This window comes from Sus scrofa, chromosome 2 (genome assembly GCF_054392235.1).
Source record: "Sus scrofa isolate SSC_HxYL_T2T_F1_AM1 chromosome 2, Sscrofa_HxYL_maternal_Yorkshire_Landrace_v2.0, whole genome shotgun sequence".
In the NCBI taxonomy this organism is placed as follows: Eukaryota; Metazoa; Chordata; class Mammalia; order Artiodactyla; family Suidae; genus Sus; species Sus scrofa.
The window spans coordinates 54,042,390-54,179,323 of NC_139384.1; positions in this window are offsets into that span (position 1 = coordinate 54,042,390).

The following is a 136,934-nucleotide window of genomic DNA, read 5'->3' on the forward strand; positions in this document are numbered from 1 at the left end:
GCAACCCACCCAGAGCCAGCTCGGGAGGGCCCCACCTCGGGCCTAGCTCCGAAACGGCACAAAACGCGCTGCTAGGAGCTGCATTCTGCAAAGGGAAACTGGTCTCGGGGAACAAACCTCAGCCCCGATGCGGCTTGGCTCAGGATCGCAGCGCTTGCCTCATTCTCACCTAGCCCCTGACTCCTCCTAGGGCCAAGGTGGGGCTGGGCTCCCTCTGGCTCCGTGGGCACTGCTGCTTGGCTGGTGGTCTCCGCCACTGGAAACCACCTCCAAACGTCTTCTCCTTCACAGACAAGGCTGATTTGGCCTGAAGAAGCCCTGTGTGCACTGGCCCTAGCAACCCACCCAGAGCCAGCTCGGGAGGGCCCCACCGAGGGCCTAGCTCCGAAGCGGCACAAAACGCGCTGCTAGGAGCTGCATTCTGCAAAGGGAAACTGGGCTCGGGGAACAAACCTCAGCCCCGATGCGGCTTGGCTCAGGTTCGCAGCGCTTGCCTCATTCTCACCTAGCCTTCGGCTCACCCTAGGGCCAAGGAGGGTCTGGGCTGCCTCTGGCTCCGTGGGCACTGCTGCTTGGCTGGTGGTCTCCGCCGCTGGAAACCAACTCCAAAAGTCTTCTCCTTCGCGGAGAAGGCTGATTTGGCCTGAAGAAGCCCTGTGTGCACTGGCCCTAGCAACCCACCCAGAGCCAGCTCGGGAGGGCCCACCGAGGGCCTAGCTCCGAAACGGCACAAAACGCGCTGCTAGGAGCTGCATTCTGCAAAGGGAAACTGGGCTCGGGGACCAAACCTCAGCCACGATGCGTCTTGGCTCAGGTTCGCAGCGCTTGCCTCGTTCTCACCTAGCCCTGGGCTCCCCATAGGGCCAAGGAGGGTCTGGGCTGCCTCTGGCTCCGTGGGCACTGCTGCTTGGCTGGTGGTCTCCGCAGCCGGAAACCAACTCCAAACGTCTTCTCCTTCGCGGAGAAGGCTCATTTGGCCTGAAGAAGCCCTGTGTGCACTGTCCCTAGCAACCCACCCAGAGCCAGCTCGGGAGGGCCCACCTAGGGCCTAGCTCCGAAACGGCACAAAACGCGCTGCTAGGAGCTGCATTCTGAAGAGGGAAACTGGGCTCGGGGAAGAAACCTCAGCCCCAATGCGGCTTGGCTCAGGTACGCAGCGCTTGCCTCGTTCTCACCAGGCCCTCGTCTCCCCCTAGGGCCAAGGAGGGTCTGGGCTGCCTCTGGCTCCGTGGGCACTGCTGCTTGGCTGGTGGTCTCCGCCGCTGGAAACCAAATCCAAACATCTTCTCCTTCGCGGAGAAGGCTCATTTGGCCTGAAGAAGCCCTGTGTGCACTGGCCCTAGCAACCCACACAGAGCCAGCTCGGGAGGGCCCCACCTAGGACCTAGCTCCAATACGTCATAAAACGCGCTGCGAGGAGCTGCATTCTGCAAAGTGAAACTGGGCTCAGGGAACAAACCTCAGCCCCAATGCGGCTTGGCTCAGGATCGCAGCGCTTGCCTCGTTCTCACCTAGCCCTCGGCTCCCCCTCCGGCCAAGGAGGGTCTGGGCTGCCTCTGGCTCCGTGGGCACTGCTGCTTGGCTGGTGGTTTCCGCCGGTGGAAACCAACTCCAAACGTCTTCTCCTTCGTGGAGAAGGCTGATTTGGCCTGAAGAAGCCCTGTGTGCACTGGCCCTAGCAACCCACCCAGAGCCAGCTCGGAAGGGCCCCACCGAGGGCCTAGCTCCGAAACGGCACAAAACGCGCCGCTAGGAGCTGCATTCTGCAAGGGAAACTGGGCTCGGGGATCAAACCTCAGCCCCGATGCGGCTTGGCTCAGGTTCGCAGCGCTTGCCTCGTTCTCACCTAGCCCTCGGTTCCCCATAGGGCCAAGGATGGGCTGGGCTACCTCTGGCTCCATGGGCACTGCTGCTTGGCTGGTGGTCTCCGCCGCTGGAAACCAACTCCAAACGTCTTCTCCTTCGCGGAGAAGGCTGATTTGGCCTGAAGAAGCCCTGTGTGCACTGGCCCTAGCAACCCACCCCAGAACCAGCTCAGGAGGGCCCCACCGAGGGCCTAGCTCCGAAACGGCACAAAACGCGCTGCTTGGAGGTGCATTCTGCAAAGGGAAACTGGGCGCGGGGAACAAACCTCAGCCCCGATGCGGCTTGGCTCAGGTTCGCAGCGCTTGCCTCGTTCTCACCTAGCCCTCGGCTCCCCCTAGGGCCAAGGAGGCTCTGGGCTGCCTCTGGCTCCGTGGGCACTGCTGCTTGGCTGGTGGTCTCCGCCGCTGGAAACCAACTCCAAACGTCTTCTCCTTCGCGGAGAAGGCTGATTTGGCCTGAAGAAGCCCTGTGTGCACTGGCCCTAGCAACCCACCCCAGAGCCAGCTCAGGAGGGCCCCACCTCGGGCCTAGCTCCGAAACGGCACAAAACGCGCTGCTAGGAGCTGCATTCTGCAAAGGGAAACTGGGCTCGGTGAACAAATCTCACCCCCATGCGGCTTGGCTCAGCATCGCAGCGCTTGCCTAGTTCTCACCTAGCCCTCGTATCCCCCTAGGGCCAAGGAGGGTCTGGGCTGCCTCTGGCTCCGTGGGCACTGCTGCTTGGCTGGTGGTCTCCGCCGCTGGAAACCCACTCCAAACGTCTTCTCCTTCGCGGAGAAGGCTGATTTTCCCTGAAGAAGCCCTGTGTGCACTGGCCCTAGCAACCCACCCAGAACCAGCTCGGGAGGGCCCCACCTCGGGCCTAGCTCCGAAACGGCACAAAACGCGCTGCTAGGAGCTGCATCCTGCAAAGGGAAACTGGGCTCGGGGACCAAACCTCAGCCACGATGCGTTTTGGCTCAGGTTCGCAGCGCTTGCCTCGTTCTCACCTAGCCCTGGGCTCCCCATAGGGCCAAGGAGGGTCTGGGCTGCCTCTGGCTCCGTGGGCACTGCTGCTTGGCTGGTGGTCTCCGCCGCTGGAAACCAAATCCAAACATCTTCTCCTTCGCGGAGAAGGCTGATTTGGCCTGAAGAAGCCCTGTGTGCACTGGCCCTAGCAACCCACCCCAGAGCCAGCTCGGGAGGGCCCCACCTAGGGCCTAGCTCCGAAACGGCACAAAACGCGCTGCTAGGAGCTGCATTCTGCAAAGGGAAACTGGGCTCGGGGAACAAACCTCAGCCCAGATGCGGGTTGGCTCAGGATCGCAGCGCTTGCCTCCTTCTCACCTAGCCCTGGGCTCCCCCTAGGGCCAAGGAGGGTCTGGGCTGCCTCTGGCTCCGTGGGCACTGCTGCTTGGCTGGTGGTCTCCGCCGCTGCAAACAAACTCCAAACGTCTTCTCCTTCGCGGAGAGGGCTCATTTGGCCTGAAGAAGCCCTGTGTGCACTGGCCCTAGCAACCCACCCAGAGCCAGCTCGGGAGGGCCCCACCTAGGGCCTAGCTCCGAAACGGCACAAAACGCGCTGCTAGGAGCTGCGTTCTGCAAAGGGAAACTGGGCTCGGGGAACAGAGTTCAGCCCCAAATCCGCTCGGCTTAGGATCGCAGCTGTTGCCTTGTCCTCACCTAGACCTTGGCTCCCCCAAGGGCCAAGGTGGTTCTGGGCTGCCTCTGGCTCCATGGGCACTGCTGCTTGGCTGGTGGTCTCCGCCGCTGGAAACCACCTCCAAACGTCTTCTCCTTCGCTGAGAAGGCTCATTTGGCCTGAAGAAGCCCTGTGTGCACTGGCCCTAGCAACCCACCCAGAGCCAGCTCCGGAGGGCCCCACCTCGGGCCTAGCTCCGAAACGGCACAAAACGCGCTGCTAGGAGCTGCATTCTGCAAAGGGAAACTGGTCTCGGGGAACAAACCTCAGCCCCGATGCGGCTTGGCTCAGGATCGCAGCGCTTGCCTCATTCTCACCTAGCCCCTGACTCCTCCTAGGGCCAAGGTGGGGCTGGGCTCCCTCTGGCTCCGTGGGCACTGCTGCTTGGCTGGTGGTCTCCGCCACTGGAAACCACCTCCAAACGTCTTCTCCTTCACAGACAAGGCTGATTTGGCCTGAAGAAGCCCTGTGTGCACTGGCCCTAGCAACCCACCCAGAGCCAGCTCGGGAGGGCCCCACCGAGGGCCTAGCTCCGAAGCGGCACAAAACGCGCTGCTAGGAGCTGCATTCTGCAAAGGGAAACTGGGCTCGGGGAACAAACCTCAGCCCCGATGCGGCTTGGCTCAGGTTCGCAGCGCTTGCCTCATTCTCACCTAGCCTTCGGCTCACCCTAGGGCCAAGGAGGGTCTGGGCTGCCTCTGGCTCCGTGGGCACTGCTGCTTGGCTGGTGGTCTCCGCCGCTGGAAACCAACTCCAAAAGTCTTCTCCTTCGCGGAGAGGGCTCATTTGGCCTGAAGAAGCCCTGTGTGCACTGGCCCTAGCAACCCCCCCAGAGCCAGCTCGGGAGGGCCCCACCGAGGGCCTAGCTCCGAAACGGCACAAAACGCGCTGCTAGGAGCTGCGTTCTGCAAAGGGAAACTGGGCTCGGGGAACAGAGTTCAGCCCCAAATCCGCTCGGCTTAGGATCGCAGCTGTTGCCTTGTCCTCACCTAGCCCTTGGCTCCCCCAAGGGCCAAGGTGGTTCTGGGCTGCCTCTGGCTCCGTGGGCACTGCTGCTTGGCTGGTGGTCTCCGCCGCTGGAAACCACCTCCAAACGTCTTCTCCTTCGCTGAGAAGGCTCATTTGGCCTGAAGAAGCCCTGTGTGCACTGGCCCTAGCAACCCACCCAGAGCCAGCTCGGGAGGGCCCCACCTCGGGCCTAGCTCCGAAACGGCACAAAACGCGCTGCTAGGAGCTGCATTCTGCAAAGGGAAACTGGTCTCGGGGAACAAACCTCAGCCCCGATGCGGCTTGGCTCAGGATCGCAGCGCTTGCCTCATTCTCACCTAGCCCCTGACTCCTCCTAGGGCCAAGGTGGGGCTGGGCTCCCTCTGGCTCCGTGGGCACTGCTGCTTGGCTGGTGGTCTCCGCCACTGGAAACCACCTCCAAACGTCTTCTCCTTCACAGACAAGGCTGATTTGGCCTGAAGAAGCCCTGTGTGCACTGGCCCTAGCAACCCACCCAGAGCCAGCTCGGGAGGGCCCCACCGAGGGCCTAGCTCCGAAGCGGCACAAAACGCGCTGCTAGGAGCTGCATTCTGCAAAGGGAAACTGGGCTCGGGGAACAAACCTCAGCCCCGATGCGGCTTGGCTCAGGTTCGCAGCGCTTGCCTCATTCTCACCTAGCCTTCGGCTCACCCTAGGGCCAAGGAGGGTCTGGGCTGCCTCTGGCTCCGTGGGCACTGCTGCTTGGCTGGTGGTCTCCGCCGCTGGAAACCAACTCCAAAAGTCTTCTCATTCGCGGAGAAGGCTGATTTGGCCTGAAGAAGCCCTGTGTGCACTGGCCCTAGCAACCCCCCAGAGCCAGCTCGGGAGGGCCCACTGAGGGCCTAGCTCCGAAACGGCACAAAACGCGCTGTAGGAGCTGCATTCTGCAAAGGGAAACTGGGCTCAGGGAACAATCCTCAGCCGCAATGCGGCTTGCCTCAGGATCGCATCGCTTGCCTCGTTCTCACCTAGCCCTCGGCTCCCCCTAGGGCCAAGGAGGGTCTGGGCTGCCTCTGGCTCCGTGGGCACTGCTGCTTGGCTGGTGGTCTCCGCCGCTGGAAACCAACTCCAAACGTCTTCTTCGCGGAGAAAGCTCATTTGGCCTGAAGAAGCCCTGTGTGCACTGGCCCTAGCAACCCACCCAGAGCCAGCTCGGGAGGGCCCCACCGAGGGCCTAGCTCCAAAATGGCACAAAACGTGCTGCTAGGAGCTGCATTCTGCAAAGGGAAACTGGTCTCGGGGAACAAACCTCAGCCCCGATGCGGCTTGGCTCAGGATTGCTCTGCTTGCCTCGTTCTCACCTAGCACCAGGCTCCCCCTAGGGCCAAGGAGGGGCTGGGCTGCCTCTGGCTCCGTGGGCACTGCTGCTTGGCTGGTGGTCTCCGCCGCTGGAAACCAACTCGAAACGTCTTCTCCTTCGCGGAGAAGGCTGATTTGGCCTGAAGAAGCCCTGTGTGCACTGGCCCTAGCAACCCACCCAGAGCCAGCTCGGGAGGGGCCCACCGAGGGCCTAGCTCCGAAACGGAACAAAACGCGCTGCTAGGAGCTGCATTCTGCAAAGGGAAACTGGGCTCGGGGAACAAACCTCAGCCCCAATGCGGCTTGGCTCAGGTTCGCAGCGCTTGCCTCGTTCTCACCTAGCCCTCGGCTCCCCCTAGGGCCAAGGAGGGTCTGGGCTGCCTCTGGCTCGGTGGGCACTGCGCTTGGCTGGTGGTCTCCGCCGCTGGAAACCAACTCCAAACGTCTTCTCCTTCGCGGAGAAGGCTGATTTGGCCTGAAGAAGCCCTGTGTGCACTGGCCCTAGCAACCCACCCAGAGCCAGGTCGTGAGGGCCCCACCTCGGGCCTAGCTCTGAAACGGCACAAAACGCGCTGCTAGGAGCTGCATTCTGCAAAGGGAAACTGGGCTCGGGGATCAAACCTCAGCCCCAATGCGGCTTGGCTCAGGTTCGCAGCGCTTGTCTCGTTCTCACCTAGCCCTCGGATCCCCCTAGGGCCAAGGAGGGTCTGGGCTGCTTCTGGCTCCGTGGGCACTGTTGCTTGGCTGGTGGTTTCCGCCGCTGGAAACCAACTCCAAACGTCTTCTCCTTGGCGGAGAAGGCTCATTTGGCCTGAAGAAGCCCTGTGTGCACTGGCCCTAGCAACCCACCCAGAGCCAGCTCGGGAGGGCCCCACCGAGGGCCTAGCTCCGAAACGGCACAAAACGCGCTGCTAGGAGCTGCATTCTGCAAAGGGAAACTGGGCTCGGGGAACAATCCTCAGCCCCGATGCGGCTTGGCTCAGGTTCGCAGCGCTTGCCTCGTTCTCACCTAGCCCTGGGCTCCCCCTACGGCCAAGGAGGGTCTGGGCTGCCTCTGGCTCGCGTGGGCATTGGTGATTGGCTGGTGGTCTCCGCCGCTGGAAACCAACTCCAAACGACTTCTCCTTCGCGGAGAAGGCTGATTTGGCCTGAAGAAGCCCTGTGTGCACTGGCCCTAGCAACACACCCAGAGCCAGCTCGGGAGGGCCCCACCTCGGGCCTAGCTCCGAAACGGCACAAAACGCGCTGCTAGGAGCTGCATTCTGCAAAGGGAAAATGGGCTCGGGGAACAAATATCACCCCAATGCGGCTTGGCTCAGGATCGCAGCGCTTGCCTAGTTCTCACCTAGCCCTCGTCTCCCCCTAGGGCCAAGGAGGGTCTGGGCTGCCTCTGGCTCCGTGGGCACTGCTGCTTGGCTGGTGGTCTCCGCCGCTGGAAACCAACTCCAAACATCTTCTCCTTCACGGAGAAGGCTCATTTGGCCTGAAGAAGCCCTGTGTGCACTGGCCCTAGCAACCCACCCAGAGCCAGCTCGGGAGGGCCCCACCGAGGGCCTAGCTCTGAAACGGCACAAAACGCGCTGCTAGGAGCTGCGTTCTGCAAAGGGAAACTGGGCTCGGGGAACAGAGTTCAGCCCCAAATCGGCTCGGCTCAGGATCGCAGCTGTTGCCTTGTCCTCACCTAGCCCTGGGCTCCCCTTAGGGCCAAGGAGGTTCTGGGCTGCCTCTGGCTCCGTGGGCACTGCTGCTTGGCTGGTGGTCTCCGCCGCTGGAAACCAACTCCAAACGTCATCTCCTTCGCGGAGAAGGCTGATTTGGCCTGAAGAAGCCCTGTGTGCACTGACCCTAGCAACCCACCCATAGCCAGCTCGGGAGGGCACCACCTAGGACCTAGCTCCTAGACGTCATAAAACGCGCTTCTAGGAGCTGCATTCTGAAGAGGGAAACTGGGCTCGGGGACCAAACCTCAGCCCCGATGCGGCTTGGCTCAGGATCGCAGCGCTTGCCTCGTTCTCACCTAGCCCTCGGCTCGCCTAGGGCCAAGGAGGGTCTGGGCTGCCTCTGGCTCCGTGGGCACTGCTGCTTGGCTGGTGGTCTCCGCCGCTGGAAACCAACTCCAAACGTCTTCTCCTTCGCGGAGAAGGCTGATTTGGCCTGAAGAAGCCCTGTGTGCACTGGCCCTAGCAACCCACCCCAGAGCCAGCTCAGGAGGGCCCCACCTCGGGCCTAGCTCCGAAACGGCACAAAACGCGCTGCTAGGAGCTGCATTCTGCAAAGGGAAACTGGGCTCGGGGACCAAACCTCAGCCAGGATGCGTCTTGGCTCAGGTTCGCAGCGCTTGCCTCGTTCTCACCTAGCCCTGGGCTCCCCCTAGGGCCAAGGAGGGTCTGGGCTGCCTCTGGCTCCGTGGGCACTGCTGCTTGGCTGGTGGTCTCCGCAGCTGGAAACCAACTCCAAACGTCTTCTCCTTCGCGGAGAAGGCTGATTTGGCCTGAAGAAGCCCTGTGTGCACTGGCCCTAGCAACCCACCCAGAGCCAGCTCCGGAGGGCCCCACCTCGGGCCTAGCTCCGAAACGGCACAAAACGCGCTGCTAGGAGCTGCATTCTGCAAAGGGAAACTGGGCTCGGGGAACAAACCTCAGCCCCAATGCGTCTTGGCTCAGGTTCGCAGCGCTTGCCTCGTTCTCACCTAGCCCTGGGCTCCCCCTAGGGCCAAGGAGGGTCTGGGCTGCCTCTGGCTCCGTGGGCACTGCTGCTTGGCTGGTGGTCTCCGCCGCTGGAAACCAACTCGAAACGTCTTCTCCTTCGCGGAGAAGGCTGATTTGGCCTGAAGAAGCCCTGTGTGCACTGGCCCTAGCAACCCAACCAGAGCCAGCTCCGGAGGGCCCCACCTCGGGCCTAGCTCCGAAACGGCACAAAACGCGCTGCTAGGAGCTGCATTCTGCAAAGGGAAACTGGGCTCGGGGAACAAACCTCAGCCCCAATGCGGCTTGGCTCAGGTTCGCAGCGCTTGCCTCGTTCTCACCTAGCCCTGGGCTCCCCCTAGGGCCAAGGAGGGTCTGGGCTGCCTCTGGCTCCGTGGGCACTGCTGCTTGGCTGGTGGTCTCCGCCGCTGGAAACCAACTCGAAACGTCTTCTCCTTCGCGGAGAAGGCTGATTTGGCCTGAAGAAGCCCTGTGTGTACTGGCCCTAGCAACCCACCCAGAGCCAGCTCGGGAGGGGCCCACCGAGGGCCTAGCTCCGAAACGGAACAAAACGCGCTGCTAGGAGCTGCATTCTGCAAAGGGAAACTGGGCTCGGGGAACAAACCTCAGCCCCAATGCGGCTTGGCTCAGGTTCGCAGCGCTTGCCTCGTTCTCACCTAGCCCTCGGCTCACCCTAGGGCCAAGGAGGGTCTGGGCTGCCTCTGGCTCCGTGGGCACTGCGCTTGGCTGGTGGTCTCCGCCGCTGGAAACCAACTCCAAACGTCTTCTCCTTCGCGGAGAAGGCTGATTTGGCCTGAAGAAGCCCTGTGTGCACTGGCCCTAGCAACCCACCCAGAGCCAGGTCTTGAGGGCCCCACCTCGGGCCTAGCTCCGAAACGGCACAAAACGCGCTGCTAGGAGCTGCATTCTGCAAAGGGAAACTGGGCTCGGGGACCAAACCTCAGCCCCGATGCGGCTTGGCTCAGGATCGCAGCGCTTGCCTCGTTCTCACCTAGCCCTCGGCTCGCCTAGGGCCAAGGAGGGTCTGGGCTGCCTCTGGCTCCGTGGGCACTGCTGCTTGGCTGGTGGTCTCCGCCGCTGGAAACCAACTTCAAACGTCTTCTCCTTTGCGGAGAAGGCTGATTTGGCCTGAAGAAGCCCTGTGTGCACTGGCCCTAGCAACCCACCCAGAGCCAGCTCGGGAGGGCCCCACCTCGGGCCTAGCTCCGAAACGGCACAAAACGCGCTGCTAGGAGCTGCATTCTGCAAAGGGAAACTGGGCTCGGTGACCAAACCTCAGCCACGATGCGTCTTGGCTCAGTTTCGCAGCGCTTGCCTCCTTCTCACCTAGCCCTGGGCTCCCCCTAGGGCCCAGGAGGCTCTGGGCTGCCTCTGGCTCCGTGGGCACTGCTGCTTGGCTGGTGGTCTCCGCAGCTGGAAACCAACTCCAAACGTCTTCTCCTTCGCGGAGAAGGCTGATTTGGCCTGAAGAAGCCCTGTGTGCACTGGCCCTAGCAACCCACCCAGAGCCAGCTCCGGAGGGCCCCACCTCGGGCCTAGCTCCGAAACGGCACAAAACGCGCTGCTAGGAGCTGCATTCTGCAAAGGGAAACTGGGCTCGGGGAACAAACCTCAGCCCCAGTGCGGCTTGGCTGAGGATCGCAGCGCTTGCCTCGTTCTCACCTAGCCCTGGGCTCCCCCTACGGCCAAGGAGTGTCTGGGCTGCCTCTGGCTCCGTGGGAACTGCTGCTTGGCTGGTGGTCTCCGCAGCTGGAAACCAACTCCAAACGTCTTCTCCTTCGCGGAGAAGGCTGATTTGGCCTGAAGAAGCCCTGTGTGCACTGGCCCTAGCAACCCACACAGAGCCAGCTCGGGAGGGCCCCACCAAGGGCCTAGCTCCGAAACGGCACAAAACGCGCTGCTAGGAGCTGCATTCTGAAGAGGGAAAATGGGCTCGGGGAACAAACCTCAGCCCCGATGCGGCTTGGCTCAGGTTCGCAGCGCTTGCCTCGTTCTCACCAGGCCCTCGTCTCCCCCTAGGGCCAAGGAGGGTCTGGGCTGCCTCTGGCTCCGTGGGCACTGCTGCTTGGCTGGTGGTCTCCGCCGCTGGAAACCAAATCCAAACATCTTCTCCTTCGCGGAGAAGGCTCATTTGGCCTGAAGAAGCCCTGTGTGCACTGACCCTAGCAACCCCCCCAGAGCCAGCTCGGGAGGGCCCCACCTAGGGCCTAGCTCCAATACGTCATAAAACGCGCTGCGAGGAGCTGCATTCTGCAAAGGGAAACTGGGCTCGGGGAACAAACCTCAGCCCCGATGCGGCTTGGCTCAGGATCGCAGCGCTTGCCTCGTTCTCACCTAGCCCTCGGCTCGCCTAGGGCCAAGGAGGGTCTGGGCTGCCTCTGGCTCCGTGGGCACTGCTGCTTGGCTGGTGGTCTCCGCCGCTGGAAACCAAATCCAAACATCTTCTCCTTCGCGGAGAAGGCTCATTTGGCCTGAAGAAGCCCTGTGTGCACTGGCCCTAGCAACCCACCCAGAGCCAGCTCGGGAGGGCCCCACCTCGGACCTAGCTCCGAAACGGCACAAAACGCGCTGCTAGGAGCTGCATTCTGCAAAGGGAAACTGGGCTCGGGGAAGAAACCTCAGCCCCAGTGCGGCTTGGCTGAGGATCGCAGCGCTTGCCTCGTTCTCACCTAGCCCTGGGCTCCCCATAGGGCCAAGGAGGGTCTGGGCTGCCTCTGGCTCCGTGGGCACTGCTGCTTGGCTGGTGGTCTCCGCAGCTGGAAACCAACTCCAAACGTCTTCTCCTTCGCGGAGAAGGCTCATTTGGCCTGAAGAAGCCCTGTGTGCACTGGCCCTAGCAACCCACCCAGAGCCAGCTCGGGAGGGCCCCACCTAGGGCCTAGCTCCGAAACGGCACAAAACGCGCTGCTAGGAGCTGCATTCTGAAGAGGGAAACTGGGCTCGGGGAACAAACCTCAGCCCCAATGCGGCTTGGCTCAGGTTCGCAGCGCTTTCCTCGTTCTCACCAGGCCCTCGTCTCCCCCTAGGGCCAAGGAGGGTCTGGGCTGCCTCTGGCTCCGTGGGCACTGCTGCTTGGCTGGAGGTCTCCGTAGCTGGAAACCAACTCCAAACGCCTTCTCCTTCCCGGAGAAGGCTGATTTGGCCTGAAGAAGCCCTGTGTGCACTGGCCCTAGCAACCCACCCCAGAGCCAGCTCGGGAGGGCCCCACCTCGGGCCTAGCTCCAAAACGTCATAAAACGCGCTGCTAGGAGCTGCATTCTGCAAAGGGAAACTGGGTTCGGGGACCAAACCTCAGCCCCGATGCGGCTTGGCTCAGGATCGCAGCGCTTGCCTCGTTCTCACCTAGCCCTCGGCTCGCCTAGGGCCAAGGAGGGTCTGGGCTGCCTCTGGCTCCGTGGGCACTGCTGCTTGGCTGGTGGTCTCCGCCGCTGCAAACCAACTCCAAACGTCTTCTCCTTTGCGGAGAAGGCTGATTTGGCCTGAAGAAGCCCTGTGTGCACTGGCCCTAGCAACCCACCCAGAGCCAGCTCGGGAGGCCCCCACCTCGGGCCTAGCTCCGAAACGGCACAAAACGCGCTGCTAGGAGCTGCATTCTGCAAAGGGAAACTGGGCTCGGGGAACAAACCTCAGCCCCAGTGCGGCTTGGCTGAGGATCGCAGCGCTTGCCTCGTTCTCACCTAGCCCTGGGCTCCCCATAGGGCCAAGGAGGGTCTGGGCTGCCTCTGGCTCCGTGGGCACTGCTGCTTGGCTGGTGGTCTCCGCCGCTGGAAACCAACTCCAAACGTCTTCTCCTTCGCGGAGAAGGCTCATTTGGCCTGAAGAAGCCCTGTGTGCACTGGCCCTAGCAACCCACCCAGAGCCAGCTCGGGAGGGCCCCACCTAGGGCCTAGCTCCGAAACGGCACAAAACGCGCTGCTAGGAGCTGCATTCTGAAGAGGGAAACTGGGCTCGGGGAACAAACCTCAGCCCCAATGCGGCTTGGCTCAGGTTCGCAGCGCTTGCCTCATTCTCACCAGGCCCTCGTCTCCCCTAGGGCCAAGGAGGGTCTGGGCTGCCTCTGGCTCCGTGGGCACTGCTGCTTGGCTGGTGGTCTCCGCCACTGGAAACCAAATCCAAACATCTTCTCCTTCGCGGAGAAGGCTCATTTGACCTGAAGAAGCCCTGTGTGCACTGGCCCTAGCAACCCACCCAGAGCCAGCTCGGGAGGGCCCCACCTCGGGCCTAGCTCCGAAACGGCACAAAACGCGCTGCGAGGAGCTGCATTCTGCAAAGTGAAACTGGGCTCAGGGAACAAACCTCAGCCCCAATGCGGCTTGGCTCAGGATCGCAGCGCTTGCCTCGTTCTCACCTAGCCCTCGGCTCCCCCTACGGCCAAGGAGGGTCTGGGCTGCCTCTGGCTCCGTGGGCACTGCTGCTTGGCTGGTGGTTTCCGCCGGTGGAAACCAACTCCAAACGTCTTCTCCTTCGTGGAGAAGGCTGATTTGGCCTGAAGAAGCCCTGTGTGCACTGGCCGTAGCAACCCACCCAGAGCCAGCTCGGAAGGGCCCCACCTCGGGCCTAGCTCCGAAACGGCACAAAACGCGCTGCTAGGAGCTGCATTCTGCAAAGGGAAACTGGGCTCGGTGAACAAATCTCACCCCCATGCGGCTTGGCTCAGCATCGCAGCGCTTGCCTAGTTCTCACCTAGCCCTCGTATCCCCCTAGGGCCAAGGAGGGTCTGGGCTGCCTCTGGCTCCGTGGGCACTGCTGCTTGGCTGGTGGTCTCCGCCACTGGAAACCAACTCCAAACGTCTTCTCCTTCGCGGAGAAGGCTGATTGGGCCTGAAGAAGCCCTGTGTGCACTGGCCCTAGCAACCCACCCCAGAGCCAGAACGGGAGGGCCCCACATAGGGCCTAGCTCCGAAACGTCATAAAACGCGCTGCTAGGAGCTGCATTCTGCAAAGGGAAACTGGGCTCGGGGAACAAACCTCAGCCCCGATGCGGCTTGGCTCAGGTTCGCAGCGCTTGCCTCGTTCTCACCTAGCCCTCGGCTCGCCTAGGGCCAAGGAGGGTCTGGGCTGCCTCTGGCTCCGTGGGCACTGCTGCTTGGCTGGTGGTCTCCGCCGCTGGAAACCAACTCGAAACGTCTTCTCCTTCGCGGAGAAGGCTGATTTGGCCTGAAGAAGCCCTGTGTGCACTGGCCCTAGCAACCCACCCAGAGCCAGCTCGGGAGGGCCCAACCGAGGGCCTAGCTCCGAAACGGCACAAAACGCGCTGCTAGGAGCTGCATTCTGCAAAGGGAAACTGGGCTCGGGGAAGAAACCTCAGCCCCAGTGCGGCTTGGCTGAGGATCGCAGCGCTTGCCTCGTTCTCACCAGGCCCTCGTCTCCCCCTAGGGCAAAGGAGGGTCTGGGCTGCCTCTGGCTCCGTGGGCACTGCTGCTTGGCTGGTGGTTTCCGCCGGTGGAAACCAACTCCAAACGTCTTCTCCTTCGTGGAGAAGGCTGATTTGGCCTGAAGAAGCCCTGTGTGCACTGGCCGTAGCAACCCACCCAGAGCCAGCTCGGAAGGGCCCCACCTCGGGCCTAGCTCCGAAACGGCACAAAACGCGCTGCTAGGAGCTGCATTCTGCAAAGGGAAACTGGGCTCGGTGAACAATCCTCAGCCCCGATGCGGCTTGGCTCAGGAGCGCAGCGCTTGCCTCGTTCTCACCTAGACCTCGGCTCCCCCTAGGGCCAAGGAGGGTCTGGGCTGCCTCTGGCTCCGTGGGCACTGCTGCTTGGCTGGTGGTCTCCGCCGCTGGAAACCAACTCCAAACGTCTTCTCCTTCGCGGAGAAGGCTGATTTGGCCTGAAGAAGCCCTGTGTGCACTGGCCCTAGCAACCCACCCAGAGCCAGCTCGGGAGGGCCCCACCTCGGGCCTAGCTCCGAAACGGCACAAAAGGCGCTGCTAGGAGCTGCATTCTGCAAAGGGAAACTGGGCTCGGGGACCAAACCTCAGCCCCGATGCGTCTTGGCTCAGGTTCGCAGCGCTTGCCTCGTTCTCACCTAGCCCTGGGCTCCCCATAGGGCCAAGGAGGGTCTGGGCTGCCTCTAGCTCCGTGGGCACTGCTGCATGGCTGGTGGTCTCCGCCGCTGGAAACCAAATCCAAAAATCTTCTCCTTCGCGGAGAAGGCTGATTTGGCCTGAAGAAGCCCTGTGTGCACTGGCCCTAGCAACCCCCCCAGAGCCAGCTCGGGAGTGCCCCACCTCGGGCCTAGCTCCGAAACGGCACAAAACGCGCTGCGAGGAGCTGCATTCTGCAAAGGGAAACTGGGCTCGGGGAACAAACCTCAGCCCCGATGAGGCTTGGCTCAGGATCGCAGTGCTTGCCTCGTTCTCACCAGGCCCTCGTCTCCCCCTAGGGCCAAGGAGGGTCTGGGCTGCCTCTGGCTCCGTGGGCACTGCTGCTTGGCTGGTGGTCTCCGCCGCTGGAAACCAAATCCAAACATCTTCTCCTTCGCGGAGAAGGCTCATTTGGCCTGAAGAAGCCCTGTGTGCACTGGCCCTAGCAACCCACACAGAGCCAGCTCGGGAGGGCCCCACCTAGGACCTAGCTCCAATACGTCATAAAACGCGCTGCGAGGAGCTGCATTCTGCAAAGTGAAACTGGGCTCAGGGAACAAACCTCAGCCCCAATGCGGCTTGGCTCATGATCGCAGCGCTTGCCTCGTTCTCACCTAGCCCTCGGCTCCCCCTACGGCCAAGGAGGGTCTGGGCTGCCTCTGGCTCCGTGGGCACTGCTGCTTGGCTGGTGGTTTCCGCCGGTGGAAACCAACTCCAAACGTCTTCTCCTTCGTGGAGAAGGCTGATTTGGCCTGAAGAAGCCCTGTGTGCACTGGCCGTAGCAACCCACCCAGAGCCAGCTCGGAAGGGCCCCACCTCGGGCCTAGCTCCGAAACGGCACAAAACGCGCTGCTAGGAGCTGCATTCTGCAAAGGGAAAATGGGCTCGGGGAACAAATCTCACCCCCATGCGGCTTGGCTCAGCATCGCAGCGCTTGCCTCGTTCTCACCTAGCCCTCGTATCCCCCTAGGGCCAAGGAGGGTCTGGGCTGCCTCTGGCTCCGTGGGCACTGCTGCTTGGCTGGTGGTCTCCGCCGCTGGAAACCAACTCCAAACGTCTTCTCCTTCGCGGAGAAGGCTGATTAGGCCTGAAGAAGCCCTGTGTGCACTGGCCCTAGCAACCCACCCAGAGCCAGCTCGGGAGGGCCCCACCTCGGGCCTAGCTCCGAAACGGCACAAAACGCGCTGCTAGGAGCTGCATTCTGCAAAGGGAAACTGGGCTCGGGGACCAAACCTCAGCCCCGATGCGGCTTGGCTCAGGTTCGCAGCGCTTGCCTCGTTCTCACCTAGCCCTGGGCTCCCCATAGGGCCAAGGAGGGTCTGGGCTGCCTCTGGCTCCGTGGGCACTGCTGCTTGGCTGGTGGTCTCCGCCGCTGGAAACCAAATCCAAAAATCTTCTCCTTCGCGGAGAAGGCTGATTTGGCCTGAAGAAGCCCTGTGTGCACTGTCCCTAGCAACCCACCCAGAGCCAGCTCGGGAGTGCCCACCTCGGGCCTAGCTCCGAAACGGCACAAAACGCGCTGCTAGGAGCTGCATTCTGCAAAGGGAAACTGGGCTCGGGGAACAAACCTCAGCCCCAATGCGGCTTGGCTCAGGTTCGCAGCGCTTGCCTCGTTCTTACATAGCCCTGGGCTCCCCATAGGGCCAAGGAGGGTCTGGGCTGCCTCTGGCTCCGTGGGCACTGCTGCTTGGCTGACGGTCTCCGCCGCTGGAAACCAACTCCAAACGTCTTCTCCTTCGCGGAGAAGGCTCATTTGGCCTGAAGAAGCCCTGTGTGCACTGGCCCTAGCAACCCACCCAGAGCCAGCTCGGGAGGGCGCCACCGAGGGCCTAGCACCGAAACGGCACAAAACGCGATGCTAGGAGCTGCATTCTGCAAAGGGAAACTGGGCTCGGGGAACAATCCTCAGCCCCGATGCGGCTTGGCTCAGGATCGCAGCGCTTGCCTCGTTCTCACCTAGCCCTCGGATTCCCCTAGGGCCAAGGAGGGTCTGGGCTGCCTCTGGCTCCGTGGGCACTGCTGCTTGGCTGGTGGTCTCCGCCGCTGGAAACCAACTCCAAACGTCTTCTCCTTCACAGAGAAGGCTTATTTGGCCTGAAGAAGCCCTTTGTGCACTGGCCCTAGCAACCCACCCAGAGCCAGCTCGGGAGGGCCCCACCTCGGGCCTAGCTCCAAAACGGCAGAAAACGCGCTGCTAGGAGCTGCATTCTGCAGAGGGAAACTGGGCTCGGGGACCAAACCTCAGCCCCGATGCGTCTTGGCTCAGGTTCGCAGCGCTTGCCTCGTTCTCACATAGCCCTGGGCTCCCCATAGGGCCAAGGAGGGTCTGGGCTGCCTCTGGCTCCGTGGGCAGTGCTGCTTGGCTGGCGGTCTCCGCCGCTGGAAACCAACTCCAAACGTCTTCTCCTTCGCGGAGAAGGCTCATTTGGCCTGAAGAAGCCCTGTGTGCACTGGCCCTAGCAACCCACCCAGAGCCAGCTCGGGAGGGCCCCACCTCGGGCCTAGCTCCGAAACGGCACAAAACGCGCTGCTAGGAGCTGCATTCTGCAAAGGGAAACTGGGCTCGGGGAACAAACCTCAGCCCCAATGCGGCTTGCCTCAGGATCGCAGCGCTTGCCTCGTTCTCACCTAGCCCTCGGCTCCCCCTAGGGCCAAGGAAGGTCTGGGCTGCCTCTGGCTCCGTGGGCACTGCTGCTTGGCTGGTGGTCTCCGCCGCTGGAAACCAAATCCAAACATCTTCTCCTTCGCGGAGAAGGCTCATTTGACCTGAAGAAGCCCTGTGTGCACTGGCCGTAGCAACCCACCCAGAGCCAGCTCGGAATGGCCCCACCTCGGGCCTAGCTCCGAAACGGCACAAAACGCGCTGCTAGGAGCTGCATTCTGCAAAGGGAAACTGGGCTCGGTGAACAAATCTCACCCCCATGCGGCTTGGCTCAGCATCGCAGCGCTTGCCTAGTTCTCACCTAGCCCTCGTATCCCCCTAGGGCCAAGGAGGGTCTGGGCTGCCTCTGGCTCCGTGGGCACTGCTGCTTGGCTGGTGGTCTCCGCCGCTGGAAACCAACTCCAAACGTCTTCTCCTTCGCGGAGAAGGCTGATTGGGCCTGAAGAAGCCCTGTGTGCACTGGCCCTAGCAACCCACCCCAGAGCCAGAACTGGAGGGCCCCACCTAGGGCCTAGCTCCGAAACGGCACAAAACGCGCTGCTAGGAGCTGCATTCTGCAAAGGGAAACTGGGCTCGGGGAACAAACCTCAGCCCCGATGCGGCTTGGCTCAGGATTGCTGCGCTTGCCTCGTTCTCACCTAGCCCTCGGCTCCCCCTAGGGCCAAGGAAGGTCTGGGCTGCCTCTGGCTCCGTGGGCACTGCTTCTTGGCTGGTGGTCTCCGCCGCTGGAAACCAACTCCAAACGCCTTCTCCTTTGCGGAGAAGGCTGATTTGGCCTGAAGAAGCCCTGTGTGCACTGGCCCTAGCAACCCACCCAGAGCCAGCTCGGGAGGGCCCCACCGAGGGCCTAGCTCCGAAACGGCACAAAACGCGCTGCTAGGAGCTGCATTCTGCAAAGGGAAACTGGGCTCGGGGAACAAACCTCAGCCCCAATGCGGCTTGGCTCAGGTTCGCAGCGCTTGCCTCGTTCTCACCTAGCCCTGGGCTCCCCCTACGGCAAAGGAGGTTCTGGGCTGCCTCTGGCTCCGTGGGCACTGCTGCTTGGCTGGAGGTCTCCGCAGCTGGAAACCAACTCCAAACGCCTTCTCCTTCCCGGAGAAGGCTGATTTGGCCTGAAGAAGCCCTATGTGCACTGCCCCTAGCAACCCGCCCATAGCCAGCTCGGGCGGGCCCCACCTCGGGCCTAGCTCCGAAACGGCATAAAACGCGCTGCTAGGAGCTGCATTCTGCAAAGGGAAACTGGGCTCGGGGAACAAACCTCAGCCCCGATGCGGCTTGGCTCAGGTTCGCAGCGCTTGCCTCGTTCTCACCTAGCCCTCGGCTCGCCTAGGGCCAAGGAGGGTCTGGGCTGCCTCTGGCTCCGTGGGCACTGCTGCTTGGCTGGTGGTCTCCGCCGCTGGAAACCAACTCGAAACGTCTTCTCCTTCGCGGAGAAGGCTGATTTGGCCTGAAGAAGCCCTGTGTGCACTGGCCCTAGCAACCCACCCAGAGCCAGCTCGGGAGGGCCCAACCGAGGGCCTAGCTCCGAAACGGCACAAAACGCGCTGCTAGGAGCTGCATTCTGCAAAGTGAAACTGGGCTCAGGGAACAAACCTCAGCCCCAATGCGGCTTGGCTCATGATCGCAGCGCTTGCCTCGTTCTCACCTAGCCCTCGGCTCCCCCTACGGCCAAGGAGGGTCTGGGCTGCCTCTGGCTCCGTGGGCACTGCTGCTTGGCTGGTGGTTTCCGCCGGTGGAAACCAACTCCAAACGTCTTCTCCTTCGTGGAGAAGGCTGATTTGGCCTGAAGAAGCCCGGTGTGCACTGGCCGTAGCAACCCACCCAGAGCCAGCTCGGGAGGGCCCCACCTCGGGCCTAGCTCCGAAACGGCACAAAACACCCTGCTAGGAGCTGCATTCTGCAAAGGGAAACTGGGCTCGGGGACCAAACCTCAGCCCCGATGCGTCTTGGCTCAGGTTCGCAGCGCTTGCCTCGTTCTCACCTAGCCCTGGGCTCCCCATAGGGCCAAGGAGGGTCTGGGCTGCCTCTGGCTCCGTGGGCACTGCTGCTTGGCTGGTGGTCTCCGCCGCTGGAAACCAAATCCAAAAATCTTCTCCTTCGCGGAGAAGGCTGATTTGGCCTGAAGAAGCCCTGTGTGCACTGGCCCTAGCAACCCACCCAGAGCCAGCTCGGGAGTGCCCCACCTCGGGCCTAGCTCCGAAACGGCACAAAACGCGCTGCTAGGAGCTGCATTCTGCAAAGGGAAACTGGGCTCGGGGAACAAACCTCAGCCCCAATGCGGCTTTGCTCAGGTTCGCAGCGCTTGCCTCGTTCTCACATAGCCCTGGGCTCCCCATAGGGCCAAGGAGGGTCTGGGCTGCCTCTGGCTCCGTGGGCACTGCTGCTTGGCTGGCGGTCTCCGCCGCGGGAAACCAACTCCAAACGTCTTCTCCTTCGCGGAGAAGGCTCATTTGGCCTGAAGAAGCCCTGTGTGCACTGGCCCTAGCAACCCACCCAGAGCCAGCTCGGGAGGGCGCCACCGAGGGCCTAGCACCGAAACGGCACAAAACGCGATGCTAGGAGCTGCATTCTGCAAAGGGAAACTGGGCTCGGGGAAAAATCCTCAGCCCCGATGCGGCTTGGCTCAGGATCGCAGCGCTTGCCTCGTTCTCACCTAGCCCTCGGATACCCCTAGGGCCAAGGAGGGTCTGGGCTGCCTCTGGCTCCGTGGGCACTGCTGCTTGGCTGGTGGTCTCCGCCGCTGGAAACCAACTCCAAACGTCTTCTCCTTCACAGAGAAGGCTTATTTGGCCTGAAGAAGCCCTTTGTGCACTGGCCCTAGCAACCCACCCAGAGCCAGCTCGGGAGGGCCCCACCTCGGGCCTAGCTCCAAAACGGCAGAAAACGCGCTGCTAGGAGCTGCATTCTGCAGAGGGAAACTGGGCTCGGGGAACAAACCTCAGCCCCGATGCGTCTTGGCTCAGGTTCGCAGCGCTTGCCTCGTTCTCACATAGCCCTGGGCTCCCCATAGGGCCAAGGAGGGTCTGGGCTGCCTCTGGCTCCGTGGGCAGTGCTGCTTGGCTGGCGGTCTCCGCCGCTGGAAACCAACTCCAAACGTCTTCTCCTTCGCGGAGAAGGCTCATTTGGCCTGAAGAAGCCCTGTGTGCACTGGCCCTAGCAACCCACCCAGAGCCAGCTCGGGAGGGCCCCACCGAGGGCCTAGCTCCGAAACGGCACAAAACGCGCTGCTAGGAGCTGCATTCTGCAAAGGGAAACTGGGCTCGGGGAACAAACCTCAGCCCCAATGCGGCTTGCCTCAGGATCGCAGCGCTTGCCTCGTTCTCACCTATCCCTCGGCTCCCCCTAGGGCCAAGGAGGTTCTGGGCTGTCTCTGGCTCCGTGGGCACTGCTGCTTGGCTGGTGGTCTCCGCCGCTGGAAACCAACTCCAAACGTCTTCTCCTTCGCGGAGAAAGCTCATTTGGCCTGAAGAAGCCCTGTGTGCACTGGCCCTAGCAACCCACCCAGAGCCAGCTCGGGAGGGCCCCACCGAGGGCCTAGCTCCAAAACGGCACAAAACGCGCTGCTAGGAGCTGCATTCTGCAAAGGGAAACTGGGCTCGGGGAACAAACCTCAGCCCCGATGCGGCTTGGCTCAGGTTCGCAGCGCTTGCCTCGTTCTCACCTAGCCCTCAGATCCCCCTAGGGCCAAGGAGGGTCTGGGCTGCCTCTGGCTCCGTGGGCACTGCTGCTTGGCTGGTGGTCTCCGCCGCTGGAAACCAACTCCAAATGTCTTCTCCTTCGCGAAGAAGGCTGATTTGGCCTGAAGAAGCCCTGTGTGCACTGGCCCTAGCAACCCACCCAGAGCCAGCTCGGGAGGGCCCCACCTCGGGCCTAGCTCCGAAATGGCACAAAACGCGCTGCTAGGAGCTGCATTCTGCAAAGGGAAACTGGGCTCGGGGAACAAACCTCAGCCCCGATGCGGCTTGGCTCAGGATTGCTGCGCTTGCCTCGTTCTCACTTAGCCCCAGGCTCCCCATAGGGCCAAGGAGGGTCTGGGCTGCCTCTGGCTCCGTGGGCACTGCTGCTTGGCTGGTGGTCTCCGCCGCTGGAAACCAACTCCAAACGTCTTCTCCTTCGCGGGGAAGGCTCATTTTGCCTGAAGAAGCCCTGTGTGCACTGGCCCTAGCAACCCACCCAGAGCCAGCTCGGGAGGGCCCCACCTCGGGCCTAGCTCCGAAACGGCACAAACCGCGCTGCTAGGAGCTGCATTCTGCAAAGGGAAACTGGGCTCGGGGAACAAACCTCAGCCCCGATGCGGCTTGGCTTAGGATCGAAGCGCTTGCCTAGTTCTCACCTAGCCCTGGGCTCCCCCTAGGGCCAAGGAGGGTCTGGGCTGCCTCTGGCTCCGTGGGCACTGCTGCTTGGCTGGGAGTCTCCGCCGCTGGAAACCAACTCCAAACGTCTTCTCCTTCGCGGAGAAGGCTGATTTGGCCTGAAGAAGCCCTGTGTGCACTGTCCCTAGCAACCCACCCAGAGCCAGCTCGGAGGGCCCCACCTCGGGCCTAGCTCTGAAACGGCACAAAACGCGCTGCTAGGAGCTGCATTCTGCAAAGGGAAACTGGGCTCGGGGAACAAACCTCAGCCCCAATGCGGCTTGCCTCAGGATCGCAGCGCTTGCCTCGTTCTCACCTAGCCCTCGGCTCCCCGTAGGGCCAAGGAGGTTCTGGGCTGCCTCTGGCTCCGTGGGCACTGCTGCTTGGCTGGTGGTCTCCGCCGCTGGAAACCAACTCCAAACGTCTTCTCCTTCGCGGAGAAAGCTCATTTGGCCTGAAGAAGCCCTGTGTGCACTGGCCCTAGCAACCCACCCAGAGCCAGCTCGGGAGGGCCCCACCTCGGGCCTAGCTCCGAAACGGCACAAAAGGCGCTGCTAGGAGCTGCATTCTGCAAAGGGAAACTGGGCTCGGGGAACAAACCTCAGCCCCGATGCGGCTTGGCTCAGGATTGCTGCGCTTGCCTCGTTCTCACCTAGCCCCAGGCTCCCCCTAGGGCCAAGGTGGGGCTGGGCTGCCTCTGGCTCCGTGGGCACTGCTGCTTGGCTGGTGGTCTCCGCCGCTGGAAACCAACTCGAAACGTCTTCTCCTTCGCGGAGAAGGCTGATTTGGCCTGAAGAAGCCCTGTGTGCACTGGCCCTAGCAACCCACCCAGAGCCAGCTCGGGAGGGCCCCACCGAGGGCCTAGCTCCGAAACGGCACAAAACGCGCTGCTAGGAGCTGCATTCTGCAAAGGGAAACTGGGCTCGGGGAACAAACCTCAGCCCCAATGCGGCTTGGCTCAGGTTCGCAGCGCTTGTCTCGCTCTCACCTAGCCCTCGGATCCCCCTAGGGCCAAGGAGGTTCTGGGCTGCCTCTGGCTCCGTGGGCACTGCTGCTTGGCTGGTGGTCTCCGCCGCTGGAAACCAACTCCAAACGTCTTCTCCTTCGCGAAGAAGGCTGATTTGGCCTGAAGAAGCCCTGTGTGCACTGGCCCTAGCAACCCACCCAGAGCCAGCTCGGGAGGGCCCCACCAAGGGCCTAGCTCCGAAAAGGCACAAAACGCGCTGCTAGGAGCTGTATTCTGCAAAGGGAAACTGGGCTCAGGGAACAAACCTCAGCCCCGATGCGGCATGGCTCAGGTTCGCAGCGCTTGTCTCGTTCTCACCTAGCCCTGGGCTACCCCTAGGCCCAAGGAGGGTCTGGGCTGCCTCTGGCTCCGTGGGCACTGCTGCTTGGCTGGTGGTCTCCGCCGCTGGAAACCAACTCCAAACGTCTTCTCCTTCGCAGAGAAGGCTGATTTGGCCTGAAGAAGCCCTGTGTGCACTGGCCCTAGCAACCCACCCAGAGCCAGCTCGGGAGGGCCCCACCGAGGGCCTAGCTCCGAAACGGCACAAAACGCGCTGCTAGGAGCTGAATTCTGCAAAAGGAAACTGGGCTCGGGGAACAAACCTCAGCCCCAATGCGGCTTGGCTCAGGTTCGCAGCGTTTGCCTCGTTCTCACCTAGCCCTCGGATCCCCCTAGGGCCAAGGAGGTTCTAGGCTGCCTCTGGCTCCGTGGGCAGTGCTGCTTGGCTGGTGGTCTCCGCCGCTGGAAACCAACTCCAAACGTCTTCTCCTCGCGGAGAAAACTCATTTGGCCTGAAGAAGCCCTGTGTGCACTGGCCCTAGCAACCCACCCAGAGCCAGCTCGGGAGGGCCCCACCGAGGGCCTAGCTCCAAAACGGCACAAAACGCGCTGCTAGGAGCTGCATTCTGCAAAGGGAAACTGGGCTCGGGGAACAAACCTCAGCCCCGATGCGGCTTGGCTCAGGATTGCTGCGCTTGCCTCGTTCTCACCTAGCCCCAGGCTCCCCCTAGGGCCAAGTTGGGGCTGGGCTCCCTCTGGCTCCGTGGGCACTGCTGCTTGGCTGGTGGTCTCCGCCGCTGGAAACCAACTCCAAACGTCTTCTCCTTCGCAGAGAAGGCTGATTTGGCCTGAAGAAGCCCTGTGTGCACTGGCCCTAGCAACCCACCCAGAGCCAGCTCGGGAGGGCCCCACCGAGGGCCTAGCTCCGAAACGGCACAAAACGCGCTGCTAGGAGCTGAATTCTGCAAAAGGAAACTGGGCTCGGGGAACAAACCTCAGCCCCAATGCGGCTTGGCTCAGGTTCGCAGCGTTTGCCTCGTTCTCACCTAGCCCTCGGATCCCCCTAGGGCCAAGGAGGGTCTGGGCTACCTCTGGCTCCCTGGACACTGCTGCTTGGCTGGTGGTCTCCGCCGCTGGAAACCAACTCCAAATGTCTTCTCCTTCGCGAAGAAGGCTGATTTGGCCTGAAGAAGCCCTGTGTGCACTGGCCCTAGCAACCCACCCAGAGCCAGCTCGGGAGGGCCCCACCAAGGGCCTAGCTCCGAAACGGCACAAAACGCGCTGCTAGGAGCTGTATTCTGCAAAGGGAAACTGGGCTCAGGGAACAAACCACAGCCCCGATGCGGCTTGGCTCAGGTTCGCAGCGCTTGCCTCGTTCTCACCTAGCCCTGGGCTCCCCCTACGGCCAAGGAGTGTCTGGGCTGCCTCTGGCCCCGTGGGCACTGCTGCTTGGCTGGTGGTTTCCGCCGCGGAAAACCAACTCCAAACGTCTTCTCCTTCACAGAGAAGGCTGATTTGGCCTGAAGAAGCCCTGTGTGCACTGGCCCTAGCAACCCACCCAGAGCCAGCTCGGGAGGGCCCCACCTCGGGCCTAGCTCCGAAATGGCACAAAACGCGCTGCTAGGAGCTGCATTCTGCAAAGGGAAACTGGGCTCGGGGAACAAACCTCAGCCCCGATGCGGCTTGGCTCAGGATCGCAGCGCTTGCCTCGTTCTCACCTAGCCATGGGCTCCCTCTAGGGCTAAGGAGGGTCTGGGCTGCCTCTGGCTCCGTGGGCACTGCTGCTTGGCTGGTGGTCTCCGCCGCTGGAAACCAACTCCAAACGTCTTCTCCTTCACAGAGAAGGCTGATTTGGCCTGAAGAAGCCCTGTGTGCACTGGCCCTAGCAACCCACCCAGAGCCAGCTCGGGAGGGCCCCACCTCGGGCCTAGCTCCGAAACGGAACAAAACGCGCTGCTAGGAGCTGCATTCTGCAAAGGGAAACTGGGCTCAGGGAACAATCCTCAGCCCCGATGCGGCTTGTCTCAGGATCGAAGCGCTTGCCTCGTTCTCACCTAGCCCTGGGCTCCCCCTAGGGCCAAAGAAGGTCTGGGCTGCCTCTGGCTCCGTGGGCACTGCTGCTTGGCTGGTTGTCTCCGCCAATGGAAACCAACTCCAAACGCCTTCTCCTTCGCGGAGAAGGCTAATTTGGCCTGAAGAAGCCCTGTCTGCACTGGCCCTAGCAACCCCCCCATAGCCAGGTCGAGAGGGCCCCACCTCGGGCCTAGCTCCGAAACGGCACAAAACGCGCTGCTAGGAGCTGCATTCTGCAAAGGGAAACTGGGCTCGGGGAACAAACCTCAGCCCCAATGCGGCTTGGCTCAGGTTCGCAGCGCTTGCCTCGTTCTAACATAGCCCTGGGCTCCCCATAGGGCCAAGGAGGGTCTGGGCTGCCTCTGGCTCCGTGGGCACTGCTGCTTGGCTGGCGGTCTCCGCCGCTGGAAACCAACTCCAAACGTCTTCTCCTTCGCGGAGAAGGCTCATTTGGCCTGAAGAAGCCCTGTGTGCACTGGCCCTAGCAACCCACCCAGAGCCAGCTCGGGAGGGCCCCACCGAGGGCCTAGCTCCGAAACGGCACAAACCGCGCTGCTAGGAGCTGCATTCTGCAAAGGGAAACTGGGCTCGGGGAACAAACCTCAGCCCCAATGCGGCTTGCCTCAGGATTGCTGCGCTTGCCTCGTTCTCACCTAGCCCTCGGCTCCCCCTAGGGCCAAGGTGGTTCTGGGCTGCCTCTGGCTCCGTGGGCACTGCTGCTTGGCTGGTGGTCTCCGCCGCTGGAAACCAACTCCAAACGTCTTCTCCTTCGCGGAGAAAGCTCATTTGGCCTGAAGAAGCCCTGTGTGCACTGGCCCTAGCAACCCACCCAGAGCCAGCTCGGGAGGGCCCCACCGAGGGCCTAGCTCCAAAACGGCACAAAACCCGCTGCTAGGAGCTGCATTCTGCAAAGGGAAACTGGGCTCGGGGAACAAACCTCAGCCCCAATGCGGCTTGGCTCAGGTTCGCAGCGCTTGCCTCGTTCTCACCTAGCCCTCGGATCCCCCTAGGGCCAAGGAGGGTCTGGGCTGCCTCTGGCTCCGTGGGCACTGCTGCTTGGCTGGTGGTCTCCGCCGCTGGAAACCAACTCCAAATGTCTTCTCCTTCGCAAAGAAGGCTGATTTGGCCTGAAGAAGCCCTGTGTGCACTGGCCCTAGCAACCCACCCAGAGCCAGCTCGGGAGGGCCACACCAAGGGCCTAGCTCCGAAACGGCACAAAACGCGCTGCTAGGAGCTGTATTCTGCAAAGGGAAACTGGGCTCGGGGAACAAACCTCAGCCCCGATGCGGCTTGGCTCAGGTTCGCAGCGCTTGCCTCCTTCTCACATAGCCCTGGGCTCCCCCTACGGCCAAGGAGTGTCTGGGCTGCCTCTGGCCCCGAGGGCACTGCTGCTTGGCTGGTTTTCTCCGCCAATGGAAACCAACTCCAAACGCCTTCTCCTTCGCGGAGAAGGCTGATTTGGCCTGAAGAAGCCCTGTGTGCACTGGCCCTAGCAACCCACCCAGAGCCAGCTCGGGAGGGCGCCACCGAGGGCCTAGCACCGAAACCGCACAAAACGTGATGCTAGGAGCTGCATTCTGCAAAGGGAAACTGGGCTGTGGGAACAATCCTCAGCCCCGATGCGGCTTGGCTTAGGATCGCAGCGCTTGCCTCGTTCTCACCTAGCCATGGGCTCCCTCTAGGGCCAATGAGGGTCTGGGCTGCCTCTGGCTCCGTGGGCACTGCTGCTTGGCTGGTGGTCTCCGCCGCTGGAAACCAACTCCAAACGTCTTCTCCTTCACAGAGAAGGCTGATTTGGCCTGAAGAAGCCCTGTGTGCACTGTCCCTAGCAACCCACCCAGAGCCAGCTCGGGAGGGCCCCACCTCGGGCCTAGCTCCGAAACGGCACAAAACGCGCTGCTAGGAGCTGCATTCTGCAAAGGGAAACTGGGCTCGGGGAACAAACCTCAGCCCCGATGCGGCTTGGCTCAGGATTGCTGCGCTTGCCTCGTTCTCACCTAGCCCCAGGCTCCCCCTAGGGCCAAGGAGGGTCTGGGCTGCCTCTGGCTCCGTGGGCACTGCTGCTTGGCTGGTGGTCTCCGCCGCTGGAAACCAACTCCAAACGTCTTCTCCTTCGCGGAGAAGGCTGATTTGGCCTGAAGAAGCCCTGTGTGCACTGGCCCTAGCAACCCACCCAGAGCCAGCTGGGGAGGGCCCCACCTCGGGCCTAGCTCCGAAACGGCACAAAACGCGCTGCTAGGAGCTGCATTCTGCAAAGGGAAACTGGGCTCAGGGAACAATCCTCAGCCCCGATGCGGCTTGTCTCAGGATCGAAGCGCTTGCCTCGTTCTCACCTCGCCCTGGGCTCCCCCTAGGGCCAAAGAAGGTCTGGGCTGCCTCTGGCTCCTTGGGCACTGCTGCTTGGCTGGTTGTCTCCGCCAATGGAAACCAACTCCAAACGCCTTCTCCTTCGCGGAGAAGGCTGATTTGGCCTGAAGAAGCCCTGTGTGCACTGGCCCTAGCAACCCCCCCATAGCCAGGTCGAGAGGGCCCCACCTCGGGCCTAGCTCCGAAACGGCACAAAACGCGCTGCTAGGAGCTGCATTCTGCAAAGGGAAACTGGGCTCGGGGAACAAACCTCAGCCCCAATGCGGCTTGGCTCTGGTTCGCAGCGCTTGCCTCGTTCTGACCTAGACATGGGCTCCCTCTAGGGCCAAGGAGGGTCTGGGCTGCCTCTGGCTCCGTGGGCACTGCTGCTTGGCTGGTGGTCTCCGCCGCTGGAAACCAACTCCAAACGTCTTCTCCTTTGCGGAGAAGGCTGATTTGGCCTGAAGAAGCCCTGTGTGCACTGGCCCTAGCAACCCACCCAGAGCCAGCTCGGGAGGGCCCCACCTAGGGCCTAGCTCCGAAACGGCACAAAACGCGCTGCTAGGAGCTGCATTCTGCAAAGGGAAACTGGGCTCGGGGAACAAACCTCAGCCCCAATGCGGCTTGGCTCAGGTTCGCAGCGCTTGCCTCGTTCTCACATAGCCTTGGGCTCCCCATAGGGCCAAGGAGGGTCTGGGCTGCCTCTGGCTCCGTGGGCACTGCTGCTTGGCTGGCGGTCTCCGCCGCTGGAAACCAACTCCAAACGTCTTCTCCTTCGCGGAGAAGGCTCATTTGGCCTGAAGAAGCCCTGTGTGCACTGGCCCTAGCAACCCACCCAGAGCCAGCTCGGGAGGTCGCCACCGAGGGCCTAGCACCGAAACGGCACAAAACGCGCTGCTAGGAGCTGCATTCTGCAAAGGGAAACTGGGCTCGGGGAACAATCCTCAGCCCCGATGCGGCTTGGCTCAGGATCGCAGCGCTTGCCTCGTTCTCACCTAGACCTCGGCTCCCCCTAGGGCCAAGGAGGGTCTGGGCTGCCTCTGGCTCCGTGGGCACTGCTGCTTGGCTGGTGGTCTCCGCCGCTGGAAACCAACTCCAAACGTCTTCTCCTTCACAGAGAAGGCTTATTTGGCCTGAAGAAGCCCTGTGTGTACTGGCCCTAGCAACCCACCCAGAGCCAGCTCGGGAGGGCCCCACCTAGGGCCTAGCTCCGAAACGGCACAAAACGCGCTGCTAGGAGCTGCATTCTGCAGAGGGAAACTGGGCTCGGGGAACAAACCTCAGCCCCGATGCGGCTTGGCTCAGGTTCCAAGCGCTTGCCTCGTTCTCACATAGCCCTGGGCTCCCCATAGGGCCAAGGAGGGTCTGGGCTGCCTCTGGCTCCGTGGGCACTGCTGCTTGGCTGGTGGTCTCCGCCGCTGGAAACCAACTACAAACGTCTTCTCCTTCGCGGAGAAGGCTCATTTGGCCTGAAGAAGCCCTGTGTGCACTGGCCCTAGCAACCCACCCAGAGCCAGCTCGGTAGGGCCCCACCTCGGGCCTAGCTCCGAAACGGCACAAAACGCGCTGCTAGGAGCTGCATTCTGCAAAGGGAAACTGGGCTCGGGAAACAAACCTCAGCCCCGATGCGGTTTGGCTCAGGTTCGCAGCGCTTGCCTCGTTCTCACTTAGCCCTGGGCTCCCCATAGGGCCAAGGAGGGTCAGGGCTGCCTCTGGCTCCGTGGGCACTGCTGCTTGGCTGGCGGTCTCCGCCGCTGGAAACCAACTGCAAACGTCTTCTCCTTCGCGGAGAAGGCTGATTTGGCCTGAAGAAGCCCTGTGTGCACTGGCCCTAGCAACCCACCCAGAGCCAGCTCGGGAGGGCCCCACCTCGGGCCTAGCTCCGAAACGGCACAAAACGCGCTGCTAGGAGCTGCATTCTGCAAAGGGAAACTGGGCTCGGGAACAAACCTCAGCCCCAATGCGGCTTGCCTCAGGATTGCTGCGCTTGCCTCGTTCTCACCTAGCCCTCGTCTCCCCCTAGGGCCAAGGAGGTTCTGGGCTGCCTCTGGCTCCGTGGGCACTGCTGCTTGGCTGGTGGTCTCCGCCACTGGAAACCAACTCCAAACGTCTTCTCCTTCGCGGAGAAAGCTGATTTGGCCTGAAGAAGCCCTGTGTGCACTGGCCCTAGCAACCCACCCAGAGCCAGCTCGGGAGGGCCCCACCGAGGGCCTAGCTCCAAAACGGCACAAAACGCGCTGCTAAGAGCTGCATTCTGCAAAGGGAAACTGGGCTCGGGGAACAAACCTCAGCCCCAATGCGGCTTGGCTCAGGTTCGCAGCGCTTGCCTCGTTCTCACCTAGCCCTCGGATCCCCCTAGGACCAAGGAGGGTCTGGGCTGCCTCTGGCTCCGTGGGCACTGCTGCTTGGCTGGTGGTCTCCGCCGCTGGAAACCAACTCCAAATGTCTTCTCCTTCGCGAAGAAGGCTGATTTGGCCTGAAGAAGCCCTGTGTGCACTGGCCCTAGCAACCCACCCAGAGCCAGCTCGGGAGGGCCCCACCTCGGGCCTAGCTCCGAAATGGCACAAAACGCGCTGCTAGGAGCTGCATTCTGCAAAGGGAAACTGGGCTCGGGGAACAAACCTCAGCCCCGATGCGGCTTGGCTCAGGATTGCTGCGCTTGCCTCGTTCTCACCTAGCCCCAGGCTCCCCATAGGGCCAAGGAGGGTCTGGGCTGCCTCTGGCTCCGTGGGCACTGCTGCTTGGCTGGTGGTCTCCGCCGCTGGAAACCAACTCCAAACATCTTCTCCTTCGCGGAGAAGGCTGATTTGGCCTGAAGAAGCCCTGTGTGCACTGGCCCTAGCAACCCACCCAGAGCCAGCTCGGGAGGGCCCCACCTAGGGCCTAGCTCCGAAACGGCACAAAACGCGCTGCTAGGAGCTGCATTCTGCAAAGGGAAACTGGGCTCGGGGAACAAACCTCAGCCTCAATGCGGCTTGGCTCAGGTTCGCAGCGCTTGCCTCGTTCTCACCTAGCCCTGGGCTCCCCCTAGGGCCAAAGAAGGTCTGGGCTGCCTCTGGCTCCTTGGGCACTGCTGCTTGGCTGGTTGTCTCCGCCAATGGAAACCAACTCCAAACGCCTTCTCCTTCGCGGAGAAGGCTGATTTGGCCTGAAGAAGCCCTGTGTGCACTGGCCCTAGCAACCCCCCCATAGCCAGCTCGGGAGGGCCCCACCTAGGGCCTAGCTCCGAAACCGCACAAAACGCGCTGCTAGGAGCTGCATTCTGCAAAGGGAAACTGGGCTCGGGGAACAAACCTCAGCCCCAATGCGGCTTGGCTCTGGTTCGCAGCGCTTGCCTCGTTCTGACCTAGACATGGGCTCCCTCTAGGGCCAAGGAGGGTCTGGGCTGCCTCTGGCTCCGTGGGCACTGCTGCTTGGCTGGTGGTCTCCGCCGCTGGAAACCAACTCCAAACGTCTTCTCCTTCGCGAAGAAGGCTGATTTGGCCTGAAGAAGCCCTGTGTGCACTGGCCCTAGCAACCCACCCAGAGCCAGCTCGGGAGGGCCCCACCTAGGGCCTAGCTCCGAAACGGCACAAAACGCGCTGCTAGGAGCTGCATTCTGCAAAGGGAAACTGGGCTCGGGGAACAAACCTCAGCCTCAATGCGGCTTGGCTCAGGTTCGTAGCGCTTGCCTCGTTCTCACATAGCCTTGGGCTCCCCATAGGGCCAAGGAGGGTCTGGGCTGCCTCTGGCTCCGTGGGCACTGCTGCTTGGCTGGCGGTCTCCGCCGCTGGAAACCAACTCCAAACGTCTTCTCCTTCGCGGAGAAGGCTCATTTGGCCTGAAGAAGCCCTGTGTGCACTGGCCCTAGCAACCCACCCAGAGCCAGCTCGGGAGGTCGCCACCGAGGGCCTAGCACCGAAACGGCACAAAACGCGATGCTAGGAGCTGCATTCTGCAAAGGGAAACTGGGCTCGGGGAACAAACCTCAGCCCCAATGCGGCTTGGCTCTGGTTCGCAGCGCTTGCCTCGTTCTGACCTAGCCATGGGCTCCCTCTAGGGCCAAGGAGGGTCTGGGCTGCCTCTGGCTCCGTGGGCACTGCTGCTTGGCTGGTGGTCTCCGCCGCTGGAAACCAACTCCAAACGTCTTCTCCTTCGCGAAGAAGGCTGATTTGGCCTGAAGAAGCCCTGTGTGCACTGGCCCTAGCAACCCACCCAGAGCCATCTCGGGAGGGCCCCACCTAGGGCCTAGCTCCGAAACGGCACAAAACGCGCTGCTAGGAGCTGCATTCTGCAAAGGGAAACTGGGCTCGGGGAACAAACCTCAGCCCCAATGCGGCTTGGCTCAGGTTCGCAGCGCTTGCCTCGTTCTCACATAGCCTTGGGCTCCCCATAGGGCCAAGGAGGGTCTGGGCTGCCTCTGGCTCCGTGGGCACTGCTGCTTGGCTGGCGGTCTCCGCCGCTGGAAACCAACTCCAAACGTCTTCTCCTTCGCGGAGAAGGCTCATTTGGCCTGAAGAAGCCCTGTGTGCACTGGCCCTAGCAACCCACCCAGAGCCAGCTCGGGAGGTCGCCACCGAGGGCCTAGCACCGAAACGGCACAAAACGCGATGCTAGGAGCTGCATTCTGCAAAGGGAAACTGGGCTCGGGGAACAATCCTCAGCCCCGATGCGGCTTGGCTCAGGATCGCAGCGCTTGCCTCGTTCTCACCTAGACCTCGGCTCCCCCTAGGGCCAAGGAGGGTCTGGGCTGCCTCTGGCTCCGTGGGCACTGCTGCTTGGCTGGTGGTCTCCGCCGCTGGAAACCAACTGCAAACGTCTTCTCCTTCGCGGAGAAGGCTGATTTGGCCTGAAGAAGCCCTGTGTGCACTGGCCCTAGCAACCCACCCAGAGCCAGCTCGGGAGGGCCCCACCTCGGGCCTAGCTCCGAAACGGCACAAAACGCGCTGCTAGGAGCTGCATTCTGCAAAGGGAAACTGGGCTCAGGGAACAATCCTCAGCCCCGATGCGGCTTGTCTCAGGATCGAAGCGCTTGCCTCGTTCTCACCTAGCCCTGGGCTCCCCCTAGGGCCAAAGAAGGTCTGGGCTGCCTCTGGCTCCGTGGGCACTGCTGCTTGGCTGGTTGTCTCCGCCAATGGAAACCAACTCCAAACGCCTTCTCCTTCGCGGAGAAGGCTGATTTGGCCTGAAGAAGCCCTGTGTGCACTGGCCCTAGCAACCCCCCCATAGCCAGGTCGAGAGGGCCCCACCTCGGGCCTAGCTCCGAAACGGCACAAAACGCGCTGCTAGGAGCTGCATTCTGCAAAGGGAAACTGGGCTCGGGAACAAACCTCAGCCCCAATGCGGCTTGCCTCAGGATTGCTGCGCTTGCCTCGTTCTCACCTAGCCCTCGTCTCCCCCTAGGGCCAAGGAGGTTCTGGGCTGCCTCTGGCTCCGTGGGCACTGCTGCTTGGCTGGTGGTCTCCGCCACTGGAAACCAACTCCAAACGTCTTCTCCTTCGCGGAGAAAGCTGATTTGGCCTGAAGAAGCCCTGTGTGCACTGGCCCTAGCAACCCACCCAGAGCCAGCTCGGGAGGGCCCCACCGAGGGCCTAGCTCCAAAACGGCACAAAACGCGCTGCTAAGAGCTGCATTCTGCAAAGGGAAACTGGGCTCGGGGAACAAACCTCAGCCCCAATGCGGCTTGGCTCAGGTTCGCAGCGCTTGCCTCGTTCTCACCTAGCCCTCGGATCCCCCTAGGACCAAGGAGGGTCTGGGCTGCCTCTGGCTCCGTGGGCACTGCTGCTTGGCTGGTGGTCTCCGCCGCTGGAAACCAACTCCAAATGTCTTCTCCTTCGCGAAGAAGGCTGATTTGGCCTGAAGAAGCCCTGTGTGCACTGGCCCTAGCAACCCACCCAGAGCCAGCTCGGGAGGGCCCCACCTCGGGCCTAGCTCCGAAATGGCACAAAACGCGCTGCTAGGAGCTGCATTCTGCAAAGGGAAACTGGGCTCGGGGAACAAACCTCAGCCCCGATGCGGCTTGGCTCAGGATTGCTGCGCTTGCCTCGTTCTCACCTAGCCCCAGGCTCCCCATAGGGCCAAGGAGGGTCTGGGCTGCCTCTGGCTCCGTGGGCACTGCTGCTTGGCTGGTGGTCTCTGCCGCTGGAAACCAACTCCAAACGTCTTCTCCTTCGCGGAGAAGGCTCATTTGGCCTGAAGAAGCCCTGTGTGCACTGGCCCTAGCAACCCACCCAGAGCCAGCTCGGGAGGGCCCCACCTAGGGCCTAGCTCCGAAACGGCACAAAACGCGCTGCTAGGAGCTGCATTCTGCAAAGGGAAACTGGGCTCGGGGAACAAACCTCAGCCCCAATGCGGCTTGGCTCTGGTTCGCAGCGCTTGCCTCGTTCTGACCTAGCCATGGGCTCCCTCTAGGGCCAAGGAGGGTCTGGGCTGCCTCTGGCTCCGTGGGCACTGCTGCTTGGCTGGTGGTCTCCGCCGCTGGAAACCAACTCCAAACGTCTTCTCCTTCGCGAAGAAGGCTGATTTGGCCTGAAGAAGCCCTGTGTGCACTGGCCCTAGCAACCCACCCAGAGCCAGCTCGGGAGGGCCGCACCTAGGGCCTAGCTCCGAAACGGCACAAAACGCGTTGCTAGGAGCTGCATTCTGCAAAGGGAAACTGGGCTCGGGGAACAATCCTCAGCCCCGATGCGGCTTGGCTCAGGATCGCAGCGCTTGCCTCGTTCTCACCTAGACCTCGGCTCCCCCTTGGGCCAAGGAGGGTCTGGGCTGCCTCTGGCTCCGTGGGCACTGCTGCTTGGCTGGTGGTCTCCGCCGCCGGAAACCAACTCCAAACGTCTTCTCCTTCACAGAGAAGGCTTATTTGGCCTGAAGAAGCCCTTTGTGCACTGGCCCTAGCAACCCACCCAGAGCCAGCTCGGGAGGGCCCCACTCGGGCCTAGCTCCAAAACGGCAGAAAACGCGCTGCTAGGAGCTGCATTCTGCAGAGGGAAACTGGGCTCGGGGAACAAACCTCAGCCCCGATGCGGCTTGGCTCAGGTTCGCAGCGCTTGCCTCGTTCTCACATAGCCCTGGGCTCCCCATAGGGCCAAGGAGGGTCTGGGCTGCCTCTGGCTCCGTGGGCACTGCTGCTTGGCTGGTGGTCTCCGCCGCTGGAAACCAACTCCAAACGTCTTCTCCTTCGCGGAGAAGGCTCATTTGGCCTGAAGAAGCCCTGTGTGCACTGGCCCTAGCAACCCACCCAGAGCCAGCTCGGGAGGGCCCCACCTCGGGCCTAGCTCCGAAACGGCACAAAACGCGCTGCTAGGAGCTGCATTCTGCAAAGGGAAACTGGGCTCGGGAAACAAACCTCAGCCCCAGTGCGGCTTGGCTCAGGTTCGCAGCGCTTGCCTCGTTCTCACATAGCCCTGGGCTCCCCATAGGGCCAAGGAGGGTCTGGGCTGACTCTGGCTCCGTGGGCACTGCTGCTTGGCTGGCGGTCTCCGCCGCTGGAAACCAACTCCAAACGTCTTCTCCTTCGCGGAGAAGGCTCATTTGGCCTGAAGAAGCCCTGTGTGCACTGGCCCTAGCAACCCACCCAGAGCCAGCTCGGGAGGGCCCCACCTCGGGCCTAGCTCCGAAACGGCACAAAACGCGCTGCTAGGAGCTGCATTCTGCAAAGGGAAACTGGGCTCAGGGAACAATCCTCAGCCCCGATGCGGCTTGTCTCAGGATCGAAGCGCTTGCCTCGTTCTCACCTAGCCCTGGGCTCCCCCTAGGGCCAAAGAAGGTCTGGGCTGCCTCTGGCTCCGTGGGCACTGCTGCTTGGCTGGTTGTCTCCGCCAATGGAAACCAACTCCAAACGCCTTCTCCTTCGCGGAGAAGGCTGATTTGGCCTGAAGAAGCCCTGTGTGCACTGGCCCTAGCAACCCCCCCATAGCCAGGTCGAGAGGGCCCCACCTCGGGCCTAGCTCCGAAACGGCACAAAACGCGCTGCTAGGAGCTGCATTCTGCAAAGGGAAACTGGGCTCGGGAACAAACCTCAGCCCCAATGCGGCTTGCCTCAGGATTGCTGCGCTTGCCTCGTTCTCACCTAGCCCTCGGATCCCCCTAGGACCAAGGAGGGTCTGGGCTGCCTCTGGCTCCGTGGGCACTGCTGCTTGGCTGGTGGTCTCCGCCGCTGGAAACCAACTCCAAATGTCTTCTCCTTCGCGAAGAAGGCTGATTTGGCCTGAAGAAGCCCTGTGTGCACTGGCCCTAGCAACCCACCCAGAGCCAGCTCGGGAGGGCCCCACCTCGGGCCTAGCTCCGAAATGGCACAAAACGCGCTGCTAGGAGCTGCATTCTGCAAAGGGAAACTGGGCTCGGGGAACAAACCTCAGCCCCGATGCGGCTTGGCTCAGGATTGCTGCGCTTGCCTCGTTCTCACCTAGCCCCAGGCTCCCCATAGGGCCAAGGAGGGTCTGGGCTGCCTCTGGCTCCGTGGGCACTGCTGCTTGGCTGGTGGTCTCCGCCGCTGGAAACCAACTCCAAACGTCTTCTCCTTCGCGGAGAAGGCTCATTTGGCCTGAAGAAGCCCTGTGTGCACTGGCCCTAGCAACCCACCCAGAGCCAGCTCGGGAGGCCCCCACCTAGGGCCTAGCTCCGAAACGGCACAAAACGCGCTGCTAGGAGCTGCATTCTGCAAAGGGAAACTGGGCTCGGGGAACAAACCTCAGCCTCAATGCGGCTTGGCTCAGGTTCGCAGCGCTTGCCTCGTTCTCACCTAGCCCTGGGCTCCCCCTAGGGCCAAAGAAGGTCTGGGCTGCCTCTGGCTCCTTGGGCACTGCTGCTTGGCTGGTTGTCTCCGCCAATGGAAACCAACTCCAAACGCCTTCTCCTTCGCGGAGAAGGCTGATTTGGCCTGAAGAAGCCCTGTGTGCACTGGCCCTAGAAACCCCCCCATAGCCAGGTCGAGAGGGCCCCACCTCGGGCCTAGCTCCGAAACGGCACAAAACGCGCTGCTAGGAGCTGCATTCTGCAAAGGGAAACTGGGCTCGGGAACAAACCTCAGCCCCAATGCGGCTTGCCTCAGGATTGCTGCGCTTGCCTCGTTCTCACCTAGCCCTCGTCTCCCCCTAGGGCCAAGGAGGTTCTGGGCTGCCTCTGGCTCCGTGGGCACTGCTGCTTGGCTGGTGGTCTCCGCCACTGGAAACCAACTCCAAACGTCTTCTCCTTCGCGGAGAAAGCTGATTTGGCCTGAAGAAGCCCTTTGTGCACTGGCCCTAGCAACCCACCCAGAGCCAGCTCGGGAGGGCCCCACCTCGGGCCTAGCTCCGAAACGGCACAAAACGCGCTGCTAGGAGCTGCATTCTGCAAAGGGAAACTGGGCTCGGGGAACAAACCTCAGCCCCAATGCGGCTTGCCTCAGGATTGCTGCGCTTGCCTCGTTCTCACCTAGCCCTCGTCTCCCCCTAGGGCCAAGGAGGTTCTGGGCTGCCTCTGGCTCCGTGGGCACTGCTGCTTGGCTGGTGGTCTCCGCCACTGGAAACCAACTCCAAACGTCTTCTCCTTCGCGGAGAAAGCTGATTTGGCCTGAAGAAGCCCTGTGTGCACTGGCCCTAGCAACCCACCCAGAGCCAGCTCGGGAGGGCCCCACCGAGGGCCTAGCTCCAAAACGGCACAAAACGCGCTGCTAAGAGCTGCATTCTGCAAAGGGAAACTGGGCTCGGGGAACAAACCTCAGCCCCAATGCGGATTGGCTCAGGTTCGCAGCGCTTGCCTCGTTCTCACCTAGCCCTCGGATCCCCCTAGGACCAAGGAGGGTCTGGGCTGCCTCTGGCTCCGTGGGCACTGCTGCTTGGCTGGTGGTCTCCGCCGCTGGAAACCAACTCCAAATGTCTTCTCCTTCGCGAAGAAGGCTGATTTGGCCTGAAGAAGCCCTGTGTGCACTGGCCCTAGCAACCCACCCAGAGCCAGCTCGGGAGGGCCCCACCTCGGGCCTAGCTCCGAAATGGCACAAAACGCGCTGCTAGGAGCTGCATTCTGCAAAGGGAAACTGGGCTCGGGGAACAAACCTCAGCCCCGATGCGGCTTGGCTCAGGATTGCTGCGCTTGCCTCGTTCTCACCTAGCCCCAGGCTCCCCATAGGGACAAGGAGGGTCTGGGCTGCCTCTGGCTCCGTGGGCACTGCTGCTTGGCTGGTGGTCTCCGCCGCTGTAAACCAACTCCAAACGTCTTCTCCTTCGCGGAGAAGGCTCATTTGGCCTGAAGAAGCCCTGTGTGCACTGGCCCTAGCAACCCACCCAGAGCCAGCTCGAGAGGCCCCCACCTAGGGCCTAGCTCCGAAACGGCACAAAACGCGCTGCTAGGAGCTGCATTCTGCAAAGGGAAACTGGGCTCGGGGAACAAACCTCAGCCTCAATGCGGCTTGGCTCAGGTTCGCAGCGCTTGCCTCGTTCTCACCTAGCCCTGGGCTCCCCCTAGGGCCAAAGAAGGTCTGGGCTGCCTCTGGCTCCTTGGGCACTGCTGCTTGGCTGGTTGTCTCCGCCAATGGAAACCAACTCCAAACGCCTTCTCCTTCGCGGAGAAGGCTGATTTGGCCTGAAGAAGCCCTGTGTGCACTGGCCCTAGCAACCCACCCAGAGCCAGCTCGGGAGGGCCCCACCTCGGGCCTAGCTCCGAAACGGCACAAAACGCGCTGCTAGGAGCTGCATTCTGCAAAGGGAAACTGGGCTCGGGGAACAAACCTCAGCCCCAATGCGGCTTGGCTCTGGTTCGCAGCGCTTGCCTCGTTCTGACCTAGACATGGGCTCCCTCTAGGGCCAAGGAGGGTCTGGGCTGCCTCTGGCTCCGTGGGCACTGCTGCTTGGCTGGTGGTCTCCGCCGCTGGAAACCAACTCCAAACGTCTTCTCCTTCGCGAAGAAGGCTGATTTGGCCTGAAGAAGCCCTGTGTGCACTGGCCCTAGCAACCCACCCAGAGCCAGCTCGGGAGGGCCCCACCTAGGGCCTAGCTCCGAAACGGCACAAAACGCGCTGCTAGGAGCTGCATTCTGCAAAGGGAAACTGGGCTCGGGGAACAAACCTCAGCCCCAATGCGGCTTGGCTCAGGTTCGCAGCGCTTGCCTCGTTCTCACATAGCCTTGGGCTCCCCATAGGGCCAAGGAGGGTCTGGGCTGCCTCTGGCTCCGTGGGCACTGCTGCTTGGCTGGCGGTCTCCGCCGCTGGAAACCAACTCCAAACGTCTTCTCCTTCGCGGAGAAGGCTCATTTGGCCTGAAGAAGCCCTGTGTGCACTGGCCCTAGCAACCCACCCAGAGCCAGCTCGGGAGGTCGCCACCGAGGGCCTAGCACCGAAACGGCACAAAACGCGATGCTAGGAGCTGCATTCTGCAAAGGGAAACTGGGCTCGGGGAACAATCCTCAGCCCCGATGCGGCTTGGCTCAGGATCGCAGCGCTTGCCTCGTTCTCACCTAGACCTCGGCTCCCCCTTGGGCCAAGGAGGGTCTGGGCTGCCTCTGGCTCCGTGGGCACTGCTGCTTGGCTGGTGGTCTCCGCCGCTGGAAACCAACTCCAAACGTCTTCTCCTTCACAGAGAAGGCTTATTTGGCCTGAAGAAGCCCTTTGTGCACTGGCCCTAGCAACCCACCCAGAGCCAGCTCGGGAGGGCCCCACCTCGGGCCTAGCTCCGAAACGGCACAAAACGCGCTGCTAGGAGCTGCATTCTGCAAAGGGAAACTGGGCTCGGGGAACAAACCTCAGCCCCAATGCGGCTTGCCTCAGGATTGCTGCGCTTGCCTCGTTCTCACCTAGCCCTCGTCTCCCCCTAGGGCCAAGGAGGTTCTGGGCTGCCTCTGGCTCCGTGGGCACTGCTGCTTGGCTGGTGGTCTCCGCCACTGGAAACCAACTCCAAACGTCTTCTCCTTCGCGGAGAAAGCTGATTTGGCCTGAAGAAGCCCTGTGTGCACTGGCCCTAGCAACCCACCCAGAGCCAGCTCGGGAGGGCCCCACCGAGGGCCTAGCTCCAAAACGGCACAAAACGCGCTGCTAAGAGCTGCATTCTGCAAAGGGAAACTGGGCTCGGGGAACAAACCTCAGCCCCAATGCGGCTTGGCTCAGGTTCGCAGCGCTTGCCTCGTTCTCACCTAGCCCTCGGATCCCCCTAGGACCAAGGAGGGTCTGGGCTGCCTCTGGCTCCGTGGGCACTGCTGCTTGGCTGGTGGTCTCCGCCGCTGGAAACCAACTCCAAATGTCTTCTCCTTCGCGAAGAAGGCTGATTTGGCCTGAAGAAGCCCTGTGTGCACTGGCCCTAGCAACCCACCCAGAGCCAGCTCGGGAGGGCCCCACCTCGGGCCTAGCTCCGAAATGGCACAAAACGCGCTGCTAGGAGCTGCATTCTGCAAAGGGAAACTGGGCTCGGGGAACAAACCTCAGCCCCGATGCGGCTTGGCTCAGGATTGCTGCGCTTGCCTCGTTCTCACCTAGCCCCAGGCTCCCCATAGGGCCAAGGAGGGTCTGGGCTGCCTCTGGCTCCGTGGGCACTGCTGCTTGGCTGGTGGTCTCCGCCGCTGGAAACCAACTCCAAACGTCTTCTCCTTCGCGGAGAAGGCTTATTTGGCCTGAAGAAGGCCTGTGTGCACTGGCCCTAGCAACCCACCCAGAGCCAGCTCGGGAGGGCCCCACCGAGGGCCTAGCTCCAAAACGGCACAAAACGCGCTGCTAGGAGCTGCATTCTGCAGAGGGAAACTGGGCTCGGGGAACAAACCTCAGCCCCGATGCGGCTTGGCTCAGGTTCGTAGCGCTTGCCTCGTTCTCACATAGCCCTGGGCTCCCCATAGGGCCAAGGAGGGTCTGGGCTGCCTCTGGCTCCGTGGGCAGTGCTGCTTGGCTGGCGGTCTCCGCCGCTGGAAACCAACTCCAAACGTCTTCTCCTTCGCGGAGAAGGCTGATTTGGCCTGAAGAAGCCCTGTGTGCACTGGCCCTAGCAACCCACCCAGAGCCAGCTCGGAGCGCCCCACCTCGGGCCTAGCTCCGAAACGGCACAAAACGCGCTGCTAGGAGCTGCATTCTGCAGAGGGAAACTGGGCTCGGGGAACAAACCTCAGCCCCAATGCGGCTTGGCTCAGGTTCGCAGCGCTTGCCTCGTTCTAACATAGCCCTGGGCTCCCCATAGGGCCAAGGAGGGTCTGGGCTGCCTCTGGCTCCGTGGGCACTGCTGCTTGGCTGGCGGTCTCCGCCGCTGGAAACCAACTCCAAACGTCTTCTCCTTCGCGGAGAAGGCTCATTTGGCCTGAAGAAGCCCTGTGTGCACTGGCCCTAGCAACCCACCCAGAGCCAGCTCGGGAGGGCCCCACCTCGGGCCTAGCTCCGAAACGGCACAAAACGCGCTGCTAGGAGCTGCATTCTGCAAAGGGAAACTGGGCTCGGGGAACAAACCTCAGCCCCAATGCGGCTTGCCTCAGGATTGCTGCGCTTGCCTCGTTCTCACCTAGCCCTCGGCTCCCCCTAGGGCCAAGGAGGTTCTGGGCTGCCTCTGGCTCCGTGGGCACTGCTGCTTGGCTGGTGGTCTCCGCCGCTGGAAACCAACTCCAAACGTCTTCTCCTTCGCGGAGAAGGCTGATTTGGCCTGAAGAAGCCCTGTGTGCACTGGCCCTAGCAACCCCCCCAGAGCCAGCACGGGAGGGCCCCACCTCGGGCCTAGCTCCAAAACGGCACAAAACGCGCTGCTAGGAGCTGCATTCTGCAAAGGGAAACTGGGCTCAGGGAACAAACCTCAGCCCCGATGCGGCTTGGCTCAGGATCGCAGTGCTTGCCTCATTCTCACCTAGCGGTGGGCTCCCCATAGGGCCAAGGTGGGTCTGGGCTGCCTCTGGCTCCTTGGGCACTGCTGCTTGGCTGGTGGTCTCCGCCGCTGGAAACCAACTCCAAACGTCTTCTCCTTCGCGGAGAAGGCTCATTTGGCCTGAAGAAGCCCTGTGTGCACTGGCCCTAGCAACCCCCCCAGAGCCAGCTCGGGAGGGCCCCACCGAGGGCCTAGCTCCGAAACGGCACAAAACGCGCTGCTAGGAGCTGCATTCTGCAAAGGGAAACTGGGCTCGGGGAACAATCCTCAGCCCCGATGCGGCTTGGCTCAGGATCGCAGCGCTTGCCTCGTTCTCACCTAGACCTCGGCTCCCCCTAGGGCCAAAGAGGGTCTGGGCTGCCTCTGGCTCCGTGGGCACTGCTGCTTGGCTGGTGGTCTCCGCCGCTGGAAACCACCTCCAAACGTCTTCTCCTTCGCGGAGAAGGCTGATTTGGCCTGAAGAAGCCCTTTGTGCACTGGCCCTAGCAATCCACCGAGAGCCAGCTCTGGAGAGTCCCACCTAGGGCCTAGCTGCGAAACGGCACAAAACGCGCTGCTAGGAGCTGCATTCTGCAGAGGGAACTGGGCTCGGGGAACAAACCTCAGCCCCGATGCGGTTTGGCTCAGGATCGCAGCGCTTGCCTCATTCTCACCTAGCCCTGGGCTCCCCCTAGGGCCAAGGAGGGTCTGGGCTGCCTCTGGCTCCGTGGGCACTGCTGCTTGGCTGGTGGTCTCCGCCGCTGGAAACCAACTCCAAACGTCTTCTCCTTCGCGGAGAAGGCTGATTTGTCCTGAAGAAGCCCTGTGTGCACTGGCCCTAGCAACCCCCCCAGAGCCAGCTCGGGAGGGCCCCACCTCGGGCCTAGCTCCGAAACGGCACAAAACGCGCTGCTAGGAGCTGCATTCTGCAAAGGGAAACTGGACTCGGGGAATAAACCTCAGCCCCGATGCGGCTTGGCTCAGGTTCACAGCGCTTGCCTCGTTCTCACATAGCCCTCGGCTCACCCTAGGGCCAAGGAGGGTCTGGGCTGCCTCTGACTCCGTGGGCACTGCTGCTTGGCTGGTGGTCTCCGCCGCTGGAAACCAACTCCAAACGTCTTCTCCTTCGCGGAGAAGGGTGATTTGGCCTGAAGAAGCCCTGTGTGCACTGGCCCTAGCAACCCCCCCAGAGCCAGTTCGGGAGGACCCAACCTCGGGCCTAGCTCCGAAACGACACAAAACGCGCTGCTAGGAGCTGCATTCTGCAAAGGGAAACTGGGCTCGGGGAACAAACCTCAGCCCTGATGCGGCTTGGCTTAGGATCGAAGCGCTTGCCTCGTTCTCACCTAGCCCTGGGCTCCCCCTAGGGCCAAGGAGGGTCTGGGCTGCCTCTGGCTCCGTGGGCACTGCTGCTTGGCTGGGAGTCTCCGCCGCTGGAAACCAACTCCAAACGTCTTCTCCTTCGCGGAGAAGGCAAATCAGCCAAATCAGGCCTGAAGAAACCCTGTGTGCACTGGCCCTAGCAACCCACCCAGAGCCAGCTCGGAGGGCCCCACCTCGGGCCTAGCTCCGAAACGGCACAAAACGCGCTGCTAGGAGCTGCATTCTGCAAAGGGAAACTGGGCTAGGGCATCAAACCTCAGCCCCAATGCGGCTTGGCTCAGGATCGCAGTGCTTGCCTCGTTCTCACCTAGCCCTGGGCTCCGCCTAGGCCCAAAGAGGGTCTGGGCTGCATCTGGCTCCGTGGGCACTGCTGCTTGGCTGGTGGTCTCCGCAGCTGGAAACCAACTCCAAACGTCTTCTCCTTCGCGGAGAAGGCTGATTTGGCCTGAAGAAGCCCTGTGTGCACTGGCCCTAGCAACCCCCCCAGAGCCAGCTCGGGAGGGCCCCACCTAGGGCCTAGCTCCGAAACGGCACAAAAGGCGCTGCTAGGAGCTGCATTCTGCAAAGGGAAACTGGGCTCGGGGAACAAACCTCAGCCCCGATGCGGCTTGGCTCAGGATCGCTGCGCTTGCCAGGTTCTCACCTAGCCCTGAACTCCCCCTAGGGCCAAGGAGGGTCTGGGCTGCCTCTGGCTCCGTGGGCACTGCTGCTTGGCTGGTGGTCTCCGCCGCTGGAAACCAACTCCAAAGTCTTCTCCTTCGCGGAGAAGGCTCATTTGGCCTGAAGAAGCCCTGTGTGCACTGGCCCTAGCAACCCACCCAGAGCCAGCTCGGGAGGGCCCCACCTCGGGCCTAGCACCGAAACGGCACAAACCGCGCTGCTAGGAGCTGCATTCTGCAAAGGGAAACTGGGCTCGGGGAACAAACCTCAGCCCCAATGCGGCTTGGCTCAGGTTCGCAGCGCTTGCCTCGTTCTCACATAGCCCTGGGCTCCCCATAGGGCCAAGGAGGGTCTGGGCTGCCTCTGGCTCCGTGGGCAGTGCTGCTTGGCTGGCGGTCTCCGCCGCTGGAAACCAACTCCAAACGTCTTCTCCTTCGCGGAGAAGGCTGATTTGGCCTGAAGAAGCCCTGTGTGCACTGGCCCTAGCAACCCACCCAGAGCCAGCTCGGAGGGCCCCACCTCGGGCCTAGCTCCGAAACGGCACAAAACGCGCTGCTAGGAGCTGCATTCTGCAAAGGGAAACTGGGCTAGGGCATCAAACCTCAGCCCCAATGCGGCTTGGCTCAGGTTCGCAGCGCTTGCCTCGTTCTAACATAGCCCTGGGCTCCCCATAGGGCCAAGGAGGGTCTGGGCTGCCTCTGGCTCCGTGGGCACTGCTGCTTGGCTGGCGGTCTCCGCCGCTGGAAACCAACTCCAAACGTCTTCTCCTTCGCGGAGAAGGCTGATTTGGCCTGAAGAAGCCCTGTGTGCACTGGCCCTAGCAACCCCCCCAGAGCCAGCTCGGGAGGGCCCCACCTCGGGCCTAGCTCCGAAACGGCACAAAACGCGCTGCTAGGAGCTGCATTCTGCAAAGGGAAACTGGGCTCGGGGAACAAACCTCAGCCCTGATGCGGCTTGGCTTAGGATCGAAGCGCTTGCCTCGTTCTCACCTAGCCCTGGGCTCCCCCTAGGGCCAAGGAGGGTCTGGGCTGCCTCTGGCTCCGTGGGCACTGCTGCTTGGCTGGGAGTCTCCGCCGCTGGAAACCAACTCCAAACGTCTTCTCCTTCGCGGAGAAGGCTGATTTGGCCTGAAGAAGCCCTGTGTGCACTGGCCCTAGCAACCCCCCCAGAGCCAGCTCGGGAGGGCCCCACCAAGGGCCTAGCTCCGAAACGGCACAAACCGCGCTGCTAGGAGCTGCATTCTGCAAAGGGAAACAGGGCTAGGGCATCAAACCTCAGCCCCAATGCGGCTTGGCTCAGGATCGCAGTGCTTGCCTCGTTCTCACCTAGCCCTGGGCTCCGCCTAGGCCCAAAGAAGGTCTGGGCTGCATCTGGCTCCGTGGGCACTGCTGCTTGGCTGGTGGTCTCCGCCGCTGGAAACCAACTCCAAACGTCTTCTCCTTCGCGGGGAAGGCTGATTTGGCCTGAAGAAGCCCTGTGTGCACTGGCCCTAGCATCCCCCCCAGAGCCAGCTCGGGAGGGCCCCACCTCGGGCCTAGCTCCGAAACGGCACAAAACGCGCTGCTAGGAGCTGCATTCTGCAAAGGGAAACTGGGCTCGGGGATCAAACCTCAGCCCCGATGCGGCTTGGCTCAGGATCGCAGTGCTTGCCTCATTCTCACCTAGCGGTGGGCTCCCCATAGGGCTAAGGTGGGTCTGGGCTGCCTCTGGCTCTTTGGGCACTGCTGCTTGGCTGGTGGTCTCCGCCGCTGGAAACCAACTCCAAACGTCTTCTCCTTCGCGGAGAAGGCTCATTTGGCCTGAAGAAGCCCTGTGTGCACTGGCCCTAGCAACCCCCCCAGAGCCAGCTCGGGAGGGCCCCACCTCGGGCCTAGCTCCGAAACGGCACAAAACGCGCTGCTAGGAGCTGCATTCTGTAAAGGAAACTGGGCTCGGGGAACAAACCTCAGCCCCGATGCGGCTTGGCTCAGGTTCGCAGCGCTTGCCTCGTTCTCACATAGCCCTGGGCTCCCCATAGGGCCAAGGAGGGTCTGGGCTGCCTCTGGCTCCGTGGGCACTGCTGCTTGGCTGGCGGTCTCCGCCAATGGAAACCAACTCCAAACGTCTTCTCCTTCGCGGAGAAGGCTCATTTGGCCTGAAGAAGCCCTGTGTGCACTGGCCCTAGCAACCCCCCCAGAGCCAGCTCGGGAGGGCCCCACCGAGGGCCTAGCTCCGAAACGGCACAAAACGCGCTGCTAGGAGCTGCATTCTGCAAAGGGAAACTGGGCTCGGGGAACAATCCTCAGCCCCGATGCGGCTTGGCTCAGGATCGCAGCGCTTGCCTCGTTCTCACCTAGACCTCGGCTCCCCCTAGGGCCAAAGAGGGTCTGGGCTGCCTCTGGCTCCGTGGGCACTGCTGCTTGGCTGGTGGTCTCCGCCGCTGGAAACCACCTCCAAACGTCTTCTCCTTCGCGGAGAAGTCTGATTTGGCCTGAAGAAGCCCTTTGTGCACTGGCCCTAGCAATCCACCGAGAGCCAGCTCTGGAGAGTCCCACCTAGGGCCTAGCTGCGAAACGGCACAAAACGCGCTGCTAGGAGCTGCATTCTGCAGAGGGAACTGGGCTCGGGGAACAAACCTCAGCCCCGATGCGGTTTGGCTCAGGATCGCAGCGCTTGCCTCATTCTCACCTAGCCCTGGGCTCCCCCTAGGGCCAAGGAGGGTCTGGGCTGCCTCTGGCTCCGTGGGCACTGCTGCTTGGCTGGTGGTCTCCGCCGCTGGAAACCAACTCCAAACGTCTTCTCCTTCGCGGAGAAGGCTGATTTGGCCTGAAGAAGCCCTGTGTGCACTGGCCCTAGCAACCCCCCCAGAGCCAGCTCGGGAGGGCCCCACCTCGGGCCTAGCTCCGAAACGGCACAAAACGCGCTGCTAGGAGCTGCATTCTGCAAAGGGAAACTGGGCTCGGGGAATAAACCTCAGCCCCGATGCGGCTTGGCTCAGGTTCACAGCGCTTGCCTCGTTCTCACATAGCCCTGGGCTCCCCCTAGGGCCAAGGAGGGTCTGGGCTGCCTCTGGCTCCGTGGGCACTGCTGCTTGGCTGGGAGTCTCCGCCGATGGAAACCAACTCCAAACGTCTTCTCCTTCGCGGAGAAGGCAAATCAGCCAAATCAGGCCTGAAGAAACCCTGTGTGCACTGGCCCTAGCAACCCACCCAGAGCCAGCTCGGAGGGCCCCACCTCGGGCCTAGCTCCGAAACGGCACAAAACGCGCTGCTAGGAGCTGCATTCTGCAAAGGGAAACTGGGCTAGGGCATCAAACCTCAGCCCCAATGCGGCTTGGCTCAGGATCGCAGTGCTTGCCTCGTTCTCACCTAGCCCTGGGCTCCGCCTAGGCCCAAAGAGGGTCTGGGCTGCATCTGGCTCCGTGGGCACTGCTGCTTGGCTGGTGGTCTCCGCCGCTGGAAACCAACTCCAAACGTCTTCTCCTTCGCGGAGAAGGCTGATTTGGCCTGAAGAAGCCCTGTGTGCACTGGCCCTAGCAACCCCCCCAGAGCCAGCTCGGGAGGGCCCCACCTAGGGCCTAGCTCCGAAACGGCACAAAAGGCGCTGCTAGGAGCTGCATTCTGCAAAGGGAAACTGGGCTCGGGGAACAAACCTCAGCCCCGATGCGGCTTGGCTCAGGATCGCTGCGCTTGCCAGGTTCTCACCTAGCCCTGAACTCCCCCTAGGGCCAAGGAGGGTCTGGGCTGCCTCTGGCTCCGTGGGCACTGCTGCTTGGCTGGTGGTCTCCGCCGCTGGAAACCAACTCCAAAGTCTTCTCCTTCGCGGAGAAGGCTCATTTGGCCTGAAGAAGCCCTGTGTGCACTGGCCCTAGCAACCCACCCAGAGCCAGCTCGGGAGGGCCCCACCTCGGGCCTAGCACCGAAACGGCACAAACCGCGCTGCTAGGAGCTGCATTCTGCAAAGGGAAACTGGGCTCGGGGAACAAACCTCAGCCCCAATGCGGCTTGGCTCAGGTTCGCAGCGCTTGCCTCGTTCTCACATAGCCCTGGGCTCCCCATAGGGCCAAGGAGGGTCTGGGCTGCCTCTGGCTCCGTGGGCACTGCTGCTTGGCTGGGAGTCTCCGCCGCTGGAAACCAACTCCAAACGTCTTCTCCTTCGCGGAGAAGGCTGATTTGGCCTGAAGAAGCCCTGTGTGCACTGGCCCTAGCAACCCCCCCAGAGCCAGCTCGGGAGGGCCCCACCAAGGGCCTAGCTCCGAAACGGCACAAAACGCGCTGCTAGGAGCTGCATTCTGCAAAGGGAAACTGGGCTAGGGCATCAAACCTCAGCCCCAATGCGGCTTGGCTCACGATCGCAGTGCTTGCCTCGTTCTCACCTAGCCCTGGGCTCCGCCTAGGCCCAAAGAAGGTCTGGGCTGCATCTGGCTCCGTGGGCACTGCTGCTTGGCTGGTGGTCTCCGCCGCTGGAAACCAACTCCAAACGTCTTCTCCTTCGCGGGGAAGGCTGATTTGGCCTGAAGAAGCCCTGTGTGCACTGGCCCTAGCATCCCCCCCAGAGCCAGCTCGGGAGGGCCCCACCTCGGGCCTAGCTCCGAAACGGCACAAAAGGCGCTGCTAGGAGCTGCATTTTGCAAAGGGAAACTGGGCTCGGGGATCAAACCTCAGCCCCGATGCGGCTTGGCTCAAGATCGCAGTGCTTGCCTCATTCTCACCTAGCGGTGGGCTCCCCATAGGGCCAAGGTGGGTCTGGGCTGCCTCTGGCTCCTTGGGCACTGCTGCTTGGCTGGTGGTCTCCGCCGCTGGAAACCAACTCCAAACGTCTTCTCCTTCGCGGAGAAGGCTCATTTGGCCTGAAGAAGCCCTGTGTGCACTGGCCCTAGCAACCCACCCAGAGCCAGCTCGGGAGGGCCCCACCTCGGGCCTAGCTCCGAAACGGCACAAAACGCGCTGCTAGGAGCTGCATTCTGTAAAGGAAACTGGGCTCGGGGAACAAACCTCAGCCCCGATGCGGCTTGGCTCAGGTTCGCAGCGCTTGCCTCGTTCTCACATAGCCCTGGGCTCCCCATAGGGCCAAGGAGGGTCTGGGCTGCCTCTGGCTCCGTGGGCACTGCTGCTTGGCTGGGAGTCTCCGCCGCTGGAAACCAACTCCAAACGTCTTCTCCTTCGCGGAGAAGGCAAATCAGCCAAATCAGGCCTGAAGAAACCCTGTGTGCACTGGCCCTAGCAACCCACCCAGAGCCAGCTCGGAGGGCCCCACCTCGGGCCTAGCTCCGAAACGGCACAATACGCGCTGCTAGGAGCTGCATTCTGCAAAGGGAAACTGGGCTAGGGCATCAAACCTCAGCCCCAATGCGGCTTGGCTCAGGATCGCAGTGCTTGCCTCGTTCTCACCTAGCCCTGGGCTCCGCCTAGGCCCAAAGAGGGTCTGGGCTGCATCTGGCTCCGTGGGCACTGCTGCTTGGCTGGTGGTCTCCGCAGCTGGAAACCAACTCCAAACGTCTTCTCCTTCGCGGAGAAGGCTGATTTGGCCTGAAGAAGCCCTGTGTGCACTGGCCCTAGCAACCCCCCCAGAGCCAGCTCGGGAGGGCCCCACCTAGGGCCTAGCTCCGAAACGGCACAAAAGGCGCTGCTAGGAGCTGCATTCTGCAAAGGGAAACTGGGCTCGGGGAACAAACCTCAGCCCCGATGCGGCTTGGCTCAGGATCGCTGCGCTTGCCAGGTTCTCACCTAGCCCTGAACTCCCCCTAGGGCCAAGGAGGGTCTGGGCTGCCTCTGGCTCCGTGGGCACTGCTGCTTGGCTGGTGGTCTCCGCAGCTGGAAACCAACTCCAAACGTCTTCTTCTTCGCGCAGAAGGCTGATTTCGCCTGAAGAAGCCCTGTGTGCACTTGCCCTAGCAACCCACCCAGAGCCAGCTCGGGAGGGCCCCACCTCGGGCCTAGCTCCGAAACGGCACAAAACGCGCTGCTAGGAGCTGCATTCTGCAAAGGGAAACTGGGCTCGGGGATCAAACCTCAGCCCCGATGCGGCTTGGCTCAAGATCGCAGCACTTGCCTCGTTCTCACCTAGCCCTCGGCTCCCCCTAGGGCCAAGGAGGGACTGGGCTGCCTCTGGCTCCGTGGGCACTGCTGCTTGGCTGGTGGTCTCCGCCCCTGGAAACCAACTCCAAACGTCTTCTCCTTCACAGAGAAGGCCTATTTGGCCTGAAGAAGCCCTTTGTGCACTGGCCCTAGCAACCCACCGAGAGCCAGCTCTGGAGAGTCCCACCTCGGGCCTAGCTCCGAAACGGCACAAAACGCGCTGCTAGGAGCTGCATTCTGCAAAGGGACACTGGGCTCGGGGAGCAAACCTCAGCCCCAATGCGCCTTGACTCAGGTTCCCAGCGCTTGCCTCATTCTCACCTAGCCCTGGGCTCCCCATAGGGCCAAGGAGGGTCTGGGCTGCCTCTGGCTCCGTGGGCACTGCTGCTTGGCTGGTGGTCTCCGCAGCTGGAAACCAACTCCAAACGTCTTCTCCTTCGCGGAGAAGGCTGATTTGGCCTGAAGAAGCCCTGTGTGCACTGGCCCTAGCAACCCACCCAGAGCCAGCTCGGGAGGGCCCCACCTAGGGCCTAGCTCCGAACGGCACAAAACGTGCTGCCAAGAGCTGCATTCTGCAAAGAGAAACTGGGCTCGGGGAACAAACCTCAGCCCCGATGGGGGTTTGCTCAGCATCTCAGTGCTTGCCTCGTTCTCACCTAGCCCTCGGCTCCCCCTAGGGCCAAGGAGGGTCTGGGCTGCCTCTGGCTCCGTGGGCACTGCTGCTTGGCTGGTGGTCTCCGCCGCTGGAAACCAACTCCAAACGTCTTCTCCTTCACAGAGAAGGCTGATTTGGCCTGAAGAAGCCCTGTGTGCCCTGGCCCTAGCCACCCCCCAGAGCCAGCTCGGGAGGGCCCCGCCTAGGGCCTAGCTCCGAAACGGCACAAAACGCGCTACTAGGAGCTGCATTCTGCAAAGGGAAACTGGGCTCGGGGAACAAACCTCAGCCCCAATGCGGCATGGCTGAGGATCGCAGCGCTTGCCTCGTTCTCACCTAGCCCTGGGCTCCCCCTAGGGCCAAGGAGGGTCTGGGCTGCCTCTGGCTCCGTGGGCACTGCTGCTTGGCTGGTGGTCTCCGCCGCTGGAAACCACCTCCAAACGTCTTCTCCTTCGCGGAGAAGGCTGATTTGGCCTGAAGAAGCCCTGTGTGCACTGGCCCTAGCAACCCACCCAGAGCCAGCTCGGGAGGGCCCCACCTAGGGCCTAGCTCCGAAACGGCACAAAACGCGCTGCTAGGAGCTGCATTCTGCAAAGGGAAACTGGGCTCGGGGAACAAACCTCAGCCCCGATGGGGCTTGGCTGAGGATCGCAGCGCTTGCCTCGTTCTCACCTAGCCCTCGGCTCCCCCTAGGGCCAAGGAGGGTCTGGGCTGCCTCTGGCTCCGTGGGCACTGCTGCTTGGCTGGTGGTCTCCGCCCCTGGAAACCAACTCCAAATGTCTTCTCCTTCACAGAGAAGGCTGATTTGACCTGAAAAAGCCCTGTGTGCACTGGCCCTAACAACCCACCCTGAGCCAGCTCGGGAGGGCCCCACCTCGGGCCTAGCTCCGAAACGGCACAAAACGCGCTGCTAGGAGCTGCATTCTGCAAAGGGAAACTGGGCTCGGGGAACAAACCTCAGCCCCGATGCGGCTTGGCTCAGGATCGCAGTGATTGCCTCCTTCTCACCTAGCCCTGGGCTCCCCCTAGGGCCAAGGAGGGTCTGGGCTCCCTCTGGCTCCGTGGGCACTGCTGCTTGGCTGGTGGTCTCCGCCGCTGGAAACCAACTCCAAACGTCTTCTCCTTCGCGGAGAAGGCTGATTTGGCCTGAAGAAGCCCTGTGTGCACTGGCCCTAGCAACCCACCCAGAGCCAGCTCGGGAGGGCCCCACCAAGGGCCTAGCTCCGAAACGGCACAAAACGCGCTGCTAGGAGCTGCATTCTGAAAGGGAAACTGGGCTCGGGGAACAAACCTCTGCCCCGATGGGGCTTGGCGCAGGTTCGCAGCGCTTGCCTCGTTCTCACATAGCCCTGGGCTCCCCATAGGGCCAAGGAGGGTCTGGGCTGCCTCTGGCTCCGTGGGCACTGCTGCTTGGCTGGTTGTCTCCGCCAATGGAAACCAACTCCAAACGCCTTCTCCTTCGCGGAGAAGGCTGATTTGGCCTGAAGAAGCCCTGTGTGCACTGGCCCTAGCAACCCCCCCATAGCCAGGTCGAGAGGGCCCCACCTCGGGCCTAGCTCCGAAACGGCACAAAACGCGCTGCTAGGAGCTGCATTCTGCAAAGGGAAACTGGGCTCGGGAACAAACCTCAGCCCCAATGCGGCTTGCCTCAGGATTGCTGCGCTTGCCTCGTTCTCACCTAGCCCTCGGCTCCCCCTAGGGCCAAGGAGGTTCTGGGCTGCCTCTGGCTCCGTGGGCACTGCTGCTTGGCTGGTGGTCTCCGCCACTGGAAACCAACTCCAAACGTCTTCTCCTTCGCGGAGAAAGCTGATTTGGCCTGAAGAAGCCCTGTGTGCACTGGCCCTAGCAACCCACCCAGAGCCAGCTCGGGAGGGCCCCACCGAGGGCCTAGCTCCAAAACGGCACAAAACGCGCTGCTAAGAGCTGCATTCTGCAAAGGGAAACTGGGCTCGGGGAACAAACCTCAGCCCCAATGCGGCTTGGCTCAGGTTCGCAGCGCTTGCCTCGTTCTCACCTAGCCCTCGGATCCCCCTAGGACCAAGGAGGGTCTGGGCTGCCTCTGGCTCCGTGGGCACTGCTGCTTGGCTGGTGGTCTCCGCCGCTGGAAACCAACTCCAAATGTCTTCTCCTTCGCGAAGAAGGCTGATTTGGCCTGAAGAAGCCCTGTGTGCACTGGCCCTAGCAACCCACCCAGAGCCAGCTCGGGAGGGCCCCACCTCGGGCCTAGCTCCGAAATGGCACAAAACGCGCTGCTAGGAGCTGCATTCTGCAAAGGGAAACTGGGCTCGGGGAACAATCCTCAGCCCCGATGCGGCTTGGCTCAGGAGCGCAGCGCTTGCCTCGTTCTCACCTAGACCTCGGCTCCCCCTAGGGCCAAGGAGGGTCTGGGCTGCCTCTGGCTCCGTGGGCACTGCTGCTTGGCTGGTGGTCTCCGCCGCTGGAAACCAACTCCAAACGTCTTCTCCTTCGCGGAGAAGGCTTATTTGGCCTGAAGAAGGCCTGTGTGCACTGGCCCTAGCAACCCACCCAGAGCCAGCTCGGGAGGGCCCCACCGAGGGCCTAGCTCCAAAACGGCACAAAACGCGCTGCTAGGAGCTGCATTCTGCAGAGGGAAACTGGGCTCGGGGAACAAACCTCAGCCCCGATGCGGCTTGGCTCAGGTTCGTAGCGCTTGCCTCGTTCTCACATAGCCCTGGGCTCCCCATAGGGCCAAGGAGGGTCTGGGCTGCCTCTGGCTCCGTGGGCAGTGCTGATTGGCTGGCGGTCTCCGCCGCTGGAAACCAACTCCAAACGTCTTCTCCTTCGCGGAGAAGGCTGATTTGGCCTGAAGAAGCCCTGTGTGCACTGGCCCTAGCAACCCCCCCAGAGCCAGCTCGCGAGGGCCCCACCGAGGGCCTAGCTCTGAAACGGCACAAAACGCGCTGCTAGGAGCTGCATTCTGCAAAGGGAAACTGGGCTCGGGGAACAATCCTCAGCCCAGATGCGGCTTGGCTCAGGAGCGCAGCGCTTGCCTCGTTCTCACCTAGACCTCGGCTCCCCCTAGGGCCAAGGAGGGTCTGGGCTGCCTCTGGCTCCGTGGGCACTGCTGCTTGGCTGGTGGTCTCCGCCCCTGGAAACCAACTCCAAACGTCTTCTCCTTCGCGGAGAAGGCTCATTTGGCCTGAAGAAGCCCTGTGTGCACTGGCCCTAGCAACCCCCCCAGAGCCAGCTCGGGAGGGCCCCACCTCGGGCCTAGCTCCGAAACGGCACAAAACGCGCTGCTAGGAGCTGCATTCTGCAAAGGGAAACTGGGCTCGGGGAACAAACCTCAGCCCCGATGCGGCTTGGCTCAGGTTCGCAGCGCTTGCCTCGTTCTCACATAGCCCTGGGCTCCCCATAGGGCCAAGGAGGGTCTGGGCTGCCTCTGGCTCCGTGGGCACTGCTGCTTGGCTGGGAGTCTCCGCCGCTGGAAACCAACTCCAAACGTCTTCTCCTTCGCGGAGAAGGCTCATTTGGCCTGAAGAAGCCCTGTGTGCACTGGCCCTAGCAACCCACCCAGAGCCAGCTCGGGAGGGCGCCACCGAGGGCCTAGCACCGAATCGGCACAAAACGCGATGCTAGGAGCTGCATTCTGCAAAGGGATACTGGGCTCGGGGAACAATCCTCAGCCCCGATGCGGCTTGGCTCAGGTTCGCAGCGCTTGCCTCGTTCTCACATAGCCCTGGGATCCCCATAGGGCCAAGGAGGGTCTGGGCTGCCTCTGGCTCCGTGGGCAGTGCTGCTTGGCTGGCGGTCTCCGCCGCTGGAAACCAACTCCAAACGTCTTCTCCTTCGCGGAGAAGGCTCATTTGGCCTGAAGAAGCCCTGTGTGCACTGGCCCTAGCAACCCCCCCAGAGCCAGCTCGGGAGGGCCCCACCTCGGGCCTAGCTCCGAAACGGCACAAAACGCGCTGCTAGGAGCTGCATTCTGCAAAGGGAGACTGGGCTCGGGAACAAACCTCAGCCCCAATGCGGCTTGCCTCAGGATTGCTGCGCTTGCCTCGTTCTCACCTAGCCCTCGGCTCCCCATAGGGCCAAGGAGGTTCTGGGCTGCCTCTGGCTCCGTGGGCACTGCTGCTTGGCTGGTGGTCTCCGCCGCTGGAAGCCAACTCCAAACGTCTTCTCCTTCGCGGAGAAAGCTCATTTGGCCTGAAGAAGCCCTGTGTGCACTGGCCCTAGCAACCCACCCAGAGCCAGCTCGGGAGGGCCCCACCGAGGGCCTAGCTCCAAAACGGCACAAAACGCGCTGCTAAGAGCTGCATTCTGCAAAGGGAAACTGGGCTCGGGGAACAAACCTCAGCCCCAATGCGGCTTGGCTCAGGTTCGCAGCGCTTGCCTCGTTCTCACATAGCCCTGGGCTCCCCATAGGGCCAAGGAGGGTCTGGGCTGCCTCTGGCGCCGTGGGCACTGCTGCTTGGCTGGCGGTCTCCGCCGCTGGAAACCAACTCCAAACGTCTTCTCCTTCGCGGAGAAGGCTCATTTGGCCTGAAGACGCCCTGTGTGCACTACCCCTAGCAACCCACCCAGAGCCAGCTCGGGAGGGCCCCACCTCGGGCCTAGCACCGAAACGGCACAAAACGCGATGCTAGGAGCTGCATTCTGCAAAGGGAAACTGGGCTAGGGGAACAATCCTCAGCCCCGATGTGGCTTGGCTCAGGAGCGCAGCGCTTGCCTCGTTCTCACCTAGACCTCGGCTCCCCCTAGGGCCAAGGAGGGTCTGGGCTGCCTCTGGCTCCGTGGGCACTGCTGCTTGGCTGGTGGTCTCCGCAGCTGGAAACCAACTCCAAACGTCTTCTCCTTCACTGAGAAGGCTGATTTGGCCTGAAGAAGCCCTGTGTGCACTGGCCCTAGCAACCCCCCCAGAGCCAGCTCGGGAGGGCCCCACCGAGGGCCTAGCTCCAAAACGGCACAAAACGCGCTGCTAGGAGCTGCATTCTGCAGAGGGAAACTGGGCTCGGGGAACAAACCTCAGCCCCGATGCGGCTTGGCTCAGGTTCGTAGCGCTTGCCTCGTTCTCACATAGCCCTGGGCTCCCCATAGGGCCAAGGAGGGTCTGGGCTGCCTCTGGCTCCGTGGGCAGTGCTGCTTGGCTGGCGGTCTCCGCCGCTGGAAACCAACTCCAAACGTCTTCTCCTTCGCGGAGAAGGCTGATTTGGCCTGAAGAAGCCCTGTGTGCACTGGCCCTAGCAACCCCCCCAGAGCCAGCTCGCGAGGGCCCCACCGAGGGCCTAGCTCTGAAACGGCACAAAACGCGCTGCTAGGAGCTGCATTCTGCAAAGGGAAACTGGGCTCGGGGAACAATCCTCAGCCCAGATGCGGCTTGGCTCAGGAGCGCAGCGCTTGCCTCGTTCTCACCTAGACCTCGGCTCCCCCTAGGGCCAAGGAGGGTCTGGGCTGCCTCTGGCTCCGTGGGCACTGCTGCTTGGCTGGTGGTCTCCGCCGCTGGAAACCAACTCCAAACGTCTTCTCCTTCGCGGAGAAGGCTGATTTGGCCTGAAGAAGCCCTGTGTGCACTGGCCCTAGCAACCCACCCAGAGCCAGCTCGGGAGGGCCCCACCTCGGGCCTAGCTCCGAAACGGCACAAAACGCGCTGCTAGGAGCTGCATTCTGCAAAGGGAAACTGGGCTCGGGGAACAAACCTCAGCCCCAATGCGGCATGGCTGAGGATCGCAGCGCTTGCCTCGTTCTCACCTAGCCCTGGGCTCCCCCTAGGGCCAAGGAGGGTCTGGGCTGCCTCTGGCTCCGTGGGCACTGCTGCTTGGCTGGTGGTCTCCGCCGCTGGAAACCACCTCCAAACGTCTTCTCCTTCGCGGAGAAGGCTGATTTGGCCTGAAGAAGCCCTGTGTGCACTGGCCCTAGCAACCCACCCAGAGCCAGCTCGGGAGGGCCCAACCTAGGGCCTAGCTCCGAAACGGCACAAAACGCGCTGCTAGGAGCTGCATTCTGCAAAGGGAAACTGGGCTCGGGGAACAAACCTCAGCCCCGATGGGGCTTGGCTGAGGATCGCAGCGCTTGCCTCGTTCTCACCTAGCCCTCGGCTCCCCCTAGGGCCAAGGAGGGTCTGGGCTGCCTCTGGCTCCGTGGGCACTGCTGCTTGGCTGGTGGTCTCCGCCGCTGGAAACCAACTCCAAACTTCTTCTCCTTCGCGGAGAAGGCTCATTTGGCCTGAAGAAGCCCTGTGTGCACTGGCCCTAGCAACCCACCCAGAGCCAGCTCGGGAGGGCCCCACCTCGGGCCTAGCTCCGAAACGGCACAAAACGCGCTGCTAGGAGCTGCATTCTGCAAAGGGAAACTGGGCTCGGGAAACAAACCTCAGCCCCGATGCGGCTTGGCTCAGGTTCGCAGCGCTTGCCTCGTTCTCACATAGCCCTGGGCTCCCCATAGGGCCAAGGAGGGTCTGGGCTGCCTCTGGCTCCGTGGGCACTGCTGCTTGGCTGGCGGTCTCCGCCGCTGGAAACCAACTCCAAACGTCTTCTCCTTCGCGGAGAAGGCTGATTTGGCCTGAAGAAGCCCTGTGTGCACTGGCCCTAGCAACCCACCCAGAGCCAGCTCGGGAGGGCCCCACCTCGGGCCTAGCTCCGAAACGGCACAAAACGCGCTGCTAGGAGCTGCATTCTGCAAAGGGAAACTGGGCTCAGGGAACAATCCTCAGCCCCGATGCGGCTTGTCTCAGGATCGAAGCGCTTGCCTCGTTCTCACCTAGCCCTGGGCTCCCCCTAGGGCCAAAGAAGGTCTGGGCTGCCTCTGGCTCCGTGGGCACTGCTGCTTGGCTGGTTGTCTCCGCCAATGGAAACCAACTCCAAACGCCTTCTCCTTCGCGGAGAAGGCTGATTTGGCCTGAAGAAGCCCTGTGTGCACTGGCCCTAGCAACCCCCCCATAGCCAGGTCGAGAGGGCCCCACCTCGGGCCTAGCTCCGAAACGGCACAAAACGCGCTGCTAGGAGCTGCATTCTGCAAAGGGAAACTGGGCTCGGGAACAAACCTCAGCCCCAATGCGGCTTGCCTCAGGATTGCTGCGCTTGCCTCGTTCTTACCTAGCCCTCGGCTCCCCCTAGGGCCAAGGAGGTTCTGGGCTGCCTCTGGCTCCGTGGGCACTGCTGCTTGGCTGGTGGTCTCCGCCACTGGAAACCAACTCCAAACGTCTTCTCCTTCGCGGAGAAAGCTCATTTGGCCTGAAGAAGCCCTGTGTGCACTGGCCCTAGCAACCCACCCAGAGCCAGCTCGGGAGGGCCCCACCGAGGGCCTAGCTCCAAAACGGCACAAAACGCGCTGCTAAGAGCTGCATTCTGCAAAGGGAAACTGGGCTCGGGGAACAAACCTCAGCCCCAATGCGGCTTGGCTCAGGTTCGCAGCGCTTGCCTCGTTCTCACCTAGCCCTCGGATCCCCCTAGGACCAAGGAGGGTCTGGGCTGCCTCTGGCTCCGTGGGCACTGCTGCTTGGCTGGTGGTCTCCGCCGCTGGAAACCAACTCCAAATGTCTTCTCCTTCGCGAAGAAGGCTGATTTGGCCTGAAGAAGCCCTGTGTGCACTGGCCCTAGCAACCCACCCAGAGCCAGCTCGGGAGGGCCCCACCTCGGGCCTAGCTCCGAAATGGCACAAAACGCGCTGCTAGGAGCTGCATTCTGCAAAGGGAAACTGGGCTCGGGGAACAAACCTCAGCCCCGATGCGGCTTGGCTCAGGATTGCTGCGCTTGCCTCGTTCTCACCTAGCCCCAGGCTCCCCATAGGGCCAAGGAGGGTCTGGGCTGCCTCTGGCTCCGTGGGCACTGCTGCTTGGCTGGTGGTCTCCGCCGCTGGAAACCAACTCCAAACGTCTTCTCCTTCGCGGAGAAGGCTGATTTGGCCTGAAGAAGCCCTGTGTGCACTGGCCCTAGCAACCCACCCAGAGCCAGCTCGGGAGGGCCCCACCTAGGGCCTAGCTCCGAAACGGCACAAAACGCGCTGCTAGGAGCTGCATTCTGCAAAGGGAAACTGGGCTCGGGGAACAAACCTCAGCCTCAATGCGGCTTGGCTCAGGTTCGCAGCGCTTGCCTCGTTCTCACATAGCCCTGGGCTCCCCATAGGGCCAAGGAGGGTCTGGGCTGCCTCTGGCGCCGTGGGCACTGCTGCTTGGCTGGCGGTCTCCGCCGCTGGAAACCAACTCCAAACGTCTTCTCCTTCGCGGAGAAGGCTCATTTGGCCTGAAGAGGCCCTGTGTGCACTACCCCTAGCAACCCACCCAGAGCCAGCTCGGGAGGGCCCCACCGAGGGCCTAGCACCGAAACGGCACAAAACGCGATGCTAGGAGCTGCATTCTGCAAAGGGAAACTGGGCTAGGGGAACAATCCTCAGCCCCGATGTGGCTTGGCTCAGGAGAGCAGCGCTTGCCTCGTTCTCACCTAGACCTCGGCTCCCCCTAGGGCCAAGGAGGGTCTGGGCTGCCTCTGGCTCCGTGGGCACTGCTGCTTGGCTGGTGGTCTCCGCAGCTGGAAACCAACTCCAAACGTCTTCTCCTTCACTGAGAAGGCTGATTTGGCCTGAAGAAGCCCTGTGTGCACTGGCCCTAGCAACCCCCCCAGAGCCAGCTCGGGAGGGCCCCACCGAGGGCCTAGCTCCAAAACGGCACAAAACGCGCTGCTAGGAGCTGCATTCTGCAGAGGGAAACTGGGCTCGGGGAACAAACCTCAGCCCCGATGCGGCTTGGCTCAGGTTCGTAGCGCTTGCCTCGTTCTCACATAGCCCTGGGCTCCCCATAGGGCCAAGGAGGGTCTGGGCTGCCTCTGGCTCCGTGGGCAGTGCTGCTTGGCTGGCGGTCTCCGCCGCTGGAAACCAACTCCAAACGTCTTCTCCTTCGCGGAGAAGGCTGATTTGGCCTGAAGAAGCCCTGTGTGCACTGGCCCTAGCAACCCCCCCAGAGCCAGCTCGCGAGGGCCCCACCTCGGGCCTAGCTCTGAAACGGCACAAAACGCGATGCTAGGAGCTGCATTCTGCAAAGGGAAACTGGGCTCGGGGAACAATCCTCAGCCCAGATGCGGCTTGGCTCAGGAGCGCAGCGCTTGCCTCGTTCTCACCTAGACCTCGGCTCCCCCTAGGGCCAAGGAGGGTCTGGGCTGCCTCTGGCTCCGTGGGCACTGCTGCTTGGCTGGTGGTCTCCGCAGCTGGAAACCAACTCCAAACGTCTTCTCCTTCGCGGAGAAGGCTGATTTGGCCTGAAGAAGCCCTGTGTGCACTGGCCCTAGCAACCCACCCAGAGCCAGCTCGGGAGGGCCCCACCTCGGGCCTAGCTCCGAAACGGCACAAAACGCGCTGCTAGGAGCTGCATTCTGCAAAGGGAAACTGGGCTCGGGGAACAAACCTCAGCCCCGATGCGGCTTGGCTCAGGTTCGCAGCGCTTGCCTCGTTCTCACCTAGCCCTGGGCTCCCCATAGGGCCAAGGAGGGTCTGGGCTGCCTCTGGCTCCGTGGGCACTGCTGCGTGGCTGGCGGTCTCCGCCGCTGGAAACCAACTCCAAACGTCTTCTCCTTCGCGGAGAAGGCTGATTTGGCCTGAAGAAGCCCTGTGTGCACTGGCCCTAGCAACCCACCCAGAGCCAGCTCGGGAGGGCGCCACCTAGGGCCTAGCACCGAATCGGCACAAAACGCGATGCTAGGAGCTGCATTCTGCAAAGGGATACTGGGCTCGGGGAACAATCCTCAGCCCCGATGCGGCTTGGCTCAGGTTCGCAGCGCTTGCCTCGTTCTCACATAGCCCTGGGCTCCCCATAGGGCCAAGGAGGGTCTGGGCTGCCTCTGGCTCCGTGGGCAGTGCTGCTTGGCTGGCGGTCTCCGCCGCTGGAAACCAACTCCAAACGTCTTCTCCTTCGCGGAGAAGGCTCATTTGGCCTGAAGAAGCCCTGTGTGCACTGGCCCTAGCAACCCCCCCAGAGCCAGCTCGGGAGGGCCCCACCTCGGGCCTAGCTCCGAAACGGCACAAAACGCGCTGCTAGGAGCTGCATTCTGCAAAGGGAGACTGGGCTCGGGAACAAACCTCAGCCCCAATGCGGCTTGCCTCAGGATTGCTGCGCTTGCCTCGTTCTCACCTAGCCCTCGGCTCCCCCTAGGGCCAAGGAGGTTCTGGGCTGCCTCTGGCTCCGTGGGCACTGCTGCTTGGCTGGTGGTCTCCGCCGCTGGAAGCCAACTCCAAACGTCTTCTCCTTCGCGGAGAAAGCTCATTTGGCCTGAAGAAGCCCTGTGTGCACTGGCCCTAGCAACCCACCCAGAGCCAGCTCGGGAGGGCCCCACCGAGGGCCTAGCTCCAAAACGGCACAAAACGCGCTGCTAAGAGCTGCATTCTGCAAAGGGAAACTGGGCTCGGGGTACAAACCTCAGCCCCAATGCGGCTTGGCTCAGGTTCGCAGCGCTTGCCTCGTTCTCACATAGCCCTGGGCTCCCCATAGGGCCAAGGAGGGTCTGGGATGCCTCTGGCGCCGTGGGCACTGCTGCTTGGCTGGCGGTCTCCGCCGCTGGAAACCAACTCCAAACGTCTTCTCCTTCGCGGAGAAGGCTCATTTGGCCTGAAGACGCCCTGTGTGCACTACCCCTAGCAACCCACCCAGAGCCAGCTCGGGAGGGCCCCACCGAGGGCCTAGCACCGAAACGGCACAAAACGCGATGCTAGGAGCTGCATTCTGCAAAGGGAAACTGGGCTAGGGGAACAATCCTCAGCCCCGATGTGGCTTGGCTCAGGAGCGCAGCGCTTGCCTCGTTCTCACCTAGACCTCGGCTCCCCCTAGGGCCAAGGAGGGTCTGGGCTGCCTCTGGCTCCGTGGGCACTGCTGCTTGGCTGGTGGTCTCCGCAGCTGGAAACCAACTCCAAACGTCTTCTCCTTCACTGAGAAGGCTGATTTGGCCTGAAGAAGCCCTGTGTGCACTGGCCCTAGCAACCCCCCCAGAGCCAGCTCGGGAGGGCCCCACCTCGGGCCTAGCTCCAAAACGGCACAAAACGCGCTGCTAGGAGCTGCATTCTGCAGAGGGAAACTGGGCTCGGGGAACAATCCTCAGCCCCGATGCGGCTTGGCTAAGGAGCGCAGCGCTTGCCTAGTTCTCACCTAGACCTCGGCTCCCCCTAGGGCCAAGGAGGGTCTGGGCTGCCTCTGGCTCCGTGGGCACTGCTGCTTGGCTGGTGGTCTCCGCCGCTGGAAACCAACTCCAAAGTCTTCTCCTTCGCGGAGAAGGCTCATTTGGCCTGAAGAAGCCCTGTGTGCACTGGCCCTAGCAACCCACCCAGAGCCAGCTCGGGAGGGCCCCACCTCGGGCCTAGCTCCGAAACGGCACAAACCGCGCTGCTAGGAGCTGCATTCTGCAAAGGGAAACTGGGCTCGGGGAACAAACCTCAGCCCCAATGCGGCTTGGCTCAGGTTCGCAGCGCTTGCCTCGTTCTCACATAGCCCTGGGCTCCCCATAGGGCTAAGGAGGGTCTGGGCTGCCTCTGGCTCCGTGGGCAGTGCTGCTTGGCTGGCGGTCTCCGCCGCTGGAAACCACCTCCAAACGTCTTCTCCTTCGCGGAGAAGGCTGATTTGGCCTGAAGAAGCCCTGTGTGCACTGGCCCTAGCAACCCACCCAGAGCCAGCTCGGAGGGCCCCACCTCGGGCCTAGCTCCGAAACGGCACAAAACGCGCTGCTAGGAGCTGCATTCTGCAAAGGGAAACTGGGCTAGGGCATCAAACCTCAGCCCCAATGCGGCTTGGCTCAGGTTCGCAGCGCTTGTCTCGTTCTCACCTAGACCTCGGCTCCCCATAGGGCCAAGGAGGGTCTGGGCTGCCTCTGGCTCCGTGGGCACTGCTGCTTGGCTGGTGGTCTCCGCCGCTGCAAACCAACTCCAAACGTCTTCTCCTTCGCGGAGAAGGCTCATTTGGCCTGAAGAAGCCCTGTGTGCACTGGCCCTAGCAACCCCCCCAGAGCCAGCTCGGGAGGGCCCCACCTCGGGCCTAGCTCCAAAACGGCACAAAACGCGCTGCTAGGAGCTGCATTCTGCAGAGGGAAACTGGGCTCGGGGAAAAAACCTCAGCCCCGATGCGGCTTGACTCAGGTTCTTAGCGCTTGCCTCGTTCTCACATAGCCCTGGGCTCCCCATAGGGCCAAGGAGGGTCTCGGCTGCCTCTGGCTCCGTGGGCAGTGCTGCTTGGCTGGCGGTCACCGCCGCTGCAAACCAACTCCAAACGTCTTCTCCTTCGCGGAGAAGGCTGATTTGGCCTGAAGAAGCCCTGTGTGCACTGGCCCTAGCAACCCCCCCAGAGCCAGCTCGCGAGGGCCCCACCGAGGGCCTAGCTCTGAAACGGCACAAAACGCGATGCTAGGAGCTGCATTCTGCAAAGGGAAACTGGGCTCGGGGAACAATCCTCAGCCCCGATGCGGCTTGGCTCAGGAGCGCAGCGCTTGCCTCGTTCTCACCTAGACCTCGGCTCCCCCTAGGGCCAAGGAGGGTCTGGGCTGCCTCTGGCTCCGTGGGCACTGCTGCTTGGCTGGTGGTCTCCGCCGCTGGAAACCAACTCCAAACGTCTTCTCCTTTGCGGAGAAGGCTCATTTGGCCTGAAGAAGCCCTGTGTGCACTGGCCCTAGCAACCCCCCCATAGCCAGCTCGGGAGGGCCCCACCTCGGGCCTAGCTCCGAAACGGCACAAAACGCGCTGCTAGGAGCTGCATTCTGCAAAGGGAAACTGGGCTCGGGGAACAAACCTCAGCCCCGATGCGGCTTGGCTCAGGTTCGCAGCGCTTGCCTCGTTCTCACATAGCCCTGGGCTCCCCATAGGCCAAGGAGGGTCTGGGCTGCCTCTGGCTCCGTGGGCACTGCTGCTTGGCTGGTGGTCTCCGCCGCTGGAAACCAACTCCAAACGTCTTCTCCTTCGCGGAGAAGGCTGATTTGGCCTGAAGAAGCCCTGTGTGCACTGGCCCTAGCAACCCCCCCAGAGCCAGCTCGGGAGGGCCCCACCTCGGGCCTAGCTCCAAAACGGCACAAAACGCGCTGCTAGGAGCTGCATTCTGCAAAGGGAAACTGGGCTCAGGGAACAAACCTCAGCCCCGATGCGGCTTGGCTTAGGATCGAAGCGCTTGCCTCGTTCTCACCTAGCCCTGGGCTCCCCATAGGGCCAAGGAGGGTCTGGGCTGCCTCTGGCTCCGTGGGCACTGCTGCTTGGCTGGGAGTCTCCGCCGCTGGAAACCAACTCCAAACGTCTTCTCCTTCGCGGAGAAGGCTGATTTGGCCTGAAGAAGCCCTGTGTGCACTGGCCCTAGCAACCCACCCAGAGCCAGCTCGGGAGGGCCCCACCAAGGGCCTAGCTCCGAAACGGCACAAAACGCGCTGCTAGGAGCTGCATTCTGCAAAGGGAAACTGGGCTAGGGCATCAAACCTCAGCCCCAATGCGGCTTGGCTCAGGATCGCAGTGCTTGCCTCGTTCTCACCTAGCCCTGGGCTCCGCCTAGGCCCAAAGAGGGTCTGGGCTGCATCTGGCTCCGTGGGCACTGCTGCTTGGCTGGTGGTCTCCGCAGCTGGAAACCAACTCCAAACGTCTTCTCCTTCGCGGGGAAGGCTGATTTGGCCTGAAGAAGCCCTGTGTGCACTGGCCCTAGCAACCCCCCCAGAGCCAGCTCGGGAGGGCCCCACCTAGGGCCTAGCTCCGAAACGGCACAAAACGCGCTGCTAGGAGCTGCATTCTGCAAAGGGAAACTGGGCTCGGGGATCAAACCTCAGCCCCGATGCGGCTTGGCTCAGGATCGCAGTGCTTGCCTCATTCTCACCTAGCGGTGGGCTCCCCATAGGGCCAAGGAGGGTCTGGGCTGCCTCTGGCTCCGTGGGCACTGCTGCTTGGCTGGTGGTCTCCGCAGCTGGAAACCAACTCCAAACGTCTTCTCCTTCGCGCAGAAGGCTGATTTCGCCTGAAGAAGCCCTGTGTGCACTGGCCCTAGCAACCCACCCAGAGCCAGCTCGGGAGGGCCCCACCTCGGGCCTAGCTCCGAAACGGCACAAAACGCGCTGCTAGGAGCTGCATTCTGCAAAGGGAAACTGGGCTCGGGGATCAAACCTCAGCCCCGATGCGGCTTGGCTCAAGATCGCAGTGCTTGCCTCGTTCTCACCTAGCCCTCGGCTCCCCCTAGGGCCAAGGAGGGTCTGGGCTGCCTCTGGCTCCGTGGGCACTGCTGCTTGGCTGGTGGTCTCCGCCCCTGGAAACCAACTCCAAACGTCTTCTCCTTCACAGAGAAGGCTTATTTGGCCTGAAGAAGCCCTTTGTGCACTGGCCCTAGCAACCCACCGAGAGCCAGCTCTGGAGAGTCCCACCTCGGGCCTAGCTCCGAAACGACACAAAACGCGCTGCTAGGAGCTGCATTCTGCAAAGGGAAACTGGGCTCGGGGAACAAACCTCAGCCCCGATGCGGTTTGGCTCAGGATCGCAGTGCTTGCCTCGTTCTCACCTAGCCCTGGGCTCCGCCTAGGCCCAAAGAGGGTCTGGGCTGCATCTGGCTCCGTGGGCACTGCTGCTTGGCTGGTGGTCTCCGCCGCTGGAAACCAACTCCAAACGTCTTCTCTTTCGCGGAGAAGGCTGATTTGGCCTGAAGAAGCCCTGTGTGCCCTGGCCCTAGCCACCCCCCCAGAGCCAGCTCGGGAGGGCCCCGCCTAGGGCCTAGCTCCGAAACGGCACAAAACGCGCTACTAGGAGCTGCATTCTGCAAAGGGAAACTGGGCTCGGGGAACAAACCTCAGCCCCAATGCGGCATGGCTGAGGATCGCAGCGCTTGCCTCGTTCTCACCTAGCCCTGGGCTCCCCCTAGGGCCAAGGAGGGTCTGGGCTGCCTCTGGCTCCGTGGGCACTGCTGCTTGGCTGGTGGTCTCCGCCGCTGGAAACCACCTCCAAACGTCTTCTCCTTCGCGGAGAAGGCTGATTTGGCCTGAAGAAGCCCTGTGTGCACTGGCCCTAGCAACCCACCCAGAGCCAGCTCGGGAGGGCCCCACCTAGGGCCTAGCTCCGAAACGGCACAAAACGCGCTGCTAGGAGCTGCATTCTGCAAAGGGAAACTGGGCTTGGGGAACAAACCTCAGCCCCGATGGGGCTTGGCTGAGGATCGCAGCGCTTGCCTCGTTCTCACCTAGCCCTGGGCTCCCCCTAGGGCCAAGGAGGGTCTGGGCTGCCTCTGGCTCCGTGGGCACTGCTGCTTGGCTGGTGGTCTCCGCCGCTGGAAACCAACTCCAAATGTCTTCTCCTTCACAGAGAAGGCTGATTTGGCCTGAAAAAGCCCTGTGTGCACTGGCCCTAACAACCCACCCTGAGCCAGCTCGGGAGGGCCCCACCTCGGGCCTAGCTCCGAAACGGCACAAAACGCGCTGCTAGGAGCTGCATTCTGCAAAGGGAAACTGGGCTCTGGGAACAAACCTCAGCCCCGATGCGGCTTGGCTCAGGATCGCAGTGATTGCCTCCTTCTCACCTAGCCCTGGGCTCCCCCTAGGGCCAAGGAGGGTCTGGGCTGCCTCTGACTCCGTGGGCACTGCTGCTTGGCTGGTGGTCTCCGCCGCTGGAAACCAACTCCAAACGTCTTCTCCTTCGCGGAGAAGGGTGATTTGGCCTGAAGAAGCCCTGTGTGCACTGGCCCTAGCAACCCCCCCAGAGCCAGTTCGGGAGGACCCAACCTCGGGCCTAGCTCCGAAACGACACAAAACGCGCTGCTAGGAGCTGCATTCTGCAGAGGGAAACTGGGCTCGGGGAACAAACCTCAGCCCTGATGCGGCTTGGCTTAGGATCGAAGCGCTTGCCTCGTTCTCACCTAGCCCTGGGCTCCCCCTAGGGCCAAGGAGGGTCTGGGCTGCCTCTGGCTCCGAGGGCACTGCTGCTTGGCTGGGAGTCTCCGCCGCTGGAAACCAACTCCAAACGTCTTCTCCTTCGCGGAGAAGGCAAATCAGCCAAATTTGGCCTGAAGAAACCCTGTGTGCACTGGCCCTAGCAACCCACCCAGAGCCAGCTCGGAGGGCCCCACCTCGGGCCTAGCTCCGAAACGGCACAAAACGCGCTGCTAGGAGCTGCATTCTGCAAAGGGAAACTGGGCTAGGGCATCAAACCTCAGCCCCAATGCGGCTTGGCTCAGGATCGCAGTGCTTGCCTCGTTCTCACCTAGCCCTGGGCTCCGCCTAGGCCCAAAGAGGGTCTGGGCTGCATCTGGCTCCGTGGGCACTGCTGCTTGGCTGGTGGTCTCCGCAGCTGGAAACCAACTCCAAACGTCTTCTCCTTCGCGGAGAAGGCTGATTTGGCCTGAAGAAGCCCTGTGTGCACTGGCCCTAGCAACCGCCCCAGAGCCAGCTCGGGAGGGCCCCACCTAGGGCCTAGCTCCGAAACGGCACAAAAGGCGCTGCTAGGAGCTGCATTCTGCAAAGGGAAACTGGGCTCGGGGAACAAACCTCAGCCCCGATGCGGCTTGGCTCAGGATCGCTGCGCTTGCCAGGTTCTCACCTAGCCCTGAACTCCCCCTAGGGCCAAGGAGGGTCTGGGCTGCCTCTGGCTCCGTGGGCACTGCTGCTTGGCTGGTGGTCTCCGCAGCTGGAAACCAACTCCAAACGTCTTCTCCTTCGCGCAGAAGGCTGATTACGCCTGAAGAAGCCCTGTGTGCACTGGCCCTAGCAACCCACCCAGAGCCAGCTCGGGAGGGCCCCACCTCGGGCCTAGCTCCGAAACGGCACAAAACGCGCTGCTAGGAGCTGCATTCTGCAAAGGGAAACTGGGCTCGGGGATCAAACCTCAGCCCCGATGCGACTTGGCTCAAGATCGCAGCACTTGCCTCGTTCTCACCTAGCCCTCGGCTCCCCCTAGGGCCAAGGAGGGTCTGGGCTGCCTCTGGCTCCGTGGGCACTGCTGCTTGGCTGGTGGTCTCCGCCCCTGGAAACCAACTCCAAACGTCTTCTCCTTCACAGAGAAGGCTTATTTGGCCTGAAGAAGCCCTTTGTGCACTGGCCCTAGCAACCCACCGAGAGCCAGCTCTGGAGAGTCCCACCTCGGGCCTAGCTCCGAAACGGCACAAAACGCGCTGCTAGGAGCTGCATTCTGCAAAGGGAAACTGGGCTCGGGGAACAAACCTCAGCCCCGATGCGGTTTGGCTCAGGATCGCAGTGCTTGCCTCGTTCTCACCTAGCCCTGGGCTCCGCCTAGGCCCAAAGAGGGTCTGGGCTGCATCTGGCTCCGTGGGCACTGCTGCTTGGCTGGTGGTCTCCGCCGCTGGAAACCAACTCCAAACGTCTTCTCTTTCGCGGAGAAGGCTGATTTGGCCTGAAGAAGCCCTGTGTGCCCTGGCCCTAGCCACCCCCCCAGAGCCAGCTCGGGAGGGCCCCGCCTAGGGCCTAGCTCCGAAACGGCACAAAACGCGCTACTAGGAGCTGCATTCTGCAAAGGGAAACTGGGCTCGGGGAACAAACCTCAGCCCCAATGCGGCATGGCTGAGGATCGCAGCGCTTGCCTCGTTCTCACCTAGCCCTGGGCTCCGCCTAGGGCCAAGGAGGGTCTGGGCTGCCTCTGGCTCCGTGGGCACTGCTGCTTGGCTGGTGGTCTCCGCCGCTGGAAACCACCTCCAAACGTCTTCTCCTTCGCGGAGAAGGCTGATTTGGCCTGAAGAAGCCCTGTGTGCACTGGCCCTAGCAACCCACCCAGAGCCAGCTCGGGAGGGTCCCACCTAGGGCCTAGCTCCGAAACGGCACAAAACGCGCTGCTAGGAGCTGCATTCTGCAAAGGGAAACTGGGCTCGGGGAACAAACCTCAGCCCCGATGGGGCTTGGCTGAGGATCGCAGCGCTTGCCTCGTTCTCACCTAGCCCTGGGCTCCCCCTAGGGCCAAGGAGGGTCTGGGCTGCCTCTGGCTCCGTGGGCACTGCTGCTTGGCTGGTGGTCTCCGCCGCTGGAAACCAACTCCAAATGTCTTCTCCTTCACAGAGAAGGCTGATTTGGCCTGAAAAAGCCCTGTGTGCACTGGCCCTAACAACCCACCCTGAGCCAGCTCGGGAGGGCCCCACCTCGGGCCTAGCTCCGAAACGGCACAAAACGCGCTGCTAGGAGCTGCATTCTGCAAAGGGAAACTGGGCTCTGGGAACAAACCTCAGCCCCGATGCGGCTTGGCTCAGGATCGCAGTGATTGCCTCCTTCTCACCTAGCCCTGGGCTCCCCCTAGGGCCAAGGAGGTTCTGGGCTCCCTCTGGCTCCGTGGGCACTGCTGCTTGGCTGGTGGTCTCCGCCGCTGGAAACCAACTCCAAACGTCTTCTCCTTCGCGGAGAAGGCTGATTTGGCCTGAAGAAGCCCTGTGTGCACTGGCCCTAGCAACCCACCCAGAGCCAGCTCGGGAGGGCCCCACCAAGGGCCTAGCTCCGAAACGGCACAAAACGCGCTGCTAGGAGCTGCATTCTGAAAGGGAAACTGGGCTCGGGGAACAAACCTCTGCCCCGATGGGGCTTGGCGCAGGTTCGCAGCGCTTGCCTCGTTCTCACCTAGCCCTGGGCTCCCCATAGGGCCAAGGAGGGTCTGGGCTGCCTCTGGCTCCGTGGGCACTGCTGCTTGGCTGGTGGTCTCCGCCGCTGGAAACCAACTCCAAACGTCTTCTCCTTCGCGGAGAAGGCTCATTTGGCCTGAAGAAGCCCTGTGTGCACTGGCCCTAGCAACCCCCCCAGAGCCAGCTCGGGAGGCCACCACCGAGGGCCTAGCTCCGAAGCGGCACAAAACGCGCTGCTAGGAGCTGCATTCTGCAAAGGGAAACTGGGCTCGGGGAACAAACCTCAGCCCCGATGCGGCTTGGCTCAGGATCGCAGCGCTTGCCTCGTTCTCACCTAGACCTCGGCTCCCCCTAGGGCCAAAGAGGGTCTGGGCTGCCTCTGGCTCCGTGGGCACTGCTGCTTGGCTGGTGGTCTCCGCCGCTGGAAACCAACTCCAAACGTCTTCTCCTTCACAGAGAAGGCTTATTTGGCCTGAAGAAGCCCTTTGTGCACTGGCCCTAGCAACCCACCGAGAGCCAGCTCTGGAGAGTCCCACCTAGGGCCTAGCTGCGAAACGGCACAAAACGCGCTGCTAGGAGCTGCATTCTGCAGAGGGAACTGGGCTCGGGGAACAAACCTCAGCCCCGATGCGGTTTGGCTCAGGATCGCAGCGCTTGCCTCATTCTCACCTAGCCCTGGGCTCCCCCTAGGGCCAAGGAGGGTCTGGGCTGCCTCTGGCTCCGTGGGCACTGCTGCTTGGCTGGTGGTCTCCGCCGCTGGAAACCAACTCCAAACGTCTTCTCCTTCGCGGAGAAGGCTGATTTGGCCTGAAGAAGCCCTGTGTGCACTGGCCCTAGCAACCCCCCCAGAGCCAGCTCGGGAGGGCCCCACCTCGGGCCTAGCTCCGAAACGGCACAAAACGCGCTGCTAGGAGCTGCATTCTGCAAAGGGAAACTGGGCTCGGGGAATAAACCTCAGCCCCGATGCGGCTTGGCTCAGGTTCACAGCGCTTGCCTCGTTCTCACATAGCCCTGGGCTCCCCCTAGGGCCAAGGAGGGTCTGGGCTGCCTCTGGCTCCGTGGGCACTGCTGCTTGGCTGGTGGTCTCCGCCGCTGGAAACCAACTCCAAACGTCTTCTCCTTCGCGGAGAAGGGTGATTTGGCCTGAAGAAGCCCTGTGTGCACTGGCCCTAGCAACCCCCCCAGAGCCAGTTCGGGAGGACCCAACCTCGGGCCTAGCTCCGAAACGACACAAAACGCGCTGCTAGGAGCTGCATTCTGCAGAGGGAAACTGGGCTCGGGGAACAAACCTCAGCCCTGATGCGGCTTGGCTTAGGATCGAAGCGCTTGCCTCGTTCTCACCTAGCCCTGGGCTCCCCCTAGGGCCAAGGAGGGTCTGGGCTGCCTCTGGCTCCGTGGGCACTGCTGCTTGGCTGGGAGTCTCCGCCGCTGGAAACCAACTCCAAACGTCTTCTCCTTCGCGGAGAAGGCAAATCAGCCAAATCAGGCCTGAAGAAACCCTGTGTGCACTGGCCCTAGCAACCCACCCAGAGCCAGCTCGGAGGGCCCCACCTCGGGCCTAGCTCCGAAACGGCACAAAACGCGCTGCTAGGAGCTGCATTCTGCAAAGGGAAACTGGGCTAGGGCATCAAATCTCAGCCCCAATGCGGCTTGGCTCAGGATCGCAGTGCTTGCCTCGTTCTCACATAGCCCTGGGCTCCGCCTAGGCCCAAAGAGGGTCTGGGCTGCATCTGGCTCCGTGGGCACTGCTGCTTGGCTGGTGGTCTCCGCAGCTGGAAACCAACTCCAAACGTCTTCTCCTTCGCGGAGAAGGCTGATTTGGCCTGAAGAAGCCCTGTGTGCACTGGCCCTAGCAACCCCCCCAGAGCCAGCTCGGGAGGGCCCCACCTAGGGCCTAGCTCCGAAACGGCACAAAAGGCGCTGCTAGGAGCTGCATTCTGCAAAGGGAAACTGGGCTCGGGGAACAAACCTCAGCCCCGATGCGGCTTGGCTCAGGATCGCTGCGCTTGCCAGGTTCTCACCTAGCCCTGAACTCCCCCTAGGGCCAAGGAGGGTCTGGGCTGCCTCTGGCTCCGTGGGCACTGCTGCTTGGCTGGTGGTCTCCGCAGCTGGAAACCAACTCCAAACGTCTTCTCCTTCGCGCAGAAGGCTGATTTCGCCTGAAGAAGCCCTGTGTGCACTGGCCCTAGCAACCCACCCAGAGCCAGCTCGGGAGGGCCCCACCTCGGGCCTAGCTCCGAAACGGCACAAAACGCGCTGCTAGGAGCTGCATTCTGCAAAGGGAAACTGGGCTCGGGGAACAAACCTCAGCCCCGATGGGGCTTGGCTGAGGATCACAGCGCTTGCCTCGTTCTCACCTAGCCCTCGGCTCCCCCTAGGGCCAAGGAGGGTCTGGGCTGCCTCTGGCTCCGTGGGCACTGCTGCTTGGCTGGTGGTCTCCGCCGCTGGAAACCAACTCCAAATGTCTTCTCCTTCACAGAGAAGGCTGATTTGGCCTGAAAAAGCCCTGTGTGCACTGGCCCTAACAACCCACCCTGAGCCAGCTCGGGAGGGCCCCACCTCGGGCCTAGCTCCGAAACGGCACAAAACGCGCTGCTAGGAGCTGCATTCTGCAAAGGGAAACTGGGCTCTGGGAACAAACCTCAGCCCCGATGCGGCTTGGCTCAGGATCGCAGTGATTGCCTCCTTCTGACCTAGCCCTGGGCTCCCCCTAGGGCCAAGGAGGGTCTGGGCTCCCTCTGGCTCCGTGGGCACTGCTGCTTGGCTGGTGGCCTCCGCCGCTGGAAACCAACTCCAAACGTCTTCTCCTTCGCGGAGAAGGCTGATTTGGCCTGAAGAAGCCCTGTGTGCACTGGCCCTAGCAACCCACCCAGAGCCAGCTCGGGAGGGCCCCACCAAGGGCCTAGCTCCGAAACGGCACAAAACGCGCTGCTAGGAGCTGCATTCTGAGAGGGAAACTGGGCTCGGGGAACAAACCTCTGCCCCGATGGGGCTTGGCGCAGGTTCGCAGCGCTTGCCTCGTTCTCACCTAGCCCTGGGCTCCCCATAGGGCCAAGGAGGGTCTGGGCTGCCTCTGGCTCCGTGGGCACTGCTGCTTGGCTGGTGGTCTCCGCCGCTGGAAACCAACTCCAAACGTCTTCTCCTTCGCGGAGAAGGCTCATTTGGCCTGAAGAAGCCCTGTGTGCACTGGCCCTAGCAACCCCCCCAGAGCCAGCTCGGGAGGCCACCACCGAGGGCCTAGCTCCGAAGCGGCACAAAACGCGCTGCTAGGAGCTGCATTCTGCAAAGGGAAACTGGGCTCGGGGAACAAACCTCAGCCCCGATGCGGCTTGGCTCAGGTTCGCAGCGCTTGCCTCGTTCTCACCTAGCCCTCGTCTCCCCCTAGGGCCGAGGAGGGTCTGGGCTGCCTCTGGCTCCGTGGGAACTGCTGCTTGGCTGGTGGTCTCCGCCAATGGAAACCACCTCCAAACGTCTTCTCCTTCGCGGAGAAGGCTGATTTGGCCTGAAGAAGCCCTGTGTGCCCTGGCCCTAGCCACCCCCCCAGAGCCAGCTCGGGAGGGCCCCGCCTAGGGCCTAGCTCCGAAACGGCACAAAACGCGCTACTAGGAGCTGCATTCTGCAAAGGGAAACTGGGATCGGGGAACAAACCTCAGCCCCAATGCGGCTTGGCTCAGGATCGCAGCGCTTGCCTAGTTCTCACCTAGCCCTGGGCTCCCCCTAGGGCCAAGGAGGGTCTGGGCTGCCTCTGGCTCCGTGGGCACTGCTGCTTGGCTGGTGGTCTCCGCCGCTGGAAACCACCTCCAAACGTCTTCTCCTTCGCGGAGAAGGCTGATTTGGCCTGAAGAAGCCCTGTGTGCACTGGCCCTAGCAACCCACCCAGAGCCAGCTCGGGAGGGCCCCACCTCGGGCCTAGCTCCGAAACGGCACAAAACGCGCTGCTAGGAGCTGCATTCTGCAAAGGGAAACTGGGCTCGGGGAACAAACCTCAGCCCCGATGGGGCTTGGCTGAGGATCGCAGCGCTTGCCTCGTTCTCACCTAGCCCTCGGCTCCCCCTAGGGCCAAGGAGGGTCTGGGCTGCCTCTGGCTCCTTGGGCACTGCTGCTTGGCTGGTGGTCTCCGCCGCTGGAAACCAACTCCAAATGTCTTCTCCTTCACAGAGAAGGCTGATTTGGCCTGAAGAAGCCCTGTGTGCACTGGCCCTAGCAACCCCCCCAGAGCCAGCTCGGGAGGGCCCCACCTCGGGCCTAGCTCCGAAACGGCACAAAACGCGCTGCTAGGAGCTGCATTCTGCAAAGGGAAACTGGGCTCGGGGAACAAACCTCAGCCCCGATGCGGCTTGGCTCAGGTTCGCAGCGCTTGCCTAGTTCTCACCGAGCCTTCGGCTCCCCATAGGGCCAAGGAGGGTCTGGGCTGCCTCTGGCTCCGTGGGCACTGCTGCTTGGCTGGTGGTCTCCGCCGCTGGAAACCAACTCCAAACGTCTTCTCCTTCACAGAGAAGGCTGATTTGGCCTGAAGAAGCCCTGTGTGCACTGGCCCTAGCAACCCACCCAGAGCCAGCTCTGGAGAGTCCCACCTAGGGCCTAGCTGCGAAACGGCACAAAACGCGCTGCTAGGAGCTGCATTCTGCAAAGGGAAACTGGGCTCGGGGAACAAACCTCAGCCCCGATGCGGCTTGGCTCAGGTTCGCAGCGCTTGCCTCGTTCTCACCTAGCCCTGGTCTCCCCCTAGGGCCGAGGAGGGTCTTGGCTGCCTCTGGCTCCGTGGGCACTGCTGCTTGGCTGGTGGTCTCCGCCAATGGAAACCACCTCCAAACGTCTTCTCCTTCGCGGAGAAGGCTGATTTGGCCTGAAGAAGCCCTGTGTGCACTGGCCCTAGCAACCCCCCCAGAGCCAGCTCGGGAGGGCCCCACCTAGGGCCTAGCTCCGAAACGGCACAAAAGGCGCTGCTAGGAGCTGCATTCTGCAAAGGGAAACTGGGCTCGGGGAACAAACCTCAGCCCCGATGCGGCTTGGCTCAGGATCACAGCGCTTGCCTCGTTCTCACCTAGCCCTCGGCTCCCCCTAGGCCCAAGGGGGGTCTGGGCTGCCTCTGGCTCCGGGGGCACTGCTGCTTGGCTGGTGGTCTCCGCCGCTGGAAACCAACTCCAAACGCCTTCTCCTTCGCGGAGAAGGCTGATTTGGCCTGAAGAAGCCCTGTGTGCACTGCCCCTAGCCACCCCCCCAGAGACAGCTCGGGAGGGCCCCGCCTAGGGCCTAGCTCCGAAACGGCACAAAACGCGCTACTAGGAGCTGCATTCTGCAAAGGGAAACTGGGCTCGGGGAACAAACCTCAGCCCCGATGGGGCTTGGCTGAGGATCGCAGCGCTTGCCTCGTTCTCACCTAGCCCTGGGCTCCCCCTAGGGCCAAGGAGGGTCTGGGCTGCCTCTGGCTCCGTGGGCACTGCTGCTTGGCTGGTGGTCTCCGCCGCTGGAAACCACCTCCAAACGTCTTCTCCTTCGCGGAGAAGGCTGATTTGGCCTGAAGAAGCCCTGTGTGCACTGGCCCTAGCAACCCACCCAGAGCCAGCTCGGGAGGGCCCCACCTAGGGCCTAGCTCCGAAACGGCACAAAACGCGCTGCTAGGAGCTGCATTCTGCAAAGGGAAACTGGGCTCGGGGAACAAACCTCAGCCCCGATGGGGCTTGGCTGAGGATCGCAGCTCTTGCCTCGTTCTCACCTAGCCCTCGGCTCCCCCTAGGGCCAAGGAGGGTCTGGGCTGCCTCTGGCTCCGTGGGCACTGCTGCTTGGCTGGTGGTCTCCGCCGCTGGAAACCAACTCCAAATGTCTTCTGCTTCACAGAGAAGGCTGATTTGGCCTGAAGAAGCCCTGTGTGCACTGGCCCTAACAACCCACCCTGAGCCAGCTCGGGAGGGCCCCACCTCGGGCCTAGCTCCGAAACGGCACAAAACGCGCTGCTAGGAGCTGCATTCTGCAAAGGGAAACTGGGCTCGGGGAACAAACCTCAGCCCCGATGCGGCTTGGCTCAGGATCGCAGTGATTGCCTCCTTCTCACCTAGCCCTAGGCTCCCCATAGGGCCCAGGAGGGTCTGGGCTGCCTCTGGCTCCGTGGGCACTGCTGCTTGGCTGGTGGTCTCCGCCGCTGGAAACCACCTCCAAACGTCTTCTCCTTCGCGGAGAAGGCTGATTTGGCCTGAAGAAGCCCTGTGTGCACTGGCCCTAGCAACCCACCCAGAGCCAGCTCGGGAGGGCCCCACCTCGGGCCTAGCTCCGAAACGGCACAAAACGCGCTGCTAGGAGCTGCATTCTGCAAAGGGAAACTGGGCTCGGGGAACAAACCTCTGCCCCGATGGGGCTTGGCTCAGGTTCGCAGCGCTTGCCTAGTTCTCACCTAGCCCTGGGCTCCCCTTAGGGCCAAGGAGGGTCTGGGCTGCCTCTGGCTCCGTGGGCACTGCTGCTTGGCTGGTGGTCTCCGCCGCTGGAAACCAACTCCAAACGTCTTCTCCTTCGCGGAGAAGGGTGATTTGGCCTGAAGAAGCCCTGTGTGCACTGGCCCTAGCAACCCCCCCAGAGCCAGCTCGGGAGGGCCCAACCTCGGGCCTAGCTCCGAAACGGCACAAAACGCGCTGCTAGGAGCTGCATTCTGCAAAGGGAAACTGGGCTCGGGGAACAAACGTCAGCCCCGATGCGGCTTGGCTCAGGTTCGCAGCGCTTGCCTAGTTCTCACCGAGCCCTCGGCTCCCCATAGGGCCAAGGAGGGTCTGGGCTGCCTCTGGCTCCGTGGGCACTGCTGCTTGGCTGGTGGTCTCCGCCGCTGGAAACCAACTCCAAACGTCTTCTCCTTCACAGAGAAGGCTGATTTGGCCTGAAGAAGCCCTGTTTGCACTGGCCCTAGCAACCCACCCAGAGCCAGCTCTGGAGAGTCCCACCTAGGGCCTAGCTGCGAAACGGCACAAAACGCGCTGCTAGGAGCTGCATTCTGCAAAGGGAAACTGGGCTCGGGGAACAAACCTCAGCCCCGATGCGGCTTGGCTCAGGTTCGCAGCGCTTGCCTCGTTCTCACCTAGCCCTCGTCTCCCCCTAGGGCCGAGGAGGGTCTGGGCTGCCTCTGGCTCCGTGGGCACTGCTGCTTGGCTGGTGGTCTCCGCCAATGGAAACCACCTCCAAACGTCTTCTCCTTCGCGGAGAAGGCTGATTTGGCCTGAAGAAGCCCTGTGTGCACTGGCCCTAGCAACCCACCCAGAGCCAGCTCGGGAGGGCCCCACCTCGGGCCTAGCTCCGAAACGGCACAAAACGCGCTGCTAGGAGCTGCATTCTGCAAAGGGAAACTGGGCTCGGGGAACAAACCTCAGCCCCGATGCGGCTTGGCTGAAGATCGCAGCGCTTGCCTCGTTCTCACCTAGCCCTCGGCTCCCCCTAGGGCCAAGGAGGGTCTGGGCTGCCTCTGGCTCCGTGGGCACTGCTGCTTGGCTGGTGGTCTCCGCCGCTGGAAACCAACTCCAAATGTCTTCTCCTTCACAGAGAAGGCTGATTTGGCCTGAAGAAGCCCTGTGTGCACTGGCCCTAGCAACCCCCCCAGAGCCAGCTCGGGAGGACCCCACCTCGGGCCTAGCTCCGAAACGGCACAAAACGCGCTGCTAGGAGCTGCATTCTGCAAAGGGAAACTGGGCTCGGGGAACAAACCTCAGCCCCGATGCGGCTTGGCTCAGGTTCGCAGCGCTTGCCTAGTTCTCACCGAGCCTTCGGCTCCCCATAGGGCCAAGGAGGGTCTGGGCTGCCTCTGGCTCCGTGGGCACTGCTGCTTGGCTGGTGGTCTCCGCCGCTGGAAACCAACTCCAAACGTCTTCTCCTTCACAGAGAAGGCTGATTTGGCCTGAAGAAGCCCTGTGTGCACTGGCCCTAGCAACCCACCCAGAGCCAGCTCTGGAGAGTCCCACCTAGGGCCTAGCTGCGAAACGGCACAAAACGCGCTGCTAGGAGCTGCATTCTGCAAAGGGAAACTGGGCTCGGGGAACAAACCTCAGCCCCGATGCGGCTTGGCTCAGGTTCGCAGCGCTTGCCTCGTTCTCACCTAGCCCTGGGCTCCCCCTAGGGCCAAGGAGGGTCTGGGCTGCCTCTGGCTCCGTGGGCACTGCTGCTTGGCTGGTGGTCTCCGCCGCTGGAAACCACCTCCAAACGTCTTCTCCTTCGCGGAGAAGGCTGATTTGGCCTGAAGAAGCCCTGTGTGCACTGGCCCTAGCAACCCACCCAGAGCCAGCTCGGGAGGGCCCCACCTAGGGCCTAGCTCCGAAACGGCACAAAACGCGCTGCTAGGAGCTGCATTCTGCAAAGGGAAACTGGGCTCGGGGAACAAACCTCAGCCCCGATGGGGCTTGGCTGAGGATCGCAGCTCTTGCCTCGTTCTCACCTAGCCCTCGGCTCCCCCTAGGGCCAAGGAGGGTCTGGGCTGCCTCTGGCTCCGTGGGCACTGCTGCTTGGCTGGTGGTCTCCGCCGCTGGAAACCAACTCCAAACGTCTTCTGCTTCACAGAGAAGGCTGATTTGGCCTGAAGAAGCCCTGTGTGCACTGGCCCTAACAACCCACCCTGAGCCAGCTCGGGAGGGCCCCACCTCGGGCCTAGCTCCGAAACGGCACAAAACGCGCTGCTAGGAGCTGCATTCTGCAAAGGGAAACTGGGCTCTGGGAACAAACCTCAGCCCCGATGCGGCTTGGCTCAGGATCGCAGTGATTGCCTCCTTCTCACCTAGCCCTGGGCTCCCCCTAGGGCCAAGGAGGGTCTGGGCTGCCTCTGGCTCCGTGGGCACTGCTGCTTGGCTGGTGGTCTCCGCCGCTGGAAACCACCTCCAAACGTCTTCTCCTTCGCGGAGAAGGCTGATTTGGCCTGAAGAAGCCCTGTGTGCACTGGCCCTAGCAACCCACCCAGAGCCAGCTCGGGAGGGCCCCACCTCGGGCCTAGCTCCGAAACGGCACAAAACGCGCTGCTAGGAGCTGCATTCTGCAAAGGGAAACTGGGCTCGGGGAACAAACCTCTGCCCCGATGGGGCTTGGCTCAGGTTCGCAGCGCTTGCCTCGTTCTCACCTAGCCCTGGGCTCCCCTTAGGGCCAAGGAGGGTCTGGGCTGCCTCTGGCTCCGTGGGCACTGCTGCTTGGCTGGTGGTCTCCGCCGCTGGAAACCAACTCCAAACGTCTTCTCCTTCGCGGAGAAGGGTGATTTGGCCTGAAGAAGCCCTGTGTGCACTGGCCCTAGCAACCCCCCCAGAGCCAGCTCGGGAGGGCCCCACCTCGGGCCTAGCTCCGAAACGGCACAAAACGCGCTGCTAGGAGCTGCATTCTGCAAAGGGAAACTGGGCTCGGGGAACAAACCTCAGCCCCGATGCGGCTTGGCTCAGGTTCGCAGCGCTTGCCTAGTTCTCACCGAGCCCTCGGCTCCCCATAGGGCCAAGGAGGGTCTGGGCTGCCTCTGGCTCCGTGGGCACTGCTGCTTGGCTGGTGGTCTCCGCCGCTGGAAACCAACTCCAAACGTCTTCTCCTTCACAGAGAAGGCTGATTTAGCCTGAAGAAGCCCTGTGTGCACTGGCCCTAGCAACCCACCCAGAGCCAGCTCTGGAGAGTCCCACCTAGGGCCTAGCTGCGAAACGGCACAAAACGCGCTGCTAGGAGCTGCATTCTGCAAAGGGAAACTGGGCTCGGGGAACAAACCTCAGCCCCGATGCGGCTTGGCTCAGGATCACAGCGCTTGCCTCGTTCTCACCTAGCCCTCGGCTCCCCCTAGGCCCAAGGGGGGTCTGGGCTGCCTCTGGCTCCGGGGGCACTGCTGCTTGGCTGGTGGTCTCCGCCGCTGGAAACCAACTCCAAACGGCTTCTCCTTCGCGGAGAAGGCTGATTTGGCCTGAAGAAGCCCTGTGTGCACTGCCCCTAGCCACCCCCCCAGAGACAGCTCGGGAGGGCCCCGCCTAGGGCCTAGCTCCGAAACGGCACAAAACGCGCTACTAGGAGCTGCATTCTGCAAAGGGAAACTGGGCTCGGGGAACAAACCTCAGCCCCGATGGGGCTTGGCTGAGGATCGCAGCGCTTGCCTCGTTCTCACCTAGCCCTGGGCTCCCCCTAGGGCCAAGGAGGGTCTGGGCTGCCTCTGGCTCCGTGGGCACTGCTGCTTGGCTGGTGGTCTCCGCCGCTGGAAACCACCTCCAAACGTCTTCTCCTTCGCGGAGAAGGCTCATTTGGCCTGAAGAAGCCCTGTGTGCACTGGCCCTAGCAACCCACCCAGAGCCAGCTCGGGAGGGCCCCACCTCGGGCCTAGCTCCGAAACGGCACAAAACGCGCTGCTAGGAGCTGCATTCTGCAAAGGGAAACTGGGCTCGGGGAACAAACCTCAGCCCCGATGGGGCTTGGCTGAGGATCGCAGCTCTTGCCTCGTTCTCACCTAGCCCTCGGCTCCCCCTAGGGCCAAGGAGGGTCTGGGCTGCCTCTGGCTCCGTGGGCACTGCTGCTTGGCTGGTGGTCTCCGCCGCTGGAAACCAACTCCAAATGTCTTCTGCTTCACAGAGAAGGCTGATTTGGCCTGAAGAAGCCCTGTGTGCACTGGCCCTAACAACCAACCCTGAGCCAGCTCGGGAGGGCCCCACCTCGGGCCTAGCTCCGAAACGGCACAAAACGCGCTGCTAGGAGCTGCATTCTGCAAAGGGAAACTGGGCTCGGGGAACAAACCTCAGCCCCGATGCGGCTTGGCTCAGGATCGCAGTGATTGCCTCCTTCTCACCTAGCCCTAGGCTCCCCATAGGGCCCAGGAGGGTCTGGGCTGCCTCTGGCTCCGTGGGCACTGCTGCTTGGCTGGTGGTCTCCGCCGCTGGAAACCACCTCCAAACGTCTTCTCCTTCGCGGAGAAGGCTGATTTGGCCTGAAGAAGCCCTGTGTGCACTGGCCCTAGCAACCCACCCAGAGCCAGCTCGGGAGGGCCCCACCTCGGGCCTAGCTCCGAAACGGCACAAAACGCGCTGCTAGGAGCTGCATTCTGCAAAGGGAAACTGGGCTCGGGGAACAAACCTCTGCCCCGATGGGGCTTGGCTCAGGTTCGCAGCGCTTGCCTCGTTCTCACCTAGCCCTGGGCTCCCCTTAGGGCCAAGGAGGGTCTGGGCTGCCTCTGGCTCCGTGGGCACTGCTGCTTGGCTGGTGGTCTCCGCCGCTGGAAACCAACTCCAAACGTCTTCTCCTTCGCGGAGAAGGGTGATTTGGCCTGAAGAAGCCCTGTGTGCACTGGCCCTAGCAACCCCCCCAGAGCCAGCTCGGGAGGGCCCAACCTCGGGCCTAGCTCCGAAACGGCACAAAACGCGCTGCTAGGAGCTGCATTCTGCAAAGGGAAACTGGGCTCGGGGAACAAACCTCAGCCCCGATGCGTCTTGGCTCAGGTTCGCAGCGCTTGCCTCGTTCTCACCTAGCCCTGGGCTCCCCTTAGGGCCAAGGAGGGTCTGGGCTGCCTCTGGCTCCGTGGGCACTGCTGCTTGGCTGGTGGTCTCCGCCAATGGAAACCAACTCCAAACGCCTTCTCCTTCGCGGAGAAGGCTGATTTGGCCTGAAGAAGCCCTGTGTGCACTGCCCCTAGCAACCCACCCAGAGCCAGCTCGGGAGGGCCCCACCTCGGGCCTAGCTCCGAAACGGCACAAAACGCGCTGCTAGGAGCTGCATTCTGCAAAGGGAAACTGGGCTCGGGGAACAAACCTCAGCCCCGATGGGGCTTGGCTGAGGATCGCAGCGCTTGCCTCGTTCTCACCTAGCCCTCGGCTCCCCCTAGGGCCAAGGAGGGTCTGGGCTGCCTCTGGCTCCGTGGGCACTGCTGCTTGGCTGGTGGTCTCCGCAGCTGGAAACCAACTCCAAACGTCTTCTCCTTCACAGAGAAGGCTGATTTGGCCTGAAGAAGCCCTGTGTGCACTGGCCCTAGCAACCCCCACAGAGCCAGCTCGGGAGGGCCCCACCTCGGGCCTAGCTCCGAAACGGCACAAAACGCGCTGCTAGGAGCTGCATTCTGCAAAGGGAAACTGGGCTGGGGGAACAAACCTCAGCCCCGATGCGGCTTGGCTCAGGATCGCAGCGCTTGCCTCGTTCTCACCTAGCCCTCGTCTCCCCCTAGGGCCGAGGAGGGTCTGGGCTGCCTCTGGCTCCGTGGGCACTGCTGCTTGGCTGGTGGTCTCCGCCAATGGAAACCACCTCCAAACGTCTTCTCCTTCGCGGAGAAGGCTGATTTGGCCTGAAGAAGCCCTGTGTGCACTGGCCCTAGCAACCCCCCAGAGCCAGCTCGGGAGGGCCCCACCTAGGGCCTAGCTCCGAAACGGCACAAAAGGCGCTGCAAGGAGCTGCATTCTGCAAAGGGAAACTGAGCTCGGGGAACAAATCTCAGCCCCGATGGGGCTTGGCTGAGGATCGCAGCGCTTGCCTCGTTCTCACCTAGCCCTCGGCTCCCCCTAGGGCCAAGAGGGTCTGGGCTGCCTCTGGCTCCGTGGGCACTGCTGCTTGGCTGGTGGTCTCCGCCGCTGGAAACCAACTCCAAACGTCTTCTCCTTCACAGAGAAGGCTGATTTGGCCTGAAGAAGCCCTGTGTGCACTGGCCCTAGCAACCCCCCCAGAGCCAGCTCGGGAGGGCCCCACCTCGGGCCTAGCTCCGAAACGGCACAAAACGCGCTGCTAGGAGCTGCATTCTGCAAAGGGAAACTGGGCTCGGGGAACAAACCTCAGCCCCGATGGGGCTTGGCTGAGGATCGCAGCGCTTGCCTCGTTCTCACCTAGGCCTGGGCTTCCCCTAGGGCCCAGGAGGCTCTGGGCTGCCTCTGGCTCCGTGGGCACTGCTGCTTGGCTGGTGGTCTCCGCCGCTGGAAACCAACTCCAAATGTCCTCTCCTTCACAGAGAAGGCTGATTTGGCCTGAAGAAGCCCTGTTTGCACTGCCCCTAGCAACCCACCCAGAGCCAGTTCCTGAGGGGACCCTTAGGGCCTAGCTCCGAAACGGCACAAAACGCGCTGCTAGGAGCTGCATTCTGCAAAGGGAAACTGGGCTGGGGGAACAAACCTCAGCCCCGATGCGGCTTGGCTCAGGATCGCAGCGCTTGCCTCGTTCTCACCTAGCCCTCGGCTCCCCCTAGGCCCAAGGGGGGTCTGGGCTGCCTCTGGCTCCGGGGGCACTGCTGCTTGGCTGGTGGTCTCCGCCGCTGGAAACCAACTCCAAACGTCTTCTCCTTCGCGGAGAAGGCTCACTTGGCCTGAAGAAGCCCTGTGTGCACTGGCCCTAGCAACCCACCCAGAGCCAGCTCGGGAGGGCCCCACCTCGGGCCTAGCTCCGAAAGGGCACAAAACGCGCTGCTAGGAGCTGCATTCTGCAAAGGGAAACTGGGCTCGGGGATCAAACCTCTGCCCCGATGGGGCTTGGCTCAGGTTCGCAGCGCTTGCCTCGTTCTCACCTAGCCCTGGGCTCCCCTTAGGGCCAAGGAGGGTCTGGGCTGCCTCTGGCTCCGTGGGCACTGCTGCTTGGCTGGTGGTCTCCGCCGCTGGAAACCAACTCCAAACGTCTTCTCCTTCGCGGAGAAGGGTGATTTGGCCTGAAGAAGCCCTGTGTGCACTGGCCCTAGCAACCCCCCCAGAGCCAGCTCGGGAGGGCCCAACCTCGGGCCTAGCTCCGAAACGGCACAAAACGCGCTGCTAGGAGCTGCATTCTGCAAAGGGAAACTGGGCTCGGGGAACAAACCTCAGCCCCGATGCGGCTTGGCTCAGGTTCGCAGCGCTTGCCTAGTTCTCACCGAGCCCTCGGCTCCCCATAGGGCCAAGGAGGGTCTGGGCTGCCTCTAGCTCCGTGGGCACTGCTGCTTGGCTGGTGGTCTCCGCCGCTGGAAACCAACTCCAAACGTCTTCTCCTTCACAGAGAAGGCTGATTTGGCCTGAAGAAGCCCTGTTTGCACTGGCCCTAGCAACCCACCCAGAGCCAGCTCTGGAGAGTCCCACCTAGGGCCTAGCTGCGAAACGGCACAAAACGCGCTGCTAGGAGCTGCATTCTGCAAAGGGAAACTGGGCTCGGGGAACAAACCTCAGCCCCGATGCGTCTTGGCTCAGGTTCGCAGCGCTTGCCTCGTTCTCACCTAGTCCTGGGCTCCCCTTAGGGCCAAGGAGGGTCTGGGCTGCCTCTGGCTCCGTGGGCACTGCTGCTTGGCTGGTGGTCTCCGCCAATGGAAACCAACTCCAAACGCCTTCTCCTTCGCGGAGAAGGCTGATTTGGCCTGAAGAAGCCCTGTGTGCACTGCCCCTAGCAACGCCCCCAGAGCCAGCTCGGGAGGGCCCCACCTCGGGCCTAGCTCCGAAACGGCACAAAACGCGCTGCTAGGAGCTGCATTCTGCAAAGGGAAACTGGGCTCGGGGAACAAACCTCAGCCCCGATGGGGCTTGGCTGAGGATCGCAGCGCTTGCCTCGTTCTCACCTAGCCCTCGGCTCCCCCTAGGGCCAAGGAGGGTCTGGGCTGCCTCTGGCTCCGTGGGCACTGCTGCTTGGCTGGTGGTCTCCGCAGCTGGAAACCAACTCCAAACGTCTTCTCCTTCACAGAGAAGGCTGATTTGGCCTGAAGAAGCCCTGTGTGCACTGGCCCTAGCAACCCCCACAGAGCCAGCTCGGGAGGGCCCCACCTCGGGCCTAGCTCCGAAACGGCACAAAACGCGCTGCTAGGAGCTGCATTCTGCAAAGGGAAACTGGGCTGGGGGAACAAACCTCAGCCCCGATGCGGCTTGGCTCAGGATCGCAGCGCTTGCCTCGTTCTCACCTAGCCCTCGTCTCCCCCTAGGGCCGAGGAGGGTCTGGGCTGCCTCTGGCTCCGTGGGCACTGCTGCTTGGCTGGTGGTCTCCGCCAATGGAAACCACCTCCAAACGTCTTCTCCTTCGCGGAGAAGGCTGATTTGGCCTGAAGAAGCCCTGTGTGCACTGGCCCTAGCAACCCCCCAGAGCCAGCTCGGGAGGGCCCCACCTAGGGCCTAGCTCCGAAACGGCACAAAAGGCGCTGCAAGGAGCTGCATTCTGCATAGGGAAACTGAGCTCGGGGAACAAATCTCAGCCCCGATGGGGCTTGGCTGAGGATCGCAGCGCTTGCCTCGTTCTCACCTAGCCCTCGGCTCCCCCTAGGGCCAAGAGGGTCTGGGCTGCCTCTGGCTCCGTGGGCACTGCTGCTTGGCTGGTGGTCTCCGCCGCTGGAAACCAACTCCAAACGTCTTCTCCTTCACAGAGAAGGCTGATTTGGCCTGAAGAAGCCCTGTGTGCACTGGCCCTAGCAACCCCCCCAGAGCCAGCTCGGGAGGGCCCCACCTCGGGCCTAGCTCCGAAACGGCACAAAACGCGCTGCTAGGAGCTGCATTCTGCAAAGGGAAACTGGGCTCGGGGAACAAACCTCAGCCCCGATGGGGCTTGGCTGAGGATCGCAGCGCTTGCCTCGTTCTCACCTAGGCCTGGGCTTCCCCTAGGGCCCAGGAGGCTCTGGGCTGCCTCTGGCTCCGTGGGCACTGCTGCTTGGCTGGTGGTCTCCGCCGCTGGAAACCAACTCCAAATGTCCTCTCCTTCACAGAGAAGGCTGATTTGGCCTGAAGAAGCCCTGTTTGCACTGCCCCTAGCAACCCACCCAGAGCCAGTTCCTGAGGGGACCCTTAGGGCCTAGCTCCGAAACGGCACAAAACGCGCTGCTAGGAGCTGCATTCTGCAAAGGGAAACTGGGCTGGGGGAACAAACCTCAGCCCCGATGCGGCTTGGCTCAGGATCGCAGCGCTTGCCTCGTTCTCACCTAGCCCTCGGCTCCCCCTAGGCCCAAGGGGGGTCTGGGCTGCCTCTGGCTCCGGGGGCACTGCTGCTTGGCTGGTGGTCTCCGCCGCTGGAAACCAACTCCAAACGTCTTCTCCTTCGCGGAGAAGGCTCACTTGGCCTGAAGAAGCCCTGTGTGCACTGGCCCTAGCAACCCACCCAGAGCCAGCTCGGGAGGGCCCCACCTCGGGCCTAGCTCCGAAAGGGCACAAAACGCGCTGCTAGGAGCTGCATTCTGCAAAGGGAAACTGGGCTCGGGGATCAAACCTCTGCCCCGATGGGGCTTGGCTCAGGTTCGCAGCGCTTGCCTCGTTCTCACCTAGCCCTGGGCTCCCCTTAGGGCCAAGGAGGGTCTGGGCTGCCTCTGGCTCCGTGGGCACTGCTGCTTGGCTGGTGGTCTCCGCCGCTGGAAACCAACTCCAAACGTCTTCTCCTTCGCGGAGAAGGGTGATTTGGCCTGAAGAAGCCCTGTGTGCACTGGCCCTAGCAACCCCCCCAGAGCCAGCTCGGGAGGGCCCAACCTCGGGCCTAGCTCCGAAACGGCACAAAACGCGCTGCTAGGAGCTGCATTCTGCAAAGGGAAACTGGGCTCGGGGAACAAACCTCAGCCCCGATGCGGCTTGGCTCAGGTTCGCAGCGCTTGCCTAGTTCTCACCGAGCCCTCGGCTCCCCATAGGGCCAAGGAGGGTCGGGGCTGCCTCTAGCTCCGTGGGCACTGCTGCTTGGCTGGTGGTCTCCGCCGCTGGAAACCAACTCCAAACGTCTTCTCCTTCACAGAGAAGGCTGATTTGGCCTGAAGAAGCCCTGTTTGCACTGGCCCTAGCAACCCACCCAGAGCCAGCTCTGGAGAGTCCCACCTAGGGCCTAGCTGCGAAACGGCACAAAACGCGCTGCTAGGAGCTGCATTCTGCAAAGGGAAACTGGGCTCGGGGAACAAACCTCAGCCCCGATGCGTCTTGGCTCAGGTTCGCAGCGCTTGCCTCGTTCTCACCTAGTCCTGGGCTCCCCTTAGGGCCAAGGAGGGTCTGGGCTGCCTCTGGCTCCGTGGGCACTGCTGCTTGGCTGGTGGTCTCCGCCAATGGAAACCAACTCCAAACGCCTTCTCCTTCGCGGAGAAGGCTGATTTGGCCTGAAGAAGCCCTGTGTGCACTGCCCCTAGCAACGCCCCCAGAGCCAGCTCGGGAGGGCCCCACCTCGGGCCTAGCTCCGAAACGGCACAAAACGCGCTGCTAGGAGCTGCATTCTGCAAAGGGAAACTGGGCTCGGGGAACAAACCTCAGCCCCGATGGGGCTTGGCTGAGGATCGCAGCGCTTGCCTCGTTCTCACCTAGCCCTCGGCTCCCCCTAGGGCCAAGGAGGGTCTGGGCTGCCTCTGGCTCCGTGGGCACTGCTGCTTGGCTGGTGGTCTCCGCAGCTGGAAACCAACTCCAAACGTCTTCTCCTTCACAGAGAAGGCTGATTTGGCCTGAAGAAGCCCTGTGTGCACTGGCCCTAGCAACCCCCACAGAGCCAGCTCGGGAGGGCCCCACCTCGGGCCTAGCTCCGAAACGGCACAAAACGCGCTGCTAGGAGCTGCATTCTGCAAAGGGAAACTGGGCTGGGGGAACAAACCTCAGCCCCGATGCGGCTTGGCTCAGGATCGCAGCACTTGCCTCGTTCTCACCTAGCCCTCGGCTCCCCCTAGGCCCAAGGGGGGTCTGGGCTGCCTCTGGCTCCGGGGGCACTGCTGCTTGGCTGGTGGTCTCCGCCGCTGGAAACCAACTCCAAACGTCTTCTCCTTCGCGGAGAAAGCTGATTTGGCCTGAAGAAGCCCTGTGTGCACTGGCCCTAGCAACCCACCCAGAGCCAGCTCGGGAGGGCCCCACCTAGGGCCTAGCTCCGAAACGGCACAAAACGCGCTGCTAGGAGCTGCATTCTGCAAAGGGAAACTGGGCTCGGGGAACAAACCTCAGCCCCGATGCGGCTTGGCTCAGGTTCGCAGCGCTTGCCTCGTTCTCACCTAGCCCTCGTCTCCCCCTAGGGCCGAGGAGGGTCTGGGCTGCCTCTGGCTCCGTGGGCACTGCTGCTTGGCTGGTGGTCTCCGCCAATGGAAACCACCTCCAAACGTCTTCTCCTTCGCGGAGAAGGCTGATTTGGCCTGAAGAAGCCCTGTGTGCACTGGCCCTAGCAACCCACCCAGAGCCAGCTCGGGAGGGCCCCACCTAGGGCCTAGCTCCGAAACGGCACAAAAGGCGCTGCAAGGAGCTGCATTCTGCAAAGGGAAACTGAGCTCGGGGAACAAACCTCAGCCCCGATGGGGCTTGGCTGAGGATCGCAGCGCTTGCCTCGTTCTCACCTAGCCCTCGGCTCCCCCTAGGGCCAAGGAGGGTCTGGGCTGCCTCTGGCTCCGTGGGCACTGCTGCTTGGCTGGTGGTCTCCGCCGCTGGAAACCAACTCCAAATGTCTTCTCCTTCACAGAGAAGGCTGATTTGGCCTGATGAAGCCCTGTTTGCACTGCCCCTAGCAACCCACCCAGAGCCAGTTCCTGAGGGGACCCTTAGGGCCTAGCTCCGAAACGGCACAAAACGCGCTGCTAGGAGCTGCATTCTGCAAAGGGAAACTGGGCTGGGGGAACAAACCTCAGCCCCGATGCGGCTTGGCTCAGGTTCGCAGCGCTTGCCTCGTTCTCACCTAGCCCTGGGCTCCCCTTAGGGCCAAGGAGGGTCTGGGCTGCCTCTGGCTCCGTGGGCACTGCTGCTTGGCTGGTGGTCTCCGCCGCTGGAAACCACCTCCAAACGTCTTCTCCTTCGCGGAGAAGGCTGATTTGCCCTGAAGAAGACCTGTGTGCACTGGCCCTAGCAACCCCCCCAGAGCCAGCTCGGGAGGGCCCCACCTCGGGCCTAGCTCCGAAGCGGCACAAAACCCGCTGCTAGGAGCTGCATTCTGCAAAGGGAAACTGGGCTCGGGGAACAAACCTCAGCCCCGAAGCGGCTTGGCTCAGGATCGCAGCGCTTTCCTCGTTCTCACCGAGCCCTGGGTTCCCCTTATGGCCAAGGAGGGTCTGGGCTGCCTCTGGCTCCGTGGGCACTGCTGCTTGGCTGGTGGTCTCCGCCGCTGGAAAACAACTCCAAACGTCTTCTCCTTCGCGGAGAAGGCTGATTTGGCCTGAAGAAGCCCTGTGTGCACTGGCCCTAGCAACCCCCCCATAGCCAGCTCGGGAGGGCCCCTCCTAGGGCCTAGCTCCGAAACGGCACAAAACGCGCTGCTAGGAGCTGCATTCTGCAAAGGGAAACTGGGCTCGGGGAAGAAACCTCAGCCCCGATGGGGCTTGGCTGAGGATCGCAGCGCTTGCCTCGTTCTCACCTAGCCCTCGGCTCCCCCTAGGGCCAAGGAGGGTCTGTGCTGCCTCTGGCTCCGTGGGCACTGCTGCTTGGCTGGTGGTCTCCGCCCCTGGAAACCAACTCCAAACGTCTTCTCCTTCACAGAGAAGGCTGATTTGGCCTGAAGAAGCCCTGTTTGCACTGCCCCTAGCAACCCACCCAAAGCCAGTTCCTGAGGGGACCCTTAGGGCCTAGCTCCGAAACGGCACAAAACGCGCTGCTAGGAGCTGCATTCTGCAAAGGGAAACTGGGCTGGGGGAACAAACCTCAGCCCCGATGCGGCTTGGCTCAGGATCGCAGCGCTTGCCTCGTTCTCACCTAGCCCTCGGCTCCCCCTAGGCCCAAGGGGGGTCTGGGCTGCCTCTGGCTCCGGGGGCACTGCTGCTTGGCTGGTGGTCTCCGCCGCTGGAAACCAACTCCAAACGTCTTCTCCTTCGCGGAGAAGGCTGATTTGGCCTGAAGAAGCCCTGTGTGCACTGGCCCTAGCAACCCACCCAGAGCCAGCTCGGGAGGGCCCCACCTAGGGCCTAGCTCCGAAACGGCACAAAACGCGCTGCTAGGAGCTGCATTCTGCAAAGGGAAACTGGGCTCGGGGAACAAACCTCAGCCCCGATGCGGCTTGGCTCAGGTTCGCAGCGCTTGCCTCGTTCTCACCTAGCCCTCGTCTCCCCCTAGGGCCGAGGCGGGTCTGGGCTGCCTCTGGCTCCGTGGGCACTGCTGCTTGGCTGGTGGTCTCCGCCGCTGGAAACCAACTCCAAATGTCTTCTCCTTCACAGAGAAGGCTGATTTGGCCTGAAGAAGCCCTGTTTGCACTACCCCTAGCAACCCACCCAGAGCCAGTTCCTGAGGGGACCCTTAGGGCCTAGCTCCGAAACGGCACAAAACGCGCTGCTAGGAGCTGCATTCTGCAAAGGGAAACTGGGCTCGGGGAACAAACCTCAGCCCCGATGCGGCTTGGCTCAGGATCGCAGCGCTTGCCTCGTTCTCACCTAGCCCTCGGCTCCCCCTAGGCCCAAGGGGGGTCTGGGCTGCCTCTGGCTCCGTGGGCACTGCTGCTTGGCTGGTGGTCTCCGCCGCTGGAAACCACCTCCAAACGTCTTCTCCTTCGAGGAGAAGGCTCATTTGGCCTGAAGAAGCCCTGTGTGCACTGGCCCTAGCAACCCCCCCAGAGCCAGCTCGGGAGGGCCCCACCTAGGGCCTAGCTCCGAAACGGCACAAAACGCGCTGCTAGGAGCTGCATTCTGCAAAGGGAAACTGGGCTCGGGGAACAAACCTCAGCCCCGATGCGGCTTGGCTCAGGTTCGCAGCGCTTGCCTCGTTCTCACCTAGCCCTGGGCTCCCCTTAGGGCCAAGGAGGGTCTGGGCTGCCTCTGGCTCCGTGGGCACTGCTGCTTGGCTGGTGGTCTCCGCCAATGGAAACCACCTCCAAACGTCTTCTCCTTCGCGGAGAAGGCTGATTTGGCCTGAAGAAGCCCTGTGTGCACTGGCCCTAGCAACGCCCCCAGAGCCAGCTCGGGAGGGCCCCACCTAGGGCCTAGCTCCGAAACGGCACAAAAGGCGCTGCAAGGAGCTGCATTCTGCAAAGGGAAACTGAGCTCGGGGAACAAACCTCAGCCCCGATGGGGCTTGGCTGAGGATCGCAGCGCTTGCCTCGTTCTCACCTAGCCCTCGGCTCCCCCTAGGGCCAAGGAGGGTCTGGGCTGCCTCTGGCTCCGTGGGCACTGCTGCTTGGCTGGTGGTCTCCGCCGCTGGAAACCAACTCCAAACGTCTTCTCCTTCACAGAGAAGGCTGATTTGGCCTGAAGAAGCCCTGTGTGCACTGGCCCTAGCAACCCCCCCAGAGCCAGCTCGGGAGGGCCCCACCTCGGGCCTAGCTCCGAAACGGCACAAAACGCGCTGCTAGGAGCTGCATTCTGCAAAGGGAAACTGGGCTCGGGGAACAAACCTCAGCCCCGATGGGGCTTGGCTGAGGATCGCAGCGCTTGCCTCGTTCTCACCTAGCCCTCGGCTCCCCCTAGGGCCAAGGAGGGTCTGGGCTGCCTCTGGCTCCGTGGGCACTGCTGCTTGGCTGGTGGTCTCCGCCGCTGGAAACCAACTCCAAATGTCTTCTCCTTCAAAGAGAAGGCTGATTTGGCCTGAAGAAGCCCTGTTTGCACTGCCCCTAGCAACCCACCCAGAGCCAGTTCCTGAGGGGACCCTTAGGGCCTAGCTCCGAAACGGCACAAAACGCGCTGCTAGGAGCTGCATTCTGCAAAGGGAAACTGGGCTGGGGGAACAAACCTCAGCCCCGATGCGGCTTTGCTCAGGATCGCAGCGCTTGCCTCGTTCTCACCTAGCCCTCGGCTCCCCCTAGGCCCAAGGAGGGTCTGGGCTGCCTCTGGCTCTGTGGGCACTGCTGCTTGGCTGGTGGTCTCCGCCGCTGGAAACCACCTCCAAACGTCTTCTCCTTCACAGAGAAGGCTGATTTGGCCTGAAGAAGCCCTGTGTGCACTGGCCCTAGCAACCCCCCCAGAGCCAGCTCGGGAGGGCCCCACCTAGGGCCTAGCTCCGAAACGGCACAAAACGCGCTGCTAGGAGCTGCATTCTGCAAAGGGAAACTGGGCTCGGGGAACAAACCTCAGCCCCGATGGGGCTTGGCTGAGGTTCGCAGGGCTTGCCTCGTTCTCACCTAGCCCTCGGCTCCCCCTAGGGCCAAGGAGGGTCTGGGCTGCCTCTGGCTCCGTGGGCACTGCTGCTTGGCTGGTGGTCTCCGCCGCTGGAAACCAACTCCAAATGTCTTCTCCTTCACAGAGAAGGCTGATTTGGCCTGAAGAAGCCCTGTTTGCACTACCCCTAGCAACCCACCCAGAGCCAGTTCCTGAGGGGACCCTTAGGGCCTAGCTCCGAAACGGCACAAAACGCGCTGCTAGGAGCTGCATTCTGCAAAGGGAAACTGGGCTGGGGGAACAAACCTCAGCCCCGATGCGGCTTGGCTCAGGATCGCAGCGCTTGCCTCGTTCTCACCTAGCCCTCGGCTCCCCCTAGGCCCAAGGGGGGTCTGGGCTGCCTCTGGCTCCGTGGGCACTGCTGCTTGGCTGGTGGTCTCCGCCGCTGGAAACCACCTCCAAACGTCTTCTCCTTCGAGGAGAAGGCTCATTTGGCCTGAAGAAGCCCTGTGTGCACTGGCCCTAGCAACCCCCCCAGAGCCCGCTCGGGAGGGCCCCACCTAGGGCCTAGCTCCGAAACGGCACAAAACGCGCTGCTAGGAGCTGCATTCTGCAAAGGGAAACTGGGCTCGGGGAACAAACCTCAGCCCCGATGCGGCTTGGCTCAGGTTCGCAGCGCTTGCCTCGTTCTCACCTAGCCCTCGGCTCCCCATAGGGCCAAGGAGGGTCTGGGCTGCCTCTGGCTCCGTGGGCACTGCTGCTTGGCTGGTGGTCTCCGCCGCTGGAAACCAACTCCAAACGTCTTCTCCTTCACAGAGAAGGCTGATTTGGCCTGAAGAAGCCCTGTGTGCACTGGCCCTAGCAACCCACCCAGAGCCAGCTCTGGAGAGTCCCACCTAGGGCCTAGCTGCGAAACGGCACAAAACGCGCTGCTAGGAGCTGCATTCTGCAAAGGGAAACTGGGCTCGGGGAAGAAACCTCAGCCCCAGTGGGGCTTGGCTGAGGATCACAGCGCTTGCCTCGTTCTCACCTAGCCCTCGGCTCCCCCTAGGGCCAAGGAGGGTCTGGGCTGCCTCTGGCTCCGTGGGCACTGCTGCTTGGCTGGTGGTCTCCGCCGCTGGAAACCAACTCCAAACGTCTTCTCCTTCACAGAGAAGGCTGATTTGGCCTGAAGAAGCCCTGTGTGCACTGGCCCTAGCAACCCCCCCAGAGCCAGCTCGGGAGGGCCCCACCTAGGGCCTAGCTCCGAAACGGCACAAAACGCGCTGCTAGGAGCTGCATTCTGCAAAGGGAAACTGGGCTCGGGGAACAAACCTCAGCCCCGATGGGGCTTGGCTGAGGTTCGCAGCGCTTGCCTCGTTCTCACGTAGCCCTCGGCTCCCCCTAGGGCCAAGGAGGGTCTGGGCTGCCTCTGGCTCTGTGGGCACTGCTGCTTGGCTGGTGGTCTCCGCCGCTGGAAACCAACTCCAAATGTCTTCTCCTTCACAGAGAAGGCTGATTTGGCCTGAAGAAGCCCTGTTTGCACTGCCCCTAGCAACCCACCCAGAGCCAGTTCCTGATGGGACCCTTAGGTCCTAGCTCCGAAACGGCACAAAACGCGCTGCTAGGAGCTGCATTCTGCAAAGGGAAACTGGGCTGAGGGAACAAACCTCAGCCCCGATGCGGCTTGGCTCAGGATCGCAGCGCTTGCCTCGTTGTCACCTAGCCCTCGGCTTCCCCTAGGCCCAAGGGGGGTCTGGGCTGCCTCTGGCTCCGGGGGCACTGCTGCTTGGCTGGTGGTCTCCGCCGCTGGAAACCAACTCCAAACGTCTTCTCCTTCGCGGAGAAGGCTCATTTGGCCTGAAGAAGCCCTGTGTGCACTGGCCCTAGCAACCCACCCAGAGCCAGCTCGGGAGGGCACCACCTCGTGCCTTGCTCCGAAATGGCACAAAACGCGCTGCTAGGAGCTGCATTCTGCAAAGGGAAACTGGGCTCGGGGACCAAACCTCAGCCCCGATGCGTCTTGGCTCAGGTTCACAGCGCTTGCCTCGTTCTCACCTAGCCCTGGGCTCCCCTTAGGGCCAAGGAGGGTCTGGGCTGCCTCTGGCTCCGAAGGCACTGCTGCTTGGCTGGTGGTCTCCGCCGCTGGAAACCAACTCCAAACGTCTTCTCCTTCGCGGAGAAGGCTGATTGGGCCTGAAGAAGCCCTGTGTGCACTGGCCCTAGCAACCCACCCAGAGCCAGCTCGGGAGGGCCCCACCTAGGGCCTAGCTCCGAAACGGCACAAAACGCGCTGCTAGGAGCTACATGCTGCAAAAGGGAAACTGGGCTAGGGGAACAAACCTCAGCCCCGAAGCGGCTTGGCTCAGGATCGCAGCGCTTGCCTAGTTCTCACCTAGCCCTTGGCTCCCCCTAGGGCCAAGGAGGGTCTGGGTTGCCTCTGGCTCCGTGGGAACTGCTGCTTGGCTGGTGGTCTCCGCCGCTGGAAACCAACTCCAAACGTCTTCTCCTTCGCGGAGAAGGCTGATTTGGCCTGAAGAAGCCCTGTGTGCACTGGCCCTAGCAACCCACCCAGAGCCAGCTCTGGAGAGGCCCACCTAGGGCCTAGCTGCGAAACGGCACAAAACGCGCTGCTAGGAGCTGCATTCTGCAAAGGGAAACTGGGCTCGGGGAACAAACCTCAGCCCCAGTGCGGCTTGGCTCAGGTTCGCAGCTCTTGCCTCGTTCTCACCTAGCCCTCGTCTCCCCCTAGGGCCAAGGAGGGTCTGGGCTGCCTCTGGCTCCGTGGGCACTGCTGCTTGGCTGATTGTCTCCGAGGCTGGAAACCAACTCCAAACGTCTTCTCCTTCGCGGAGAAGGCTGATTTGGCCTGAAGAAGCCCTGTGTGCACTGGCCCTAGCAACCCACCCAGAGCCAGCTCGGGAGGGCCCCACCTCGGGCCTAGCTCCAAAACGGCACAAAACGCGCTGCTAGGAGCTGCATTCTGCAAAGGGAAACTGGGCTCGGGGAACAAACCTCAGCCCCGATGCGGCTTGGCTCAGGATCGCAGCGCTTGCCTCGTTCTCACCTAGCCCTCGGCTCCCCCTAGGACCAAGGAAGGTCTGGGCTGCCTCTGGCTCCGTGGGCACTGCTGCTTGGCTGGTGGTCTCCGCCGCTGGAAACCACCTCCAAACGTCTTCTCCTTCGCGGAGAAGGCTCATTTGGCCTGAAGAAGCCCTGTGTGCACTGGCCCTAGCAACCCACCCAGAGCCAGCTCGGGAGGGCCCCACCTAGGGCCTAGCTCCGAAACGGCACAAAACGCGCTGCTAGGAGCTGCATTCTGCAAAGGGAAACTGGGCTCGGGGAACAAACCTCAGCCCCGATGCGGCTTGGCTCAGGTTCGCAGCGCTTGCCTCGTTCTCACCGAGCCCTGGGCTCCCCATAGGGACAAGGAGGGTCTGGGCTGCCTCTGGCTCCGTTGGCACTGCTGCTTGGCTGGTGGTCTCCGCCGCTGGAAACCAACTCCAAACGTCTTCTCCATCGCGGAGAAGGCTGATTTGGCCTGAAGAAGCCCTGTGTGCACTGGCCCTAGCAACCCACCCAGAGCCAGCTCGGGAGGGCCCCACCTCGGGCCTAGCTCTGAAACGGCACAAAACGCGCTGCTAGGAGCTGCATTCTGCAAAGGGAAACTGGGCTCGGGGAACAAACCTCAGCCCCGATGGGGCTTGGCTCAGGTTCGCAGCGCTTGCCTCGTTCTCACCGAGCCCTGGGCTCCCCTTATGGCCAAGGACGGTCTGGGCTGCCTCTGGCTCCGTGGGCACTGCTGCTTGGCTGGTGGTCTCCGCCGCTGGAAACCAACTCCAAACGTCTTCTCCTTCGCGGAGAAGGCTGATTTGGCCTGAAGAAGCCCTGTGTGCACTGGCCCTAGCAACCCCCCCAGAGCCAGCTCGGGAGGGCCCCACCTAGGGCCTAGCTCCGAAACGGCACAAAACGCGCTGCTAGGAGCTACATGCTGCAAAAGGGAAACTGGGCTAGGGGAACAAACCTCAGCCCCGAAGCGGCTTGGCTCAGGATCGCAGCGCTTGCCTAGTTCTCACCTAGCCCTTGGCTCCCCCTAGGGCCAAGGAGGGTCTGGGTTGCCTCTGGCTCCGTGGGAACTGCTGCTTGGCTGGTGGTCTCCGCCGCTGGAAACCAACTCCAAACGTCTTCTCCTTCGCGGAGAAGGCTGATTTGGCCTGAAGAAGCCCTGTGTGCACTGGCCCTAGCAACCCACCCAGAGCCAGCTCTGGAGAGTCCCACCTAGGGCCTAGCTGCGAAACGGCACAAAACGCGCTGCTAGGAGCTGCATTCTGCAAAGGGAAACTGGGCTCGGGGAACAAACCTCAGCCCCAGTGCGGCTTGGCTCAGGTTCGCAGCTCTTGCCTCGTTCTCACCTAGCCCTCGTCTCCCCCTAGGGCCAAGGAGGGTCTGGGCTGCCTCTGGCTCCGTGGGCACTGCTGCTTGGCTGATTGTCTCCGAGGCTGGAAACCAACTCCAAACGTCTTCTCCTTCGCGGAGAAGGCTGATTTGGCCTGAAGAAGCCCTGTGTGCACTGGCCCTAGCAACCCACCCAGAGCCAGCTCGGGAGGGCCCCACCTCGGGCCTAGCTCCAAAACGGCACAAAACGCGCTGCTAGGAGCTGCATTCTGCAAAGGGAAACTGGGCTCGGGGAACAAACCTCAGCCCCGATGCGGCTTGGCTCAGGATCGCAGCGCTTGCCTCGTTCTCACCTAGCCCTCGGCTCCCCCTAGGACCAAGGAAGGTCTGGGCTGCCTCTGGCTCCGTGGGCACTGCTGCTTGGCTGGTGGTCTCCGCCGCTGGAAACCACCTCCAAACGTCTTCTCCTTCGCGGAGAAGGCTCATTTGGCCTGAAGAAGCCCTGTGTGCACTGGCCCTAGCAACCCACCCAGAGCCAGCTCGGGAGGGCCCCACCTAGGGCCTAGCTCCGAAACGGCACAAAACGCGCTGCTAGGAGCTGCATTCTGCAAAGGGAAACTGGGCTCGGGGAACAAACCTCAGCCCCGATGCGGCTTGGCTCAGGTTCGCAGCGCTTGCCTCGTTCTCACCGAGCCCTGGGCTCCCCATAGGGACAAGGAGGGTCTGGGCTGCCTCTGGCTCCGTTGGCACTGCTGCTTGGCTGGTGGTCTCCGCCGCTGGAAACCAACTCCAAACGTCTTCTCCATCGCGGAGAAGGCTGATTTGGCCTGAAGAAGCCCTGTGTGCACTGGCCCTAGCAACCCACCCAGAGCCAGCTCGGGAGGGCCCCACCTCGGGCCTAGCTCTGAAACGGCACAAAACGCGCTGCTAGGAGCTGCATTCTGCAAAGGGAAACTGGGCTCGGGGAACAAACCTCAGCCCCGATGGGGCTTGGCTCAGGTTCGCAGCGCTTGCCTCGTTCTCACCGAGCCCTGGGCTCCCCTTATGGCCAAGGACGGTCTGGGCTGCCTCTGGCTCCGTGGGCACTGCTGCTTGGCTGGTGGTCTCCGCCGCTGGAAACCAACTCCAAACGTCTTCTCCTTCGCGGAGAAGGCTGATTTGGCCTGAAGAAGCCCTGTGTGCACTGGCCCTAGCAACCCCCCCAGAGCCAGCTCGGGAGGGCCCCACCTAGGGCCTAGCTCCGAAACGGCACAAAACGCGCTGCTAGGAGCTACATGCTGCAAAAGGGAAACTGAGCTCGGTGAACAAACCTCAGCTCCGAAGCGGATGGGCTCAGGATGGCAGCGCTTGCCTCGTTCTCACCTAGCCCTTGGCTCCCCCTAGGGCCAAGGAGGGTCTGGGCTGCCTCTGGCTCCGTGGGAACTGCTGCTTGGCTGGTGGTCTCCGCCGCTGGAAACCAACTCCAAACGTCTTCTCCTTCGCGGAGAAGGCTGATTTGGCCTGAAGAAGCCCTGTGTGCACTGGCCCTAGCAACCCACCCAGAGCCAGCTCTGGAGAGTCCCACCTAGGGCCTAGCTGCGAAACGGCACAAAACGCGCTGCTAGGAGCTGCATTCTGCAAAGGGAAACTGGGCTCGGGGAACAAACCTCAGCCCCAATGCGGCTTGGCTCAGGTTCGCAGCTCTTGCCTCGTTCTCACCTAGCCCTCGTCTCCCCCTAGGGCCAAGGAGGGTCTGGGCTGCCTCTGGCTCCGTGGGCACTGCTGCTTGGCTGATTGTCTCCGCCAATGGAAACCAACTCCAAACGTCTTCTCCTTCGCGGAGAAGGCTGATTTGGCCTGAAGAAGCCCTGTGTGCACTGGCCCTAGCAACCCACCCAGAGCCAGCTCTGGAGGGCCCCACCGAGGGTCTAGCTCCAAAACGGCACAAAACGCGCTGCTAGGAGGTGCATTCTGCAAAGGGAAACTGGGCTCGGGGAACAAACCTCAGCCCCGATGCGGCTTGGCTCAGGTTCGCAGCGCTTGCCTCGTTCTCACCTAGCCCTCGGCTCCCCCTAGGACCAAGGAAGGTCTGGGCTGCCTCTGGCTCCGTGGGCACTGCTGCTTGGCTGGTGGTCTCCGCCGCTGGAAACCACCTCCAAACGTCTTCTCCTTCGCGGAGAAGGCTCATTTGGCCTGAAGAAGCCCTGTGTGCACTGGCCCTAGCAACCCACCCAGAGCCGGCTCGGGAGGGCCCCACCTAGGGCCTAGCTCCGAAACGGCACAAAACGCGCTGCTAGGAGCTGCATTCTGCAAAGGGAAACTGGGCTCGGGGAACAAACCTCAGCCCCGATGCGGCTTGGCTCAGGTTCGCAGCGCTTGCCTCATTCTAACCTAGCCCTCGTCTCCCCCTAGGGCCGAGGAGGGTCTGGGCTGCCGCTGGCTCCGTGGGCACTGCTGCTTGGCTGGTGGTCTCCGCCAATGGAAACCACCTCCAAACGTCTTCTCCTTCTCGGAGAAGGCTGATTTGGCCTGAAGAAGCCCTGTGTGCACTGGCCCTAGCAACCCCCCCAGAGCCATCTTGGGAGGGCCCCACCTAGGGCCTAGCTCCGAAACGGCACAAAACGCGCTGCTAGGAGCTGCATTCTGCAAAGGGAAACTGGGCTCGGGGAACAAACCTCAGCCCCGATGGGGCTTGGCTGAGGATCACAGCGCTTGCCTCGTTCTCACCTAGCCCTGGGCTCCCCCTAGGGCCAAGGAGGGTCTGGGCTCCCTCTGGCTCCGTGGGCACTGCTGCTTGGCTGGTGGTCTCCGCCGCTGGAAACCAACTCCAAACGTCTTCTCCTTCACAGAGAAGGCTGATTTGGCCTGAAGAAGCCCTGTGTGCACTGGCCCTAGCAACCCACCCAGAGCCAGCTCGGGAGGGCCCCACCTCGGGCCTAGCTCCGAAACGGCACAAAACGCGCTGCTAGGAGCTGCATTCTGCAAAGGGAAACTGGGCTCGGGGAACAAACCTCAGCCCCGATGGGGCTTGGCTCAGGTTCGCAGCGCTTTCCTCGTTCTCACCGATCCCTGGGCTCCCCTTATGGCCAAGGAGGGTATGGGCTGCCTCTGGCTCCGTGGGCACTGCTGCTTGGCTGGTGGTCTCCGCCGCTGGAAACCAACTCCAAACGTCTTCTCCTTCGCGGAGAAGGCTGATTTGGCCTGAAGAAGCCCTGTGTGAACTGGCCCTAGCAACCCACCCAGAGCCAGCTCGGGAGGGCCCCACCTCGGGCCTAGCTCCGAAACGGCACAAAACGCGCTGCTAGGAGCTGCATTCTGCAAAGGGAAACTGGGCTCGGGGAACAAACCTCAGCCCCGATTCGGCTTGGCTCAGGTTCGCAGCGCTTGCCTCGTTCTCACCTAGCCCTCGTCTCCCCCTAGGGACGAGGAGGGTCTGGGCTGCCGCTGGCTCCGTGGGCACTGCTGCTTGGCTGGTGGTCTCCGCCAATGGAAACCACCTCCAAACGACTTCTCCTTCGCGGAGAAGGCTGATTTGGCCTGAAGAAGCCCTGTGTGCACTGGCCCTAGCAACGCACCCAAGAGCCAGCTCGGGAGGGCCCCACCTAGGGCCTAGCTCCGAAACGGCACAAAACGCGCTGCTAGGAGCTGCATTCTGCAAAGGGAAACTGGGCTCGGGGAACAAACCTCAGCCCCGATGCGGCTTGGCTCAGGTTCGCAGCGCGTGCCTCGTTCTCACCTAGCCCTGGGCTCCCCCTAGGACCAAGGAGGGTCTGGGCTGCCTCTGGCTCCGTGGGAACTGCTGCTTGGCTGGTGGTCTCCGCCGCTGGAAACCAACTCCAAACGTCTTCTCCTTCGCGGAGAAGGCTGATTTGGCCTGAAGAAGCCCTGTGTGCACTGGCCCTAGCAACCCACCCAGAGCCAGCTCTGGAGAGTCCCACCTAGGGCCTAGCTGCGAAACGGCACAAAACGCGCTGCTAGGAGCTGCATTCTGCAAAGGGAAACTGGGCTCGGGGAACAAACCTCAGCCCCAGTGCGGCTTGGCTCAGGTTCGCAGCTCTTGCCTCGTTCTCACCTAGCCCTCGTCTCCCGCTAGGGCCAAGGAGGGTCTGGGCTGCCTCTGGCTCCGTGGGCACTGCTGCTTGGCTGATTGTCTCCGCAGCTGGAAACCAACTCCAAACGTCTTCTCCTTCGCGGAGAAGGCTGATTTGGCCTGAAGAAGCCCTGTGTGCACTGGCCCTAGCAACCCACCCAGAGCCAGCTCGGGAGGGCCCCACCGAGGGTCTAGCTCCAAAACGGCACAAAACGCGCTGCTAGGAGGTGCATTCTGCAAAGGGAAACTGGGCTCGGGGTACAAACCTCAGCCCCGATGCGGCTTGGCTCAGGTTCGCAGCGCTTGCCTCGTTCTCACCTAGCCCTCGGCTCCCCCTAGGGCCGAGGAGGGTCTGGGCTGCCGCTGGCTCCGTGGGCACTGCTGCTTGGCTGGTGGTCTCCGCCAATGGAAACCACCTCCAAACGTCTTCTCCTTCGAGGAGAAGGCTCATTTGGCCTGAAGAAGCCCTGTGTGCACTGGCCCTAGCAACCCCCCCAGAGCCATCTCGGGAGGGCCCCACCTAGGGCCTAGCTCCGAAACGGCACAAAACGCGCTGCTAGGAGCTGCATTCTGCAAAGGCAAACTGGGCTCGGGGAACAAACCTCAGCCCCGATTGGGCTTGGCTGAGGATCACAGCGCTTGCCTCGTTCTCACCTAGCCCTGGGTTCCCCCTAGGGCCAAGGAGGGTCTGGGCTCCCTCTGGCTCCGTGGGCACTGCTGCTTGGCTGGTGGTCTCCGCCGCTGGAAACCAACTCCAAACGTCTTCTCCTTCACAAAGAAGGCTGATTTGGCCTGAAGAAGCCCTGTGTGCACTGGCCCTAGCAACCCACCCAGAGCCAGCTCGGGAGGGCCCCACCTCGGGCCTAGCTCCGAAACGGCACAAAACGCGCTGCTAGGAGCTGCATTCTGCAAAGGGAAACTGGGCTCGGGGAACAAACCTCAGCCCCGATGGGGCTTGGCTCAGGTTCGCAGCGCTTGCCTCGTTCTCACCGAGCCCTGGGCTCCCCTTATGGCCAAGGAGGGTCTGGGCTGCCTCTGGCTCCGTGGGCACTGCTGCTTGGCTGGTGGTCTCCGCCGCTGGAAACCAACTCCAAACGTCTTCTCCTTCGCGGAGAAGGCTGATTTGGCCTGAAGAAGCCCTGTGTGCACTGGCCCTAGCAACCCACCCAGAGCCAGCTCGGGAGGGCCCCACCTCGGGCCTAGCTCCGAAACGGCACAAAACGCGCTGCTAGGAGCTGCATTCTGCAAAGGGAAACTGGGCTCGGGGAACAAACCTCAGCCCCGATGCGGCTTGGCTCAGGTTCGCAGCGCTTGCCTCGTTCTCACCTAGCCCTCGTCTCCCCCTAGGGCCGAGGAGGGTCTGGGCTGCCTCTGGCTCCGTGGGCACTGCTGCTTGGCTGGTGGTCTCCGCCGCTGGAAACCAACTCCAAACGTCTTCTCCTTCGCGGAGAAGGCTGATTTGGCCTGAAGAAGCCCTGTGTGCACTGGCCCTAGCAACCCACCCAAGAGCCAGCTCGGGAGGGCCCCACCTAGGGCCTAGCTCCGAAACGGCACAAAACGCGCTGCTAGGAGCTACATGCTGCAAAAGGGAAACTGGGCTCGGGGAACAAACCTCAGCCCCGAAGCGGCTTGGCTCAGGATCGCAGCAATTGCCTCGTTCTCACCTAGCCCTCGGCTCCCCCTAGGGCCAAGGAGGGTCTGGGCTGCCTCTGGCTCCGTGGGCACTGCTGCTTGGCTGGTGGTCTCCGCAGCTGGAAACCAACTCCAAACGTCTTCTCCTTCGCGGAGAAGGCTGATTTGGCCTGAAGAAGCCCTGTGTGCACTGGCCCTAGCAACCCCCCCAGAGCCAGCTCGGGAGGGCCCCACCGAGGGCCTAGCTCCGAAACGGCACAAAACGCACTGCTAGGAGCTGCATTCTGCAAAGGGAAACTGGGCTCGGGGAACAAACCTCAGCCCCGATGCAGCTTGGCTCAGTTTCGCAGCGCTTGCCTCGTTCTAACCTAGCCCTCGTCTCCCACTAGGGCCGAGGAGGGTCTGGGCTGCGGCTGGCTCCGTGGGCACTGCTGCTTGGTTGATGGTCTCCGCCGCTGGAAACCAACACCAAACGGCTTCTCCTTCGCGGAGAAGGCTGATTTGGCCTGAAGAAGCCCTGTGTGCACTGCCCCTAGCAACGCCCCCAGAGCCAGCTCGGGAGGGCCCCACCGAGGGCCTAGCTCCGAAACGGCACAAAACGCGCTGCTAGGAGCTGCATTCTGCAAAGGGAAACTGGGCTCGGGGAACAAACCTCAGCCCCGATGCGGCTTGGCTCAGGTTCGCAGCGCTTGCCTCGTTCTCACCTAGCCCTCGTCTCCCCCTAGGGCCGAGGAGGGTCTGGGCTGCCGCTGGCTCCGTGGGCACTGCTGCTTGGCTGGTGGTCTCCGCCAATGGAAACCACCTCCAAACGTCTTCTCCTTCGCGGAGAAGGCTGATTTGGCCTGAAGAAGCCCTGTGTGCACTGGCCCTAGCAACCCACCCAAGAGCCAGCTCGGGAGGGCCCCACCTAGGGCCTAGCTCCGAAACGGCACAAAACGCGCTGCTAGGAGCTACATGCTGCAAAAGGGAAACTGGGCTCGGGGAACAAACCTCAGCCCCGAAGCGGCTTGGCTCAGGATCGCAGCAATTGCCTCGTTCTCACCTAGCCCTCGGCTCCCCCTAGGGCCAAGGAGGGTCTGGGCTGCCTCTGGCTCCGTGGGCACTGCTGCTTGGCTGGTGGTCTCCGCCGCTGGAAACCAACTCGAAACGTCTTCTCCTTCGCGGAGAAGGCTGATTTGGCCTGAAGAAGCCCTGTGTGCACAGCCCCTAGCAACCCACCCAGAGCCAGCTCTGGAGAGTTCCACCTAGGGCCTAGCTGCGAAACGGCACAAAACGCGCTGCTAGGAGCTGTATTCTGCAAAGGGAAACTGGGCTCGGGGAACAAACCTCAGCCCCAGTGCGGCTTGGCTCAGGTTCGCAGCGCTTGCCTCGTTCTCACCTAGCCCTCGTCTCCCCCTAGGGCCAAGGAGGGTCTGGGCTGCCTCTGGCTCCGTGGGCACTGCTGCTTGGCTGATGGTCTCCGCAGCTGGAAACCAACTCCAAACGTCTTCTCCTTCGCGGAGAAGGCTGATTTGGCCTGAAGAAGCCCTGTGTGCACTGGCCCTAGCAACCCACCCAGAGCCAGTTCCTGAGGGCCCCACAGAGGGCCTAGCTCCAAAACGGCACAAAACGCGCTGCTAGGAGCTGCATTCTGCAATGGGAAACTGGGCTCGGGGAACAAACCTCAGCCCCGATGCGGCTTGGCTCAGTTTCACAGCGCTTGCCTCGTTCTAACCTAGCCCTCGTCTCCCACTAGGGCCGAGGAGGGTCTGGGCTGCCTCTGGCTCCGTGGGCACTGCTGCTTGGCTGGTGGTCTCCGCCGCTGGAAACCAACTCCAAACGTCTTCTCCTTCGCGGAGAAGGCTGATTTGGCCTGAAGAAGCCCTGTGTGCACTACCCCTAGCAACGCCCCCAGAGCCATCTCGGGAGGGCCCCACCTCGGGCCTAGCTCCGAAACGGCACAAAACACGCTGCTAGGAGCTGCATTCTGCAAAGGGAAACTGGGCTCGGGGAACAAACCTCAGCCCCGATGGGGCTTGGCTGATGATCACAGCGCTTGCCTCGTTCTCACCTAGCCCTCGTCTCCCCCTAGGGCCAAGGAGGGTCTGGGCTGCCTCTGGCTCCGTGGGCACTGCTGCTTGGCTGATTGTCTCCGAGGCTGGAAACCAACTCCAAACGTCTTCTCCTTCGCGGAGAAGGCTGATTTGGCCTGAAGAAGCCCTGTGTGCACTGGCCCTAGCAACCCACCCAGAGCCAGCTCGGGAGGGCCCCACCTCGGGCCTAGCTCCAAAACGGCACAAAACGCGCTGCTAGGAGCTGCATTCTGCAAAGGGAAACTGGGCTCGGGGAACAAACCTCAGCCCCGATGCGGCTTGGCTCAGGATCGCAGCGCTTGCCTCGTTCTCACCTAGCCCTCGGCTCCCCCTAGGACCAAGGAAGGTCTGGGCTGCCTCTGGCTCCGTGGGCACTGCTGCTTGGCTGGTGGTCTCCGCCGCTGGAAACCACCTCCAAACGTCTTCTCCTTCGCGGAGAAGGCTCATTTGGCCTGAAGAAGCCCTGTGTGCACTGGCCCTAGCAACCCACCCAGAGCCAGCTCGGGAGGGCCCCACCTAGGGCCTAGCTCCGAAACGGCACAAAACGCGCTGCTAGGAGCTGCATTCTGCAAAGGGAAACTGGGCTCGGGGAACAAACCTCAGCCCCGATGCGGCTTGGCTCAGGTTCGCAGCGCTTGCCTCGTTCTCACCGAGCCCTGGGCTCCCCATAGGGCCAAGGAGGGTCTGGGCTGCCTCTGGCTCCGTTGGCACTGCTGCTTGGCTGGTGGTCTCCGCCGCTGGAAACCAACTCCAAACGTCTTCTCCATCGCGGAGAAGGCTGATTTGGCCTGAAGAAGCCCTGTGTGCACTGGCCCTAGCAACCCACCCAGAGCCAGCTCGGGAGGGCCCCACCTCGGGCCTAGCTCTGAAACGGCACAAAACGCGCTGCTAGGAGCTGCATTCTGCAAAGGGAAACTGGGCTCGGGGAACAAACCTCAGCCCCGATGGGGCTTGGCTCAGGTTCGCAGCGCTTGCCTCGTTCTCACCGAGCCCTGGGCTCCCCTTATGGCCAAGGACGGTCTGGGCTGCCTCTGGCTCCGTGGGCACGGCTGCTTGGCTGGTGGTCTCCGCCGCTGGAAACCAACTCCAAACGTCTTCTCCTTCGCGGAGAAGGCTGATTTGGCCTGAAGAAGCCCTGTGTGCACTGGCCCTAGCAACCCCCCCAGAGCCAGCTCGGGAGGGCCCCACCTAGGGCCTAGCTCCGAAACGGCACAAAACGCGCTGCTAGGAGCTACATGCTGCAAAAGGGAAACTGAGCTCGGTGAACAAACCTCAGCCCCGAAGCGGATGGGCTCAGGATCGCAGCGCTTGCCTCGTTCTCACCTAGCCCTTGGCTCCCCCTAGGGCCAAGGAGGGTCTGGGCTGCCTCTGGCTCCGTGGGAACTGCTGCTTGGCTGGTGGTCTCCGCCGCTGGAAAGCAACTCCAAACGTCTTCTCCTTCGCGGAGAAGGCTGATTTGGCCTGAAGAAGCCCTGTGTGCACTGGCCCTAGCAACCCACCCAGAGCCAGCTCTGGAGAGTCCCACCTAGGGCCTAGCTGCGAAACGGCACAAAACGCGCTGCTAGGAGCTGCATTCTGCAAAGGGAAACTGGGCTCGGGGAACAAACCTCAGCCCCAATGCGGCTTGGCTCAGGTTCGCAGCTCTTGCCTCCTTCTCACCTAGCCCTCGTCTCCCCCTAGGGCCAAGGAGGGTCTGGGCTGCCTCTGGCTCCGTGGGCACTGCTGCTTGGCTGATTGTCTCCGCAGCTGGAAACCAACTCCAAACGTCTTCTCCTTCGCGGAGAAGGCTGATTTGGCCTGAAGAAGCCCTGTGTGCACTGGCCCTAGCAACCCACCCAGAGCCAGCTCGGGAGGGCCCCACCGAGGGTCTAGCTCCAAAACGGCACAAAACGCGCTGCTAGGAGGTGCATTCTGCAAAGGGAAACTGGGCTCGGGGAACAAACCTCAGCCCCGATGCGGCTTGGCTCAGGTTCGCAGCGCTTGCCTCGTTCTCACCTAGCTCTCGGCTCCCCCTAGGACCAAGGAAGGTCTGGGCTGCCTCTGGCTCCGTGGGCACTGCTGCTTGGCTGGTGGTCTCCGCCGCTGGAAACCACCTCCAAACGTCTTCTCCTTCGCGGAGAAGGCTCATTTGGCCTGAAGAAGCCCTGTGTGCACTGGCCCTAGCAACCCACCCAGAGCCGGCTCGGGAGGGCCCCACCTAGGGCCTAGCTCCGAAACGGCACAAAACGCGCTGCTAGGAGCTGCATTCTGCAAAGGGAAACTGGGCTCGGGGAACAAACCTCAGCCCCGATGCGGCTTGGCTCAGGTTCGCAGCGCTTGCCTCATTCTAACCTAGCCCTCGTCTCCCCCTAGGGCCGAGGAGGGTCTGGGCTGCCGCTGGCTCCGTGGGCACTGCTGCTTGGCTGGTGGTCTCCGCCAATGGAAACCACCTCCAAACGTCTTCTCCTTCTCGGAGAAGGCTGATTTGGCCTGAAGAAGCCCTGTGTGCACTGGCCCTAGCAACCCCCCCAGAGCCATCTTGGGAGGGCCCCACCTAGGGCCTAGCTCCGAAACGGCACAAAACGCGCTGCTAGGAGCTGCATTCTGCAAAGGGAAACTGGGCTCGGGGAACAAACCTCAGCCCCGATGGGGCTTGGCTGAGGATCACAGCGCTTGCCTCGTTCTCACCTAGCCCTGGGCTCCCCCTAGGGCCAAGGAGGGTCTGGGCTCCCTCTGGCTCCGTGGGCACTGCTGCTTGGCTGGTGGTCTCCGCCGCTGGAAACCAACTCCAAACGTCTTCTCCTTCACAGAGAAGGCTGATTTGGCCTGAAGAAGCCCTGTGTGCACTGGCCCTAGCAACCCACCCAGAGCCAGCTCGGGAGGGCCCCACCTCGGGCCTAGCTCCGAAACGGCACAAAACGCGCTGCTAGGAGCTGCATTCTGCAAAGGGAAACTGGGCTCGGGGAACAAACCTCAGCCCCGATGGGGCTTGGCTCAGGTTCGCAGCGCTTGCCTCGTTCTCACCGATCCCTGGGCTCCCCTTATGGCCAAGGAGGGTCTGGGCTGCCTCTGGCTCCGTGGGCACTGCTGCTTGGCTGGTGGTCTCCGCCGCTGGAAACCAACTCCAAACGTCTTCTCCTTCGCGGAGAAGGCTGATTTGGCCTGAAGAAGCCCTGTGTGAACTGGCCCTAGCAACCCACCCAGAGCCAGCTCGGGAGGGCCCCACCTCGGGCCTAGCTCCGAAACGGCACAAAAGGCGCTGCAAGGAGCTGCATTCTGCAAAGGGAAACTGGGCTCGGGGAACAAACCTCAGCCCCGATTCGGCTTGGCTCAGGTTCGCAGCGCTTGCCTCGTTCTCACCTAGCCCTCGTCTCCCCCTAGGGCCGAGGAGGGTCTGGGCTGCCGCTGGCTCCGTGGGCACTGCTGCTTGGCTGGTGGTCTCCGCCAATGGAAACCACCTCCAAACGACTTCTCCTTCGCGGAGAAGGCTGATTTGGCCTGAAGAAGCCCTGTGTGCACTGGCCCTAGCAACCCACCCAAGAGCCAGCTCGGGAGGGCCCCACCTCGGGCCTAGCTCCGAAACGGCACAAAACGCGCTGCTAGGAGCTGCATTCTGCAAAGGGAAACTGGGCTCGGGGAACAAACCTCAGCCCCGATGCGGCTTGGCTCAGGTTCGCAGCGCGTGCCTCGTTCTCACCTATCCCTGGGCTCCCCCTAGGACCAAAGAGGGTCTGGGCTGCCTCTGGCTCCGTGGGAACTGCTGCTTGGCTGGTGGTCTCCGCCGCTGGAAACCAACTCCAAACGTCTTCTCCTTCGCGGAGAAGGCTGATTTGGCCTGAAGAAGCCCTGTGTGCACTGGCCCTAGCAACCCACCCAGAGCCAGCTCTGGAGAGTCCCACCTAGGGCCTAGCTGCGAAACGGCACAAAACGCGCTGCTAGGAGCTGCATTCTGCAAAGGGAAACTGGGCTCGGGGAACAAACCTCAGCCCCAGTGCGGCTTGGCTCAGGTTCGCAGCTCTTGCCTCGTTCTCACCTAGCCCTCGTCTCCCGCTAGGGCCAAGGAGGGTCTGGGCTGCCTCTGGCTCCGTGGGCACTGCTGCTTGGCTGATTGTCTCCGCAGCTGGAAACCAACTCCAAACGTCTTCTCCTTCGCGGAGAAGGCTGATTTGGCCTGAAGAAGCCCTGTGTGCACTGGCCCTAGCAACCCACCCAGAGCCAGCTCGGGAGGGCCCCACCGAGGGTCTAGCTCCAAAACGGCACAAAACGCGCTGCTAGGAGGTGCATTCTGCAAAGGGAAACTGGGCTCGGGGAACAAACCTCAGCCCCGATGCGGCTTGGCTCAGGTTCGCAGCGCTTGCCTCGTTCTCACCTAGCCCTCGGCTCCCCCTAGGACCAAGGAAGGTCTGGGCTGCCTCTGGCTCCGTGGGCACTGCTGCTTGGCTGGTGGTCTCCGCCGCTGGAAACCACCTCCAAACGTCTTCTCCTTCGCGGAGAAGGCTCATTTGGCCTGAAGAAGCCCTGTGTGCACTGGCCCTAGCAACCCCCCCAGAGCCAGCTCGGGAGGGCCCCACCTAGGGCCTAGCTCCGAAACGGCACAAAACGCGCTGCTAGGAGCTGCATTCTGCAAAGGGAAACTGGGCTCGGGGAACAAACCTCAGCCCCGATGCGGCTTGGCTCAGGTTCGCAGCGCTTGCCTCATTCTAACCTAGCCCTCGTCTCCCCCTAGGGCCGAGGAGGGTCTGGGCTGCCGCTGGCTCCGTGGGCACTGCTGCTTGGCTGGTGGTCTCCGCCAATGGAAACCACCTCCAAACGTCTTCTCCTTCGAGGAGAAGGCTCATTTGGCCTGAAGAAGCCCTGTGTGCACTGGCCCTAGCAACCCCCCCAGAGCCAGCTCGGGAGGGCCCCACCTAGGGCCTAGCTCCGAAACGGCACAAAACGCGCTGCTAGGAGCTGCATTCTGCAAAGGCAAACTGGGCTCGGGGAACAAACCTCAGCCCCGATGGGGCTTGGCTGAGGATCACAGCGCTTGCCTCGTTCTCACCTAGCCCTGGGCTCCCCCTAGGGCCAAGGAGGGTCTGGGCTCCCTCTGGCTCCGTGGGCACTGCTGCTTGGCTGGTGGTCTCCGCCGCTGGAAACCAACTCCAAACGTCTTCTCCTTCACAGAGAAGGCTGATTTGGCCTGAAGAAGCCCTGTGTGCACTGGCCCTAGCAACCCACCCAGAGCCAGCTCGGGAGGGCCCCACCTCGGGCCTAGCTCCGAAACGGCACAAAACGCGCTGCTAGGAGCTGCATTCTGCAAAGGGAAACTGGGCTCGGGGAACAAACCTCAGCCCCGATGGGGCTTGGCTCAGGTTCGCAGCGCTTGCCTCGTTCTCACCGAGCCCTGGGCTCCCCTTATGGCCAAGGAGGGTCTGGGCTGCCTCTGGCTCCGTGGGCACTGCTGCTTGGCTGGTGGTCTCCGCCGCTGGAAACCAACTCCAAACGTCTTCTCCTTCGCGGAGAAGGCTGATTTGGCCTGAAGAAGCCCTGTGTGCACTGGCCCTAGCAACCCACCCAGAGCCAGCTCGGGAGGGCCCCACCTCGGGCCTAGCTCCGAAACGGCACAAAACGCGCTGCTAGGAGCTGCATTCTGCAAAGGGAAACTGGGCTCGGGGAACAAACCTCAGCCCCGATGCGGCTTGGCTCAGGTTCGCAGCGCTTGCCTCGTTCTCACCTAGCCCTCGTCTCCCCCTAGGGCCGAGGAGGGTCTGGGCTGCCTCTGGCTCCGTGGGCACTGCTGCTTGGCTGGTGGTCTCCGCCGCTGGAAACCAACTCCAAACGTCTTCTCCTTCGCGGAGAAGGCTGATTTGGCCTGAAGAAGCCCTGTGTGCACTGGCCCTAGCAACCGACCCAAGAGCCAGCTCGGGAGGGCCCCACCTAGGGCCTAGCTCCGAAACGGCACAAAACGCGCTGCTAGGAGCTACATGCTGCAAAAGGGAAACTGGGCTCGGGGAACAAACCTCAGCCCCGAAGCGGCTTGGCTCAGGATCGCAGCAATTGCCTCGTTCTCACCTAGCCCTCGGCTCCCCCTAGGGCCAAGGAGGGTCTGGGCTGCCTCTGGCTCCGTGGGCACTGCTGCTTGGCTGGTGGTCTCCGCAGCTGGAAACCAACTCCAAACGTCTTCTCCTTCGCGGAGAAGGCTGATTTGGCCTGAAGAAGCCCTGTGTGCACTGGCCCTAGCAACCCCCCCAGAGCCAGCTCGGGAGGGCCCCACCGAGGGCCTAGCTCCGAAACGGCACAAAACGCACTGCTAGGAGCTGCATTCTGCAAAGGGAAACTGGGCTCGGGGAACAAACCTCAGCCCCGATGCAGCTTGGCTCAGGTTCGCAGCGCTTGCCTCGTTCTAACCTAGCCCTCGTCTCCCACTAGGGCCGAGGAGGGTCTGGGCTGCGGCTGGCTCCGTGGGCACTGCTGCTTGGTTGATGGTCTCCGCCGCTGGAAACCAACACCAAACGGCTTCTCCTTCGCGGAGAAGGCTGATTTGGCCTGAAGAAGCCCTGTGTGCACTGCCCCTAGCAACGCCCCCAGAGCCAGCTCGGGAGGGCCCCACCGAGGGCCTAGCTCCGAAACGGCACAAAACGCGCTGCTAGGAGCTGCATTCTGCAAAGGGAAACTGGGCTCGGGGAACAAACCTCAGCCCCGATGCGGCTTGGCTCAGGTTCGCAGCGCTTGCCTCGTTCTCACCTAGCCCTCGTCTCCCCCTAGGGCCGAGGAGGGTCTGGGCTGCCGCTGGCTCCGTGGGCACTGCTGCTTGGCTGGTGGTCTCCGCCAATGGAAACCACCTCCAAACGTCTTCTCCTTCGCGGAGAAGGCTGATTTGGCCTGAAGAAGCCCTGTGTGCACTGGCCCTAGCAACCCACCCAAGAGCCAGCTCGGGAGGGCCCCACCTACGGCCTAGCTCCGAAACGGCACAAAACGCGCTGCTAGGAGCTACATGCTGCAAAAGGGAAACTGGGCTCGGGGAACAAACCTCAGCCCCGAAGCGGCTTGGCTCAGGATCGCAGCAATTGCCTCGTTCTCACCTAGCCCTGGGCTCCCCCTAGGGCCAAGGAGGGTCTGGGCTGCCTCTGGCTCCGTGGGCACTGCTGCTTGGCTGGTGGTCTCCGCCGCTGGAAACCAACTCGAAACGTCTTCTCCTTCGCGGAGAAGGCTGATTTGGCCTGAAGAAGCCCTGTGTGCACAGCCCCTAGCAACCCACCCAGAGCCAGCTCTGGAGAGTTCCACCTAGGGCCTAGCTGCGAAACGGCACAAAACGCGCTGCTAGGAGCTGTATTCTGCAAAGGGAAACTGGGCTCGGGGAACAAACCTCAGCCCCAGTGCGGCTTGGCTCAGGTTCGCAGCGCTTGCCTCGTTCTCACCTAGCCCTCGTCTCCCCCTAGGGCCAAGGAGGGTCTGGGCTGCCTCTGGCTCCGTGGGCACTGCTGCTTGGCTGATGGTCTCCGCAGCTGGAAACCAACTCCAAACGTCTTCTCCTTCGCGGAGAAGGCTGATTTGGCCTGAAGAAGCCCTGTGTGCACTGGCCCTAGCAACCCACCCAGAGCCAGTTCCTGAGGGCCCCACAGAGGGCCTAGCTCCAAAACGGCACAAAACGCGCTGCTAGGAGCTGCATTCTGCAAAGGGAAACTGGGCTCGGGGAACAAACCTCAGCCCCGATGCGGCTTGGCTCAGTTTCACAGCGCTTGCCTCGTTCTAACCTAGCCCTCGTCTCCCACTAGGGCCGAGGAGGGTCTGGGCTGCCGCTGGCTCCGTGGGCACTGCTGCTTGGCTGGTGGTCTCCGCCGCTGGAAACCAACTCCAAACGTCTTCTCCTTCGCGGAGAAGGCTGATTTGGCCTGAAGAAGCCCTGTGTGCACTACCCCTAGCAACGCCCCCAGAGCCAGCTCGGGAGGGCCCCACCTCGGGCCTAGCTCCGAAACGGCACAAAACGCGCTGCTAGGAGCTGCATTCTGCAAAGGGAAACTGGGCTCGGGGAACAAACCTCAGCCCCGATGCGGCTTGGCTCAGGTTCGCAGCGCTTGCCTCGTTCTCACCTAGCCCTCGGCTCCCCCTAGGACCAAGGAGGGTCTGGGCTGCCTCTGGCTCCGAGGGCACAGCTGCTTAGCTGGTGGTCTCCGCCGCTGGAAACCAACTCCAAACGTCTTCTCCTTCGCGGAGAAGGCTGATTTGGCCTGAAGAAGCCCTGTGTGCACTGGCCCTAGCAACCCCCCCAGAGCCAGCTCGGGAGGGCCCCACCTAGGGCCTAGCTCCGAAACGGCACAAAACACGCTGCTAGGAGCTGCATTCTGCAAAGGGAAACTGGGCTCGGGGAACAAACCTCAGCCCCGATGGGGCTTGGCTGATGATCACAGCGCTTGCCTCGTTCTCACCTAGCCCTGGGCTCCCCCTAGGGCCAAGGAGGGTCTGGGCTCCCTCTGGCTCCGTGGGCACTGCTGCTTGGCTGGTGGTCTCCGCCGCTGGAAACCAACTCCAAACGTCTTCTCCTTCACAAAGAAGGCTGATTTGGCCTGAAGAAGCCCTGTGTGCACTGGCCCTAGCAACCCACCCAGAGCCAGCTCTGGAGAGTCCCACCTAGGGCCTAGCTGCGAAACGGCACAAAACGCGCTGCTAGGAGCTGCATTCTGCAAAGGGAAACTGGGCTCAGGGAACAAACCTCAGCCCCAGTGCGGCTTGGCTCAGGTTCGCAGCGCTTGCCTCGTTCTCACCTAGCCCTCGTCTCCCCCTAGGGCCAAGGAGGGTCTGGGCTGCCTCTAGCTCCGTGGGCACTGCTGCTTGGCTGATGGTCTCCGCAGCTGGAAACCAACTCCAAACGTCTTCTCCTTCGCGGAGAAGGCTGATTTGGCCTGAAGAAGCCCTGTGTGCACTGACCCTAGCAACCCCCCCAGAGCCAGCTCGGGAGGGCCCCACCTCGGGCCTAGCTCCGAAACGGCACAAAACGCGCTGCTAGGAGCTGCATTCTGCAAAGGGAAACTGGGCTCGGGGAACAAACCTCAGCCCCGATGCGGCTTGGCTCAGTTTCACAGCGCTTGCCTCGTTCTAACCTAGCCCTCGTCTCCCACTAGGGCCGAGGAGGGTCTGGGCTGCGGCTGGCTCCGTGGGCACTGCTGCTTGGTTGATGGTCTCCGCCGCTGGAAACCAACTCCAAACGTCTTCTCCTTCGCGGAGAAGGCTGATTTGGCCTGAAGAAGCCCTGTGTGCACTGCCCCTAGCAACGCCCCCAGAGCTAGCTCGGGAGGGACCCACCTCGGGCCTAGCTCCGAAACGGCACAAAACGCGCTGCTAGGAGCTGCATTCTGCAAAGGGAAACTGGGCTCGGGGAACAAACCTCAGCCCCGATGGGGCTTGGCTCAGGTTCGCAGCGCTTGCCTCGTTCTCACCTAGCCCTGGGCTCCCCTTAGGGCCAAGGAGGGTTGGGCTGCCTCTGGCTCCGTGGGCACTGCTGCTTGGCTGGTGGTCTCCGCAGCTGGAAACCAACTCCAAACGTCTTCTCCTTCGCGGAGAAGGCTGATTTGGCCTGAAGAAGCCCTGTGTGCACTGGCCCTAGCAACCCCCCCAGAGCCAGCTCGGGAGGGCCCCACCTCGGGCCTAGCTCCGAAACGGCACAAAACGCGCTGCTAGGAGCTGCATTCTGCAAAGGGAAACTGGGCTCGGGGAACAAACCTCAGCCCCGATGCGGCTTGGCTCAGGTTCGCAGCGCTTGCCTCGTTCTCACCTAGCCCTCGTCTCCCCCTAGGGCCGAGGAGGGTCTGGGCTGCCTCTGGCTCCGAGGGCACTGCTACTTGGCTGGTGGTCTCCGCCAATGGAAACCACCTCCAAACGTCTTCTCCTTCGCGGAGAAGGCTGATTTGGCCTGAAGAAGCCCTGTGTGCACTGGCCCTAGCAACCCACCCAGAGCCAGCTCGGGAGGGCCCCAGCTAGGGCCTAGCTCCGAAACGGCACAAAACGCGCTGCTAGGAGCTACATGCTGCAAAAGGGAAACTGGGCTCGGGGAACAAACCTCAGCCCCGAAGCGGCTTGGCTCAGGATCGCAGCAATTGCCTCGTTCTCACCTAGCCCTCGGCTCCCCCTAGGGCCAAGGAGGGTCTGGGCTGCCTCTGGCTCCGTGGGCACTGCTGCTTGGCTGGTGGTCTCCGCCGCTGGAAACCAACTCCAAACGTCTTCTCCTTCGCGGAGAAGGCTGATTTGGCCTGAAGAAGCCCTGTGTGCACTGGCCCTAGCAACCCACCCAGAGCCAGCTCTGGAGAGTTCCACCTAGGGCCTAGCTGCGAAACGGCACAAAACGCGCTGCTAGGAGCTGCATTCTGAAAAGGGAAACTGGGCTCAGGGAACAAACCTCAGCCCCAGTGCGGCTTGGCTCAGGTTCGCAGCTCTTGCCTCGTTCTCACCTAGCCCTCGTCTCCCCCTAGGGCCAAGGAGGGTCTGGGCTGCCTCTGGCTCCGTGGGCACTGCTGCTTGGCTGATGGTCTCCGCAGCTGGAAACCAACTCCAAACGTCTTCTCCTTCGCGGAGAAGGCTGATTTGGCCTGAAGAAGCCCTGTGTGCACTGGCCCTAGCAACCCCCCCAGAGCCAGCTCGGGAGGGCCCCACCTCGGGCCTAGCTCCGAAACGGCACAAAACGCGCTGCTAGGAGCTGCATTCTGCAAAGGGAAACTGGGCTCGGGGAACAAACCTCAGCCCCGATGCGGCTTGGCTCAGGTTCGCAGAGCGTGCCTCGTTCTCATCTAGCCCTCGGCTCCCCCTAGGACCAAGGAGGGTCTGGGCTGCCTCTGGCTCCGTGGGCACTGCTGCTTGGCTGGTGGTCTCCGCCGCTGGAAACCAACTCCAAACGTCTTCTCCTTCGCGGAGAAGGCTGATTTGGCCTGAAGAAGCCCTGTGTGCACTGGCCCTAGCAACCCACCCAGAGCCAGCTCGGGAGGGCCCCACCTCGGGCCTAGCTCCGAAACGGCACAAAACGCGCTGCTAGGAGCTGCATTCTGCAAAGGGAAACTGGGCTCGGGGAACAAACCTCAGCCCCGATGCGGCTTGGCTCAGGTTCCAGGCGCTTGCCTCGTTCTCACCTATCCCTCGTCTCCCCCTAGGGCCGAGGAGGGACTGGGCTGCCTCTGGCTCCGTGGGCACTGCTGCTTGGCTGGTGGTCTCCGCCAATGGAAACCACCTCCAAACGTCTTCTCCTTCGCGGAGAAGGCTCATTTGGCCTGAAGAAGCCCTGTGTGCACTGGCCCTAGCAACCCCCCCAGAGCCAGCTCGGGAGGGCCCCACCGAGGGCCTAGCTCCGAAACGGCACAAAACGCGCTGCTAGGAGCTGCATTCTGCAAAGGGAAACTGGGCTCGGGGAACAAACCTCAGCCCCGATGCGGCTTGGCTCAGGTTCGCAGCGCTTGCCTCGTTCTCACCTAGCCCTCGTCTCCCCCTAGGGCCGAGGAGGGTCTGGGCTGCCTCTGGCTCCGAGGGCACTGCTACTTGGCTGGTGGTCTCCGCCAATGGAAACCACCTCCAAACGTCTTCTCCTTCGCGGAGAAGGCTGATTTGGCCTGAAGAAGCCCTGTGTGCACTGGCCCTAGCAACCCACCCAAGAGCCAGCTCGGGAGGGCCCCACCTAGGGCCTAGCTCCGAAACGGCACAAAACGCGCTGCTTGGAGCTACATGCTGCAAAAGGGAAACTGGGCTCGGGGAACAAACCTCAGCCCCGAAGCGGCTTGGCTCAGGATCGCAGCAATTGCCTCGTTCTCACCTAGCCCTCGGCTCCCCCTAGGGCCAAGGAGGGTCTGGGCTGCCTCTGGCTCCGTGGGCACTGCTGCTTGGCTGGTGGTCTCCGCCGCTGGAAACCAACTCGAAACGTCTTCTCCTTCGCGGAGAAGGCTGATTTGGCCTGAAGAAGCCCTGTGTGCACAGCCCCTAGCAACCCACCCAGAGCCAGCTCTGGAGAGTTCCACCTAGGGCCTAGCTGCGAAACGGCACAAAACGCGCTGCTAGGAGCTGTATTCTGCAAAGCGAAACTGGGCTCGGGGAACAAACCTCAGCCCCAGTGCGGCTTGGCTCAGGTTCGCAGCGCTTGCCTCGTTCTCACCTAGCCCTCGTCTCCCCCTAGGGCCAAGGAGGGTCTGGGCTGCCTCTGGCTCCGTGGGCACTGCTGCTTGGCTGATGGTCTCCGCAGCTGGAAACCAACTCCAAACGTCTTCTCCTTCGCGGAGAAGGCTGATTTGGCCTGAAGAAGCCCTGTGTGCACTGGCCCTAGCAACCCACCCAGAGCCAGTTCCTGAGGGCCCCACAGAGGGCCTAGCTCCAAAACGGCACAAAACGCGCTGCTAGGAGCTGCATTCTGCAAAGGGAAACTGGGCTCGGGGAACAAACCTCAGCCCCGATGCGGCTTGGCTCAGTTTCACAGCGCTTGCCTCGTTCTAACCTAGCCCTCGTCTCCCACTAGGGCCGAGGAGGGTCTGGGCTGCCGCTGGCTCCGTGGGCACTGCTGCTTGGCTGGTGGTCTCCGCCGCTGGAAACCAACTCCAAACGTCTTCTCCTTCGCGGAGAAGGCTGATTTGGCCTGAAGAAGCCCTGTGTGCACTACCCCTAGCAACGCCCCCAGAGCCAGCTCGGGAGGGCCCCACCTCGGGCCTAGCTCCGAAACGGCACAAAACGCGCTGCTAGGAGCTGCATTCTGCAAAGGGAAACTGGGCTCGGGGAACAAACCTCAGCCCCGATGCGGCTTGGCTCAGGTTCGCAGCGCTTGCCTCGTTCTCACCTAGCCCTCGGCTCCCCCTAGGACCAAGGAGGGTCTGGGCTGCCTCTGGCTCCGAGGGCACAGCTGCTTAGCTGGTGGTCTCCGCCGCTGGAAACCAACTCCAAACGTCTTCTCCTTCGCGGAGAAGGCTGATTTGGCCTGAAGAAGCCCTGTGTGCACTGGCCCTAGCAACCCCCCCAGAGCCAGCTCGGGAGGGCCCCACCTAGGGCCTAGCTCCGAAACGGCACAAAACACGCTGCTAGGAGCTGCATTCTGCAAAGGGAAACTGGGCTCGGGGAACAAACCTCAGCCCCGATGGGGCTTGGCTGATGATCACAGCGCTTGCCTCGTTCTCACCTAGCCCTGGGCTCCCCCTAGGGCCAAGGAGGGTCTGGGCTCCCTCTGGCTCCGTGGGCACTGCTGCTTGGCTGGTGGTCTCCGCCGCTGGAAACCAACTCCAAACGTCTTCTCCTTCACAAAGAAGGCTGATTTGGCCTGAAGAAGCCCTGTGTGCACTGGCCCTAGCAACCCACCGAGAGCCAGCTCTGGAGAGTCCCACCTAGGGCCTAGCTGCGAAACGGCACAAAACGCGCTGCTAGGAGCTGCATTCTGCAAAGGGAAACTGGGCTCAGGGAACAAACCTCAGCCCCAGTGCGGCTTGGCTCAGGTTCGCAGCGCTTGCCTCGTTCTCACCTAGCCCTCGTCTCCCCCTAGGGCCAAGGAGGGTCTGGGCTGCCTCTAGCTCCGTGGGCACTGCTGCTTGGCTGATGGTCTCCGCAGCTGGAAACCAACTCCAAACGTCTTCTCCTTCGCGGAGAAGGCTGATTTGGCCTGAAGAAGCCCTGTGTGCACTGACCCTAGCAACCCCCCCAGAGCCAGCTCGGGAGGGCCCCACCTCGGGCCTAGCTCCGAAACGGCACAAAACGCGCTGCTAGGAACTGCATTCTGCAAAGGGAAACTGGGCTCGGGGAACAAACCTCAGCCCCGATGCGGCTTGGCTCAGTTTCACAGCGCTTGCCTCGTTCTAACCTAGCCCTCGTCTCCCACTAGGGCCGAGGAGGGTCTGGGCTGCGGCTGGCTCCGTGGGCACTGCTGCTTGGTTGATGGTCTCCGCCGCTGGAAACCAACTCCAAACGTCTTCTCCTTCGCGGAGAAGGCTGATTTGGCCTGAAGAAGCCCTGTGTGCACTGCCCCTAGCAACGCCCCCAGAGCTAGCTCGGGAGGGACCCACCTCGGGCCTAGCTCCGAAACGGCACAAAACGCGCTGCTAGGAGCTGCATTCTGCAAAGGGAAACTGGGCTCGGGGAACAAACCTCAGCCCCGATGGGGCTTGGCTCAGGTTCGCAGCACTTGCCTCGTTCTCACCGAGCCCTGGGCTCCCCTTATGGCCAAGGAGGGTCTGGGCTGCCTCTGGCTCCGTGGGCACTGCTGCTTGGCTGATGGTCTCCGCAGCTGGAAACCAACTCCAAACGTCTTCTCCTTCGCGGAGAAGGCTGATTTGGCCTGAAGAAGCCCTGTGTGCACTGGCCCTAGCAACCCCCAGAGCCAGCTCGGGAGGGCCCCACCTAGGGCCTAGCTCCGAAACGACACAAAAGGCGCTGCTAGGAGCTGCATTCTGCAAAGGGAAACTGGGCTCGGGGAACAAACCTCAGCCCCGATGCGGCTTGGCTCAGGTTCGCAGCGCTTGCCTCGTTCTCACCGAGCCCTGGGCTCCCCTTATGGCCAAGGAGGGTCTGGGCTGCCTCTGGCTCCGTGGGCACTGCTGCTTGGCTGATGGTCTCCGCAGCTGGAAACCAACTCCAAACGTCTTCTCCTTCGCGGAGAAGGCTGATTTGGCCTGAAGAAGCCCTGTGTGCACTGGCCCTAGCAACCCCCCCAGAGCCAGCTCGGGAGGGCCCCACCGAGGGCCTAGCTCCGAAACGGCACAAAACGCGCTGCTAGGAGCTGCATTCTGCAAAGGGAAACTGGGCTCGGGGAACAAACCTCAGCCCCGATGCAGCTTGGCTCAGGTTCGCAGCGCTTGCCTCGTTCTCACCTAGCCCTCGTCTCCCCCTAGGGCCAAGGATGGTCTGTGCTGCCGCTGGCTCCGTGGGCACTGCTGCTTGGCTGGTGGTCTCTGCCGCTGGAAACCAACTCCAAACGTCTTCTCCTTCGCGGAGAAGGCTGATTTGGCCTGAAGAAGCCCTGTGTGCACTGCCCCTAGCAACGCCCCCAGAGCCAGCTCGGGAGGGCCCCACCTCGGGCCAAGCTCCGAAACGGCACAAAACGCGCTGCTAGGAGCTGCATTCTGCAAAGGGAAACTGGGCTCGGGGAACAAACCTCAGCCCCGATGCGGCTTGGCTCAGGTTCCAGGCGCTTGCCTCGTTCTCACCTAGCCCTCGGCTCCCCCTAGGACCAAGGAGGGTCTGGGCTGCCTCTGGCTCCGAGGGCACAGCTGCTTGGCTGGTGGTCTCCGCCGCTGGAAACCAACTCCAAACGTCTTCTCCTTCGCGGAGAAGGCTGATTTGGCCTGAAGAAGCCCTGTGTGCACTGGCCCTAGCAACCCCCCCAGAGCCAGCTCGGGAGGGCCCCACCTAGGGCCTAGCTCCGAAACGGCACAAAACGCGCTGCTAGCAGCTGCATTCTGCAAAGGGAAACTGGGCTCGGGGAACAAACCTCAGCCCCGATGCGGCTTGGCTCAGGTTCGCAGCGCTTGCCTCGTTCTCACCTAGCCCTCGTCTCCCCCTAGGGCCGAGGAGGGTCTGGGCTGCCGCTGGCTCCGTGGGCACTGCTGCTTGGCTGGTGGTCTCCGCCAATGGAAACCACCTCCAAACGTCTTCTCCTTCACAGAGAAGGCTGATTTGGCCTGAAGAAGCCCTGTGTGCACTGGCCCTAGCAACCCCCCCAGAGCCAGCTCGGGAGGGCCCCACCTAGGGCCTAGCTCCGAAACGGCACAAAACACGCTGCTAGGAGCTGCATTCTGCAAAGGGAAACTGGGCTCGGGGAACAAACCTCAGCCCCGATGGGGCTTGGCTGATGATCACAGCGCTTGCCTCGTTCTCACCTAGCCATGGGCTCCCCCTAGGGCCAAGGAGGGTCTGGGCTCCCTCTGGCTCCGTGGGCACTGCTGCTTGGCTGGTGGTCTCCGCCGCTGGAAACCAACTCCAAACGTCTTCTCCTTCACAAAGAAGGCTGATTTGGCCTGAAGAAGCCCTGTGTGCACTGGCCCTAGCAACCCACCGAGAGCCAGCTCTGGAGAGTCCCACCTAGGGCCTAGCTGCGAAACGGCACAAAACGCGCTGCTAGGAGCTGCATTCTGCAAAGGGAAACTGGGCTCGGGGAACAAACCTCAGCCCCAGAGCGGCTTGGCTCAGGTTCGCAGCGCTTGCCTTGTTCTCACCTAGCCCTCGTCTCCCCCTAGGGCCAAGGAGGGTCTGGGCTGCCTCTAGCTCCGTGGGCACTGCTGCTTGGCTGATGGTCTCCGCAGCTGGAAACCAACTCCAAACGTCTTCTCCTTCGCGGAGAAGGCTGATTTGGCCTGAAGAAGCCCTGTGTGCACTGACCCTAGCAACGCCCCCAGAGCCCGCTCGGGAGGGCCCCACCTCGGGCCTAGCTCCGAAACGGCACAAAACGCGCTGCTAGGAGCTGCATTCTGCAAAGGGAAACTGGGCTCGGGGAACAAACCTCAGCCCCGATGCGGCTTGGCTCAGTTTCTCAGCGCTTGCCTCGTTCTAACCTAGCCCTCGTCTCCCACTAGGGCTGAGGAGGGTCTGGGCTGCGGCTGGCTCCGTGGGCACTGCTGCTTGGTTGATGGTCTCCGCCGCTGGAAACCAACTCCAAACGTCTTCTCCTTCGCGGAGAAGGCTGATTTGGCCTGAAGAAGCCCTGTGTGCACTGCCCCTAGCAACGCCCCCAGAGCCAGCTCGGGAGGGCCCCACCTCGGGCCTAGCTCCGAAACGGCACAAAACGCGCTGCTAGGAGCTGCATTCTGCAAAGGGAAACTGGGCTCGGGGAACAAACCTCAGCCCCGATGCGGCTTGGCTCAGGTTCGCAGCGCGTGCCTCGTTCTCACCTAGCCCTCGGCTCCCCCTAGGACCAAGGAGGGTCTGGGCTGCCTCTGGCTCCGTGGGCACTGCTGCTTGGCTGGTGGTCTCCGCCGCTGGAAACCAACTCCAAACGTCTTCTCCTTCGCGGAGAAGGCTGATTTGGCCTGAAGAAGCCCTGTGTGCACTGGCCCTAGCAACCCACCCAGAGCCAGCTCGGGAGGGCCCCACCTCGGGCCTAGCTCCGAAACGGCACAAAACGCGCTGCTAGGAGCTGCATTCTGCAAAGGGAAACTGGGCTCGGGGAACAAACCTCAGCCCCGATGCGGCTTGGCTCAGGTTCGCAGCGCTTGCCTCGTTCTCACCTAGCCCTCGTCTCCCCCTAGGGCCGAGGAGGGTCTGGGCTGCCTCTGGCTCCGTGGGCACTGCTGCTTGGCTGGTGGTCTCCGCCAATGGAAACCAGCTCCAAACGTCTTCTCCTTCGCGGAGAAGGCTCATTTGGCCTGAAGAAGCCCTGTGTGCACTGGCCCTAGCAACCCCCCCAGAGCCAGCTCGGGAGGGCCCCACCTCGGGCCTAGCTCCGAAACGGCACAAAACGCGCTGCTAGGAGCTGCATTCTGCAAAGGGAAACTGGGCTCGGGGAACAAACCTCAGCCCCGATGCGGCTTGGCTCAGGTTCGCAGCGCTTGCCTCGTTCTCACCGAGCCCTGGGCTCCCCATAGGGCCAAGGAGGGTCTGGGCTGCCTCTGGCTCCGTGGGCACTGCTGCTTGGCTGGTGGTCTCCGCCGCTGGAAACCAACTCCAAACGTCTTCTCCTTCGCGGAGAAGGCTGATTTGGCCTGAAGAAGCCCTGTGTGCACTGTCCCTAGCAACCCACCCAGAGCCAGCTCGGGAGGGCCCCACCTCGGGCCTAGCTCTGAAACGGCACAAAAAGCGCTGCTAGGAGCTGCATTCTGCAAAGGGAAACTGGGCTCGGGGAACAAACCTCAGCCCCGATGGGGCTTGGCTCAGGTTCGCAGCGCTTGCCTCGTTCTCACCGAGCCCTGGGCTCCCCTTATGGCCAAGGAGGGTCTGGGCTGCCTCTGGCTCCGTGGGCACTGCTGCTTGGCTGATGGTCTCCGCCGCTGGAAACCAACTCCAAACGTCTTCTCCTTCGCGGAGAAGGCTGATTTGGCCTGAAGAAGCCCTGTGTGCACTGGCCCTAGCAACCCCCCCAGAGCCAGCTCGGGAGGGCCCCACCTAGGGCCTAGCTCCGAAACGGCACAAAAGGCGCTGCTAGGAGCTGCATTCTGCAAAGGGAAACTGGGCTCGGGGAACAAACCTCAGCCCCGATGCGGCTTGGCTCTGGTTCGCAGCGCTTGCCTTGTTCTCACCTAGCCCTCGTCTCCCCCTAGGGCCGAGGATGGTCTGGGTTGCCGCTGGCTCCGTGGGCACTGCTGCTTGGCTGGTGGTCTCCGCCAATGGAAACCACCTCCAAACGTCTTCTCCTTCGCGGAGAAGGCTGATTTGGCCTGAAGAAGCCCTGTGTGCACTGGCCCTAGCAACCCACCCAAGAGCCAGCTCAGGAGGGCCCCACCTAGGGCCTAGCTCCGAAACGGCACAAAACGCGCTGCTAGGAGCTACATGCTGCAAAAGTCAAACTGGGCTCGGGGAACAAACCTCAGCCCCGAAGCGGCTTGGCTCAGGATCGCAACAATTGCCTCGTTCTCACCTAGCCCTCGGCTCCCCCTAGGGCCAAGGAGGGTCTGGGCTGCCTCTGGCTCCGTGGGCACTGCTGCTTGGCTGGTGGTCTCCGCCGCTGGAAACCAACTCCAAACGTCTTCTCCTTCGCGGAGAAGGCTGATTTGGCCTGAAGAAGCCCTGTGTGCACTGGCCCTAGCAACCCACCCAGAGCCAGCTCTGGAGAGTCCCACCTAGGGCCTAGCTGCGAAACGGCACAAAACGCGCTGCTAGGAGCTGCATTCTGCAAAGGGAAACTGGGCTCGGGGAACAAACCTCAGCCCCAGTGCGGCTTGGCTCAGGTTCGCAGCTCTTGCCTCGTTCTCACCTAGCCCTCATCTCCCCCTAGGGCCAAGGAGGGTCTGGGCTGCCTCTGGCTCCGTGGGCACTGCTGCTTGGCTGATGGTCTCCGCAGCTGGAAACCAACTCCAAACGTCTTCTCCTTCGCGGAGAAGGCTGATTTGGCCTGAAGAAGCCCTGTGTGCACTGCCCCTAGCAACGCCCCCAGAGCCAACTCGGGAGGGCCCCACCTCCGGCCTAGCTCCGAAACGGCACAAAACGCGCTGCTAGGAGCTGCATTCTGCAAAGGGAAACTGGGCTCGGGGAACAAACCTCAGCCCCGATGCGGCTTGGCTCAGGTTCGCAGCGCTTGCCTCGTTCTCACCTAGCCCTCGTCTCCCCCTAGGGCCGAGGAGGGTCTGGGCTGCCTCTGGCTCCGTGGGCACTGCTGCTTGGCTGGTGGTCTCCGCCAATGGAAACCACCTCCAAACGTCTTCTCCTTCGCGGAGAAGGCTGATTTGGCCTGAAGAAGCCCTGTGTGCACTGGCCCTAGCAACCCCCCCAGAGCCAGCTCGGGAGGGCCCCACCTAGGGCCTAGCTCCGAAACGGCACAAAACGCGCTGCTAGGAGCTACATGCTGCAAAAGGGAAACTGGGCTCGGGGAACAAACCTCAGCCCCGAAGCGGCTTGGCTCAGGATCGCAGCAATTGCCTCGTTCTCACCTAGCCCTCGGCTCCCCCTAGGGCCAAGGAGGGTCTGGGCTGCCTCTGGCTCCGTGGGCACTGCTGCTTGGCTGGTGGTCTCCGCCGCTGGAAACCAACTCCAAACGTCTTCTCCTTCGCGGAGAAGGCTCATTTGGCCTGAAGAAGCCCTGTGTGCACTGGCCCTAGCAACCCACCCAGAGCCAGCTCTGGAGAGTTCCACCTAGGGCCTAGCTGCGAAACGGCACAAAACGCGCTGCTAGGAGCTGCATTCTGCAAAGGGAAACTGGGCTCGGGGAACAAACCTCAGCCCCAGTGCGGCTTGGCTCAGGTTCGCAGCTCTTGCCTCGTTCTCACCTAGCCCTCCTCTCCCCCTAGGGCCAAGGAGGGTCTGGGCTGCCTCTGGCTCCGTGGGCACTGCTGCTTGGCTGATGGACTCCGCAGCTGGAAACCAACTCCAAACGTCTTCTCCTTCGCGGAGAAGGCTGATTTGGCCTGAAGAAGCCCTGTGTGCACTGGCCCTAGCAACCCCCCCAGAGCCAGCTCGGGAGGGCCCCACAGAGGGCTTAGCTCCAAAACGGCACAAAACGCGCTGCTAGGAGCTGCATTCTGCAAAGGGAAACTGGGCTCGGGGAACAAACCTCAGCCCCGATGCGGCTTGGCTCAGTTTCGCAGCGCTTGCCTCGTTCTAACCTAGCCCTCGTCTCCCACTAGGGCCGAGGAGGGTCTGGGCTGCCTCTGGCTCCGTGGGCACTGCTGCTTGGCTGGTGGTCTCCGCCGCTGGAAACCAACTCCAAACGTCTTCTCCTTCGCGGAGAAGGCTGATTTGGCCTGAAGAAGCCCTGTGTGCACTGCCCCTAGCAACGCCCCCAGAGCCAGCTCGGGAGGGCCCCACCTCGGGCCTAGCTCCGAAACGGCACAAAACGCGCTGCTAGGAGCTGCATTCTGCAAAGGGAAACTGGGCTCGGGGAACAAACCTCAGCCCCGATGCGGCTTGGCTCAGGTTCGCAGCGCTTGCCTCGTTCTCACCTAGCCCTCGGCTCCCCCTAGGACCAAGGAGGGTCTGGGCTGCCTCTGGCTCCGTGGGCACTGCTGCTTGGCTGGTGGTCTCCGCCGCTGGAAACCAACTCCAAACGTCTTCTCCTTCGCGGAGAAGGCTGATTTGGCCTGAAGAAGCCCTGTGTGCACTGGCCCTAGCAACCCCCCCAGAGCCAGCTCGGGAGGGCCCCACCTCGGGCCTAGCTCCGAAACCGCACAAAACGCGCTGCTAGGAGCTGCATTCTGCAAAGGGAAACTGGGCTCGGGGAACAAACCTCAGCCCCGATGCGGCTTGGCTAAGGTTCGCAGCGCTTGCCTCGTTCTAACCTAGCCCTCGTCTCCCCCTAGGACCGAGGAGGGTCTGGGCTGCCGCTGGCTCCGTGGGCACTGCTGCTTGGCTGGTGTTCTCCGCCAATGGAAACCACCTCCAAACGTCTTCTCCTTCGCGGAGAAGGCTGATTTGGCCTGAAGAAGCCCTGTGTGCACTGGCCCTAGCAACCCCCCCAGAGCCAGCTCGGGAGGGCCCCACCTCGGGCCTAGCTCCGAAACGGCACAAAACGCGCTGCTAGGAGCTGCATTCTGCAAAGGGAAACTGGGCTCGGGGAACAAACCTCAGCCCCGATGCGGCTTGGCTCAGGTTCGCACCGCGTGCCTCGTTCTCACCTAGCCCTCGGCTCCCCCTAGGACCAAGGAGGGTCTGGGCTGCCTCTGGCTCCGTGGGCACTGCTGCTTGGCTGATGGTCTCCGCAGCTGGAAACCAACTCCAAACGTCTTCTCCTTCGCGGAGAAGGCTGATTTGTCCTGAAGAAGCCCTGTGTGCACTGGCCCTAGCAACCCACCCAGAGCCAGCTCGGGAGGGCCCCAGCTAGGGCCTAGCTCCGAAACGGCACAAAACGCGCTGCTAGGAGCTGCATTCTGCAAAGGGAAACTGGGCTCGGGGAACAAACCTCAGCCCCGATGGGGCTTGGCTGAGGATCACAGCGCTTGCCTCGTTCTCACCTAGCCCTGGGCTCCCCCTAGGGCCAAGGAGGGTCTGGGCTCCCTCTGGCTCCGTGGGCACTGCTGCTTGGCTGGTGATCTCCGCCGCTGGAAACCAACTCCAAACGTCTTCTCCTTCACAGAGAAGGCTGATTTGGCCTGAAGAAGCCCTGTGTGCACTGACCCTAGCAACCCACCCAGAGCCAGCTCGGGAGAGTCCCACCTAGGGCCTAGCTGCGAAACGGCACAAAACGCGCTGCTAGGAGCTGCATTCTGCAAAGGGAAACTGGGCTCGGGGAACAAACCTCAGCCCCAGTGCGGCTTGGCTCAGGTTCGCAGCGCTTGCCTCGTTCTCACCTAGCCCTCGTCTCCCCCTAGGGCCAAGGAGGGTCTGGGCTGCCTCTAGCTCCGTGGGCACTGCTGCTTGGCTGGTGGTCTCCGCAGCTGGAAACCAACTCCAAACGTCTTCTCCTTCGCGGAGAAGGCTGATTTGGCCTGAAGAAGCCCTGTGTGCACTGGCCCTAGCAACCCCCCCAGAGCCAGCTCGGGAGGGCCCCACCGAGGGCCTAGCTCCGAAACGGCACAAAACGCGCTGCTAGGAGCTGCATTCTGCAAAGGGAAACTGGGCTCGGGGAACAAACCTCAGCCCCGATGCGGCTTGGCTCAGTTTCGCAGCGCTTGCCTCGTTCTCACCGAGCCCTGGGCTCCCCATCGGCCAAGGAGGGTCTGGGCTGCCTCTGGCTCCGTGGGCACTGCTGCTTGGCTGGTGGTCTCCGCCGCTGGAAACCAACTCCAAACGTCTTCTCCTTCGCGGAGAAGGCTGATTTGGCCTGAAGAAGCCCTGTGTGCACTGCCCCTAGCAACGCCCCCAGAGGCAGCTCGGGAGGGCACCACCTCGGGCCTAGCTCCGAAACGGCACAAAACGCGCTGCTAGGAGCTGCATTCTGCAAAGGGAAACTGGGCTCGGGGAACAAACCTCAGCCCCGATGCGGCTTGGCTCAGGTTCCAGGCGCTTGCCTCGTTCTCACCTAGCCCTCGGCTCCCCCTAGGACCAAGGAGGGTCTGGGCTGCCTCTGGCTCCGAGGGCACAGCTGCTTGGCTGGTGGTCTCCGCCGCTGGAAACCAACTCCAAACGTCTTCTCCTTCGCGGAGAAGGCTGATTTGGCCTGAAGAAGCCCTGTGTGCACTGGCCCTAGCAACCCCCCCAGAGCCAGCTCGGGAGGGCCCCACCTAGGGCCTAGCTCCGAAACGGCACAAAACGCGCTGCTAGCAGCTGCATTCTGCAAAGGGAAACTGGGCTCGGGGAACAAACCTCAGCCCCGATGCGGCTTGGCTCAGGTTCGCAGCGCTTGCCTCGTTCTCACCTAGCCCTCGTCTCCCCCTAGGGCCGAGGAGGGTCTGGGCTGCCGCTGGCTCCGTGGGCACTGCTGCTTGGCTGGTGGTCTCCGCCAATGGAAACCACCTCCAAACGTCTTCTCCTTCGCGGAGAAGGCTGATTTGGCCTGAAGAAGCCCTGTGTGCACTGGCCCTAGCAACCCCCCCAGAGCCAGCTCGGGAGGGCCCCACCTAGGGCCTAGCTCCGAAACGGCACAAAACACGCTGCTAGGAGCTGCATTCTGCAAAGGGAAACTGGGCTCGGGGAACAAACCTCAGCCCCGATGGGGCTTGGCTGATGATCACAGCGCTTGCCTCGTTCTCACCTAGCCATGGGCTCCCCCTAGGGCCAAGGAGGGTCTGGGCTCCCTCTGGCTCCGTGGGCACTGCTGCTTGGCTGGTGGTCTCCGCCGCTGGAAACCAACTCCAAACGTCTTCTCCTTCACAAAGAAGGCTGATTTGGCCTGAAGAAGCCCTGTGTGCACTGGCCCTAGCAACCCACCGAGAGCCAGCTCTGGAGAGTCCCACCTAGGGCCTAGCTGCGAAACGGCACAAAACGCGCTGCTAGGAGCTGCATTCTGCAAAGGGAAACTGGGCTCGGGGAACAAACCTCAGCCCCAGAGCGGCTTGGCTCAGGTTCGCAGCGCTTGCCTTGTTCTCACCTAGCCCTCGTCTCCCCCTAGGGCCAAGGAGGGTCTGGGCTGCCTCTAGCTCCGTGGGCACTGCTGCTTGGCTGATGGTCTCCGCAGCTGGAAACCAACTCCAAACGTCTTCTCCTTCGCGGAGAAGGCTGATTTGGCCTGAAGAAGCCCTGTGTGCACTGACCCTAGCAACGCCCCCAGAGCCCGCTCGGGAGGGCCCCACCTCGGGCCTAGCTCCGAAACGGCACAAAACGCGCTGCTAGGAGCTGCATTCTGCAAAGGGAAACTGGGCTCGGGGAACAAACCTCAGCCCCGATGCGGCTTGGCTCAGTTTCGCAGCGCTTGCCTCGTTCTAACCTAGCCCTCGTCTCCCACTAGGGCCGAGGAGGGTCTGGGCTGCGGCTGGCTCCGTGGGCACTGCTGCTTGGTTGATGGTCTCCGCCGCTGGAAACCAACTCCAAACGTCTTCTCCTTCGCGGAGAAGGCTGATTTGGCCTGAAGAAGCCCTGTGTGCACTGCCCCTAGCAACGCCCCCAGAGCCAGCTCGGGAGTGCCCCACCTCGGGCCTAGCTCCGAAACGGCACAAAACGCGCTGCTAGGAGCTGCATTCTGCAAAGGGAAACTGGGCTCGGGGAACAAACCTCAGCCCCGATGCGGCTTGGCTCAGGTTCGCAGCGCGTGCCTCGTTCTCACCTAGCCCTCGGCTCCCCCTAGGACCAAGGAGGGTCTGGGCTGCCTCTGGCTCCGTGGGCACTGCTGCTTGGCTGGTGGTCTCCGCCGCTGGAAACCAACTCCAAACGTCTTCTCCTTCGCGGAGAAGGCTGATTTGGCCTGAAGAAGCCCTGTGTGCACTGGCCCTAGCAACCCACCCAGAGCCAGCTCGGGAGGGCCCCACCTCGGGCCTAGCTCCGAAACGGCACAAAACGCGCTGCTAGGAGCTGCATTCTGCAAAGGGAAACTGGGCTCGGGGAACAAACCTCAGCCCCGATGCGGCTTGGCTCAGGTTCGCAGCGCTTGCCTCGTTCTCACCTAGCCCTCGTCTCCCCCTAGGGCCGAGGAGGGTCTGGGCTGCCTCTGGCTCCGTGGGCACTGCTGCTTGGCTGGTGGTCTCCGCCAATGGAAACCAGCTCCAAACGTCTTCTCCTTCGCGGAGAAGGCTCATTTGGCCTGAAGAAGCCCTGTGTGCACTGGCCCTAGCAACCCCCCCAGAGCCAGCTCGGGAGGGCCCCACCTCGGGCCTAGCTCCGAAACGGCACAAAACGCGCTGCTAGGAGCTGCATTCTGCAAAGGGAAACTGGGCTCGGGGAACAAACCTCAGCCCCGATGCGGCTTGGCTCAGGTTCGCAGCGCTTGCCTCGTTCTCACCGAGCCCTGGGCTCCCCATAGGGCCAAGGAGGGTCTGGGCTGCCTCTGGCTCCGTGGGCACTGCTGCTTGGCTGGTGGTCTCCGCCGCTGGAAACCAACTCCAAACGTCTTCTCCTTCGCGGAGAAGGCTGATTTGGCCTGAAGAAGCCCTGTGTGCACTGTCCCTAGCAACCCACCCAGAGCCAGCTCGGGAGGGCCCCACCTCGGGCCTAGCTCTGAAACGGCACAAAAAGCGCTGCTAGGAGCTGCATTCTGCAAAGGGAAACTGGGCTCGGGGAACAAACCTCAGCCCCGATGGGGCTTGGCTCAGGTTCGCAGCGCTTGCCTCGTTCTCACCGAGCCCTGGGCTCCCCTTATGGCCAAGGAGGGTCTGGGCTGCCTCTGGCTCCGTGGGCACTGCTGCTTGGCTGATGGTCTCCGCCGCTGGAAACCAACTCCAAACGTCTTCTCCTTCGCGGAGAAGGCTGATTTGGCCTGAAGAAGCCCTGTGTGCACTGGCCCTAGCAACCCCCCCAGAGCCAGCTCGGGAGGGCCCCACCTAGGGCCTAGCTCCGAAACGGCACAAAAGGCGCTGCTAGGAGCTGCATTCTGCAAAGGGAAACTGGGCTCGGGGAACAAACCTCAGCCCCGATGCGGCTTGGCTCTGGTTCGCAGCGCTTGCCTTGTTCTCACCTAGCCCTCGTCTCCCCCTAGGGCCGAGGATGGTCTGGGTTGCCGCTGGCTCCGTGGGCACTGCTGCTTGGCTGGTGGTCTCCGCCAATGGAAACCACCTCCAAACGTCTTCTCCTTCGCGGAGAAGGCTGATTTGGCCTGAAGAAGCCCTGTGTGCACTGGCCCTAGCAACCCACCCAAGAGCCAGCTCAGGAGGGCCCCACCTAGGGCCTAGCTCCGAAACGGCACAAAACGCGCTGCTAGGAGCTACATGCTGCAAAAGTCAAACTGGGCTCGGGGAACAAACCTCAGCCCCGAAGCGGCTTGGCTCAGGATCGCAACAATTGCCTCGTTCTCACCTAGCCCTCGGCTCCCCCTAGGGCCAAGGAGGGTCTGGGCTGCCTCTGGCTCCGTGGGCACTGCTGCTTGGCTGGTGGTCTCCGCCGCTGGAAACCAACTCCAAACGTCTTCTCCTTCGCGGAGAAGGCTGATTTGGCCTGAAGAAGCCCTGTGTGCACTGGCCCTAGCAACCCACCCAGAGCCAGCTCTGGAGAGTCCCACCTAGGGCCTAGCTGCGAAACGGCACAAAACGCGCTGCTAGGAGCTGCATTCTGCAAAGGGAAACTGGGCTCGGGGAACAAACCTCAGCCCCAGTGCGGCTTGGCTCAGGTTCGCAGCTCTTGCCTCGTTCTCACCTAGCCCTCATCTCCCCCTAGGGCCAAGGAGGGTCTGGGCTGCCTCTGGCTCCGTGGGCACTGCTGCTTGGCTGATGGTCTCCGCAGCTGGAAACCAACTCCAAACGTCTTCTCCTTCGCGGAGAAGGCTGATTTGGCCTGAAGAAGCCCTGTGTGCACTGCCCCTAGCAACGCCCCCAGAGCCAACTCGGGAGGGCCCCACCTCGGGCCTAGCTCCGAAACGGCACAAAACGCGCTGCTAGGAGCTGCATTCTGCAAAGGGAAACTGGGCTCGGGGAACAAACCTCAGCCCCGATGCGGCTTGGCTCAGGTTCGCAGCGCTTGCCTCGTTCTCACCTAGCCCTCGTCTCCCCCTAGGGCCGAGGAGGGTCTGGGCTGCCTCTGGCTCCGTGGGCACTGCTGCTTGGCTGGTGGTCTCCGCCAATGGAAACCACCTCCAAACGTCTTCTCCTTCGCGGAGAAGGCTGATTTGGCCTGAAGAAGCCCTGTGTGCACTGGCCCTAGCAACCCCCCCAGAGCCAGCTCGGGAGGGCCCCACCTAGGGCCTAGCTCCGAAACGGCACAAAACGCGCTGCTAGGAGCTACATGCTGCAAAAGGGAAACTGGGCTCGGGGAACAAACCTCAGCCCCGAAGCGGCTTGGCTCAGGATCGCAGCAATTGCCTCGTTCTCACCTAGCCCTCGGCTCCCCCTAGGGCCAAGGAGGGTCTGGGCTGCCTCTGGCTCCGTGGGCACTGCTGCTTGGCTGGTGGTCTCCGCCGCTGGAAACCAACTCCAAACGTCTTCTCCTTCGCGGAGAAGGCTCATTTGGCCTGAAGAAGCCCTGTGTGCACTGGCCCTAGCAACCCACCCAGAGCCAGCTCTGGAGAGTTCCACCTAGGGCCTAGCTGCGAAACGGCACAAAACGCGCTGCTAGGAGCTGCATTCTGCAAAGGGAAACTGGGCTCGGGGAACAAACCTCAGCCCCAGTGCGGCTTGGCTCAGGTTCGCAGCTCTTGCCTCGTTCTCACCTAGCCCTCCTCTCCCCCTAGGGCCAAGGAGGGTCTGGGCTGCCTCTGGCTCCGTGGGCACTGCTGCTTGGCTGATGGACTCCGCAGCTGGAAACCAACTCCAAACGTCTTCTCCTTCGCGGAGAAGGCTGATTTGGCCTGAAGAAGCCCTGTGTGCACTGGCCCTAGCAACCCCCCCAGAGCCAGCTCGGGAGGGCCCCACAGAGGGCTTAGCTCCAAAACGGCACAAAACGCGCTGCTAGGAGCTGCATTCTGCAAAGGGAAACTGGGCTCGGGGAACAAACCTCAGCCCCGATGCGGCTTGGCTCAGTTTCGCAGCGCTTGCCTCGTTCTAACCTAGCCCTCGTCTCCCACTAGGGCCGAGGAGGGTCTGGGCTGCCTCTGGCTCCGTGGGCACTGCTGCTTGGCTGGTGGTCTCCGCCGCTGGAAACCAACTCCAAACGTCTTCTCCTTCGCGGAGAAGGCTGATTTGGCCTGAAGAAGCCCTGTGTGCACTGGCCCTAGCAACCACCCCAGAGCCAGCTCGGGAGGGCCCCACCTCGGGCCTAGCTCCGAAACGGCACAAAACGCGCTGCTAGGAGCTGCATTCTGCAAAGGGAAACTGGGCTCAGGGAACAATCCTCAGCCCCGATGCGGCTTGGCTCAGGATTGCAGCGCTTGCCTCGTTCTCACCCAGCCCTGGGCTCCCCATAGGGCCAAGGAGGGTCTGGGCTGCCTCTGGCTCCGTGGGCACTGCTGCTTGGCTGGTGGTCTCCGCCAATGGAAACCAACTCCAAACGTCTTCTCCTTCGCAGAGAAGACTGATTTGGCCTGAAGAAGCTCTGTGTGCACTGGCCCTAGCAACCCACCCAGAGCCAGCTCGGGAGGGCCCCACCTAAGGCATAGCTCCGAAACGGCACAAAACGCGCTGTTAGGAGCTGCATTCTGCAAAGGGAAACTGTGCTCGGGGATCAAACCTCAGCCCCGATGCGGCTTGGCTCAGGTTCGCAGCGCTTGCCTCGTTCTCACCTAGACCTGGGCTCCCCCTAGGGCCCAGGAGGCTCTGGGCTGCCTCTGGCTCCGTGGGCACTGCTGCTTGGCTGGTGGTCTCCGCCGCTGGAAACCAACTCCAAACGTCTTCTCCTTCGCGGAGAAGGCTGATTTGGCCTGAAGAAGCCCTGTGTGCACTGGCCCTAGCAACCCCCCCAGAGCCAGCTCGGGAGGGCACCACCTCGGGCCTAGCTCCGAAACGGCACAAAACGCGCTGCTAGGAGCTGCATTCTGCAAAGGGAATCGGCTCGGGGAACAAACCTCAGCCCCAATGCGGCTTGGCTCAGGTTCGCAGCGCTTGCCTCGTTCTCACCTACCCCTGGGCTCCCCCTAGGGCCCAGGAGGCTCTGGGCTGCCTCTGGCTCCGTGGGCACTGCTGCTTGGCTGGTGGTCTCCGCCGCTGGAAACCAACTCCAAACGTCTTCTCCTTCGCGGAGAAGGCTGATTTGGCCTGAAGAAGCCCTGTGTGCACTGGCCCTAGCAACCCCCCCAGAGCCAGCTCGGGAGGGCCCCACCGAGGGATTAGCTCCGAAACGGCACAAAACGCGCTGCTAGGAGCTGCATTCTGCAAAGGGAAACTGGGCTCGGGGATCAAACCTCAGCCCCGATGCAGCTTGGCTCAGGTTCGCAGCGCTTGCCTCGTTCTCACCTAGCCCTGGGCTCCCCCTAGGGCCCAGGAGGCTCTGGGCTGCCTCTGGCTCCGTGGGCACTGCTGCTTGGCTGGTGGTCTCCGCCAATGGAAACCAACTCCAAACGTCTTCTCCTTCGCGGAGAAGGCTGATTTGGCCTGAAGAAGCCCTGTGTGCACTGCCCCTAGCAACGCCCCCAGAGCCAGCTCGGGAGTGCCCCACCTCGGGCCTAGCTCCGAAACGGCACAAAACGCGCTGCTAGGAGCTGCATTCTGCAAAGGGAAACTGGGCTCGGGGAACAAACCTCAGCCCCGATGCGGCTTGGCTCAGGTTCGCAGCGCGTGCCTCGTTCTCACCTAGCCCTCGGCTCCCCCTAGGACCAAGGAGGGTCTGGGCTGCCTCTGGCTCCGTGGGCACTGCTGCTTGGCTGGTGGTCTCCGCCGCTGGAAACCAACTCCAAACGTCTTCTCCTTCGCGGAGAAGGCTGATTTGGCCTGAAGAAGCCCTGTGTGCACTGGCCCTAGCAACCCACCCAGAGCCAGCTCGGGAGGGCCCCACCTCGGGCCTAGCTCCGAAACGGCACAAAACGCGCTGCTAGGAGCTGCATTCTGCAAAGGGAAACTGGGCTCGGGGAACAAACCTCAGCCCCGATGCGGCTTGGCTCAGGTTCGCAGCGCTTGCCTCGTTCTCACCTAGCCCTCGTCTCCCCCTAGGGCCGAGGAGGGTCTGGGCTGCCTCTGGCTCCGTGGGCACTGCTGCTTGGCTGGTGGTCTCCGCCAATGGAAACCAGCTCCAAACGTCTTCTCCTTCGCGGAGAAGGCTGATTTGGCCTGAAGAAGCCCTGTGTGCACTGGCCCTAGCAACCCCCCCAGAGCCAGCTCGGGAGGGCCCCACCTCGGGCCTAGCTCCGAAACGGCACAAAACGCGCTGCTAGGAGCTGCATTCTGCAAAGGGAAACTGGGCTCAGGGAACAATCCTCAGCCCCGAAGCGGCTTGGCTCAGGTTTGCAGCGCTTGCCTCGTTCTCACCTAGCCCTGGGCTCCCCCTAGGGCCCAGGAGGCTCTGGGCTGCCTCTGGCTCCGTGGGCACTGCTGCTTGGCTGGTGGTCTCCGCCAATGGAAACCAACTCCAAACGTCTTCTCCTTCGCGGAGAAGGCTGATTTGGCCTGAAGAAGCCCTGTGTGCACTGGCCCTAGCAACCCACCCAGAGCCAGCTCGGGAGGGCCCCACCTCGGGCCTAGCTCCGAAACGGCACAAAACGCGCTGCTAGGAGCTGCATTCTGCAAAGGGAAACTGGGCTCAGGGAACAATCCTCAGCCCCGATGCGGCTTGGCTCAGGATTGCAGCGCTTGCCTCGTTCTCACCCAGCCCTGGGCTCCCCATAGGGCCAAGGAGGGTCTGGGCTGCCTCTGGCTCCGTGGGCACTGCTGCTTGGCTGGTGGTCTCCGCCAATGGAAACCAACTCCAAACGTCTTCTCCTTCGCAGAAAAGACTGATTTGGCCTGAAGAAGCTCTGTGTGCACTGGCCCTAGCAACCCACCCAGAGCCAGCTCGGGAGGGCCCCACCTAAGGCATAGCTCCGAAACGGCACAAACCGCGCTTTTAGGAGCTGCATTCTGCAAAGGGAAACTGTGCTCGGGGATCAAACCTCAGCCCCGATGCGGCTTGGCTCAGGTTCGCAGCGCTTGCCTCGTTCTCACCCAGCCCTGGGCTCCCCCTAGGGCCCAGGAGGCTCTGGGCTGCCTCTGGATCCGTGGGCACTGCTGCTTGGCTGGTGGTCTCCGCCGCTGGAAACCAACTCCAAACGTCTTCTCCTTCGCGGAGAAGGCTGATTTGGCCTGAAGAAGCCCTGTGTGCACTGGCCCTAGCAACCCCCCCAGAGCCAGCTCGGGAGGGCACCACCTCGGGCCTAGCTCCGAAACGGCACAAAACGCGCTGCTAGGAGCTGCATTCTGCAAAGGGAAACTGGGCTAGGGGAACAAACCTCAGCCCCAATGCGGCTTGGCTCAGGTTCGCAGCGCTTGCCTCGTTCTCACCTACCCCTGGGCTCCCCCTAGGGCCCAGGAGGCTCTGGGCTGCCTCTGGCTCCGTGGGCACTGCTGCTTGGCTGGTGGTCTCCGCCGCTGGAAACCAACTCCAAACGTCTTCTCCTTCGCGGAGAAGGCTGATTTGGCCTGAAGAAGCCCTGTGTGCACTGGCCCTAGCAACCCCCCCAGAGCCAGCTCGGGAGGGCCCCACCTCGGGCCTAGCTCCGAAACGGCACAAAACGCGCTGCTAGGAGCTGCATTCTGCAAAGGGAAACTGGGCTCAGGGAACAATCCTCAGCCCCGAAGCGGCTTGGCTCAGGTTTGCAGCGCTTGCCTCGTTCTCACCTAGCCCTGGGCTACCCCTAGGGCCCAGGAGGGTCTGGGCTGCCTCTGGCTCCGTGGGCACTGCTGCTTGGCTGGTGGTCTCCGCCGCTGGAAACCAACTCCAAACGTCTTCTCCTTCGCGGAGAAGGCTGATTTGGCCTGAAGAAGCCCTGTGTGCACTGGCCCTAGCAACCCACCCAGAGCCAGCTCGGGAGGGCCCCACCGAGGTCCTAGCTCCGAAACGGCACAAAACGCGCTCTTAGGAGCTGCATTCTGCAGAGGGAAACTGGGCTCGGGTAACAAAACTCAGCCCCGATGCGGCTTGGCTCAGGTACGCAGCGCTTGCCTCGTTCTCACCTAGCCCTCGTCTCCCCCTAGGGCCAAGGAAGGTCTGGGGTGCCTCTGGCTCCGTGGGCACTGCTGCTTGGCTGATGGTCTCCGCAGCTGGAAACCAACTCCAAACGTCTTCTCCTTCGCAGAGAAGGCTCATTTGGCCTGAAGAAGCCCTGTGTGCACTGGCCCTAGCAACCCCCCCAGAGCCAGCTCGGGAGGGCCCCACCTAGGGCCTAGCTCCGAAACGGCACAAAACGCGCTGCTAGGAGCTGCATTCTGCAAAGGGAAACTGGGCTCGGGGAACAAACCTCAGCCCCGATGCGGCTTGGCTCAGGTTCGCAGCGCTTGCCTCGTTCTCACCTAGCCCTCGGCTCCCCCTAGGGCCCAGGAGTCTCTGGGCTGCCTCTGGCTCCGTGGGCACTGCTGCTTGGCTGGTGGTCTCCGCCAATGGAAACCAACTCCAAACGTCTTCTCCTTCGCAGAGAAGACTGATTTGGCCTGAAGAAGCTCTGTGTGCACTGGCCCTAGCAACCCACCCAGAGCCAGCTCGGGAGGGCCCCACCTAAGGCATAGCTCCGAAACGGCGCAAAACGCGCTGCTAGGAGCTGCATTCTGCAAAGGGAATCGGCTCGGGGAACAAACCTCAGCCCCAATGCGGCTTGGCTCAGGTTCGCAGCGCTTGCCTCGTTCTCACCTAGCCCTTGGCTCCCCCTAGGGCCCAGGAGGCTCTGGGCTGCCTCTGGCTCCGTGGGCACTGCTGCTTGGCTGGTGGTCTCCGCCGCTGGAAACCAAACTCCAAACGTCTTCTCCTTCGCGGAGAAGGCTGATTTGGCCTGAAGAAGCCCTGTGTGCACTGGCCCTAGCAACCCCCCCAGAGCCAGCTCGGGAGGGCCCCACCTCAGGCCTAGCTCCGAAACGGCACAAAACGCGCTGCTAGGAGCTGCATTCTGCAAAGGGAAACAGGGCTCAGGGAACAATCCTCAGCCCCGAAGCGGCTTGGCTCAGGTTCGCAGCGCTTGCCTCGTTCTCACCTAGCCCTGGGCTCCCCATAGGGCCAATGAGGGTCTGGGCTGCCTCTGGCTCCGTGGGCACTGCTGCTTGGCTGGTGGTCTCCGCCGCTGGAAACCAACTCCAAACGTCTTCTCCTTCGCGGAGAAGGCTGATTTGGCCTGAAGAAGCCCTGTGTGCACTGGCCCTAGCAACCCACCCAGAGCCAGCTCGGGAGGGCCCCACCGAGGTCCTAGCTCCGAAACGGCACAAAACGCGCTCTTAGGAGCTGCATTCTGCAGAGGGAAACTGGGCTCGGGTAACAATCCTCAGCCCCGAAGCGGCTTGGCTCAGGTTTGCAGCGCTTGCCTCGTTCTCACCTAGCCCTGGGCTCCCCCTAGGGCCCAGGAGGCTCTGGGCTGCCTCTGGCTCCGTGGGCACTGCTGCTTGGCTGGTGGTCTCCGCCGCTGGAAACCAACTCCAAACGTCTTCTCCTTCGCGGAGAAGGCTGATTTGGCCTGAAGAAGCCCTGTGTGCACTGGCCCTAGCAACCACCCCAGAGCCAGCTCGGGAGGGCCCCACCTCGGGCCTAGCTCCGAAACGGCACAAAACGCGCTGCTAGGAGCTGCATTCTGCAAAGGGAAACTGGGCTCAGGGAACAATCCTCAGCCCCGATGCGGCTTGGCTCAGGATTGCAGCGCTTGCCTCGTTCTCACCCAGCCCTGGGCTCCCCATAGGGCCAAGGAGGGTCTGGGCTGCCTCTGGCTCCGTGGGCACTGCTGCTTGGCTGGTGGTCTCCGCCAATGGAAACCAACTCCAAACGTCTTCTCCTTCGCAGAGAAGACTGATTTGGCCTGAAGAAGCTCTGTGTGCACTGGCCCTAGCAACCCACCCAGAGCCAGCTCGGGAGGGCCCCACCTAAGGCATAGCTCCGAAACGGCACAAAACGCGCTGTTAGGAGCTGCATTCTGCAAAGGGAAACTGTGCTCGGGGATCAAACCTCAGCCCCGATGCGGCTTGGCTCAGGTTCGCAGCGCTTGCCTCGTTCTCACCTAGACCTGGGCTCCCCCTAGGGCCCAGGAGGCTCTGGGCTGCCTCTGGCTCCGTGGGCACTGCTGCTTGGCTGGTGGTCTCCGCCGCTGGAAACCAACTCCAAACGTCTTCTCCTTCGCGGAGAAGGCTGATTTGGCCTGAAGAAGCCCTGTGTGCACTGGCCCTAGCAACCCCCCCAGAGCCAGCTCGGGAGGGCACCACCTCGGGCCTAGCTCCGAAACGGCACAAAACGCGCTGCTAGGAGCTGCATTCTGCAAAGGGAATCGGCTCGGGGAACAAACCTCAGCCCCAATGCGGCTTGGCTCAGGTTCGCAGCGCTTGCCTCGTTCTCACCTACCCCTGGGCTCCCCCTAGGGCCCAGGAGGCTCTGGGCTGCCTCTGGCTCCGTGGGCACTGCTGCTTGGCTGGTGGTCTCCGCCGCTGGAAACCAACTCCAAACGTCTTCTCCTTCGCGGAGAAGGCTGATTTGGCCTGAAGAAGCCCTGTGTGCACTGGCCCTAGCAACCCCCCCAGAGCCAGCTCGGGAGGGCCCCACCGAGGGATTAGCTCCGAAACGGCACAAAACGCGCTGCTAGGAGCTGCATTCTGCAAAGGGAAACTGGGCTCGGGGATCAAACCTCAGCCCCGATGCAGCTTGGCTCAGGTTCGCAGCGCTTGCCTCGTTCTCACCTAGCCCTGGGCTCCCCCTAGGGCCCAGGAGGCTCTGGGCTGCCTCTGGCTCCGTGGGCACTGCTGCTTGGCTGGTGGTCTCCGCCAATGGAAACCAACTCCAAACGTCTTCTCCTTCGCGGAGAAGGCTGATTTGGCCTGAAGAAGCCCTGTGTGCACTGGCCCTAGCAACCCCCCCAGAGCCAGCTCGGGAGGGCCCCACCTCGGGCCTAGCTCCGAAACGGCACAAAACGCGCTGTTAGGAGCTGCATTCTGCAAAGGGAAACTGTGCTCGGGGATCAAACCTCAGCCCCGATGCGGCTTGGCTCAGGTTCGCAGCGCTTGCCTCGTTCTCACCTAGCCTGGGCACCC